This window comes from Dipodomys merriami, unplaced genomic scaffold, assembly GCF_024711535.1.
Source record: "Dipodomys merriami isolate MVZ:Mamm:240054 unplaced genomic scaffold, mDipMer1.0.p SCAF_7, whole genome shotgun sequence".
Taxonomy (NCBI): Eukaryota; Metazoa; Chordata; class Mammalia; order Rodentia; family Heteromyidae; genus Dipodomys; species Dipodomys merriami.
Window position 1 is genome coordinate 46,149,370 of NW_027206290.1, and position 144,179 is coordinate 46,293,548.

At 42.2% G+C, this 144,179-nt stretch overlaps 2 protein-coding genes across 2 annotated transcripts; both read right to left on the reverse strand.

Moving 5' to 3' along the window:
- Positions 1-3,580: 3,580 nt before the first annotated feature.
- Positions 3,581-27,472, reverse strand: Cmtm6 (CKLF like MARVEL transmembrane domain containing 6). The gene is made up of 4 exons (XM_070006491.1): positions 27,282-27,472; positions 15,253-15,429; positions 13,394-13,492; positions 3,581-6,655 (listed from the first exon to the last, which is right to left on the reverse strand). The coding sequence occupies exons 1-4, from the start codon at positions 27,414-27,416 to the stop codon at positions 6,524-6,526; spliced, it is 543 nt and encodes a 180-aa protein (XP_069862592.1). The 5' UTR covers positions 27,417-27,472; the 3' UTR covers positions 3,581-6,523.
- A 13,385-nt stretch (positions 27,473-40,857) lies between these two features.
- On the reverse strand, positions 40,858-91,239 carry Dync1li1 (dynein cytoplasmic 1 light intermediate chain 1). The gene is made up of 13 exons (XM_070006492.1): positions 91,010-91,239; positions 90,781-90,854; positions 70,572-70,688; positions 69,451-69,681; positions 65,316-65,485; positions 56,888-56,981; positions 53,951-54,086; positions 52,629-52,740; positions 50,723-50,782; positions 49,148-49,192; positions 48,249-48,369; positions 43,951-44,100; positions 40,858-41,773 (listed from the first exon to the last, which is right to left on the reverse strand). Exons 1-13 carry the CDS (start codon positions 91,153-91,155, stop codon positions 41,661-41,663), a joined length of 1,569 nt encoding a protein of 522 aa, XP_069862593.1. The 5' UTR covers positions 91,156-91,239; the 3' UTR covers positions 40,858-41,660.
- Between the last annotated feature and the right edge of the window lie 52,940 nt (positions 91,240-144,179).

Consider the following 144,179-nt stretch of genomic DNA (forward strand, 5'->3'; position numbering starts at 1 on the left):
TTCCTCAATTGTAGGAAGCTGAGGCAGGAGGATTAAGTGTTGGAGGCCAGCCTGGATTACACAGTGAGATCCTATCTCAAGGGAAAAAAACAAAGTCCACTTGGTGAAACGCAACAGCAAATGAAAAGTAAAATCTGAAAAGAACCAGAGATCACGGGTTTTGAACACAGGCTGGCAGACCAAACTGACTACGCATTAACATCTCTGAAGGAATGAGTGTTGGAAATACACAACTCCTGTCCAGTATCAAGAATAGATACACAAGAGATACAGATTTCATCAAGGCAATCTACTTTTATACAAAAGGGTGTCATACCACTATTCTATCCAGAGCCAGACATGCAAACCAGACAGGGCAGTCCGCTAGGTTTTTATCCCAATCCAAATTCTCTCCTCCTTATCAAGAAGTTAGGCTCACTGTCTAACAACTGATTACCAAGGTTAAAAAGGTAATTCTTATCAAGTATTTACATTTTTCCCCATCATAGCTGGCTGGGAGCAGGACTGGGAACAGAGTGGCTGACAGAGTGGGAGGAGGTTGATGGAGTTGGTAGAAAGCCTCCGCTCAGCCAGGCGCCAGTGGCTCACACCTGTAATCCTAGCTACTCAGGAAGCGGAGATCTGAGGATCACTGTTCAAAGCCAGCCTGAGCAGGAAAGTCCGTGAAACTTATCTCCAATAAACCACCAGGAAACTGGAAGTGGCGCTGTGGCTCAAGTGGTAGACCACTAGCCTTGAGCTGAAGAGCTGAGGGACAGCGCCCAGGCCCAGAGTTCAAGTCTATAACTGAAAGGGGAAAAAAAGCCCCCACTCAAAGGGGTCTTCTTATTCCTTTTAACTCCATTGATAAAGGTTTATTTTCCTAACATGATTAGCTGGTCCCAAGCAGCATACCTGTTAGCTGCAGTTTATTCTTACATCTTCTTTGGTAAAGATTTATCTTCCTAACATGGCTGACAGGTCATAAACAGTACAGATAATAGTTACAACTGAAGTCAAAAAGCAAATCATTCCAGGAAATATCAATATATAAGATGAAGGCGGGCTGGGAAGGTGGCTCAGTGGTAGAGCGCTTGCCTTGCATGCCTGAGGCCCTGGGTTCGATTCCTCAGCACCACATAAGCAAAAAGAAAAAAGCCAGAGGTGGCACTGTGGCTCAAGTGTAGAGCGCTAGCCTTGAGCTGAAGAGCTGAGGGACAGCGCCCAGGCCCAGAGTTCAGGCCCCACGACTGGACCCAAAAAAAAAAAAGATGAAGGCAACTTTGGTTTGATAGAAAAGATTTTTTTTCCCACATGAGGAAGGATACTTATCAACCTAGAATTCTATACTCAGGTACTTCTAAGAATCCAGACAATAAGTTTGGTGCTGCTTGTTCACACTTGTGATGTTAGCTACTTAGGAGGCTGAGATTGGAGGATTGTGGCTTGAAGCCAACCTGGGCAGAAAACACACACACACACACACACACTAACAAAGAATTGGAAGTGGAGATGTGGTTCAAGTGGTAGAGTGCCAGCCTTGAACAAAAGAGCCAAGTGAGATCATGAAGCCCTGAATTCAACTTAGTTCTCTCTCTCTCTCTCTCTCTCTCTCTCTCTCTCTCTTCTCACACACACACACACACACACACACACACACACACATTTTTGAGATTCAGTGAAAAAGAACATCCGAAGGGAAACACAGGAGACCAAACATTTCTTTCTCTCCTTTGGACCCTGGGCCAGCCAATGAAATCTGGACACATTGTCACCATTGTACAAAGGATAAAGCAGCAGCAGCAAAGAGCAGAAAATGGTGGGCAGAAACCATAGTAACAGCAGGTGCTGGTGGCTCATACCTGTAATCCTCACTACTCAGGAGGCTGAGATCTGAGGACTGCAGTTTGAAGCCTGCGTTGGCAGGAAAATTTGTGAGACTCTCCAATTAATCACCAACCAACACACACACACACACACACACACACACACACACACACACACACACACACACGAGAAAGAAAAGAAGTAGAGCTGTGGCTCAAAGTAGTAGAGCGCTAGCCTTGTGCACAAAAACTCAGAGAGACAGTGCCTATGCCCTTAGTTCAAACCCCACAATAAAAAACATCACAGTAACAACTTGGGTCTACAGTGACCCTTGTTGAGCTACTGAATTCACCAGGTTGACCTCGAACTGTTGGGCTCAAATGATCCTCTTGTCTTAGCCTCATAAGTAGCTGAACTATAAAGGCCATGCTACTGAGTCTGATGCCCTTCCTAGACTGCTTGTGAAAGAACTTTTCCTTCCTGGTTAAGACACGTTGAGTTAGGTTTTCTGTTCCTTGCAGCACACTGTGTATTGACACAATGCTCTCCCTCAACACCAAACAGCAAACTCGGAAGAATGTACCAAAGTCAGTGGGTTCCTGATGAGTATAAAGACCTTGTTATTCTCAACTCCACTGTAGGCAGGAATTCTGCAGGCTGCACAAATAGTTCCAGCCTCACCAGAGCCTCCCCGGCTTTGTTTCCCCCTTACACAGTCATTGAACAGTTGTGAACAGAATGTGCCTATTTTGTTCGTTACTTTGTTTAACCAGGTCTGGAAATGTGCCTGAGTCCAAATGCTTCTTTGAAATTTAAAGGCATTGAGATGGTAACATTCTTCCATAAAGCTTTGAGTGTGGCCCCCTAAAATACTCTGGGTTTTTGGTTTGCTTTTGTTTCCTGAAACAGTCATTATGTAGCCAACGCTAGGCCCCAAACTTCACAGGGCCCTCCTGCCTCAACCTTCTAAATGCTAAGTTTATAAGCCTATTACCACCACACCCAGTAAAAATGTTTTGTTTACATTGGTTGACAGATGGGGTGAAATTGATCAGCATATATTGTAAACATATGTGGAAATGTAACAGTGAAATCCCCCTCTAGGTAACAAATGGAAGCTAATAAAAATTGTTTGAAAATGTTAGGTGAGGGTTGGAAGTATGGTTCAAGTGTTAGAGCATCAGCCAACAAGTGTCAGATACAAAGTTTGAGTTCCAGTCTAGGATGGACAAACAAACAAAGGCAAAAAATACAAAAGAAAAAGAAAACTGGTAAACATGAATGTAACCTCCCAACAAGAGGAACTGCTCATCCATAAAAACGTACTTTTTCTTTTCTAGCCTCTCCCCTTAACCTCGGGAGGTAGGCCGACACTTTAGCATTCTACACAGGCACTCAACAAAGTTGTACAGCCAGGGGTTGGTGGCTCATACCTGTAATCCTGGCTAATTAGGAAATTGATTTCTAAGGATCACAGTTTGAAGGTAATCCAGGCAGAAAAGTCCATGAGATTCTTACCTCCAGTTAACCACCAAAAAGCCAGATGTGAAGTGGCTCAAGTGACAGAGCACCATCTCTGAGTCAAACACCTAAGGGAGAACTCCCAAACTCTTGAGTTCAAGCCCAGGAGGAGGGGGAGGGGTGAAAAGAGGAGGAGGTGGAGGAGAAGGAAGAGAAGAAGAAAGTTGTACAGCCAGCTCCTACAACTACAAACAGTGCTTTATTAAATGTCATGATTTTATTAATGACTAATAAATGTCTACAGAAAGAAAACATTTTAATTAAATGGATTTATTTAAAAGTACACTTCAAAATTTGACATTGAAATAAAAAAAGACCCACAGGATTTAAATTGACAAATACAAAAATGATTGGCCATAAACAATGTAAAAATACATCTCCCAGTCCCCAAATAAAGCATAATTTAAGTATAGTAATTATAAAACTTTACACTGTAAGTATATTCCCTTATAATTCTTAAAAAGCATTCTAAACAATTATTTCTATAAAATGTAACAAATTTACCACAGCTGTTAATAAAAAAAAATTACTTGATATCTGAGTTTACTAAGGTTTGCCCACTTCTGGTCCCAAGTCCTGGAGAGCATGCTTATTACTACAGTGGGCCTTGTAATCCATCTCCTTTCACAACAGAATAAATGGAAGGTTCTAAGAGTGGAAAAAAACAAACAAGTGAACAAAGTACTTTTCTAGAAGGATAAGACTGAGTGTGCAAACAAGAAGCCTCTTCTGCTCTAAGGAAACCTGAGAGAGCAGCTCCTGCAGCGAGGCCGGCTACTGGAATGCCTGCCAATCCCACCCAAGCCCACAGCACAGCTGCTGCCACAGCCCCCAAAGGCTCGGATGCCAGATGCTGGAGACTTTTCCTGGTGGGGGCTAGTGGGAGGTGTTAGGCCCTTGGAGGCAACTGTAGGGCCTTAGTCTCTGACTTTTTCTGTGTGCTTTTGGATGCCATGAGGTGAGCAACCTGCTCTATCACACACTCCCCACCTGAGGTACACCTCACCACACCACCAAAGGAACAGGGCAAGTGACCATGGACAGAAATCCCCAAAACTCTGAGCCAAGATAAATCTTCTTTTCTTCCTAAGTTGCTGTCTGGGTATATTGTTGCGGTAATAGAAAACTGACACAGATGGACACAGTGAGATAGCCCGTGTAAGTTGCTGTGAGATCTAAATGGCTGTAGGTGACATTTAAAATGACCAACAGCAGAGTTTGATGTGAAATTTTACAGGTGTCTACCTTTGAATCAGTCTTTACTCTGCTCCCAAGGCCCAGCTCTTCTTCCTCACTTAAATGACAAGCCCAGTAAAAAACATCTGTCACTGGTTTCATTATGTCCCAAGCAGGCAGCAGTGATGCCAAAACTAACACCAGGACTTCCACTCTGACACAAGTTGATTCAGTAACACAGAGCAGAGCCATGTCTGACCCATTTCTGAGCCATCCATAGAACTGAAACCCTTCTTAAGCGTGAAAATACACAGCTGAAAAACTAAAAAGATGACATTAGAGGTGACATTAAAATGTATCCCTGGAAACATGATTCCATTATTTCAGAGAAAACCTAGCCTATGAAACCCCTACCAAAGTACAGGGAGATTTAATGGGTACACCTGTAGTTCTGGAGTCTTAGGCAAGACTCTAGAAGGAGGATAAAAAAGTTCTAGCCTGCAAAGTTGGGCAAAAAAGGCATATATCCCAAGACCTGCAATAGACAATTTGGCCAGCTCTGGAGTCTTGTGAATGGTGTGTATATTCCTTTATACCATCAGTAGTCTTACAGTGAACAAGGTCTCCAGAGAATCACTGCAAGAAGAAACTCCAGCAGTGCTTACATGGGAAGTAAGACCCACAAGTGACTGCTACACACTGCTCCAAGTACAAGGGCCCAAGATTCTGGACCCTAAACACATTACCTACAACATGCAAGAATAAGAGTCAGAGCTCACCTCACATGGGGAAGCAGAACATGGACCATCCTGACCCAAAGTCAGAAAAAGGAGCACCTAGAGAGAAATCAAGGGCTGTGGGTAAAAAAAAAAAAAAAAAAAAGAAAGAAAGAAGACGATGACTGGGGCTGGGAAGGTGGCTCAGTGGTAGAGTGTTTACCTTGCATGCCTGACGCCCTGGGTTCAATTCCTCAGCACCACATAAGCAGAAAAAGCTGGAAGTGGCGCTGTGGCTCAAGTGGCAGAGCACTAGCCTTGAGCTGAAGAGCTGAGGGATAGCGCCCAGGCCCAGAGTTAAGGCCCCACAACCAACAACAAAAACAACAACAACAAAAAAGACTAGCTCAAAGAAAATCCTGAGAGCCTGTAGAGCTGCATTATTCCAGTAGAAACAAAACATGCCAACAAGATGACTGACTGGTTTCTACCTCAATATGAACTCACCTCTTCACATACGCACTAAGTGTTTGAAGTCTGTTTATATTTCCACTGTAGTGGGCAAAAGTCTAGCCTTTCTTTGGTCTTTAGGTATAGTATCTATTTTTACTATTTTTCTATGTGTTATACATCTCCAACCAAAGTGCAATATAATCATGAGGTTGCTGATGTTGCTTTTATACATATAAAATACCAACATCTTCCATACATTTTATAGTAAGCTATACAAAGTCTCAGAAAAAGTGAGTATTCTAAACGGTTACCGTAAGTTTAAAGCTGAGTGAGATACAGTAAGGCCAAGTATTATATATTAAGAAAAAACCCTAACACCAATATTTTAAATATGGATCTCTTAAATAAACATTACTTTTCTAATAACAGAACATAATCTAATCTTCAACAGTAATCATTAATAGCTAAGCAAATTAATTTTAAAACAAACTTCTAAATGGCTGAATACAACCATGCTGTTTACACAGTACTACATGGTAATTTAGAAGCTAAGCCACATAACAGAATGCCCTGTAGCAGAGCAACATAATCATTTATCATCAGTGGACCTATGTGATTTAAACAAGCAATCCCTCTCTCCTAAAAAAATCCTGCATTTGAGACCAATTTTAGTAGCCAATTTTTAAAAAATAATAAAAACCCCTCCAACCTAATTTGCAGTGACAGCCATAAAGTCCAATACTGACAGCACTGCCCTCCTGCCCCTGCCCTAGGCTTAAACAGTTAGACACATGAAAGCTTCATGCCAGGGCGGGTGTGGGTGAAGTCTTCTGCTTCATAGCTCCTCAGCTTTAAGCGTTCAGTGGTTCTGTGAGGGCTTCTGCTTTGGTAGTCTCAGGTTTTCTCAGCTGGGCCTCTTGTCGTTTTTCATACAGCATAGCAATGAAGTCAAACAGGAACATAAAACTTGCTATAAATCCAAACTTGAGAAGCAAAAGAAGAAAAATGTACGTGAGAAGAACAAGATACAATCTCACATTTCCTACTGAGCTCTGAGAGTACATCAAGCAAGCAAGACCATTTATCTTTTTTTTTTTTTTTTTTTGTCGGTCATGGGGCTTGAACTCTGGACCTGAGCGTTGTCCCTCAGCTCTTCAGCTCAAGGCGAGCGCTCTACCACCTGAGCTACAGAGCCACTTCCGGTTTTCTGGTGGTGTTTTATTGGAGAAAGAGTTTCACGGACTTTCCTGCCCAGGCTGGCTTTGAGCTTTGAACCTCAATCCTCAGATCTCAGCCTTCTGAGTAGCTAAGATTACAGGCGTGAGCCTCCAGTGCCTGGCTCATTTATCAATTTTATCCAATATCTACTACTTTTGAATGGTGAAAAAAAAGTTAGGCCATCAAAAAATGGAAAGAAGTGGCTGGGAGCAGTAGCTCACACCTGTAATCCTATGCAGGAGATTGAGATCTAAGGATTGCTTTTCAAACCCACCTGGGCAGGAAAGTCCATAAGACTTACCTCCAATCAACCGCTAAAAAGCCAGAAGTAGAGCACTAGCCTTGAGCAAAAAAGCTGAGTCCAGGCCCTGAGTTCAAGTCCCAGAACAGCACAAAAAAAAAAAAAAAGAAAAAGAAAAAAACAGAAAGAAGTGTCAGTCACAGAGGTTCGACTCTATAATCCTTGCTGCTTGGAAGGCAGAAATCAAGGGATTGCAGTTTGAGGCTGGACAAAGTTCACTAGATTCCATCTCAACCAATGGCATGCATACTTGTCATCCAACAACTATAGAAGCAGCACAATGGCTGGGCACAGTGGCACATGCCTGTCATCCCAAAGACTCAGGAAAGCATAGAAGGAATGCAGTTCAGGACAGCTTGGGCATAAAGAAAAACATATTTCAAAAAGTAACCAACATTGCCGGGCGCTGGTGGTTTACATCTGTAATCCTAGCTACTTAGGAGGCTGAGATCTGAGGATCACAGTCCAAAGCCAGCCCAGGCAGGAAAGTCCATGAGATTCTTTTTTTATTTTTATTTATTTTTTGGGGGGTCTGGTCGGGGGGCCTGAACTCTGGGCCTGGGCGCTGTCCCTCAGCTCTTCAGCTCAAGGCAAGCGCTCTACCACTGAGCCACCTTCCCAGCCCCAAGTCCATGAGATTCTTATCTCCAATAAACCACTAGGAAAGCTGGAAGTGGTGCTGTGGCTCAAGTGGTAAAGCAATCGCCTTGAGCTGAAGAGTACAGGGATAGTGCCCAGGCCCAGAGTTCAAGCCCCATGACCCACAAAAAAAAACACAAAAAGGGCTGGTAGAATGGTTCAAGTGTAGAGAACCTACTTTAGCAAATGTGAGGAACTGAGTTCAAAACCCCAGTAATGCCTCCTCTCCTCCAAAAAATGGAAAGAAGTCACAAAAAATGTCCAGAATAACAGCTATTAGTCAAAGTTTCACAAGTTATTAATGTCCTTTTGTTTTTGTGATACAGGGGATCAAACCCAGGGCCCAATGTATGCTAGGCAAGTATTCGACAACAGCCCAAATATCCTATCCTAGATATACAGCATATGACATGTCAATCTATAAAACCAAACTCAGTAGAGGAAAAAATAAAATCCTTAAAAATGACATGAAACACAGGATTTTTTAGTGATGGTTAGACTGACCATACATGTGATTAGAGTAAATAGGCAACTCAGGCCAGGTGAAAATGGAGTAAGTTACTGAAGTCAAACAGAAACTCCATTTTGGAAAAAAAAAAAATGAGGTTAAAAGTTTTCCAGGTAATTGTCACACTGTAATGACACAGCTACATGACGCCACTACCTACTTCCTCTTCCTTAAATCACTTCCTCATTGTACTCTTCTAACATGTGACTAAACATTCTGAGAATTCTATTGACAGACAGAAGACCAGGCTTCAAATTTAGCTTTTTCAACTAGCAAAACCCTTAAGGAAAATGGAAGCTAAAAGGGACATTACAGTAGGTGATGATTCCACTCCACAACTGTGTATGAGGGAACCATTTTTGGTTCCCCATTTTGGCCCAAGTGGCCTTGAGCTCATGATTTTCCAGCTTCAGCCTCCTGCGTGCAAGCACTGCAGATGTACACCATGCCTGGCTTGCACCTCTATGACATTCTATGGCAATCTGTTGCAGCCTCCTGGCTCTTACTTTCCCAACCTCTCTAAAGAAATCACATTCTATCATTCATTGTTGATGTTTTTTGTTTGTCTGTGTCAATACTATGAGGCCTGAACTCAGGGCTTTTGAGGTTCCTCAGTTTTTTTTTCACTCAAGGCTAGCATTTTATCACTTGAGCCACAGTTCTACTTCCTTTTTTTGGTGGTTAATTGGAGGTAAAAGTCTTACAGTCTATCCTGCTCAATCTAGCTTTGAACCACAATACTCACATCTCAGCCTCCTGAGTAGCTAAGATTACAGGCATGCCACAGGTGCCCAATTAACGAAACTGCTTTCTTGAATCTATTGAATAACCAGGGTGCCCCCCAGCAAAGCCAACTTATCAGCCCACTCCAACCAATCTTTCTCTAGTCTGGAGTGTGTTTTGTTTTGGTGGCATGTATGCATCCCTTTACTTCCCTGGTAAGCTTCCGAAATACTTCAAATACAGACCACATGTCATCTCTGCCACAATGTCCTCACCACAGAGCTTTAGTCCCACTAGACCCTCTACATCACACAATCCTGACAAGTTATCTTCTGGTCTTTTGCTCACATACTTTGCAGTTTTTATTTACTTGCCTTTTAAATTGATTCCTTTAAGTCCTTATTTTTTCATAATGTAAACATATATAAAAGAAATATGGTAATTTTTAAGCCAAGCACCAGTGGCTCACGCTTGTAATTCTAGCTACTCAGGAGGCTGAGATCTGAGGATCAAGGTTCAAAGCCAGCCTGGACAAGAAAATCTATGAGACGCTTATCTCCAATTAACCACCAGAAAACCGGAAGTGGCGCTGTGGCTCAAGTGGTAGAGTGCTAGCTAACCTTGAGTTGAAGAGCTGAGGGACAGGCCCCATGCCCAGAGTTTAAGACCCACGACCTACAAAAAAAAAAAAAAAAAAAAAAAGGCAGTTTCCAGCCTATTACTGGCATCAAACTACCAGTCACTATATTAAATATGTCCAAAGAAAACTGAACACTGAAACAATTGAAGACTTCATCTACATAAGTATGTACTTGTCTTTTAAAACTTGATTTTCCCGGGCTGGGATGTAGCTCAGTGGCAAAGCACTTGCCTAGCAAGTGCAACGTCCTGGGTTCGATCCCCAGTACCAAAAAAGAAAACAAAAAAAAAATTGATTTTCCCTCTTAGAACTCAATTTTCCTTTAACTTCATTTCATTTACCCTCCAGAATTTTATAGGAATATTTTGTGCTTGTATTTTATCTATCACCATATCACAATTGTGATAAAAATAAGTATATAAACTGAAATTAATATAAGACCCTATTCAAACTGTGATACTCTCTTCGACTGGTTTATGAATCCATGGATAGGTAATACTCATTGCAAGAACCAGTCAAGGAACACAATTGTAGCTGTGTTTTTAAGGGGGGGTAGCTTTTATTGTTTCTTGTTTTGTGCTGGGCCTGGGGCTTGAACTCAGTGTCTAGGTACTACCTAAAACTTGTATTCAAGGCTAGTACTCTACCACTTGAGCTAATGCTCCACTTCTGGCTTTTTGGTATTTAACTGGCACTCAGCTGTAATTTTATGTTTTTTACATGTGTAAAGTGCTAAGAAATTGAAGTCACACGACTAGGTAAATATATCGTTGCCATGTAACTCTCTGAACTCCTTTTATGTTGTTTTATCATAAAGGTAATTTTAATATTCTATTATATGCTAGCAACTCTATTAATTACAACCTTAACTGATTAAAAGCAAAATGCTAATGGAAACAAGCTAACGTGCAAGGATTTATCCCACTGTTTGTCATTCACAACAATGGTACCAGACTGGGTTCATGATCCTTGACTACGATTGTGTAACCCAGAAACCTACAAAAAGTCTACATTTTTATCATTCACTTGATTCAAAATTTACATGAACCCTATATCCTTTAGTCATCTCCATACTACAACTATTTGTGTATTTTGCCTCATTAACAGCATTCTCTATTACGGGGTGGTCCCAGGCCCTCTAAAACTATTGTGTAATTTATAATATATACAGTGTTATTTTTCTGAAATCCAGAAATTGAATTCTAAACATAAATCTTGACAGATAAAAACTGGATCCTTGGGCTGGGAAGGTAGCTTAGAAGTAGAGTGCCTGCCTAGCATGCATGAAACCCTGGGTTCTATTCCTCAGTACCACATGCACAGAAAAAGCTGGAAGTGGCACTGTGGCTCAAGTGGTAGAGGGCTAGCCTTAAGCAAAAGAAGCTCAGGGACAATGTCCATGCCCTGAGTTCAAGCCCAGGACTGGAAAAAAACAATAACAAAAAAAAAAAAAACACCAAAAGCTAGATCCTTATTTTTAATTGTTCCTTTGCTGTACTTGATGTACTAAAGTGTGTTTTGTTTTGTTCTGTTTTATAATTTAAGGCAATACACAACAGTTAAGATTTGGGACAGGCAAGTACATTTTTCTTTTTTAAGGAGTGACGGTGTCTGTAAAAGGGAAAGTGGAAAAGAACTGGCTGAATTCCTTTCCAGAGATGAGTCCTCACATATATTAAAGGAAAAGTTATATATGGAGGTTAAAAACATGGAAATCAACTTCCTTATAAACTATTCCTAGCCTTCCTTGTGTTTTTAAAACATGCCCATAATCCTAGCTATTCAGAAGATTGAGACCTGAGGCTTGCAGTTCAAAGCCAGCCCAAGCAGGAACATCTCTGAGACTCTCATCTCTAATTAGCCACCAAAAAGCCAGAAGTGGAGCTGTGGCTCAAGTGATAGAGCACTAGCCTTGAGCAAAAAAGTTTAGAGAAAGTGCCCAAGCTCTAAGTTCAAGCCCCAAGACTGGCAAAAAAAAAAATAAAAACAAAAAAATAACAAAACTATTCCTGCCTAGTGCTCCTTAGAAGACAGTCTTGATAAAATTGTTTTTTTGTTTTTTGTTTTTTTTGGGGGGGTCTGGTCGTGGGGCTTGAACTCTGGGCCTGGGCGCTGTCCCTCAGCTCTTCAGCTCAAGGCTAGCTCTCTACCACTTGAGCCACAGCGCCACTTCTGGCTTTTTTCTTTTTGCTTATGTGGTGCTGAGGAATCAAACCCAGGGCCTCATGCATGCAAGGCAAGCGCTCTACCACTGAGCTACCTTCCCAGCCCCAAATTGTTTTTTTTTTCTTTTTTCTTTTTATTGTGAAAATACCATACAGAGGGGTTACAATTACATGCGCAAGATAATGAGTACATTTCTTATCAAGCATTGTAGCCTCCTCCTTTGTTTCCCCAGTCTTGATAAAATTGTAAACATATGTATTATCTATTAAAGACTGTGGTCTAGTTGAGTGTAGTGGCATATGCCTGTCATTTCAGCTTCTCAGAAGACAAGGGTTTTTGACAAAGGTATTTGAGGCTGATGTGGGCAAAACAAAACCCTATCTGGAGAAAAACAAAAACTAAAATAAAAACTAAAAATAATAAAATGCAAAAGGGCTACACAGTGGAGCACAAGGCCCTGAGTTCAAGACCTAGTATTATTAAGTCTCACTATCTAGATGAATTTCTACCAGTTCACTTTTATATACTTTATTCCTCTACCTATCTCTTTATGGGACTGAATTGTTGAGTTATGTCTCCTGTATATTCCTAGAACAGTACCTGACATATAGCTGTAGAAAAATTTATAAATGATAAAAAATTTTTATCATTTCTATAGATCATATATGGAATAATGGGTTTTTGGTAACAAAACTAAACTTTTAAAACAGTTTCTTTAGATTTTTAAAAATTTTCTGAACATGTGATTTATATATTGGAAAAATCTGCATGTTTTTTTCCTTTGGGCTTTTTAAAAACTATTTTCGAAGGGCATTTCAATTCAACGTGTCAATGAATGTAATGCACCTTGATCAATGTCACCATTGTTTTGATTTGTGCTGGTACTGGGACTTGAACTTCAGAAACTCAGAGTCTGGGCACTGTCCCTTAGCATTTTTGCTAGAGAGGAGCTAATGTTCTACCACTTGAGTTTTTGGTGGTTAATTAGAGATAGTTTTGTTGGGTTTTTGTTTTGTTTTTGGTCAGTTATGAGGCTTGAACTCAGGGCCTGGATACTGTCCCTAGCCTATCTGTGCTCAAAGCTAGTGCTCTACCACTTGAGCCACACACCACTTCTGGTTGTTAAGTGGTTAATTGGAGATAAGAGTTTCACAGGGACTTTGCTGCCCAGGCTGGCTTCGAACCATGACCTTCAGATCTCAGCCTCCTGAGTAGCTAGGATTACAGGTGTGAGCCACCAGCACCCACCTAGAGATAGTCTTACAGATTTCTTTGCCAGGGATGGCTTCAAACTGAGATCCTCAGATTTCAGCCTCCTGGTTAGGTCTACAGGCGTGAGCTATCAGTGTTCAGATTCTGTGTTTTTAAGACTATCGTATTTATTTACTTCTAGGTTTTCTATTCAAATTAATATTAAACAATAAAAGACAAACTACCTTCGCATATTGTAAAACTCACCTAGTACTTCCCAAATTCTCTATCTCTAAGGAAATGAAAATAAGCAGTTACAGATACAAAATACCTACACTTGCAGCAACTTCAGCTATGGTTCTGCCATCAGTAGAAACAAAAATGATAGACGCCAACAAAAATACGCATCCTGTTCCCAGCGTGATATAAAAATCCTGTGTACACAGAAGGAATAAAGTATAGTTAGACTCATGGAAACATTTTTTTTTAATTTCAAAAGCTTCAATGACTTACTTTTATACCCCAACATGTAACTTTTCAATAAACTTGGCATTCAAATTCTATCCATGCTTTGGGCCCACAGACTTTCCTTTCTGGGCTCGCTTTGAACTGCAGTCCTCAGATCTCAGCCTCCTGAGTAGTGAGGATTACATTTTTGAGCCACCAAAGCCCAGTGGTGATTTCTGTGGCTGTTTTATGCCAGTACTGGGTCTTGAACTTAGGGCCTGAACACTGTCCCTTAGCTTTTTTACTCAATGCTGGTGCTCTACCAACTTTAGCCACAGTTCCACTTCTGGCTTTTTGCCAAAAGATTTAAGTCTCATGAGCTTTTCTGCCTGGGCTGGTTTTGAACTGTGATCCTCAGATCTCAGCCTTCTTGAGTACCTAGAGTTATAAGTGTGAGTCACTAGCAATTGGATTCTATGACAATTTTTATGCTTACCCTCAGAGATGTGAGTTCCTTTGTATCAACATTTATATCAACATACATAATTCTGCACAGATCACTATTGACAATTCAAATACTACTGAAGAAGTAAATTGCTCAATTCTTTCTTATTAAGTTCAAGACTTAAGTAAATTATTTCATCTGCCACCCCACAAACCCAAACCTTACAAATAGAAATAGGGTTAGCAGACTGTCTTATTGGGGCCCTGAGTTCACATTCCACTACTCCCCCCCAAAAAAGTATCTCTAATTTTGTGAAAATAATACTTCCCTAATATACAGTAAATACAAGATAAATTTCTTAACAAGAAATCAACAAATGCAATCTTTTTTTTCTTTCTTTTTTTTTTTTTTTTGTTGGTTGTGGGGCCTGAACTCTGGGCCTGGGCACTGTCCCTCAGCTCTTCAGCTCAAGGATAGCACTCTACCACTTGAGCCACAGCACCACTTCCGGCTTTATCTGCTTATGTGGTACTGAGGAATAGAACCCAGGGCCTCATGCATGCGAGGCAAGCACTCTACCACTGAGCCACCTTCCCAGCCCCTACAAATGCATTCTTTATGCACTACAGGTAACATTTTTCATAATAAAATGAAATCAAAGCATAGAATTGGACATTGTTTTATGGAAAAGCCTCAGAAATAGCTATTAGTTCATTACTATTATCTCTGACATGTAGCAGAATGCCTGACATATAATAGTCATACAACTCATAATAAGTGACACTGTAATGTGAGAAATAAGTTTTAAAAAGAAAAGTTTAAAATAGTAGACACATTTTAAGATAATTAAACTAAGCCCCAATAAGTAAACTATTGCAGTCTTGCCACTCTTTTTTTTTTCTTTTGTTCCAGTCGTGGGCCTGAACTCTGGACCTAGGCGCTGGCCCTCAGCTCTTCAGCTCAATGCTAGCACTCTACCACTTGAGCCACAGTACCACTTCTGGCTTTTTTCTTTTTGCTTATGTGGTGCTGAGGAATTGAACCCAGGGCCTCATGCATGCAAGGCAAGCGCTCTACCACTGAGCCACCTTCCCAGCCCAAGTCTTGCCACTCTTATCACCACCTTACTTTCCCTCTCCATCATCTTTTGCAAGATGATTACAAGCAGAGAACTGGAATAATGGGTAGTGTCTCTTCATAGTATTAAATTCTGAAAGCATATATTATACACAATAAAAGCTCACAAGATTTTAAGACAGTGTTTTATGCCCTTACTATAGGGACTAGACCTCCCCCACTTACAGATGACTTGACCTTTCCCGCATCAACACGGTCATGCAGTGGAGTGCAGTGCACAATCAGCAGGAGGAGGCTCAGGAGAAAGGCGCTACAGCTTACAAATTCAAAAAAGTATAGTCCTCCACACAAAGTACATTCTGATATAACCTCTTCACAGATGAAGGCCAGCAGAGACAGCAGCTACAAAAGAAGTGAAACATTTTACAAGTTTTTCAGAGAACCCATAATATTCAGTATGTGCCTGTAGCCCAAGCTACTGAGGGAACTGAGAAAGGAGCATCAAGAGTTTAAGGCCAGTCTTGCAATTTAACAAGACCCATCTTTTTTCAGCCTACCACCTCTTTACTCAATTTATAGAGACTATAACAAACAAAATCAGAATTCTACCTACACATAACTAAAGAGTGAAAGTGCTTTTAAGGACATATAGGCAGAATTTAGACAATACTGTGCTTGCATGGAAATCAGGATGTTAGAAAAGCACACCAGCTGGGCACTGGAGGCGGCTGGGCACTGGAGGAGACTGAGATCTAAGGACCACAATTCAAAGCCAGCCCAGGTAGGAAAGTGTGAGATTTATCTCAAATTAATCAGAAAACCAGAAGTGGCACTATGGCTCAAAGTTGTACAGCACTAGCCTTGAGCAAAAAACTCACAGACCGTATCCAGGCTCTGAGTTTAAGCCCCACAACCAACACCAAAAAAAAAAAAAAAAAAAGAAAGAAAGGAAAGGAAAGGAAGGCAGGTAGGAAAAGAAGGGGGGAGGGAAAGAAAAGAAGAAAAAAGAAAATCACACCAGAGGGACTTTCAGAGGAAAGTGGAGACATGAAGGACAGAAAATCAGTTCTGGAGTGAAAGACTGGTACAGAAGTTACTAGCAGACAAATAATATACACAAAGGCTAGAGATGAGAAATCAGGGCACAATTCCCCAATATTACCTGATTCACAAACTGTGGAAACCAATTAAGTCAACATAGCTGACATACAGAGTTTGAAGAAAGGAGAAGCAGTAAGCAATTATTACATGAGTCTACAGAGGTAAGCAGAGGCCAGATGTAAGTCCCCACATCAACTACTCTAAAAGCTCTGGATTTGGTAAGTTTTTTAGTTTTTTTATTGTTAGGTACGTACAGAGGGGTTACAGTTACATAAATCAGGTAATGAGTACATTTCTTTTTGAACAATGTCACCCCGTCCCTTGCTCTCTCCCAGTTTTAGATTTGACAAGATTTTTTTTTGAACAGTCCTGAAGCTTGAACTCTGGGCCTGGGTGCTATCCCTGAGCTTTTGTGCTTAAGGCTAGCATTCTACCACTTGAGCCACAGCTCCACTTCCAGCTTTTTTTTTTTTTTTTTGGTCCAGTCGTGGGGCCTGAATTCTGGGCCTGGGTGCTATCCCTCAGCTCTTTAGCTCAAGGCTAGCACTCTACCACTTGAGCCACAGCGCCAATTCTGCCTTTTTTTTTTTTTTCCTGCTTATGTGGTGCTGAGAAATCGAACCCAGGGTCTCATGCATGCAAGGCAAGCACTCTAGCATTGAGCCACCTTCCCAGGCCCACTTCCAGCTTTTTATGGTTAATTGGAAATAAGAGTAAGAGTCTCACAGACTTTTCTGCCCAGGCTGGCTTTAAACCGCCATCTTCAGATCTCAGCCTCCTGAGTAGCTAGGATTATAGGCATGAGCCACCAGCTCCCGGCAAGATTTACACTTCATAAACCATGCTAGCTCCAAAATTGAGGAAACTGGAACTAGTGTAAAACTTGGGGCAGACAACCAACTGGGAAGCTGAAGTAGCAAATCAGGGAAGATAGTGACTAGGGGAAGTAGTAATAAAGAAGAGTGGCTAATCACTAAGAGATGCAGTCAGGAAGAGGACAAAGTGGGACATAGAATAATACACATGTACTCTAAATTGGTGTGCGTGTGCATGTGCGTGTGTGTGTGTGTGTGGTCAGTTGTGGGGCTTGAACTCAGGGCCTGGGTGATGTTCCTGAGCTCTTTTGCTCAAGACTAGTGCTCTACCACTTTGAGCTGCAGCTCCACTTCTGGTTTTTGAGTGGTTAACTGGAGATAAGATTCTCATGGGGACTTTTCTGCCTGGGCTGGCTCCAAACCATGATCCTCACTCCTCAGTCTCCTGAGTAGCTGATTACAGCAACAAGCCACTAGCATGAGCCACCACCCTGTTTTATTTTGTTTTTTGGTCCTGGTCTAGGGGCTTGAACTCAGGGCCTGGGTGCTATTGAGTTGTTTTGCTCAAGGCTAGTACTCTTAACAATTTAGCCACAGCTCTACTTCGGGCTTTTTGGTCATTAACTGGAGGTAAGAGTCTCATGAACTTTCCTTCTCCAGAAGGCTTCAAACTGCAATCCTCAGTTCTTAGCCTCCTGAATATCTACGATTACAGGTGTGAGCCACTGATGTCCAGCTGAAGTACTTTATTTTCACTTGAAACAAAAAGGCACATTCATTTACAAATTTTTTAGGTGCATCTTCAAATTATATGTCATATTTGCAAATACCTTTTCATCATTTATGAACCAGCACTTCTAGACTGTTTTTACTTTCAGTGAAAGTGAAGCAAGGTCTTGGATACTTGCGAAACAGAACCTTTCCACAGTAAGACCAGTTTTGCTGGCCTTAAGAAATTTCTCAGCTGATGAATATTTAAGTAACTTGCCTTTCTGCTTTCCCAAAGCATTCAATATAGTTTTCATAGAAACAATTACTGTCTACAGTCAATATTAGTTTCAATGATGTTGGATTATTTTTTTTTTTTGTCAGTCCCATGGCCTGACAGCTCACCTTCAGCTCAAGGTGAGCGTTCTACCACTTGAGACACAATGCCACTTCCAGCTTTATCTGCTTATGTGGTGCTGAGGAATTGAATCCAAGGCCTCATGCATACAAGGCAAGAGCTCTACCCCTGAGCCACCTTCCCAGCCCCATGATGTTTGATTCTTGATGTTTGATCATAAGCCAAAAAAAAAAAAGGTAGAGTGATTCACTTGGTAGCTGGTGCACTTCTGTGGAAGCCAAGGGAGTTTCCTTCTGGGTGCCCAAACCATGAAAATGCCTGATGAATTATTCATTGTGGCTAAACGGAATGCCACCTCACTCCCAACAGGGCCAGGGGAAGCAATCATACACACCAATGGCAGCAAGGCTGGTACCAAAAGCGAACAGATATATTTCATAGTACATAATAAGAATTCAACATTGACATGGCTGCTCTAAAAAATAATTTTCCTTTAAAAAAAAAAAAAAGCATGTATCTTGGGCTGGGAAGGTGGCTCAGGGGTAGAGCGCTTGCCTTGCATGCATGAGGCCCTGGGTTCGATTCCTCAGCACCACATAAGCAGAAAGAAAAAAGCTAGAAGTGGCGCTGTGGCTCAAGTGGTAGCGCGCTAGCGTTGAGCTGAAATGCTGAGGGACAGCGCCCAGGCCCAGAGTTCAGGCCCCCCAACCAGACCCCCCAAAAAAAAAACAAAAATAAAACATGTATCTGTCCTGTGACCCTGCAACTGCATTCTTGGACTTTTATTACAAAGAAATGAAAACATGTTAGTGCAAAAAAAGTACAGAACATGTGCTGGTCAGCAGTGGCTCACACCTGTAATTCTAGCTACGCAGGAGGCAGATCTGAGGAATCCACTGAAAGCCAGACCAGGCCAAAAAGTCCATGAGACTCTTATCTCCAATTAATCAACAGAAAACCAGAAGTGGTGCTGTGGCTCAAGTGGTAGAGCGCTTGCCTTGAGCTGAAGAGCTCAGAGACAGTGCACAGGCCCAGAGTTCAAGACCCACGACCCAAAAAAAGAAGATTATTAGGATTACTTCCTGAAGACTCCCTGACAAAAATGTCTTATCTGTAGCACATGACATAAGTTTCTTGTCTGGTCTGGGTAAGAAAAGTACAAGATGCAGCCATTCAGAGGCAGTCAGTCTCAAGTAACCAACCAGTCCTGCTCTGTATCTATTAATTGAAGTCACACTTACAAACGCTTCAATTTCACAGCATTCTTACAATAAGGCTGATTCTGCCTGGCCATCCTAAGGGAATCAGAGTACAAAGTTAAATCTGGATGTTTACTAGTTTTCATCCCCAGTTTTAAAGGCACTACAAACTATCATCTGTATGAAATTCTCTGCTGCCACCCCATCACACATAACACTATTCAGTCTATAGTACACTTTTATATTGACTAGTTTGTAGCCAACTGTGTAATATGTATGTGTGGAGTACAAGTTCAGTGTACAAGAAACAATAAGAAAGCCATGTTTTATATCATGTAACTGAGCATTCGCCATATATTAAGAAAAATCTCAAGAGTAGCTGAACCATGACAAATTGGAAAAGCAAGACTCAAGCCAAAATGCGAGACACACAGATCTGTACAGGAAGAGAAAAATGGGGTGGAAGTAGGAAAAACAAATTATAAAGTCAATATTTTGCATGGTAAATCTAAGGGAATAAAGTAGTTGACCTAACTGGATTGGGACAGTGAGGAAAATGAAGGACTCAGGTGTGGTTGCATGAAGATTAGCAAGAGAAAATGGACTTTAGATGGAGGTGCAGAGAATGCTGCCTGGCTTGGTAAGTTAGAAGACAAAAGCAGAGGACTAAGCAGAGACCAGAGGAATTTCACAACTCCAGAATAGGAGGAAAGGAGCAACCATCTCTGCATCAGCAAGTCAGAAAGAATTTTATTTGAAAAAGAAAAAGGAAAAAAAAAAAGAAAAGAAAAGAAAAACCTCAGAACAACTTAAAAAGCAAGTACACAGCAGATCTTGGGCAAGACTATGGTTCTAAGAGAATACCACTAAGATGTGGCTTTAGGATGGCTTCCTTTTAATATTGTACATACATTGTATCTTTGTTTTATGGTAATAAGTAATAAAAATGTAGACTTCATATTTTGTAAAAAAATGTCCTATGTACAGAATAAAAAAAGTTCATAGAAACAGCAAAAATAGGTAAGTGGCACAATTATTTTTTTTCTTTAGGAAATACCTGTAACTTTATGCTTTCGTGAAATAGTACCTACATATTTTTTAACATTTGGTAATTCAGAACTTTTTGTTTTGACATTGTTTAGGAAGAGGAACTTCATACACCTGCCACTTAATATGCTCTTTTACCTAATTTTAAAGAACTCTTAAAACGGTGTATTATATGAACTAAATAAAGAACGTGTGAATTTTAATTAAAAAAAAAAAAAAAAGAGAATACCACTAAGAAAAACCTACTCACGCCTGGGATGAGTTGTTTCAGTGCTGTACCTCACATGCTTGATTCATTTTTACCCCATTAACACTGCCCAACTTCCACCAAAGACATGGCACCTTTCAACAAATCTCATATTTTTATCTAATCATTTAAATTAAGCACATTCTTTTTTTTTTTTTTTTACCAGGGCACCATTTGCCCTTGGGGAAGCAAATTTTCATATAATTAAGGGCAGAAAACAAAAGGACCACACAATGATTTAAACAAAACTGACAATAACTCAGGACTGACTGAGCACTCTTCTGCTTCAACTGAGCCACACAATGTGCACTTGGAAATTTAAAATTCTTGGTTTTGAAATTTCTTTTGATACATTATTTTACCATGCTTAGTCAAAACTGTGTATAATAACTGCAAATAAGGCAGCCTTACTGTAAACATACTCTAAACTGTTAATCAAACCACGATCTTAGCAGTAAAAGTGTAAGGATGGAATGTCATGTATTTAATTTTTGAGTGTGTTCTAGCCCTTAGACTTGAACTCAGGGCCCAGGCACTGTCACTGAGCTCTTCTGCTCAAGATTAGTGCTCTACCACTTGATACAGCTCCACTTCTGGCTTTCTGGTGGTTAATTGGAGATAAGGAGTCTCATGAACTTCCCTGCCTCACTGGCTCCAAACTGTAATCCTAACATCTCAGCTTCTGGAGTACCTAGGATTACAGGTGTAACTACAGGCTAGTACCACTTGAGCCACAGAGCCACCTCTGGCTTTTTCTGCTTATGTGGTGCTGAGGAATCGAACCCACGGCCTCATGCATGCAAGGCAAGCACTCTACCACTGAGCCACCTTCCCAGCCCCAGTTAATTGTCCTTTTAAAAAATTTTACAAGCAGATTTTTTTTGTGTTTAAAAATGGATAAAGGAAAAACTTCAAGAAATGAGTTATTCAAAATGGTCAGGGATAGGAAGAAAATGTCAGGTAAGAAATAAACAGCAAATATAACCCATGTGTAAAAAGGGTAAATAGTTTGCTCTCAATAACATGAAGTCATCATACTAAATATTGCTTATGGGATGTTAAGTACTTTCTTTTTTTGGGGTGGGGGGGTCCAGTCGTGGGGCCAGAATTCTGGGTCTGAGCGCTGTCCCTCAGCTCTTCAGCTCAAGGCTAGCGCTCTACCACTTAAGCCACAGCGCCACTTCCTGCTTTTTTTTTCTGCTTATGTGGTGCTGAGGAATCGAACCCAGGGCCTCATTCATGCAAGGTGAGCACTCTACCACTGAGCCACCTTCCCAGCCTGTTAAGTACCTTCTAATGACAAAATTTTACACAAATACAATTAAGGAAATTATCAATCAAGCTTCCAAGATGGAGGGGGGGCAGGGAAGGGGGAAAGGAAAGAAGAGGAGGGAGGGGGAGGAGTGAACTTTTGTGGGGTTTCACATCTTCAAGTTAACACATGTAATTAAGATTTGAGAACCAGGGGCTAGTGGCTCATGCCTGTAATCCTGGGTACTCGGGAGGCTAAGATCTGAGGATCATGGTTCAAAGCCAGCCCAGACAAGAAAGTCTGTGAGATCTTATTTTCAATAAACTACTCAGAAAAAGTGATGAGTGGTAGCCTTGAGCAAAAAAGCTCAGGTACAGTACCCAGGCCCTGTGTTCAAGCCCCATAACCAACTTAACATAAAGTGATGCTCAGGTACATGATATAAAACATGGTTTTCTTATTGTTTCTTGTACACTGAACTTGTACTCCACACATACATATTATACTGTTGACTATAAACTAGTCAATACAAAAGTATACTACAGATTGAATACATACATATTATACTGTTGACTATAAACTAGTCAATACAAAAGTATACTACAGATTGAATAGTGTTATGTGTGATGGGGAGGCAGCAGAGAATTTCATACAGATGATAGTTTGTAGTGCCATTAAAACTGGAAATGAAAACTAGTAAACATCCAGATTTAACTTTGTACTCTGATTCCCTTAGGATGGCCAGGCAGAACCTGCCTTATTGTAAGAATGCTGTGAGGTTGCCAAATGTCAGTTCTCTTTAGTACAGAAATAATTTAATCAGGGGCTGGGAAGGTGGCTCAGTGGTACAGCGCTTGCCTTGCATGCCTGAGGCCCTGGGTTTGATTCCTCAGCACCACATAAGCAAAAAGAAAAAAAAAAAAGCTGGAAGTGGCGCTGTGGATCAAGTGGTAGAGTGCTAGCCTTGAGCTGAAGAGCTGAGGGACAGCGCCCAGGCCCAGAGTTCAGGCCTCATGACCAGACCAAAAAAAAAAAAAAAAGAAAGAAAGAATTTCATCAAAGTAAATTTTTAAAACTCACAAAATAAAATATAATGATGGATTGCAATTGTGTCATGACAATAGATTATAAGATGCAATAAATGTGTCTATCTGGTTTAGTTGAAAATAAAAAATAAATAGAAAAGTATGTATACTGTCATGCACTGGTAGCACTGTAATCCTAGCTACTCTTTCAGGAGGGTGAGATGTTGGTTTAAGCCAACCCAAGCAGGAAAAGTTTGTGAGACTTTTCTCCAATTATCCACCAAAAAGCCAGAAGGAGCTCTGGCTCAAGTAGGAGAGCACTAGCTGTGAGCAAAACAGACTAGGGACAGACCAGTCCCTAAGAGAGGCACTAAATAAACAAGCATAAGGACAAAGCTGTATACAGAATACACTTTAAAAATGCATAAAACTTAGGAATCCAGTAACTTCCTACATTGTTTGGTCAACGGTTAAGCGTCTTCTTCAGCTGTGGAAGGATATGCTACAAGTTAGAGAATGCTTATATTTTGGGTAAGTCTTTGACAAAATTCAAGTAGAAAAGTTCTACTCTTATCTCCTGTGTATACATAAGCTCCACACTGTACCCCTCAGGTGTGAGCTTTGTATCAGTAAGCCCCACTATGCCCCAGAGATTTGGAAAAAGAAAGCTGGGTGCCAGTGGCTCACGCCTGTAATCCTAGCTACTCAGAAAGCTGAGATCTGAGGATCTCAGTGCAAAGCCAAGCAGGGCAGGAAGATCATGATTCTTATTTCCAATTAAGCACCAAAAGCCAGAGGAGGTGTGTTCAAATGGTAGAGTGTTAGCTTTAAGCAAAAAAGCTCAGACATTCCCAGACCCTGGCTTCAAGCCTCAGGACTGGCACATGCACACACACATGCACACAGAACCTCAGAGGTAATCTAATTCAATCTCCTAGGACTTTTAATATTAAGAATTTTCCAAACACACATTATCTGATTTTTAAACTGTAGTACAGACTTCACTTCTCATTTGGGATATTTGAGAATCAAACACATAAAAGTAGACTAGTTATTTATTCTTTTGGTGCTGGTCCTTAGCTTTTTTAGCACTCTACCACTTGCGCTACAGCTCCACTTCTGGCTCCATTGGTAGTTAACTGGAGATAAATGTTTCACAGACTTTCCTGCCCCAGCTGGCTTTGAACCATGATCTTCAGATCTCATCCTAAGTAGCTAGGGTTACAGACATGAGCCACCAGTGCCTGGTAAAGTATGACATTTTGAACACAATTTCATAGGTTGTAGGTTCCTTGCTAAAATACTGAGCTTCCTTTTCTGATTATGGTTTTCTCCATCCAGTTCCTTACTAGGTATGTGCAATTCTTTTTAGTTTTTAAAAATAAGTCATCTAAAGTAAAACAATCTAAATGCAGAGAATGGAGCTGGGGACGTGGCTTAATGGTAGAGTGCTTGTCTAACATGCAGGAAGCCTTGGGTTCAATTCCTCAGTACCACATAAACAGAAAAAGCCTGAAATGGTGGTATGGCTCAAGTGGTAGAGGCTAGCTTTGAGCAAAAGAAGCTCAGGGACTGAGCCCAAGCCCTGAGTTCAAGCCCCAGGACCAGCAAAAAAACAAAACAAGCCAGACACGCCTGTAATCCTAGCTACTCAGGAGGCTGAGATCTGGGGATGCAGTTCAAAGCCAGCACAGGCAAGAAAGTCCATGAGACTCTTATCTCCAATTAACCACCAAAACACCATTAGTAGTGCAGTAACTCAAAAGTGGTAGAGCACTAGCCTTGAGCTGAGGAGCTCAGAGACAGCAGTCAGGACCAGAGTTCAAGCCCTACGACTGGGAAAGAAAAAAAAAAAAAAGCAAAAAAAGCTAGGGCACTGGTGACTCACACCTATAATCCTAGCTACTCAGGAGGCTGAGCCAGCCAGGGCAGGAAAGTCCTCATATGAGACTCTTATCTCCAATAAAAACTACCAGAAAACTGGAGGTGGCGTTGTGGTTCAAGTGGTAGAGCGCTAGCCTTGAGCTGAAGAGCTCAGAGACAGTGCCCGGGCCCAGAATTCAAGCCCCACAACCGACAAAAAAAAAAAGAATGCAAAAAATAAGTGAGAACAAAGAAGAGCTTTCCTAGTGCCCTAGGCTGGATGACAATTTAGAAGGAGCTCATCTATCACTTCCTTGGACTTTCTGGGTAACTTTAATATATTGTTATTATGAAGAGATAACATGAAAGCAAATGAGGCAGGAACAAAAAGATAACCATCAAAATGAAAAAGCAAGGGCTGGGAAGGTGGCTCAGTGGTAGAGCGCTTGCCTTGCATGCATGAGGCCCTGGGTTCGATTCCTCAGCACCACATAAGCAAAAAGAAAAGAGCTGGAAGTGGTGCTGTGGCTCAAATGGTAGAGCACTAGCCTTGAGCTGAAGAGCTGATGGATAGCGCCCAGGCCCAGAGTTCAGGCCCCATGACCGGACCCCCCCCCCAAAAAATGAAAAAGCAAAATTGAAAAATCATTTTAAAACTCCATAGTAAAGAAAGCATCCTTTTAGCATTATGAGTTAACTACAAACAAATCAATTTCACCAAGACACATTAGCTTTTATTCTTTTCCCATGTCCTAGGGAATAGTGGAGACAAACAGAAACCCTCTTACAAATTTTTCAAGGCAAAATGACTGACCTCTTCATACAATAAAAAAAACTCTACAATGAAATTTCAAGTTGTGTTCTGCTCTGAAGATATGGAATTTACTAAGCCACACAGAGTAACAGAAATGTACTTTAGACTTACTACTTCTGATTAAAGAAGAAATACAAAAGCAATCTAAAAATAGACTTACGAACAGCAGACCAACACTGATTTCTTTTGATCAGCAAGAATGCTTCAGACCCACGGCACTTCTTTTCCCTATTCATGTAGAAACATTTATACTCTACTGCAGACACACACAGTTGATATTAAAAAGTCAGGTAAGAACTGGCCAAGGGGAAGAATGAAGAAAGCCCTTTTGGTCTAGGTACAGGTTATGCAAAGAGACAGTGGAAGGACAGAGTCTGAAGGCTGCTAAGAGCCTAAAGAAAACCAAGGTGGACCTAACTGAAGGGAGGCTGGAGAGGCACACAGGACAAAATAACTCTTGGGTTCCTCAGAGCACTTTATCCCTGGTCTCCGAGTGCTTTCCCGATTGTCCCCAGATACAATCATTTTGGTGGCTAAAAGCAGTGACAACTTTCTGACTGCTGTCTTTCTTAGCCAATAAAAGTAGGTCATCTGAATTCTAAGAATTTAATCTCTAGTCATCTCAGTTGTGAGAATTTTAAATTCTCCCTAAGGAAACCAGTAAGCAAATTATTAACTGGAATGGCTTATAGAGAGAGAAATAAAAAGAAAGAGGGAAAGAGAAAGAGAAAGCAAGGGGGGGGGGGGACGACTGGGAATGTGGCTTAGTTGTAGAGTGCCTGTCTAGCATGCACAAAACCCAGGGTTCGATTCCTCAGTACCACACAAATAGAAAAAGCTGGAACTGGTGTTGTGGTTCAAGTGGTAGAGTGCTAGCCTTGAGCAAAAGCAGCTCAGGGACAGTGCCCAGGACCTGAGTTCAAGCCACAGGACTGGCAAAAAAGGAAAAAAAGAAAGGGGGGTGGAGGGGTGGAAGGAAAAGAAAAAAAAAAGAAGACAGGAAGGAAGCAAAGGGAAAGAGGAAGGAAGGAAGGAAAGAAGCAAGGAAGGAAGAAAGGAGGGAGGAGGAAGGGACATCAAACCCATAAACATCCTAAGTATTCTGATTTTGTTCCTCTTGCAGAAAATACTCCTCAGGGATTGAAACAGTACACAGGGGCTGAAGACATTGTCGATTGAATGCTAAATTCAATCTCCAAGATACTCTCCTAAGTTTATGGTACTCTATCACTGCCGAAAATGAGCTTGAAGTCCCTCTCCTAGGTGTGGCGACCTGGACTGCCCGGGCACTTCGCACCTCGAGCCCACACGTAAAAGACTACCATCCATCAAGAAGCAGCGGCACTGCCCTCGCCGCGAGGCAGCTCCAGGAAACCCGCAAACGCCGGGAAGGATCAACAGGAAGCCCTCAGCAGCCCGCAGGCCGGCTCCGGGGTGATACAAGTGTCCGCGGCGGAGGAGGCCAGGTCGCGGCGGAGGCTCCGCGAAAGGCGTCCAGGGGCCTGCAGGGTCTCCCCGGCCCATTTCCGGCGCCCTCCCAAACACGCTCGGCGGCCCGAGGTCGCCCGCGGGGGACCCCAGGGACGAAACGCGAGGCGCGACGGGGCGCGGACAGGCGGCCGGCGGAGGGCACCGCCCCTCTGCCCAGGCGGAGGGGGAAGGAACTGGGGTGTGGAGACGGCTGCTTTCCGAGCACCCCGGCTGAGCGGCCGCGCGGCGCGGCTTCCCAAGCCCGCGGGGCCCCGGCCCCGGCCCCGGCCCCGGCCCCGGCCCCCGAGGGCTCGAGCTCGCCCGGGCTCCGGCCCGTCCCTCGGAGCGCACTCACCAGCTGCAAGCCCTTGAGAACGCGTCGATACCACGGGAGCCGGGTCAGCGAGAAGTAGGCAGCGAAGCCGCGGGCGCCCCTGGCGGAGCCCGGGTTCTCCTCGGTGGTAGGGCTGTACACCGCTCCGTTCTCCATGTTGCCGCCGCCGCCGCCGTCGGATCTGCGCCGCGGTCCTGGCTCTCCCCACAGAAGTCCCCTTCGCGGAGTGCGGGGGAGGGGCTGGGGGCGTCACTTCCTGAGCCTCCGCCCCCGCTTCCGACTATCTCCGCCCCAGCCCCGCCTTCCACACGCCTTGGACACGCCCCTTCTTGGCCACGCCCCCCTCGCCCGGCCGGACCCCCGTTGAAACTCAATTCTGAACTTTCTCTAGTCGGGGATTTCTGACTTTAGAATATTCATTGGTTCTTTTTGGGTGCATTTTCTTTCTTTTTTTCTTGTGCCGCTCCTGGGGGTGTGCTCAAGACTAGCGCTCTACTATTGAACAACAGCTCCACGTCTGGCTTTTTTGGTGGTTAACTGGAAATGAGTCTCACCGACTTCCCTGACCCAGCTGACTTTGAAGCTGAATTCTCAACTCTCAGCCTCCTAAGTAGCTAGGATTATAGGTGTGAGCCATCGGCGTCCGGATTTGGATTTTTATTATCTTTAATGGTACTCTGTAGTACCATTGAGCTCAAGGCTTCTCCTGCTAAGTACATGTTCTCCATTAAATTACAATCCCAGCTCCTACACATTTTTTTTTTCTCTCTCTTTTTTTTTTTTTTTCTTTGCGGGTCTTTGGGGCTTGAACTCTGGGCTTGAGTTCCTTCTGCTCAAGGCTAGTGCTCTACCACTTGAGCCACGGGACCACTTCTGGCTTTTTCTGTGATTAACTGGAGGTAAGAGCCTCACAGACTTTCCTGCACAGGCTGGCTTTGAACCATGAGCCTCAGATGTCAGCTTCCTGAGTAACTAGGATTAAAGGAGTGAGCCACTGGCACCCAGCTGTGACTTTTGATGTACTTCTTACTTCCCTCTACTTGCATCTTCCAGCAGTCATTCATTCATTCACCTATATATTTTGAATTCCTACAATATGCCAAGATGCAAAGAACCTAGTTCTAGATGATGGAGTTACAGCCATATACTAACCAGACACGAGAGCCTTGTTCTGTCCCTACTACCTTGGAGCAGGATTAACAAGAAATTCAAAATTTTACAAATGACAATACTGATGGTCTCAATTTATGATAGTTTGATTTAAGGCTCTTCTCTCATTTTTTCTTGCAGTTACTGGGGTTTGAATTTAGGTCCCCACACAAGTACAGTGACTCTTGAGCCACACCTCTAAACTCCACTTGCTTTGATTACTTTTGCTATAGAGTCTTGATTTATACTCAGGCCAGCCAAGACTATGATCTTCCTATTTATGATTTCTGATGTTGCAGGGATGACAGACACAAATACACACACACATACACATACACACACACACACACACACACACACACACACACACACACACACACGGCACGCACCACTACACCCAGCTTTTTTGGTAAGATAGTTTCTCCTGAACTTCTTGACTGAGCTGCCTGAAACCTCCTGATCTTAGCTTCCCCAGTAGGGATTACAAGTGTGAACCACAATTGCCCAGCTTCTTTTTTTTTTTTGGTCTGTAGTGGGGCTTGAACTGTGGGCCTGAGCACTGCCCCTGAGATCTTTCACTCAAGGTTAGGGCTCTACCATTTGAGCCAGAGCTCCACTTACAGTTTTCTGGTAGTTAATTGGAGATAAGAGTCTCATGGACTTTACTGCTTGGGCTGGCTTCAAACTGCAATCCTCATCAGCCTCCTGAGTAACTAAGATTACAAGTGTGAGCCACCAATGCTTGACTGCATGAAACTCTTATCTCCAGTTAATCACAGAAAAGCTGGAAGTAGAGCTCAAGTCTAGAGTGCCAACTTTGAAAGGAAAGATCAAAGGGATAGTGCCTGGTTGAAAACCCAGTACCTGCACAATATATCAATCAATCAACCAACCATCTGAGAGGGAATCTCATGTACAGAGATCAGCAAATACAGATGTCCTGAAAACCAAGAGAGCTTGGCTCAATCTGTAACCCCAGACCACTGTAGCTAGGGCTAAGAGAAGCTGGACATTTGTGCCAATGCCAGATAGTCTTGCTGATCAGAGAATTTAGAGTTTAAGTACAATAGGTTCCCTGGAAGAACTTTCAGGATTGATTTCTATGTTCTCTGCTTCCTCCCCTCCCCTGTGATATATTTTTTTTGAGACAGTGTCAGGCTGACCTCCAACTCTGGATCTTTCTCCCTCCCATATGCTTGGATCAAGCATACCAGCTTACTTGTCTCTGTCTTGTTCCCCAACTGCTACAGTCATGTGTGAATTTTATGTGAATGTAAGGGAAAGTGTAGAGGAGTGTAATTCTATTTTAACAACTGAACTTGACTGAGTTTACATGTTAAACATACTTATTTTCTTCATAATGGAAAACCTGAGGCCAAGAAACTTGAGTATCATCCACAAGGTCAAATAGCCAAGATCATCTGGAATGCAGCCTCCTCCATCTGATTCACAAGGTACTTGCTAACTTAAGTCTTTCACTCATCTTTCCATTACTCTTCAAAATCCATGGGCCAGCTTACACCTGTAATCCTAGCTACTTGGGAGACTGAGTTCTATAAAATTAGATTCGAAGCCAGCCCAGGCAGACAGATCCAATAGACTCTTATCTTGTTGCCAGCAGAAAAAGCCAAGCAAAAGTTCAAGGCCCCAAGTTCAAGCCCCAGTACAGGACAAAATACAATAAAAATAAACATGGACAAGATGAGGGTTATCACTGCCATCTGTTCCCACAATTATCTCCCCAGCCGTCTCTCTCTTGCCAGTTCTGGGGCTTGAACTAAAGGCCTAGATGCTGACCCTGACCTTTCTTGCTCAAGGCTAGCGCTCTACCACTTCAGCCATAGTTCCACTTCTAGCTTCTTTTTGGTGTTTAATTGGAGATCAGAGTCTCATAGACTTTCCCAGGTTGGCTTTGATTCACAGATCTCAGCCTCCTGAATAGCTAGGATTACTGACATGAGCTACCAGAGCTGGCTTTATCATCTCTTTACTATGGCCCCAAACCACCTCCCTTCTTCTGGAACTAAAACAAAAGCTCCCATTCAGATGAATACAGACAAGTAGATAAAACTCTGTGGAGGCTATGTGCACCCAGCAAAATAATCTCTCTTTGACTAAAGGCAAACCCAATGTCCTCCTAAAGCTAAGCAGCCTCCAACTTATTTTTGCTGTTTTATTTTATTTTATTATTTTTTTGTACCAGTCCTGGGGCTTAAACTCAGGGCCTGGGCACTGTCTCTCAGCTTTTTTGCTTAAGACTAGCACTCTGCATCTGAGCCACAGCTTTATTTCTGGCTTTTTGTTTTTGTTTTTGTTGTTTGATGTGTGTGTGTGTGTGTGTGTGTGTGTGTGTGTCCTTAGATAACAATCTCCAGATTTTCCTGTCCTGGCTGGCTTTGAACCAAGTTCTCAGATCTCAGCCTTCTGAGTAGCTGGGATTACAGGTATAAACCATTGGCATCTGGCACCCAGCACCCATGTTATTAAGTTGTTGGGGTGCTGGTGATGGAACTCAGGGGCCTGCAGCATGCTAAGTCCAAGTTCTAGACTGAACTACACCTTCAGTCCTCACCCACAGCCACTGGCTGATTGTATACAATTAAAGGGGGCCATTGTGTTTTCACCTGTGCTTCAGCAACCCACTGCTGTTAGTCTTTTATTTATTCCCTACTTTGACAGAACTAGGGTCTGAACTCAGAAACTCGAGCTTGCTCAGTTTGCTTACTCACAGCTAGAGCTCTTCCACTTGCACTATGCCTCCAGCAATGGCTTTTTGCTGATTATCTTGGAGATGGAGTCTACTGAATTTTCCTGCCTATGATGGCCTCAAACTGTGATCCTCCAGATGTCAGCTTCCTGAGTAACTATGATTATAGGCATGAGCCTGGTACTCTGATATTCTTTAAGTCTTCACCATCCTAAAATGAACACTAGGTCATCTGACAGTTCCTTTGATACCAACAAGAAAAGGTGGTTTCATAATTAGAGATATGTAAAAGGATAGACTCATAGTAACAGCTGTAGTTACATGATAATAGTAGAGGGCTGGGAAGGTGGCTCAGTGGTAGAGCGCTTGCCTTGCATGCCTGAGGCCCTGGGTTCAATTCCTCAGCACCACATAAGCAAAAAGAAAAAAGCTGGAAGTGGCGCTGTAGCTCAAGTGGTATAGTGCTAGCCTTGAGCTGAAGAGCTGAGGGACAGCGCCCAGGCCCAGAGTTTAAGCCCCACGACCGACAAAAAAAAAAAAAAGAAAGAAAGAAAGAAAGAAAAGCTGTGAGACTCTTATCTCCAATAAACCACAAGAAAACTGGAAGTGGTGCTGTAGATCAAGTAGTAGAATGCTAGCCTTGAGCTGAAGAGCTGAGGGACAGTGCTCAGACCCAGAGTTCAAGCCCCATGACCAACAACAACAACAAAAAAAAAAACCCATTAAGTGTTGCTATTGAGCCAGGTGCCAGTTTTTCATGCTTATTAATCCTAACTACTCAGGAGGCTAAGATCTAAGAATCGCAGTTCAAAGTCAACCTGGGCAGGAAAGTCTGTAAGATTCTTATCTCCAATAAACTATTCTGAAAAAGTGGAAAAATGCTAGATTAGAGCAAAAGAAGCTCAGGGATAGAACTCAGGCCCAGAGTTCAAGACCCAGGTCTGGCACACACACACACACACACACACACACACACACACACACACAAAAGCATTGCTATTGATATTTTAAGTGAGAGAAAGAAAACATTCACAAGAAGAGACAGCTTGGGTGGTATGTGAGACCTTCAAGAAACAATTTGATGTGATTTTCCATTGGAGAGGGTAGTTTTTCAGCAGATGCTACTCAGCAGTTTTCACTGATTAACTCCAGCAGCCCAGTTAGGCAATCCTGTGGATACAAAGTTAGATTGTAGACACTGACCTAAAGTGAAGCTACAAAAGTATCCATAAACACACAAGTCACCAGAGAAAATGTGGTATGTGCCATGAGATACCAATGAACTCTGTTGAGAATTTATTTTTAATTCTTTATTGTTATTATAAAGGTGATGTACAGAGGAATTACAGTTACAGAAATCAGATCATGAGTACATTTCTTTGTCTTTTTTTTCTTCTTCTTCTTCTTTTTGGCCAGGCCTGGGGCTTGAACTCAGGGCCTGGGGACTGTCCCTGGACATCTTTTGCTGGAGGCTAGTGCTCTACCAACTTAAGCCACAGTGCCACTTGTGGTTTTTCTGCATTTGTGGTACTGAGGAGTCGAACCCAGGGCTTCATGCATGCAAGGCAAGCACTCTACCACTAAGCCACATTCCCAGCCCCAATGAATATATTTCTTTTTGGACAATGTAACCTCTTTCCTTACTCTCAGTTTTTCCCTCTTATCTTCACTCATAAAGTTGTATAGTTCATTTTCAACATAATGTCTAGTAAGTAGCACTGCCTCATTTGTTCACCCTTTATCTCTTCATTTCTTACCCTCCCAAAGACAGATTAAACAAACAAGATAAAAAGGGAAACAAAATCAAAGATAAACATCTCTGTTTCCATTTCCTGAAGTTCATTTTTCTATGTATTATTTTACATGATCAGAGGCATATAGGCATTGGCTTTGTTGGGAATTTAGAACAAAGCTGAAAATGTCACTGCAGAGGCGCTCCAAGCTAGGGTCAATGATGCTTGGTTTGGGACATGGAGACATGGAGCCAATGAGGGTTCAGGCATACTGGCCACACAGGGAAGTGTGCACAGTACCATGATGGACAGGTAGAAATATGGGGGGGGGTTACCTCATGTCCAAGTTTGGAGCGTCATAGAGATCAGGCTAAGGAAGTGTGTTTGGCCACTGACATTGGGCCACAAGGAGCCACCAAAGGTGTTGGGGTTGGGGGTGATACAACTGGAATGTTTCTGTTTGTTTGTTTGTGCTAGTCTTGGGGCTTGACCTCAGGGCCAAGGGACTGTCTCTAAGCTTTTGTACTCAAGATTAGTGCTCTACCACTTGATCCATAGCTCCACTTCTGGCTTTTTGGTGTTCACTGGAGATGAGTCTCATGGACTTTTCTGCCAGGTCTGGCTTCAAACTATGATCCTCAGAACACAGCTTCCTGTTTAGCTAGGATTACAGTAGTAAACCACTAGCACTGGAACCATTCCTTTTCCTTTCTTTTATTTCTTTTTGTTTGTGCTGGTACTAGAGCTTATATTCAGGGCCTGGGCACTATCCCTTAGCTTTTTTTTGGGGGGGGGGTCCAGTTGTGGGGCCTGAACTCTGGGCCTGGGCGCTGTCCCTCAGCTCTTCAGCTCAAGGCTAGCACTCTACCACTTGAGCCATAGCGCCACTTCTGACTTTTTTCTTTTTGCTTATGTGGTGCTGAGGAATCGAACCCAGGGCCTCAGGCATGCAAGGCAAGCGCTCTACCACTGAGCCACCTTCCCAGCCCCTGTCCCTTAGCTTTATTCTCAAGGTTAGCACTCTACCAGTTAAATCACAGCTCCACTTCCAGATTTTTGCTGATCAATTGGACATGGAGATTCACAGACTTTCCTGTTCAGGATGGCTTTGAACCATGATGGTCTCTAAGGATCTTAGCCTCCTGAGTATATAGGATTACAGGTACAAACCACTGGTGCTATTGGAGCTATTCTTTTTTTTTTCTTTCTTTCTTTTTTTGTCAATTGTGAACTCAGGGCCTGGGAGCTATTCCTAAGCTTTTTCACTCAAGGCTAGTGCTCTACCACTTTGAGCCACAGCACCACTTCTGGTTCTCTGGTGGTTAATTGGAGATAAGAATATCACAGACTTTCCTGTATAGGCAGACTTCACACTGTGATTCTTAGATCTCAGCCTCCTGAGTAGCTAGGATTACAGGTGTGAGCCACCAATGCTCAGCTAGAGCTTTTCTTAATGGATATTTTCTATTTATTTTTTTTTTGGGGGGGTCCGGTCGTGGGGCTTGAACTCTGGGCCTGGGTGCTGTCCCTCAGCTCTTCAGCTCAAGGCTAGCGCTCTACCACTTGAGCCACAGTGCCACTTCTGGCTTTTTTCTTTTTGCTTATGTGGTGCTGAGGAATCAGGCATGCAAGGCAAGCGCTCTACCACTGAGCCAACTTCCCAGCCCCAAGGGATATTTTCTAAATAGCCCTGAGCAGATTGAATTGATTGTTACCAGTTTGGAGCTGATGCTCCAAAGACTCATACAAGTACATAGTGACCATGTATGGGTGTTTTATCTAACTTATGAGTAGTCAGAACAATGTAAAACTGTGTGTGTGTGTGTGTGTGTGTGTGTGTGTGTGTGTGTGCATGTGCATTTTGAAAGAAAAAGAATAATACTGAAGTAAGAGTGAGGTTGGGCTATAATACTGTTGTGACTGGATGCTGGATGCTCACATCTGTACTCCTATCTACTAAGGAGGCTGAGACGTGGAAAATCAAGGTTCAAAGCCAGCCTAAGCAGAAAATTCCAGTTAACTGACAAAATGCCAGACTGCAGGTGTGGCTGAAGTGGCACCGCCATCCCTGAGCAAGCAAGTTGAGCAAATTTGGTGCTCTGAATTCAAACCATGGTACAAAAATGAAAATTAGAAAAGAAAATGGAAACAGGATAACAAGATTGGTAGCCTTATAATTAAGTCTACCAAAAAGCAATCATTTTTATCTCTATTAGTCAAAATCATTTGCAAGTTATGTCTCCTGTAATTAATATCCTTATTGAGCCTGGGTCCAATCTGATAGTAAGCAATAACTCACCTAAAACTCCTATCCCTTGTACCATGAGACCTCAGAAAGGTGTGCCTTTAGAAAGGTGTGGTTCTCCCCTCTCCCCTCCTATCCTCTGATGGGAAACAGTTTTGCTCTTATAACTCCATGGTTCTTTTTTTGGGGGGGGGGTCGGTTGTAGGGCCTGAACTCTGGGCTTGGGTGCTGTCCCTCAGCTCTTCAGCTCAAGGCTAGTGCTCTATTGCTTGAGTCACAGTGCCACTTCCAGCTTTTTCTGCTTTTGTGGTGCTGAGGAATCGAATCCAGGGACTCATGCATGCAAGGCAAGCACTCTACCACTGAGCCACCTTCCCAGCCCCACCTCTCCATGATTCTTGTATGGTCCTCTCACCACCCTTCCCTGCAATCTTCTCCCAGGAATCTTATCAGAATTTCCATCATATGCTAAGCAAGATGTCACTCAGGCCTTATCTGAAGGTACAGGGCCTTTGGCCAGAACTGTAAAGACATCAAAAATCCAAAACAGGACCTTCTGCTATAGCTACATTACAAATACAAAACTCTCATACTGAACCGTATTTAAACCCTAAAACCCCCATGCCCCTTACCCCTTGTATCTCCCATTCTGTTTGGTTCTCCTTGGCATTCTTCTTCAGTAATGATTAAATCCTGATATGATCTGTTGAGCTGTCTACTTCTTTGCTGTCATCTGCTTGATCTTTCCTAACACCCTCCATCCCCTCACCCCCTGCTCTAGATCAGGGTAAAGGAGCTTTCTCTGTAAATATTAGGAGCATTGGACACTTTTGACTGAGGACACATTCCTTATCTAGGTTGCAATTCCTTATCTAGGTTGTATTGTTAAAGGACAGTAGCTATAGATGATATATGGGGGATGGCTGTGTTCCAACAAAAATGTAGAGGGCTGGATTTGTGATTAGTCCTAGCCCTGAGGAATCCCAAAGGGATTGGTGAAAAATGTGAAAGGGTGTGTGTGTGTGTGTGTGTGTGTGTGTGTGTGTGTGTGTGTGTGTGTGTGTGTGTGTGTGTGTGTGTGTGTGTGTGTGTGTGTGTGTTGATACTGAGGCTTGAACTCAGGGTCTTGAGCTCGCCCTTAGCTTTATTGCTCAAAGCTGGTGCACCACCACTTGCTCCACACTTTGACTTCTGGCTTTTTGCTGGTTAATTGGAGATAAGAGTCTCTTAGATTTGTATGATCAAGCTAGTTTAACCTTCAATTCTCAGAATTCAGCCTCCTAAATTGCTTACAGACTAGACAGGAAAAGGATGTATTCAGTACAGCTACACGGGAAGGGCCTTGGGACCCCAAGATTATATAAGGGAACAATTGGAGCAAAAAGCGCATGTTGAGCCATCTCGGTCGAATTGTGGTCTGGCTGATCATTATTCATATCTGGTTCTGGAAACCCCTGGTGGCTGGAAGAAGGTGGGGAAAAGTCATTATCTTCTCTGGGGCTGGCAATCCAGTTCTCATCAGGAAATGATTGCTCCCACTTAGGGAGCCATCCGATCTTCTTGTGGTGGTCTGTAAGACTCACTGTTACTAGAATCCTGAAAAGGTGTTACTTTTACACAGGTGTTTTTAATCTCATGGGGAACAAGAGCAAGTTTAGGGCTAATCGCCTTGTGTTAATAGTGGGTTTTGTGTGTGTACCAGTATTAAATCTTGAACTAGGGCTTGGGCATTGTCTCTCAGCTTTTTCTACTCAAAGCCAGCACTCTACCATTTAAGTCACAGCTTCACTTTTGGCTTTTTGGTGGTTACTTGGAGATAAGTCTTATTGACTTTCTTGCCCGTGTTGGCTTTGAACTTCAATCTTCCAAGCTCAGCTTTCTGAGTAGCTAGGATTACAGGTGTAAGCCATCGACACCTGGCTACTTTCTGTTTTTGTTTTTTTTTTCACCTGGCTACTTTCTATTCCTAGTTTTTTGTTTGGTTTTGTTTTGTCAGTCGTGGGGCTTGAACTCTAGGCCTGGGTGCTGTCCCTCAGCTCTTCAGCTCAAGGCTTGCACTCTACCACTTGAGCCACAGCATCACTTCTGGTTTTCTGGTCATTTATTGGAGATAAGAGTCTCACAGACTTTCCTGCTCAGGCTAGCTTTGAATGGTGATCCTCAGATCTCAGCCTCCTGAGTAGCTAGGATTACAGGTGTGAGCCACCAACACTTGGCAATATTCCTAGTTTTTATACAGACATACTTTAAGTGACTAACATGTCTATGTGCAGAGCTGTGCAGGAATCTGACCCAGAGTTAAAGGTAATAAAGGAGACACAGAATGGAGGCAAAAATGCTAAGCTTTTACATTTTTAGTTACTCATTAGACCTCTGCTGACCCAAGTGAAGACTCAGAGCTTTTAGCCAAAGTAACCTCTAAGCCCATTACAGATTGGCCCACAAACCATAGTTTGCTGGCCACCGATCTGGTTTAGTAGTTTGCAAACTTCAGTGATCAGCAGAATCACCCAGAAGCCTCAATCTCCTGGAAGACTTCAAAGTCCTACCCCAGTGTTTCATCATATCTTCACCTGAGAATCTGTTTCTAGCAAGTTCTCTGGGGATGACGCTGCTAGCCCATGACCATGGCTTCTAAATGACATCAGAAAGGTACCCAGCTACCTCTTGCCTTGTTTCCAGATGGTGGATTGTTTGTTTCAAGAAAAGGAAGATAGAGGCTGGGAAGGTGGCTCAGTGGTAGAGTGCTTGCCTTGCATGCATGAGGCCCTGGGTTCGATTCCTCAGCACCAAATAAGCAAAAAGAAAAAAGCCGGAAGTGGCGCTGTGGCTCAAGTGGTAGAGTGCTAGTCTTAAGCACAAAAGCTCAGGGATAGCACCCAGGCCCAGAGTTCAGGCCCCAAGACCGGACCAAAAAAAAACAAAAAACAAAAAAACAAAAACAAAAACAAAAACAAAAAACAAAGAAAAGGAAGATAAAGAACACAGACTAGAGCATACTGAGGTTTATGGAGCAGTGGCAGGACATGGAGTCTGTAGTTAATAGTTTCAGATATTCATTTTGAATGTTGGTAGAAAGCATTTGAGAAATATAGTATTAAGTAACTAGAGCCATAAATACATAAAAAGGGGTGAACGCACACACACACACACAACAGTGCTGTGAAAAGTTTTAAAAAGTCTTAGGGCCAGGCACAGTAGCTTATTCCTATAATCCCAGCTACTAGGAAAGCAGAGATCAAAACCACAGTTTAGTTGAGGCCAACCAGGTCAAAAAGTTAGTGAAATCCAATCTTACTTGACAAGCCAGATGTAATGATTCACTTATGATCCCAGCTATATGGAAATATAGCAATAGGATCTTGCTCTCAGGCCATATCTCTGGCCAGCCAGAGTAAAAACACAAGACCCTAGCTGAAAAATAAACACAACAAAGAGTTGGCTCATGTAAGGAGCTTACTTAGCAATCTTGAGGCCTGGGAGTTCAAACCCCAGTACAAATAATAAAAACAAAAAAAATTAGGCTTAATCATTATTTTCAACTCCATAGAAATGAACAGATAAAATGAGCAAGATAAGCGAAGTTGGGATCACAACTCTATGGATGGGAATCTACACTAAAGCCCATTTAAACCAGCAGAGGGCAACAAAGGGAAAGAAATGCTGAAGGCCTTTTGTTTGCAAGCTTATACTTCCACCAATGTGGGGATCTCCTTAAGTAGTATTAGGGTTTTGAAAATGGGCATTGATGAAGATACTAGAAAAATACAAAGATGGGGGCTGAGAAGGTAGCTCAGTGGTAGAGCGCTTGCCTTGCATGCATGAGTACCTGGGTTCGATTCCTCAGTACCACATAAGCAAAAAAGAAAAAAGCCGGAAGTGGCGCTGTGGCTCAAGTGGTACAGCGCTAGCCTTGAGCTGAAGAGCTGAGGGACAGCGCCCAGGCCCAGAGTTCAGGCCCCACGACTGGACCCCCCCCACCCCCCAAAAAAAAAGATGTATACTTGGGGAAATGTGGCTCACCCTCTATCCCTTTCATTCCATTCCTGCCCACCCACCCCAGAACTGAGTTATGGTGACTAGTTCTTATCTTCCCTGCCTTTCTTCAGTAGACATAGAAGTGTATACATATACACTATATATATATATATATATATATATATATATAATTTCGTGTTTTGTTTTCTTTTTTGTCTGTTGTGGGGCCTGAATTCTGGGCCTGGGCACTGTCCCTCAGCTCTTCAGCTCAAGGCTAGCACTCTACCACTTGAGCTACAGCACCACTTCCAGCTTTTTCTGCTTATGTGGTGCTGAGGAATCAAACCCAGGACCTCATGCATGCAAGGCAAGCACTCTACCACTGAGCCACCTTCCCAGCCCCATATGTATATGTATATATATATATATATATATATATATATATATATATATATATATATATATATATATATATATATACATATATATATATACACACACACACATATATATATATATACACACACACACATTCATATACAAATACCATATATATATGCCACATATACACATTTTTATCAGTATGTCCTTGAAGTTGTTCATGTCAAGCATCTTTTTTTTGGTGCTGGTACTAGGACTTGAAGTCAGGGTCTGGGGTGCTGTCCCTGAGCTTTTGTGTTAAAATCTAGTACTCTACCACTTGAGCAACAGCTCAACTTCTGGCTTTTTAACTATATTTTCTTTTTTGGTACTGGGGATTGAACCCAGGATGTTGCACTTGCCAATCAAGTGCTTTGCCACTGAGCTACATCCCAGCCCCACTTCTGGCTTTTTGGTGGTTAGTTGGAGGTATTTCACGAATCTATAAACCATGATCTTCCAATCTCAGCCTTCCAAGTTGCTAGGATTACAAGCAAGAGCCAGTCATCTGGTTCTTTCATATAACATTTATATTAAATTATAAAGTGCCCAGTATTTGTGGCACACATTTAAAGTTTTGTCTTTTGTTGTTGTTTTGGTTAGTCTCTCTACATAGCCCAGGCTAGCTTAAGATTTTTGTCTCAGCCTTCCAAGTGCTAGGATTACACATGTACATCACTATGTATGATATATAGATCAACACCACCAAATTCTAAAGTTTTAGAGAAAAAAATTGTGCTGCATAAAAACCATGATCCAATAAATTCCCCAAAGCCTCACCTCTGATTACTATTTTGTGGACTATACCTTCAACATATGAATTGAGGGAAGGGCACTTCATTCTAAACTGGTTAGAAAGGCTGATTTAAAAAGCAGTAGCCATTTTTCTTATAGGTCAAATGAGGATGTGTTTGGTTTTATTTTTTGGAGTTGGAACTCAGGACTTGCTAAGCAGAAGCTCTACTGCCTGAGCTATGGATGTGTTTGGCCAAACTTTAATGAATAGAGCAACTTATTCTTCTGAATGTTCTAAAAGGTGGAACTAGTAATGACTATTCTCACCTATTAGAAGAGCTGGCAGTGCATCCACCAAGCTTATGAAGCACCATTCTATGATAAAAGGCTAGAAATGCTGATATGAGATTCTGTAGTTGGGAGACATGCCTTTGGGGAACAGCACTGTTGATCAAGGCTAACCCCAAATTAAGAAACTTACAGAACCAAGTCTCACATTCTCATTTGTCTCAGAGACCAATTAGGACTGAGAAATTCCATTAAATCCAACATTTCAAATTATTAATAAATCTTATTTCTTAGGTGACAAATTGAAATGTAAGAAAATGCAACAAGTTATTTGAACCTGAATGCAGAGAATAAATACTTTATTAACTGATTACAGTTGAAAGTCACAAACAAAAAAGGTGTATATTAAGGCAGAGCCATATATATAGATATATAGATATATATATGTATAGACAAATCCAAAGACCATTACCTCTTTACATTTTTATAACCTCTGCATTTTTCTTTTACACATTTAGGCAGTGTGCTTTCTGTCCTTCGCAGTTAAAGAAATGTCTTGGCCAATAATCCTAAATCATATTTTGATGATTCCTCACTGATTGAGACAATGACTAGTTTGTTGAACACTATCTGATAGTTTTCTCAATAGTTTCCCTATGTATGGGTACACTGTTGGTGTGCAAAATCTGAGAATTGATCACTTTTTCTTTTTCAGCAAAACACACAATTATTTTTTAAAATGATTTTAATAGTCTTAACTAATACAAGTTTGGACTTCCAAGTCAGTCAAATGCCCAAACTATATATTTTCTGCCCTTCCCCAAACCCTTGTGTATGGTTTATATAACCTTTAGAATATGATCACATGGTTCTATTTCAGGTCTATAAATTCGGACATTTTCAAAATCCCAAATTACTTCCTTATGCAAAATGGCAATGCAAACAATAATTCCACATAATGTAGAATAAGGTTTCTTTGTATAGCTCCTTTTACAAAAATGGGTAGCCACAAAAAAAAAAAAAAGACAGACACAAACTTAATTGTCTGTAAAGCACTCCAGCTCCCTAATTCCACCTTTAAAGAAAAGGCAGAGGCAAGTTTACATTATCCCAGAAAACTGAGTACATGGCTTTATTTGGTATCTTCAAGAAGCTTCTCCTTCTGTTGGAGATGTAGGTGGTGTAGGAGAAACTGGAACTGGTTTCCGTGTAATTCTGTCTAGTTCTGCATGAACGTCTGATAACACAGGCTTCTGACCTACAATGAAGAAAAAGAAACAACATTTAGATATAGTCAGTGCCCTTTTCACCAACATCTGTCTCTCCATTTAAAAACTGCCAAGGCTTTTGTTAACCTTTTCTAGCACACTAAGCTATATAACATCCTTAATTTTAAAATAAATTTCCTCACTTTTAAGTCAGATACCAGTGGCTCACTGCTTATTCAAAAGGCTGAGATCTGAGATTATGCCAGCCTGGGCATAAAAGTCCGTGACAATCTTATATAACTCCAATGAACCAGCAAAATACTAGAAAAAGACAAGCAGGGCATGATGCTCTGAGTTCAGACCCCAGTATTGGCCCACACATGAAAAATTCCCTCGTTTTAAATTGAGAAACCTTGTTACACCATATAGAGGTAAAAGTATCAGTCAAGTGTGGTGGTGCATGGCTACAATCCTAGCTACTTGGGAGGTAGAAATGGGGTAGATCATGGTTCAAGGCCAGTCCAGGTACAAATATTGAGATTCTGGGTCTGGGAAGGTGGCTCAGTGGTAGAGCGCTTGCCTTGCATGCATGAGGCCCTGGGTTTGATTCCTCAGCACCACATAAGCAAAAAGAAAAAAGCTGGAAGTGGCGTTGTGGCTCAAGTGGTAGAGTGCTAGCCTTGAGCTGAAGAGCTGAGGGACAGCGCCCAGGCCCAGAGTTCAGGCCCCACGACCGGACCCAAAAAAAAAAAAAAAAAAAAAAAAAAAGAAAACAAAACAAAACCTAAATCATTCAATCCCTCCCTCCTTCTCTTTGCCAGTATTGGTACTTGAACTCAGCAATGCCAGCTTGTTTGGTCTTGCTCATAGCTGCTGCTTGGCTACTTGAGCCAGGCTTCCAGTTCAGCATTTTGTTGTTTATTTTGGTGATAGAATCTTGAGGACTTTTCTGCCTCGGCTGGCTTTGAACTGTGATCTTCCAGGTCTCAGTCTCCTGAATAGCTAGGATTAAAGGTGTCAATTTCCTGCACTCAACTCTCAGGTAATCATTTAAATTTATTATCCTCCTCTCCCACTTCCTGGTGCTGGGGCTTGAACTCTGGGCTTGGGCACAGGTCCCTGAGCCTCTTTGTGCTCAAGGCTACCACTCTACCACTTGAGCCACAGTGCCACTTCCTGGCCTTTTCTGAGTAGTTTATTGGAGATAATAAGTCTCTTGGGGACTTTTCTGCCCAGGCTGGCTTTGAACTGTGATTCACAGTTCTTAGTCTCCTGAGTAGCTACCAGCTACTCAGTAAGTAGCTGGGGTGAGTTACCAACGCCCAGCCAAAATGCAATATTTTGATAAAGTTTCTGACATTTCTTAAAAAAAACCTTAAACACAATTACAGTGACCCAGCAATTCTCTAAGTATTTAGTGGAAAGAAAAACTAAGTTAACCTGGGTGCTTGTGGCTACCTGTAATTCTAGCTACTCAGAAGGCTGAGATGTAAGGATTGTGGTTTGAAGCTAGCCTGAGTAAGAAAGTCTGTGAGATTCTTATCTCCAATTAATAATCAGAAAACTGGAAGTGAAGCTGTTTCAAGTGGTAAAGTGCTAGCCTTGAGCAAAAAAGCTCAGGGAAAGTGTCCAGACCCTTAGTTCAAGCCCCATGACCAACAAAGAAAAGGAAGAAAAACTAAAGTTCACACAAAATGAATGCTCATAGGAGCATTTTTTCCTAGTCACCAAAAAAATGGATATAACCCAATTCTCCATCAACCAATAAATAGACAAAATATGCCTTATCCATGTAATTGAGTATTGGTCCAACACGATCAACTGCAAAGGTCCAACACGATCAACCGCAAAGACGTGTTAAATGAGGTAAAACTACAGTTATACGAAATGTCTAGATAGGCAAATCCTTAGATTACCAATTGCCTAGGATTTGGTAAGCTAGAAAAGAGAAAAGTGGAGAAAAGGCAGATCTCCTAAAATTAGATTACGGAGATGGTTTCCACAACTATGTGAACGTTCTAAACATGGAACTGTACATTTGTAATAAGTACACTTCATGGTCTACAAAGTTTTCCTCAATAAAACTCTGTTTACAGCGAGGGAAGGGGTGACATTGTTCAAAAAGAAATGTACTCTTTACCTGACTTAAGTAACTGTAACCCCTCAGTGCATCACCTTCATAATAACAATAAAATAAGCAAAAGTCACCTGCTCCAGGTTAACATACCTGACTTCTTGGCAGATGGTGGTAGAGCACTGCTTCCGCCTCCAGCCCCAGGGCTGCCACCACCAACACCAGGGCCCCCAGGAGAGCCAGTCTTTTTACTCAACAGGCTATTGAAGAAGTTCGCCAGAACACCCTCACTGGTAGCTCCAGCTATCAATAAACGAAACAAAAAACCTTGTTATTCAAAATATCAGATTGTTTATATTAATTTTGCTATAATAACAATGATCACACATAGAAAAAGATAACAGACTTGAAATTTAACAGCTATCTTTCCCAAATTCGAGTGCATCTGATCTTTGAGGTTCAGTAAACTCTTCAACCTTGCTAATATACAGCAAGCCCACCTTATTCAGAATTTTTAGTTTTGAACAAGCATGCTCAAAATAGATAACAAGAATTGAATTTTCTTTTTTTTTTGGGGGGGGGGGTCCGGTCGTGGGGCCTGAACTCTAGGCCTGGGCGCTGTCCCTCAGCTCTTCAGCTCAAGGCTAGCACTCTACCACTTGAGCCACAGCGCCACTTCAGGCTTTTTTCTTTTTTGCTTATGTGGTGCTCAGGAATCAAACCCAGGGCCTCATGCATACAAGGTAAGCACTCTACCACTGAGCCACCTTCCCAGCCCCAAGAACTGAAATTTTTTCTTTTTTTGGGGGTCCGGTCGTAGGGTCTGAACTCTGGGCCTGGGTGCTGTCCCTCAGCTCTTCAGCTCAAGGCTAGCGCTCTACCACTTGAGCCACAGCACCACTTCCAGCTTTTTTGTTCTGCTTATGTGGTGCTGAGGAATCGAACCCAGGGCCTCATGCATGCGAGGCAAGCCCTCTACCACTGAGCCACCTTCCCAGCCCCAAGAATTGAAAATTTTAAAAACAAAAAAATTCTTATGCATGCATTAACACAGCTTGATTGATGTGGAGAATTTCTCAGTTGGTTCTGAACTCTGATTAAATCCATGTGCGATCTGCTGTTTCCCTGCCTGTCCTTTTGTGAAAATCTGCCTCCGGGGCTGGGAATGTGGCTTAGTGGTAGAGTGCTTGCCTAACATGCATGAAGCCTTAGGTTCCATTCCTTAGTACCACAAAACAGAAAAAGCCAGAAGTGGTGCTTTGGCTCAAGTGGTAGGGTGTTATCCTTGAGCAAAAGAAGCCCTGAGGTCAATCCCCAGGACAGGAAGGAAGGAAGGAAGGAAGGAAGGAAGGAAGGAAGGAAGGAAGGAAGGAAGGAAGGAAGGAAGAAAGGAAGGAAGGAAGGAAGGAAGGAAGGAAGGAAGGAAGGAAGGAAGGAAGAAAGGAAGGAAGGAAGGAAGGAAGGATCTGCCTCCCCCAAAGCAAAAATGAATGTGCATAATTTAAGTGATAAAGTGAGTTTTATAGATCTGTTGGAAGGAGGCATGTCTTTAGTGGAAGTTGGGTGATATATGGGAAAAACGAATCAAACATCCATGGTACAGTGCTGAACTCCATGCAACTTGGGCATGCACAGTTCTTCTTCAGTGGTGGCCTCTTACAAACCCTAAAGCCACACATAGTAAGGGTCTGCTGTACTCAGACAAAATAATGGGCAAAGTTTAGAAATAAAAATTATTTAAAAGTCAGAATCTTAATCCAGGCACCAGTGGCTCACAACTATAATACTAGTTACTCAAGAGACTAAGATCTGAAGATCATGGTTTGAAACCAACCCATACAGGAAAGTCCATAGAACTTTGATCTCCAATTTACAACCAAAAAAAGCCAGAAGTGGAGCTGGGGCTCAAGTGGTAGAGTACTACCTTGAGCAAAAAAGCTCATACCAGTACCCAGACACTGAGGTTAAGCCCCAGGACCAGCACCACATATATATACAAAATAAGAATCTTACTTATTTTAATGCCCCAAACATTTTAAACAATATCTTAGATGCTACTGTATCTCTTCCCTATAAAAGGGATTCTTTAAATGGGCACTGGTAACTCACAATCTATAATCCTAGCTACTCAGGCGCTTGAGATCTGAGGTCTGAGGATCACAGTTCAAAACTAGCCCAGACAGGAAAGTCAATGAGACTCTTGTTTCCAATAAGTCAGAAGTGACATATATGGTGTATATATATATATATATATATATATATATATATATATATATATATATATATATATGCACATCCCCCACGGTATAAGCCCTGCTTTTACTGTATTTGATGTTGGTATAATTTGTGGAGGGGAAGGGAAAAAACAAATCATTTAAATGGGGATACAGGTGGACCCATTGCAACAATGAGATGTACAAGTCGTTATGTCAAAAAACGAACTTTGGCTGGGAAGGTGGCTCAGTGGTAGAGCGCTTGCCTTGAATGTATAAGGCCCTGTGTTCGATTCCTCAGCACCACATAAGCAAAAAGAAAAAAGCCGGAAGTGGCGCTATGGCTCAAGCTGTAGAGTGCTAGCCTTGAGCTGAAGAGCTGAGGGACAGTGCCCAGGCCCAGAGTTCAGGCCCCACGACCGTACCCAAAAAAACCCCAAAACAAACAAACAAACAAAAAAACGAACTTTATAACTTTGGCGGGGGGGTGGGGGGGGAGATATGGGGGGGGATATGGGAAGGGATAGGAAGGGGAAACAAAAAACAAAGGAGGAAGCAACAATGCTTGATAAGAAATGTACTCATTATCTTGCCCATGTAATTGTAACTCCTCTGTACAGTATTTTTTTTTTTTTTGGGGTCCGGTAGTGGGGCCTGAACTCTGGGCTTGGGTGCTGTCCCTCAGCTCTTCAGCTCAAGGCTAGTGCTCTACCTCTTGAGCCACAGCGCCACTTCCAGCTTTTTTCTTTTTGCTTATGTGGTGCTGAGGAATCGAACCCAGGGCCTTGAGCATGCAAGGCAAGTGCTCTACCACTGAGCCACCTTCCCAGCCCTCTGTACAGTATTTTCATAATAAAAAAATATATGTGCACACTTGAGGGAAGCTAGGAGGACACATAATCAGAGGGAAACGGGAAAATATACAGCAGAGGGGCCCATCAGCTGCACTGGACATTGATGAAAACGAACTAAGCAACTCAAGGGCAGTGATGGGAGGGAGGGAATGAGAGGGAAAGAGGGAACAGCTTACACTTACAAGCAAAAGGAAAGAAATATACATATAACCAAATGTAGAAGAAATAGTTGTATTGTCAAAGCTCATAGAATTCACATAGATCATGATAATGACAATTTGTCTTGTGAAGGTTAAAATGTGTTTGTGACTTTAAGTATCACTATCTCACAATACTGTAAAATTTGTGAAATTTATGTAATCACTTAATCTCAAAAAATATATATATATGTAAGGTCAGAAGTAGAGCTATGGCTCAAGTGCTAGAGCACTAGCCTTGAGCAAAAAAAGCTTCGGGACAGCACTTAGTACACACACACACACACACACACACGCACACACGCACATGCACACGCACACGCACACGCACACACGGAGGAGAGGGGAAACTAAATCTTCAACTGTTGAAAACTGTCCCCTGAGTATTTAAAAATTTACCTAATCCTATATGAAAACCAGTTTCAAGAGATAAAATAAGACCAAATATGGCAATCAACAATTTATAGAAGGGAATAAGGAAAAGTCTCTAATATTAAAAGAATGCTAATCAGATTGTGATAAAACTGTAACAGCTAGGTACAGTGGCACACACTTGTAATCTCAGCGCTTAGGAGGCTGAGAGAAAAGATGGGAATTTTGAGACCAGCTAAGGGTACATAGTAAATGCACAAAAGGACAGCTCAAGCTACATAGCCAGATGCTGTCTCAAAGAAACAAAATAAACAATAGAAGGTAACAATGATTGACAAGAGATGTACTCATTACCTTACTTATATAAGTATGTACATCACCTTTACAATAAAATTAAATTTTAAAAAGAAAATAAACTACAATATTAAATGGTGATGATCTGTGAAAGTGAGTAATCCATTTGAATGTACAAATTCTTTTGCCTAATCATACAAAGCAATTACACATATAGTTTTATATTAATTGCAGACTGCTGGATACAATATAAAACTACTTTCTCCAATGGCTTATCACAGAAGAATGATTAAATAGAACAAAATTTCCAACATCGACATAATTGATGAATGAAGAAAACACTGTATGATGGATGGCCTACCATCTGATATTTATTATAAGACTGTATTGACAGAGACAAAGTTTACTTAGAAGGAACTGCACAAAAAGGACAATAATTCTACTTAGATGGGATTTTACATAGAATTTTTTTTCCATTACAAAATGTGCTGTGTTGTTTTCTCCACGAATGAGAGACATACCTTTCATGTTTGGATCAATTTTTTTTGAGCCAGCAGGGATAGGTGACACACTGGCAACATTGGATGACACAGATCTATTTGGGGTTCGCGGGGAGCCTCCAGGGACTCTTGGTGATGCATCCTAGGTGGAAAACAAGAAAAGTTCAAATATTAAAACCTCAAACTTTGTACTTTACGTATGAAAAGATTACTTTGCCACTATCCCCTACCTCTCCTACTGGCTATACAGACACCACTGACAGAGATGTCAACAATTATGTCCTCATTATTAAAGAACCATCATAGTGCCAGCCGCCAGCCCGGGCAAGGAGAGACTGTGAGACTCCTATCTCCAATAAACCACCAGAAAACCGGAAGTGGCGCTGTAGCTCAAGTGGTAGAGCTCTCGCCTTGAGCTGAAGAGCTGAGGGACAGCGCCCAGGCCCAGAGTTCAAGCCCCACGACCGACAAAAAAAAAAAAAAAAAAAAAAAGAACCATCATAGTAAAAATATCAAGTTTTTCTTTGGTGAAAAAGCAAGAGTATAAAGAAATAGCTCTGGCTGTAGGCAGAATCCTGGGAGTCAGATCTGAGCTTGAATTTGAACTTGTATCCTACAAGTGTAATCCCTGACAAGCCACAGAATGAAGCTACACTATTTCCCATCTAAAACTCTAGTAAAAGAACACACATACACAGCTCAGGATAATAACTGACACATAATAAACATTTATAAACTAGATCCTTACGTGATTCAAATCTTCTAGAAAGGAGTATACTTTGTTTGAAAAGTCTCATAATCCCAGAAGAATGTTGAATTCTAGTTTATACTGAAGCATATCCATGCAAGACATATGATTAAGAAAACTAAAACAGTATATACTTAATTTTAATAATTTTGTCAAAATCGGTAATACTGACCACAGGCCTTCCAGCAGTAGTTGGTGGCTGCTTTGCTAAAAGGGACTGAAAAGAAAAGAAAAACAAGAGAGCCCTAAGTTTAGATATTCATTGAATGAATTTGTGTTTTGTTTTGTTTTGTTTTTGGTTGGTCATGGGGCTTGAACTCTGGGCTTGGGCGCTGTTCTTGAGCTCTTCAAAGTAAGCGCACTACCGCTTAAGCCACAGCGCCACTTCCTTTTTTTTTGGGGGGGGGTGTCCAGTCGTGGGGCCTGAACTCTGGGCCTGGGCGCTGTCCCTCAGCTCTTCAGCTCAAGGCTAGCACTCTACCACTTGAGCCACAGCGCCACTTGCGGCTTTTTTCTTTTTGCTTATGTGGTGCTGAGGGATTGAACCAGCAAGGCAAGCACTCTACCACTGAGCCACCTTCCCAGCCCCTCATTGTCCCTCATTTTTTTTTTGACAGTCTTTTTTTTTTTTTTTTTTTTTGTTGTTGTTGGTAGTGGGGCTTGAACTCTGAACCCCGGCACTATCCTTTAGCTCTTCAGCTCAAGGTGAGTGCTCTACCACTTGAGCCAGAGCACCACTTCCAGTTTTCTGGTGGTTTATTGGACATAAAAAGTCTCATGGATTTTCCTGCCCGGGCTGGCTTTGAACTGTGACTCTCAGATCTCAGCTTCCTGAGTAGTTAGCATTACAGGTGTGAGCTTTGTATCGTTTTTTAAAAAAGTACCACAACTTTTGTACCTATATGTACATTAGTTAAAAAACAACTTTCAAAAGTATATAATGCAGCCAGGCACCAGTGGCTCACTCCTATAATCTTAGCTACTCAGGAGGCTGAGAGCTGAGTATCATGGTTCAAAGCCAGCTCGGCAGTAAAGTCCATAAGACTCTTATCTCCAATAAACCACTCAGAAAACTGGAAGTATACTGTGGCTCAAGTGGTAGAATGCTTGCCTTGAGCTGAAGAGCTCAGGGACAGCACCCAGGCCCAGAGTTCAAGACCCGTGACCGACAAAAAAAAGTATATAATGCAGTTTATCAAGAATTTCAAAAGTGGGGCTGGGAAGGTGGCTCAGTGGTAGAGCGCTTGCCTTGCATGCATGAGGCCCTGGGTTCGATTCCTCAGCACCACATAAGCAAAAAGAAAAAAGCCAGAAGTGGCACTGTGGCTCAAGTGGTAGAGCGCTAGCCTTGAGCTGAAGAGCTGAGGGACAGCGCCCAGGCCCAGAGTTCAGGCCCCATGACCAGACCCCCCCCCCCCAAAAAAAAAGAATTTCAAAAGCATAAAAATCTTATGAGGGGCTGGGAAAGTGGCTCAGTGGCAGAGCACTTGCCTTGCATGCATGAGGTCCTGGGTTCAATTCCCCAGCACCACATAAGCAAAAAGAAAAAAAGCCAGAAGTGGCACTGTGGCTCAGGTGGTAGAGCACTAGCCTTGAGCTGAAGAGCTGAGGGACAGCACCCAGGCCCAGAGTTCAGGCCCCACGACTGGACCCTCCCCCCCAAAAAAAATCTTATGAGGTATAAGACACATAATTTTTAAGTAATCAATTCAGCCATAGTAAGTCTACTTCTAACATAATTGCATACCTGTAACTTCATAAGAAACACTTGGTCATCTTCTGCCATAATTTCCTTCTCATGTACAAACTGAAATGAACAATGCATAAACAAGTACATTTAATATATTTTGCAAACACCATTAATAACTTCTCTCTTTGGATTAGACTTATTAAAAAACAGCTCAAAAGGAAGAACCTCACCCACACTTGTATTATAGATTACATGAATGTGCTATCTAATAACTACCTGAAATGACATAAATGGCCTACCTCCTTGTAGCTTACCAAACCAGTCAACAGACACCAGTGGATAATGAGCACTTGAAATGTGGCCAATATTACTGAGGTAAAGAGTTTTTAATTTTATTAAATTTTACACTTAGAAAGCATATGGGATTAGCCATTACTGTGCTTAGCAGCTCAACCCTAAAGCCACAGGCATAGTAATCACAACTGTATAATTTGCTAAACAACATTTGGCTGTTTTATTTTACTGGTATTAATGTTTTCTTTTTTGGTGGTACTAGGATTTGAACCCAGGGCCTCAGGCTTGCTAGGCAGGCACTCTACTGCTGAACCATGCCTCAATTAAGTATTTTATAAGGGCCTCACCCCAGTTGGGTATTTTATAATGGCCAGGAATATTTGAGTGAATACAACTTTCCTGAAATAAAAATATAATGGCTTTTTCATCAGCTTAGGAATTACAAAAAGCTCTGCAAAGTTTCCTGCTTCTAGTCTTCCTGTACAACACCCTCAATTGTCTTCCCAAGATCTGACTTCCCTGCTCCAACTCACTTTCCACTTCACTCTGAATGAAATACAAAATCCTTACTGTAGGCTAATGATACCCTTCAAGATCTTAAACAGTCTCCTACATGGCCACTCTCCTCACAGCTCTTTTCTGCTCTGTGTTCTCCACATATTCCTGCACCAGGACATGCGCACTCTCATATCCCTCTGCCTTTAACATTCTTCTTTTTTCCTTTTTGTGGTGCTGGGGTTTGAACTCATGGTGCACCACCAGCCTTAACATTTTTCTTATCCACTCCCTGATCCTAAACAGTGCCTGAGATGATTCTCAATAAATATTTGTGAAATGAGAAGACAGCTTAAAGAAAGCATAATTTTGTTGGTAATAGAATGGGAAACCTCTTGTTGTTTGTTTTTTTTAAAGTGTGCTTTTCTTTTAAAGTGTGCTTTTCTTTTAATAGGTATTCAAATCAAATAACATGCCAGCTGAATTTTTACTGGAGCTCACTAATAACCCACAATAGACAACAGATGCCCTACATGGTGTCTGAATTCTTAAGTTTTTAATATGTGTTGGTTTAAAATTACTTTTCCTGAAATATTTCTAAACAAAAAGTCAGTGGAATGTTACATATAAATATCTTTATACAACTTTTTAGAAACATCTATAGCTACAGAGTACTATACTAACATGAAATCAAGACATATATGCAAGAAGACTACCTTTTGGAACCTGACTTAATAGCCACAAAATAACATGTAGGTCAAGACTAAACATGAAAAAAGTGGGAGCTCTTGAATAGTTGTAGGATGATGTGGGTAACTAATAAATGGAAATGATCCACAATCTGCCTCAAAGGGGAGCTTGAACTAAGGAATTATCCTAGTAATGATTTCTTGGTTCTTGGCTGAACTATAAACTGGAAGTTCACAGCTTCTAACTTGTTACACTGTTTAAGATCCACATACTCATTTATGCCAACCTGGGAAAGTACTATATTAGAATATTGACTTAGCAATAATATTTCTAATGTAAATATGCCAAACACTAAGGTTTGCTGATCTGAAGTCTGCTGAAACAAATCCTTACTGTACATTAGAAACACCAAAATCAGAAACTCCTATAAAACTTAGTGTTTTGGACTATCCATCAGTTTGAGATTATTTACTAAAATTGTTACCTTTCGGACAGGTGGTTTAGTTATGATGTCTTCAAAATTATCTTCTACTTTCAGTGTTTGGAAATTCTCATGTAATATTCCTATTTTCTTATCATTATCCCACCCTGCTGGACTGAAAAGAAATACACAGGATAAAATCTCAAGCATTTATGTCATCATTTTATATTAATCCATGACCATGTAAAGGAAACAATTTAATGAAGTCAATCTGACCAATTGTGGAAAATGAATTAACTCTTTATTATGATATTCAATTTCTACTTAAAATGATTATTAATATTTCTCATCTTTAAATGTCATTAGAGGTTTGGGTTTTTTGTTTATTTTCCTGAGAGGAGGGCAGTAACCATTCATTACCTCTCCATTTTATTTAAGTAATTTTCTTTTAGCAATGCAAGGGGCATTAAACTCAGGACTTCATGCAGGCTAGACAGGAGTTCAGTAGTAAATAAGCTATGTCCCTAGCCCCTAAGAAGATATTTAGAACATGTCCAAAGTACATATTTGGTCATTATATGTCATAATTAAAGTATAAGTTAGATGTATTAGTACAGACACTCAATAGAAAATTCAGCCTAAATAGCAAAAAAATCTTTGGAAAAGACAAGCAATAAAACTAAAAGGGAATGATAAACACATTGAGGCAGGTTATAAACAATCTAAGAACATACTCATCACAGACAAATCTAATGTAATGGTTCTATCTCAAAACAGAACATGAGCAGGATGCTGGTGGCTCACACCTATAATCCTAGCTACTCAGGAAGGTGAGATCTAAGGATCATAGTTGAGAGCCAGCCCAGGCAAGAAGTCTATGAGACTTTTTTTTTTTTTTTTTTGGTCGGTCGTGAGGCTTGAACTCTGGGCCTGGGCGTTGTCCCTCAGCTCTTCAGCTCAAGGCGAGCGCTCTACCACTTGAGCTACAGCGCCACTTCCGGTTTTCTGGTGGTTTATTGGAGATAGGAGTCTCACAGTCTCTCCTGCCCGGGCTGGCTTTGAACCGCGATCCTCAGATCTCAGCCTCCTGAGTAGCTAGGATTACAGACGTGAGCCACCAGCGCCCGGCACTTTTTTTTTTTTTTTAATTGGTCGGTCGTGGGGCTTGAACTCTGGGCTTGGGTGCTGTCCCTGTGCTCTTCAGCTCAAGGCGAGCACTCTACCACTTGAGCCACATCGCCACTTCCAGTTTTCTAGTGGTTTTATTGGAGATAAGAGTCTCACAGACTTTCCTCACAGAAAAGAGTCTCACAGAAAAAATTCGAACATGATAATTCATGATCACAGCAATACTACATGACAAATATGCAGAAAAGCACACTTACATAAATACTGCATCCTTTTCCACAACAACAGCAGGGATCTTATAAGGAAATCCATAGAGTTTCTGAACAATGTATTTATACACTAAGTCTATATTTTTGTTTTCTTTTACTGAAGTGTAAATAAGTGCTGCACCATCTGAATAAAACTGTTAAAGAAAAGTTTGGACAAATTCACAAACAGACCTTATAGAACCGCATGCTTTCATTTTAATTTTTACATCTAGATGTTTACAAATAGTTTAGAAAACAAGTTTTCAAGGAAATATATTTATCAAGAATTTCAAAAGTTTTCTTTGTACAACTACTTAAAGATAATTTAAAAAATAAAATAAAAAGCAAAAAAAAAGAATTTCAAAAGTACAAAATGCTTGCAAAGGCACTAAAGTAAATAAAATAATTATATAAAATAATTATATTATTGCATGGAGGAAGAGGTTTTATTAATGTGAAAAACAAGAGTAAACTCTTACCATACACTGACATGAACTCAGTACATGTGGATGCTGAAGGGGTGACACACAAACCATGCATGAGTTTGATCAAATGTATAGAAATCTTTCTGTGCCTATAGAAACAGATTTAAAACATCTCTAAAAGATGTAAGGTACACTATTTTCTATTTAACTTTAAAAGAAGATAAAACCAGTCAGGAAATACGTTATACAGATAGTCTTTCTGGATTAGTATTTGTGTTGGCATCAGGGGTCCTGTAGGTGACTCATCTTGCCTCCCAGCCAAGGGCTTTTCCTAGAGGAATCCTAATTTCTAGGCCTTCCCCCTTTTGCTACTCTCATACCTGTTACAACCCTCTCCCCTCCACACTAGTTTTTAGTCTTGTGAAATTTGGAGTGCTGTCCCACCTGTGGTTGGATTAATGTAGATCTCATCACAAGCACTGCAGCCCTTAATCCTGGCAACCGAAATTAAACACTCTCTGAGACAGGTTTTCCAACCTTGTGATCATAAAAAACAACCTAGAAAGAATTTTAGTGTATGCATGTGAATAGAAATATAGATACTGGCCCCAGAAAGTAGAGGTCCTTATGATCCTCCAAGAAAATGTAAGCTCTAGAGAAATTCATCCCACCAGGTATGGTGATTCACCACTCACTATAATACCAGCACTGGGGAGGCTGAGGCAGAAGGATTCTGAGTACAAGGCCAGCCTTGGCTACATAGGAGATCCTGTCTTTAAAAAATTAAATTAATTTAAATTAAAACCTTGCTTACTACTGGTCTTACCTGCACTGTTAAAACCTGCCCCACAACCACTTTGGAAAGCAGTCTGGAGGTACCTCAAAAAGCTAAATATAGACCTCCCCTATGACCCACCCATACCACTCTTAGGCATCTACTCTGAACAACAGGAACCAAGATACAAGGACACATGCACCTCCATGTTCACTGCAACACTGTTCAAAACAGCCAAGATATGGAAACAACCAAAACCTGTGGCACCTATATACAATGGAATATTATGCAGCCATTAGAAAGGACAAAATAATGGCATTCACAGGGAACTAGATGGGACTACAACAAATCATTTTGAGCAAGGTAAGCCAAGAGCAGAAAGACAAATAGTACATGGCTTCCCTGATGTGTGGATATTAAATCCAAAATGGAAGGAAATATGACAAAGTAAACAGGACTCAAGAAACAAAGGACTTCCACTCAATTTGTTCTATCATTTCTAAATGACTTGATGTTCTTGACCACATATATGATGTGTGTGTGTGGGGGGGTGGTATCTGAGGGTAGCTAGGAAGAAGGCACAGAATCAGAGGGAAACAGGGGAAAATATACAACAAAAGGGGTCCAGCAGCTACACTGGACATTGATGAAAACGAACTAAGCAACTCAAGGGCAGCAATGGGAGTGAGGGAATAAGAGGGAAAGAGGGAATAGTTTACACTAAGCAAAAGGACAGAAATGTACATATTACCCAAAGTTGTATTGTCAAAGCTCACAGAATTCAGAAACTTTATAGACCATGATAATGACAATTTGCCTTGTGAAGGTTAAAATGTGTTTGTGACTTTAACTAAGTATCACTATCCCACAATACAGTGAAATTTGTGAAACTAATGTAATCACTAAATCTCAATTAAAAAATTATTAAAACAAAAAACAAAAAACCTGCCCACTGGGCATGCTGGCTCACACCTGTAATCCTAGCTACTCAGGAGGCTGAGATCTAAGGATCATGGTTTAAAGTCGGCCTGGGCAGGAAAGTCTGTGAGACTTTTTTTTTTTTGGTCGGTTGTGGGGCTTGAACTCTGGGCTTAGGCCCTGTCCCTTAGCTCTTCAGCTCAAGGCGAGCGCTCTACCACTTAAGCTACAGCGCCACTTCCGGTTTTCTGGTGGTTTACTGGAGATAGGAGTCTCATGGTCTTTCCTGCCAGGTCTGGCTTTGAATCATGATCCTCAGATCTCAGCCTCCTGAGTAGCTAGGATTACAGGTATGAGACACCAGCGCCCGGCTGGTCTGTGAGACTCTTATCTCTAGCCACCAGAAAACTGGAAGTAACTCTGTGGCTCAAGTAGTAGAACGCTCACCTTGAAGTGAAGAGCACAGGGACAGTGCCTAGGCCAGAGGTTCAAGCCCCATGACCAACAACAACAAAAAATAACCCATCCCATATGGGCCCATTAACTCATTCTTCCCCATTTTGTGTCCCATTAAAGTCCTTAACAACTTCAGCCTCTCCCACTCACAAAGATTTCAAACAGGAACATCTCCTCTAGTTCCCTTAAGTATTTGATAAAGCAGTGAGCAGTAAAATCTTACTTTCCAGATACAAATGAACTAGGAGCTAAAATGAATTTTCAACTAGGAATAGAAGCAATCCTGTGCACAAAATTTATACAGATCACTACAATTCCTTTACTTTAAAAACAAACCAGATTGGAACAAAAATAAATGCATTAAAAGGATACACTGTAAACAAAATTTCCGGATATGTGACTGGATAAAATCAAAATGTTCATCTCTGTAGTCATGTTCTTTCTCCAATATACTAATGGCATCACACTGTTGAGTTAAAAAAATTAAAAATACTGTTACAGTACCTTAAAATAACTAACATTACATACAATAATTTAAACAGTTCAATTTTAAATGGAAAATGTCACAAAGCTACTGCTATGTTATGATGATCGAGCAGAACCTGGAACGTCAACTGACACTTCTGGTTGAAAAACAAGTCTTTCAAGAATTTGAACTCAGGCAGCCATTCTAGCACTAAGCCACACCTCCAGCCCCAAAACTTAGGTCAAATAACTTAATTGCTACTCAACTAAGTACATCCTAAAAAGTGTTTTTAAGTCTAGACTCTAGTCCAGTTTTGTAAAACACACCAGCATATCCTGTGCCCCCTTACCATCCTCTCTGCTGCTATCTGGATCCTTACCACCTAGTTCTTTCCTGCAACTTCTCTCGCTCTCACTAGTCCCCCTGTATCAAAATATGACTGTATCTGAAATGCCACCTGTGCAGTTAATGAGATAGTTAAGGAAAATACAAGTCACATTCAAGCATCATGATATCCAAATAATTTCACCAAACTTTTTTTTTTTGCCAGTCCTGGAGCTTGACCTCAGGGCCTAGGCACTGTCCCTGAGCTTCTTTTGTTCAAGGCTAGCACTCTACCACTTGAGCCACAGCGCCACTTCTGGCATTTTCTGTTTATGTGGTACTGAGGAATTAAACCCAGGGCTTCCGTCATGCTAGGCAAGCCACTCTACCACTGAGCCACATTCCCAGCTCTGTCACCAAATTTTTTTAAATTGAAGGTGTGAAACATGAAATATCCTGAGGGATGCTCATTGTACCTAGGATTAGTTTGGAGTCACAGTCCTTGGGTAATTTTTTTTTTTTTTTAATCAGTGGTAGGGCTTGAACTCTGGACTCGGGTGCTGTCCCTGTGCTTTTCAGTTTAAGGCAAGCTCTCTACCACTTGATCCACAGCGCCTCTTCCAGTTTTCTGGTGGTTAATCGGAGATAAGAGTCTCACAAACTTTCTTGCCCAGACTGGCTTTGAACCATGTTCCTCAGATCTCAGCCTCCTGAGTAGCTAGGATTACAGGCGTGAGCCACAGGCACCTGGCATGGGTAACTTTTTTGTCTTTTTTTTTTTGGGGGGGGGGGGCCAGTCCTGGGGCTTGAACTCAGGGCCTGGGCACTGTTCCTGAGCCTCTTTTGCTCAAAGCGAGCACTCTACCACTTGAACCACAGCACCACTTCTGGTTTTTTCTGTGTACGTTGTGCTGAGGAATCGAACCCAGGGCCTCATGCATGCAAGGCAAGCGCTCTACCTCTAAGCCACCTTCCCAGCTCTTGTTATAGTCTTTTGTTATAGTCTTCCAGTGATCCTGTGGGCTGAACTCAGGGCCTCACAGCAAGCCCTCTACCAGTTATACCACACACCAATCCTAAAATAGGCTTCTCATTAAAATATATTCATATTACGGTCTTGTTCTCTATGAAATATGAAGAGTTTATTGGAGAGTTTTACAGAAGAATATCAGTAGCTGTTCAAGGAGGAGGCAGACAGACCCAAGCTCTGAGCTATTGTTACTTTAATAATATGCTTTTTTCTACCCAGAGTCAGAAATATCATGAAGAAAATGAAATCTAAGCTCCAGGGCTTCCAACTTGAACGAACCTCTCTCAAGACCCTGGTGTTCATGTAGTCATATGTTTTTGCAAATTTGCTTAAGTAAAATAATGCAACTTCAATCAGTTAAGACAACTATTTCAGCTGAGATTTCTCTGTCATACTTCCTCTAGTTTTGTATGTTTTAGAAAATTCTTATTCTGTCCATGTTTTCTTCATAGGCAAGCCTTTTAGCATACTTTGACTTCTATTCAAACTTTTTTTCTCCTCTTTATTGTTACTATTACAGGTCTTCAATCCCTTATCTGTAATTCCAAAATTCAAAACAAGCTATAAATGTTTCTTTTCAGTATTTTTTTTGCAACAAAACCCAATTTGATCAGCGCTCATTTAATGGGACAACCTGACCTGAATTGACGAGATTATTAAAGATTCTGTTTACACACACAAAATAGGCTTCTCAAGATGTCATGACAAACACTGCTTTGCACATTTTATAGAATACTGAGTGTTTTTAATTATTAATAATTAACTACTGTACTGTTGATACTTTGTAAAGCATGGCTGTTTAGTAATTATATTTTAACCTAATATGTGCAAGGCCCTGGGCTTGTCAGTTTCCTTCACCCTCTCAACACCTCCAACCTTTCAAAAGAAAAGTTGGCTGAAATCATAGGATCTGTACCTAAAGCAAGAAACTTAAGTCTGTATGAATTTCCATTTCCAGTCATAAACTGATGGGGAGTTATTCACCACATTTTATCTATTAGGAAACACATATTCTCTTGTCCCTAGACACAAGCTTATAAACTGATGTACATCTATTGGTCTTCTTTTTTTTTTGGGATCCGGTCGTGGGCCTGAACTCTGGGCCTGGGCACTGTCCCTCAGTCTTCAGCTCAAGGCTAGCGCTCTACCACTTGAGCCACAGCGCCACTTCCGGCTTTTTTTTTCTGCTTATGTGGTGCTGGGAAACGAACCCAGGGCCTCATGCATGCAAGGCAAGCACTCTACCACTGAGCCACCTTCCCAGCCTCTCCATTGGTCTTCTTAAGACTTTATGAAATACAGTGGATGAGATCTTCTGGCTTGAACATTTTATGAGTTTTATGACTGATTTCCTTTAAAATTTAAATTTTTCTTTTTGAAAATAGGACTGCTTTTTATAAAATAAACTGTGGCCTAAAACACAGAAATATCTGTCAATAAATAGCTCTTTGCCCAAAAAACAAACCACACACAAGGAGTCAGTGAGAGTTTAAAATATTGTTATAAAAAAAAGGTACCACAGGGGCTGGGAAGGTGGCTCAGTGGTAGAGTGCTTGCCTTTGCATACATGAGGCCCTGGGTTTGATTCCTCAGCACCACATAAGCCGAAAAAGCCAGAAGTGAGGCTGAGGCTCAAGTAGTAGAGTGCTAGCCTTCAGCTGAAGAGCTGAGAGACAGGACCCAGGCCCAGGCCCAGGCCCCACACCGACCAAAAAAAAAAAAAAAAAAAAAGAAAGAAAGAAAAGGTATCACAATGGACTGCGTCAGTCACCATTTGAAAAATAGGCAATGTTATGCCACCGCATTCTTTTGTTACTGATAATTTTTTTATAGAATTCAGAGTAAAATTTAAGTCTGGTTTTAAACATTTTATCATTTTAAGCACAAAGTGGAAAAAAAACCTGTATCCTTGTTTAATTATATGTAAACCTATATAATACAATAAATATTAATAACTTTATCTCAATAGAATGTATGGTAGGGAGCAAGTCTCAAGTGTTAAAGAACCTGCCTTGCAAGCCCAAGGCTCTGAATTAAAATTCTATACTGTCAAAAAAAAAAAAAAATTAGGGCTGGGAATGTAACTTAGTGGTAGAGTGCTTGCCTAGCATGACTGAAGCCCTGGGTTCAATTCCTCAGTACCGGGCTGGGAAGGTGGCTCAGTGGCAAGCACTCTTGCTTGCCTTGCATGCCTGCGGCCCTGGGTTCGATTCCTTAGCACTACATAAGCAAACAGAAAAAAAGCCGGAAGTGGTGCTGTGGCTCAAGTGGTAGAGCGCTAGCCTTGAGCTGAAGAGCTGAGGGACAGCGCCCAGGCCCAGAGTTCAGGCCCCATGACCGGACTCAAAAAAAAAAAAAAAAGAAAAGCTGACATTCTACATTACCTTTGGGGCTGGGAAGTTGGCTCAGTGGTAGAGCACTTGCCTTGCATGCCTGAGGCCCTGGGTTCGATTCCTCAGCACCACATAAGAAAAAACCCGGAAGTGGTGCTGTGGCCAAGTGGTAGAGCGCTAGCCTTGAGCTGAAGAGCTGAGGGACAGCGCCCAGGCCCAGAGTTCAGGCCCCACGACCAGACCCAAAAAAAAAAAAAACCAAAAACAAACAAACAAACAAAAAAACAATTCCTCAGTACCACATAGACAAAAAATGCCTCAAGTAGAAGAGTGCTAACCTTGAGCAAAGAAGCTCAGGGACAGTGCCCAGGCCCTGAGATTAAGCCCCAGGACTGGCAAAAGTAAAAATAAATAAAAAATAAAATCAGGGCTGGGAAGGTGGCTCAGTGGTAGAGCACTTGCCTTGCATGCATGAAGCCCTAGGTTCAATTCCTCAGCACCACATAAAGCAAAAAGAAAAAAGCCAGAAGTGGCACTGTGGCTCAAGTGGTAGAGTGCTAGCCTTGAGCTGAAGATCTGAGGGACAGCGCCCAGGCCCAAAGTTCAGGCCCCATGACTGGACCCAAAAAATAAAGTAAATAAATAAATAAAATAAAATAAAATCAGGGAGCTGGGTGCCAGTGGCTCACACCTGTAATCCTAGCTACTCAGGAGGCTGAGATCTGAGAATCACAATTCAGAGCCAGCCCGGGCAGGAAAGTCTATGAGACTTTATTTCCAAAAAAACACTAGAAAACTGGAAGTGGCATTGTGGCTCAAGCGGTAGAACACTTGCCTTGAGCTAAAGAGTGCAGAGACAGCACCCAAGCCCAGAGTTCAAGCCCCACAACTGACAATCAATCAATCAATCAATCAAATCAGGGGCCAGAGGCTCATACATATAAGCCTAGCTACTCTGGAGGCTGAGATCTGAGGATCACAGTTCAAAGACAGCCAAGGCAGGAAAGTCTGGGAGATTCTTATCTCCAATTAACCCCCAGAAAACAGGAAGTAGCACTGTCACTCAAAGGTAGAGCACTATCCTTGAACAAAAAGCTCAGGGACAGGGCCCAGGTCCTGAGTTCAAGATCCACTACCAACATAAATAAAATAAAATAATGGCTGGGGACATGGTCCTGACTTTTCCCAGTATAAAAAATAAAAAATTTAAAAAGGGTTTATATTCTGATATTTTCTTAAGTATCCCATGGTTTATTCATAGTAATTATAGGCAGGTGCAAGTGCCTATAACCCTAGCTATGTGGGTAGCTGAGATCTGAAGGAGCTGTTTGAGGACAGGCAGAAAAGTTTGGTAGACTTCATCTCCAAGTAACCAACAAAAGCAGGGCTGAGAATTTGAGAGGTATGGCTCATGTAATAAGAGTGCCAGCCTTGAGCAAAAAACAACAAGCAAGAACACAGGTCCTGAATTAAAGCCCCAGTATAGTATGGCTCAAGTAGTAAATACCAGCCTTAAGTGTGTGTGTGGGGGGGGGGGGAGGGGAAGAAGCAGGGTGCCAATTACAGCACCAGCTTCACATACACAAATAAACAGCAAAAACAAAAACAGTGCTTGAGACCAACTGGGAAGATGAACTTGTTATATGATTTTTTTAATGCAGTGCCTCACACTTCTTAGGCAGGCACTCTCCTGCTGAACTATTCCTCTAACTCCACTTCTTCCTTTCATTGCACTGCTTATTTTCCTACTTAGGCATGTACTTGAACTGCAATTCTATTTTTCTCTCTCACTAATCATATCTGCCTTTTTTAGTTGAGACAGTCTTCTAGATTTTTCTGCCGGGATTAGCAGGGAACTGCTATCCCACATAGCTAGGATGTCAGGTGCACTTTACCACCTCCAGCTATTAGTTCAGAAATGGTCTCTTGTGTACAAATGGGCTAGCCTTGAACCAGTTCTCCAAATCTCAACATCTCAAGTAGACAAGATTATAGATGTGAGCTATCAGTATCCAGCTCTGTGAATTTTTATTTTATTTCTTGTGGTGGTCCTAGGGCTTGAATTCAGGGCCTGGGTGCTGCCTGAGCTTTTGTGGTGAAGACTAGTGGTCTATCACCCAAGCAAGAGCTCCACTTCTGACTTTTTTGGGGGGTACTTAACTGAAGCTAACAGTCTGAAGGACATTCCTAGCCAGGTTGGCTTCAAATCAAGATCTTAAAGATCTCATCCTAAGTAGTTAGGATTACAGGCATGAGCCAATTGCACTCAGACTCTGAATTATTATTATTATTTTTTTTTTTTTGGTCCGGTCGTGGGGCCTGAACTCTGGGCCTGGGCGCTGTCCCTCAGCTCTTCAGCCCAAGGCTAGCGCTCTACCACTTAAGCCACAGCGCCACTTCTGGCTTTTTTCTTTTTGCTTATGTGGTGCTGAGGAATCGAACCCAGGGCCTCAGGCATGCAAGGCAAGCGCTCTACCACTGAGCCACCTTCCCAGCCCCCTCTGAATTATTTTTAAAGAAAACGTGATTTTACTACAAAATATACACAGAGTAACAACTAAGCCTTTTTTTTTTTTAAGACAGGATCTTGCTAGATAGCTCAGACTGGCTTCAAACTGGAGAACCTCTGGCCTCTGCCTCCTACATTCTGTAATTATAGAGAAATGTATCATCATACCCAGAATTTTGATAATAATGATCCAATCAGCATCTTTCAATAAACAAATCCTTAATAAATACTTATCACTTCATTTTGTAACCAGCAAAAAGCAGAACTGGAAACATGTTTAAAGTAGCAGAACATCAGCCAACTGAACAAGCAAGAAGGAGACCAAGCACAAGATCCTAAGTTCAGAACACAGTACCACAAAAAAATAGTCTATTTTAATTTGGAAATGTAACTCAGTAGTAGTACACTTACCTAGCATAGCATGCAAGAGTCCTGGGGTGGGTTCTGCACTACAGAAAAACAAAACAGTGCTCATACCTGTCATCCTAGTTACTTTGGAGATTGGCTGACAACAGTTTAAGACTAGTCTGGGCAGAAAAGATTGAGAAGATTCACTGCTGGGCACACTTGTCATCCTAAACTACACAGTATGCTAAGATTGGGAGGATCTTGGTTCCAAGCCAGTCTGGACAGAAAAAGATCCACAGACTTCATCGTAAGGGAGAGAAATTGGATGCTTGTCATTCAAGTAAAAAAAAGGAAGCCTAAAATAGACAAATGAAGGTTAAAGTATGCTCAATCAGAAAGTGAAGCTCTATCTCAAAAGTAACCAATGGAAAACAGGGTTGAAGATATGGCTCAGCTATGATACTCCCAGCTAACAAATCAAGGGTCCTAGATTTCATTTTAAGTACATAATTTTTTGATACTAGAAAAATGTTATTAATATATTAAAATGTAATGTTGAAAGGTATTGTATACAAATTTGTATACATATTTGTATACAAATGAAGTTTATTAGCTACATTACAAAAATGAAATTCAGTTACAAAGTATTCAAAATAACATTCTGTTTCAAAGAAATTAGGATTCATACCATAATAGCTTTGTCAAGTATAGTGGTGAATACCTGTAATCTAACCACTTAGGCTGAGGCAGAGGGGCCAGCCAGGGCTACAGAGTGAGACCCTGTCCAAAAATAATTTTTTCACAAAAAGCTGCCAGCCAAGCCAGGTGCCAATGGCTCACGCCTGTAATCCTAGCTACTCAGGAGGCGGAGATCTGAGGATCATGGTTCCAAGCCAGCCCTGGCAAGAAAGTCCATGAGAATCCTATCTCCAATAAACCACTAGAAAATCAGAAGTGGGGCTGTGGCTCAAGCAGTAAAGAGCTCACCTTGAGCTGAAGAGTGCAGGGACAGTGCCCAAGCCCAGAGTTCAAGCCCCACAACCAACCAAAAAAAAAAAAAAGCTGCCAGCCAAGACTGAGAAGCTTCATCCTCTTCAAAAAGAAATCTTCTAAACAAGTAGGAAGTCAGACAACAGAAACAATCCAGTAATCACCATAGATTAAAGATAGAGTAGGATAACAACAGGGCTGTACTTAAGACACTCAGATACATGCAGCCTGATGTAGAAATGATTGGACTCTGGCAAAATTCAAAAGGTCACTAATAGGCTGGAGGTACCAGCCGAAGCATATAATTCTGTGGTTTGGATAAGTGACACCAGGGCAGCTCAAGGACTCTGAACTCATGTTCTTTCTCTAAACACTGATATCTGCTGCATCCAGATTAGCTAGGGTATTACGGCGATCAGACCTGAAAGATATACCCAGCAAGAGCTCGCCTCTAAACTTACCGTGCATAGACAGAAGCAACTTAGGACAGTATTTCTATAGGTAAAATAAACAACTATGAAGGACAAGGTGGAAAAAATCACAAAGTAACACTAAGCATCATTCCATATTATCTATGATTTTTTAAAAATTAAAAACAATTATCATCCTAGCACTTGGGGAGGCTGAGGCAGGAGATGGTAAGTTCAAGCCTTGCATAAGCTATTCACCAAGATCCTGTCTAAAAAATGAGAAAAACAAACAAACACGTTATCTAAGAAAACTAATGTAACTCCAACAAAAACCCCATAAAAACAAAAATCTGTTTATCCTTGATGAGTATTTCCAAGAAGCAAACTAACCTTGGTGCAAACTACTAGTACTGGAATGCCCAGGTTATGTGTAAGGGTGTCCGCACCCAGAGGTAAAACAATACTGTCGTCTCTGTCCTCCTGTGCTGCAGTGTTTCTTCTCTGAGGAGAAGCTGGAAAGTCTTCTCCTGGCTCTACGTATTCTTGAAAATCTCTAATCACTGAAAATCAAAGTAAACAGATTTAGAAATTGTTTTATTTCAGCAAGTAGCCATAATCTAAATATATGTATCACCGGAATTTATGCTTAGGCTTAAGTAAGAGAAGAAACAATTTTTGAGAAATGTTTCAAGGGAGTTTATGAGCAGCAGACATACATTAGTAACAGGCTCAATACTGTACTGATAGCTTAAAAGAGTAGGTTTCTAGGTAGTGCCAGTTTAACCTGTGGGAATGACTTTGGGCAAGGTACACTGTGGCTCTGGTCCTCTACTGAAGGAAAGGCACTGCAAGGACAGAAGTAAAAAGATCCCACCATTTAAAACATATTGCTACTTTCTAATATTAGCTTCCTTTCTCTAAGTCTTTTATTACCTAGATTCAATCTTGGAGCCATATTTATTTTTTAACACTGGTAAAAGTTATAAAAGACATTACCAATGCAAAACTCTCTTTTTTTTTTTTTTGGTCGGTAGTGGGGCTTGAACTCTAGGCCTGGGCACTATCCCTCAGCTCTTCAGCTCAAAGCTAACACTCTACCACTTGAGCCACAGTGCCACTTCTGGTTTTCTGGTGTTTTATTGGAGATAAGAGTCTCATAGAGCTGGGGAGGTGGCTCAGTGGTAGAGCGCTTGCCTTGCATACATGAGGCTCTGGGTTCGATTCCTCAGCACCACATAAGCAAAAAGAAAAAAGCCAGAAGTGGCGCTGTGGCTCAAGTGGTAGAGTGCTAGCCTTGAGCTAAAGACCTGAGGGACAGTGCCCAGGCCCAGAGTTCAGGCCCCACGACCCGACCAAAAAAAAAAAAAAAAAGTCTCATAGACTATGCTGCCTAAACTGGCTTTGAATGGTGATCCTCAGATCTCAGCTTCCTGAGTAGCTAGGATTACAGACATGAGCCACCAGCATCTGGCACTAATGATAAACTTTTACAAGTCACTTGTGACTTGTCAAAACCATCATCTGAAAAAAAGTAGGTATAAGTATATCTCGAGCTTTAATAGTGTGTACTAGGAGTAATTACCTTTCCAAGAATTCTCAAGGACACAATCAGACAGAAATGTACAGACATGAGAATTTCTGAACAAGTTTTTCACATTTAAGAGCAAAATAACAACAAATCAGGAAACAACTTATCCATGGCATAGAACTAAAATAGAGTATGAGGAAATGTTATATAGATATAAATTCAAAATTTACAAAAAATACTTAATAGGAAAATATTAATATTGAGAGGGAGTGGGGGGGAGGGAGAGAAGGAGGGAGAGAGAAAATAGGAAAGATATACCAAAGAAGATTTTATGTATATTAATGTATATATGTTTTCTACTTACAAAATTGGGGAGAAAAGTACTTTAAAAAGTAATTATAGGCCAGATCCTTTTTGGCTTATAAATCCTGACTGGCTTGTAAAGAAAAATTTGTGAATTTATATTCGGTGGAAGAAGAAGGAGTTGTAGGTAGCTGAGTATGAATTTTCCAGAACACAGGCACATGTATGCACCATTACCAGCTCTAGTGGCTACCTTTAATGAAGGTCAGAGTGTGAAATCTAACAGTGGTAGGAGGGAATGGGTGACACTGTTTCCAAAAAGAAATGTACTCATTACCTACTTATGTAACTGTATTCCCTCTGAACATCACCTTTATAATAACAATTAAAAATTAAAGAAAAATCTAACAGTGACTCTCAGATTTTAGTATGTACCAGAAACATCCAACAAGTTTATTAAGTCTTATTACTAACTATACCTTCAGGAGCTGTTTTTTGGTGGTTTTGTTGTTGTTGTTATTCTCTTTTCTTTTCTGTTTGGTGACAATGGAAATTTAATGCAGGATGATGTTCTGTTCTCACTCAGCTTTTAAGCTCATGGCTGGCATTCTACCATTTGAGCCATGTCTCTACCTCTATATTTTTATTGTTAATTGAAGGTAAGAATTTCTTGGATTTGTCTGCCTGGGCTGGCTTTGAAACTCAATTCTCAGATCTCAGCCTTCTGAGTAGCTAAAATGTAGGCGTGAGCTACTCACTAGTGTCCAGCCCAACAGAGTCTCCAATCTTGCCAGGCATGACTGAGCTGTGTTTATTTTAGGGTTTCACTCATTGCTTGAGTAGAAAAGCTTGGGCTACAGTGTCTAGCTTTCCTCTGCTAAGATGGAGTTTCATGAACTTTTGTCCAGACTTGCCTGGAACTGCAATCCTCTTAATCTCAGGCTTTCACATAATTAGGACAACAAATGCCTGCTACTGCACTGAGCTATGAATTGAGAAAGGGGTCTGGCAAGCTTTTCTGCCTATGCTAGACTAGAACCACAATCTTCTATGAACTACCAGTGTCTGGCTTCCTCTATTTACTACCTCCAAACAGGAATTGCTATATAGTCCTGGAATTTACTATCCTCTTGCCTTAGATTCCAGAGGGCTGGGATTACAGATCTGTACCACCACCCTGATTGAGAGTTTTCAACTAAGTAGTTTGGAGTGTGTTTCTGACACATTCACATGCAGGTACAGAGGTCATAAACCACTGTTCTAGTATAACCCTGGGTTCAGAAGCACTGGGGAAACAAAACAATAACTCCAGCCGGGCACCAGTGGCTCATGCCTGTAATCCTAGCTACTCAAGAAGCTGAGATCTGAGGATCATGGTTCAAAGCCAGCCTGGGCAGGAAAGTCCATGGGACTCTTATCCCAATTAACCACCAGAAAACTGGAAGTGGTGCTGTGGCTCAAGTGGTGGAGCACTAGTCTTGAGCTGAAGAGCTCAGGGACAGTGCCCAGGCCCAGAGTTCAAGCCCCACGACTGCCCCCCCCTCAAAAAAAAAAAAAGCCAAAGCCATGGTCACCAAAGAAGGAAAACTACAGATTGAAAGTGTTTAGAAATAACTGGGCATAATCTCAGCATTCAGGATGCTGAGGTCAGCCTGAGCTGCAGAATAAAGTTGTGTCAAAAAAATTTTTTTTTTCCGCTGGGAAGGTGGCTCAGTGGTAGAGCACTTGCCTTGCATGTCTGAGGCCCTGGGTTCGATTCCCCAGTACCACATAAGCAAAAAGAAAAAAAGCTGGAAGTGGCACTGTGGCTCAAGTGCTAGAGTGCTAGCCTTGAGCTGAAGAGCTGAGGGACAGCGCCCAAGCCCAGAGTTCAGGGCCCACGACCGGACCAAAAAAAAAAATTAAAAAAATTTTTTTTTCCAATTTCCAACGGCTTAGAACATAAACTTGTAAGTTTTAACTGTTTCCTTATGTAAAAATCCTAGCTAACAGTGACAAAGCCTTTAAGTATTTTCTTATACAAAGTAAAACTCTGGAAGGTGAAGACGCTCTCAGTGAAGTTTAAAATGTCATTGATTTACAATCTGTTAGAAATGACCCCGTAATTATTTTCTTAAGTTCCATGAAAATGTCTAATTCACTTGAGCAAGTACAAAGTAACAGGTAGTGGTAGGTGCAGTGGCACATGCTTGTAATCCCAAGCACTTAAAGGGTAGAGCCAGAAAGAATGCCAAGTTCAAGGATAGCCTGGGGTACAAAGTAAGACTGTCTCAAAAGGAAACATATGTAAACACATACACACTGTACTTATAAATAGTAAACTCAGCATAACTTCTTTTTATCTATATAACATTTTTAGGCCTATTTCATTTGGACAAAGTTGACAGGATTACCAACCAAGAAACTGCTGAAAACAAGCAACTGAAAAAGATAAATAATTTTCTGACCCTTAAAATCTGTTTTTCAAAATGAATACATACAGCTTTTTGGCAAAAGACAGTGCCTGTATTAAAGAGTTTACAGGTTTCCAAATTAAATTTTTATTAATACCTAGAACATCACTCAAACTAAATTCCAAAATAGTAGTCACATTAGGTTACCTTCATTAAAACTTATTCATAATAAGGAGTTCTAAGTGATTCTTAGTCAGCTAAGGTATTTGTATCTGATATCTACATTAATATGTCTACTCACACTTTTGTTCCATTTCTTTCATCTCTTCAGGAGGAATTTTCAACTTGTCAACATGTTCCCTCACAACACTTGCCCATTTTTGTAAAGAATCCAAAGCAGTCCACGGCTTTGACATATCAACGACCAGCATAACCAGAGTGTCCTTTAGAGAAATGGCATCCAGTGAAAATTTAAGGAGCCCTTTGTGATATAGGTCTCCATCTAAGATCCATACATTACATCTCGTTTGATCTACAACAGACAAAAGAAATCCACCAAGGCAACAGTATTAAGTCATTTCATCATCCCACTAACAACTCCGTATATTTTATTAGAGCCTCTCTGTAGGAGGTGTCTGCTGGTTTTGATAGAGTTCAACTATTTAGGGTCACAACTACCAGTTTAGTAGAGGCCTAAAATGATTTCGTGTCCAAGCAAAGCACAAAGTAATCTCTAGTTCATTTTTTTTTTTTTTTTTTTTTTGGGTCCGGTCATGGTGCCTGAACTCTGGGCCTGGGTGCTATCCCTCAGCTCTTCAGCTCAAGGCTAGCACTCTACCACTTGAGCCACAGCGCCACTTCCGGCTTTTTTTCCCCCTGCTTATGTGGTGCTGAGGAATCGAACCCAGGGCCTCAGGCATACAAGGAAAGCGCTCTACCACTGAGCCACCTTCCCAGCCCTAGTTCATACTTCTTGATCCAAAGACAAGAAATTAAATAACATGATTTTCCTTCTTTCTTTTTTTCTTTTTTTGCCATCAGCAGACAGAACCATGCATACTCAAGAAGGCTAGTGTTCTACAGAAGAAAAACTGGCTGGAAACAGCTGGGGAACAGATTATATTACTACTAAAAAGGTAAAATGGTACTTAGGAAAACAATGACTACCTGAAGAAGAATGTCTTTAAAAACTGAAATTCTTTAAGGATGTTAAGTAGACTAATAAAAGCACACCAGAATTCCCTAAAGTGCTTTGAAATATCACTATATAAATGCCAATACAAGTATACCTAAACAATTATATATTTACCCTCAAGACATGGAAGAGCTCTTAATATTGACACACTAAGAAAGGCAGAGATGAGCAGCTGAGCCCTTCATAACAAACTTCATGAAACTTAATAATACAAATACGTGACTTACCATCCCTATCTTCATCGTGCACATTTAAGTATAAATATTCCAATCCTCTTCCTTTCTTATATTCCTCAATTCCCTGAATTTTTCTTATTAAGCTTGTTTTTCCAGCTCCATCTTCACCTAGATACATTAAAAAATAGATAATTATTTTTCTCATATGGATTTAACAGAGCTTTCTGGCACTGTATGAACAGTTCAGCTGGAACTAGCTTCAACAAAAAAGGTAATTTGAGTAGAGATAACAAGAGAGCTGCAAAACTGATGATATAGACGCCGTTGCCATTCAGATTCTCCCAGTGCCACAGCTCCTCTTGCTAGTCCTGCTCTGTACAAATCCCTCTCACTATGGGTAATTTTGGGGGGATGGGGAGATAAAAAACATCACAGCTGTAGTAAGTGCCATAGTATGTCATCTCAGACTGAGGAGTGGCACAAGTGATAGAGTACCAGCTGAACAAACAAGCTGAGCAAGTGCAGGGCCCTATGTTTAAGATGCACTTTTGGTTTTCAGTCTGGAGAATCTAAAATAAAGACCTGTTTTGTTTTTCTGAGACAGGACTATGTAGCTCTGTCTGTTCTTGAACTCATGATCCTGCATCAGCCTCCTTAGTGCTGGAATTACACAAGCATGCTACGATGCTCATCTTGGTTGAGATCTTTTGGGGGATGGGAGGGAAGGGGGCAGTCCTGGGTCTTGAGCTCAGGGCCTGGACATTGTCCCTGAGCTGCTTTTGCTCAAGGCTAGCCCTCTACCACCTGAGCCACAGCACTACTTCCAGCTTTTTCTGTTTATGTGGTACTGAGGAATGGAACCCAGGGCTTCATGAATGGTAGGCAAGCATTCTACCACTAAGCCACATTCCCAGCCCAGTTGACACCCTTAAATGGTACGTACATCAAGACTGATCAGATCGGGGAACTATGACACTCACCAAAACTGTCAAGCCAGGGGCTGGGAAGGTGGCTTGGTGGTAGAGCGCTTGCCTTGCATGCATGAGGCCCTGGGTTCAATTCCTCAGTACCACATAAGCAAAAAAAGAAAAAAGCCGAAAGTGGCGTTGTGGCTCAAGTGGTAGAGCGCTAGCATTGAGCTGAAGAGCTGAGGGACAGCGCCCAGGCCCAGAGTTCAGGCCCCATAACCGGAACCAAAAAAAACAAAAAACAAAAACAAAAACAACTGTCAAGCCACAAGAAATATATAGCAGAGAAGAGAAGGAAAGTCAGGGATAGGTGAATTGCACAAGAAAAGGGAAAAGAGGGAAAAACTGGGAGAGAGCAAAGGAAGGGGTGACATTGCCTCAAGTGAAATGTACTTATGTAACTGTAAACACTTTGTTTTTAGCATTTTCAAATAAAAATAATTTTAAAAAAGGAAAAGAAGAAATATAGAACCAACTACAAAAATGAGTTATGTAAAAATATATTCATGACACTCAGGATTTATCTTAATTTATCTTATTTCTTTAATTTCCACTTTTTTTTTTTCCTGAGATTAGGATCCTACTATGAAGGCCAAGATGGCCGCTAAGGGATCCTTCAGCTTCAGATTACAAGATGTTTCTCACTTTAATGTTAGAAAATAAAAAGGTACTATACCTTGACTACACCATCCCACAATTTATACACAGTTCAAAATATGTTGTACAAAATATATGTAATTTATTTTTGGATTTGAAAAAAAGTTAAAAAAAATCTTTGTAGAAGCTAAGAAATTCAATTGAGTTTATTTCTACTTGTTTAATATTTCAAATGGCTTAAATGTGAACATTTCTGAATAAATATATGTACTTGAAAAAAGTATATACTTATATTTATCTACTATATTTTATATAAAATATACATTTATATATTTAAATATATTTTAGCCGTAAGTTTCTCAAATTTAAGCAAAAGAACTAAAGATATAATATCACCTAGAAATAATCACTGAGAATTACTTCTGATGCTTTGTGTGATTTTATTTTATTTTTGGGGGGAGGTAGGTTATAGGGATTGAACTCTGGGCTTGGGCACTATACTATGGCTGTGTTTTTCAGCTCAAGGCTAGCAGTCTACTACTTGAGCCACAGCGCTACTTCCGGTTTTCTGGTGGTTAATTGGAGATAAGAGTCTCAAGGATGTTTCTGTCCAAGGCTGGCTTTGAACTGTGATCCTCAGATCTCAGCCTCCTGAGTAGCTAGGATTACAGGCATGAGCCACCAGTGGCCAGCTATTTGTGTGTTTTGTCTGCTAAGTGATCTGACAATTAGCTCTACCATAACAAAACATATTCCTAGCATTCTACAGAGCAGCCACCAACAGATCTTATCTCAATCAATAAAATGTGCTACCAACTCAGTTTCATTAAGTTTCAACTGAGTTTCATAAGTCCTTGAATGAAAAATACAAATGACTTTTTACCTACTTTGTGAGTACTAAAAAACAAAGTCCTAAGAAACTGAAATAGAAAACAATATGGAATTTCCAATGTTAACATCTTTTCAAATAACTCAAGTTGAAGACTATAATTCCCCATCCTTTGTCCATAGTCAATCTCCATCCATCTCCACAGAACAGCACCAAGGGCTGGGAAGATGGCTGAGTGGTAGAGTGCTTGCCTTGCATGCATGAGGCCCTGGGTTCTATTTCTCAGCACCACATAAATAGAAAAGCGGGAAGTGGCGCTGTGGCTCAAGTGGAAGAGCACTAGCTTTGAGCTGAAGAGCTGAGGGACAGCACCCAGGCCCAGAGTTCAAGTCCCACGACTGACCAAAAAAAAAAAAAAAAAAGAACAGCATCAACAGGGACACTTTCAGAGAGTAACTACCACCTACCACGTGCATCCTCCAGAAGCTCTAACACAGCCACAAGGGGAAGGGGATGATTATCTTATTTGGCAGTTAAATACCAAAGTATTAAATACCCAAAGTCACACAGGCATGAATGAGTGACAGAGCCAGGATCTGAATTCATATGAATTTAAGCACACTCTTCCTAATAAATAATAGCACTTCTGCCATTAGAAGCTGTTAACATGATACTGTTTTTTGTATTATGATTCAATGAAGAAAAATGGTATTTCTGCTTCTAATGGTCACTGAGATTTCGAGAATAGAAGAGAAAGAAAAATGATTAATTAACGCATTCTGCTCTTGAGGGCTTTTTTTTTTTTTTGGTCAGTTGTGGGGCCTGAATTCTGGGCCTAGATGCTGTTCCTCAGCTCTTCAGCTCAAGGCTAGTGCTCTACCATTTGAGCCACAGCCCCACTTCTGGCTTTTTCGGCTCATGTGGTGCTAAGGAATCGAACCCAGGGCCATAGGTGTGCAAGGCAAGCACTCTACCACTAAGCCAACTTCCTAGCCCCTATTGAGGGCTTCTTTTGAGTGATAAGTACATATGTAAATACTCTCCTGATTCTATTGGGAATAAAGTTTGTTTTTCTATATTGACACCTTCTTCTCCTCTGGAATTCTAAATGATGATAGCTATGCCTGTTTGTACTCACCACCTAGTAGACCCATTTTAAAGTAAACATTAATTACAAAGCAAAATCTGAAAAAGCAAAGAGCATATGAAGTATGGGCAGGGCTGTCAAGTGGTAGAGTGCCTGCAAAGGAAGTGCATGGCCTGAAGTTCAATACCTACTACTGATTTTTTAAAAAACTGAAAACAAGTGGGACACCAGTAGCTCATGCCTGTAATTGTAGCTATAGGAGGCTAAGATCTGAGTATCTCAGTTCAAATCCAGCCTAAGCAGGAATGTCTGTGAGTCTCTTATCTCCAATAAACCACCAGAAAACCAGAAGTGGTGCTGTGACTCAAGTGGCAGAGTGGTAGCCTTGAGCTGAAGAGCTCAGGAACAGTGCCCAGGCCCAGAGTTCAAGCCCCATGACCGTCCAAAAAAAACCCTGAAAACAGGAAGAAAAAAAATAAATAAAAAGCATATGGCCAGCCGGGCGCTGGTGGCTCAGGCCTGTAATCCTAGCTACTCAGGAGGCTGAGATCTGAGGATCGCGGTTCAAAGCCAGCCCGGGCAGGAGAGACCCGTGAGACTCCTATCTCCAATAAACCACCAGAAAACCGGAAGTGGCGCTGTAGCTCAAGTGGTAGAGCGCTCGCCTTGAGCTGAAGAGCTGAGGGACAGCCCCCAGGCCCAGAGTTCAGGCCCCACGACTGACAAAAAAAAAAAAAAAAAAAAAAAAAAAAAAGCATATGGCCAAATAAATGTAATATGTTAAACATGGAAACTTAAGAATTTTCCCAGGCTGGGAAGGTGGCTCAGTGGTAGTGTGCTTGTCTTGCATGCATGAGGCCCTGGGTTCAATTCCTCAGCACTACATAAGCAGAAAAAGCCCGAAGTGGTGCTGTGGCAAGCACTAGCCTTGAGCTGAAGAGCTGAGGGACAGTGTCCAGGCCCAGAGTTCAGGACCTACCACTGACAAAAAAAAAAAAAGAAGAAGAATTTTCCCTAACCAATGATTTTTAAATGTCTGATAACATAAAGATTTTATAACATGGAAGTGGCGCTGTGACTCAAGTGGTAGCCTTGAGCTGAAGAGCTCACACACAGTTCTCAAGCCCAGAGTTCAAGCCCCACGACCAAAAAAAAAAAAGATTTTATAACAGCATTGAGGGCTATAAGGGATTCCAATGAAATTTCTTCTTACAGATGAGAAAACTGAGGTCAAAACTGTAAGAACAAAGATTGGTACTATGGCAATAATCTAAGCCTCTCAGGAGAATCCTAGTCCATCTCCCTCTAAAGGAATTTAGAGCTCAGGGACAAATGAAATGAGGAAAAAACTGAAGAGTATTTTATCCCCAGGAATATTATAACCACCTAACACAGGGCTGGGTATAGAGCCCACAAGAAATTTGAAGGAGCACTTTGCTTTACTGAAACAAGATCTTTTTTTTTTTTAATTTTTATTTTGAAACAAGATCTTTCTAAGAGCAAAAATTTCTACCAAATACTGTTTTCCGCTCTATCATCTGCCAACTTCCATATCCAGAAGTTATGAAAATGGATGTCCATATTTCATAACTCTTAAGCCTCATTATGATTATTTTCTACAGCTTCCACCATACACCTAATGCAATCAGAACTGATTTGACAAATGTAAACGTATTTTTTTTGTTTTGAGACAAGAATTGCTATCCAGAGAATTCAAACTTTCCATCCTCCTACCTCAGCCTCCCAAGTGCTAGGATTAGAGGCATTTACTACCATGTCCAACCAGTATCATTTTTACCTAGATTGATAGGAATTTTACCTGAGTTATTTGCAAAGATGTCTTATTCTAGGATTATATGCATCTTCTGATCATATTAATATCGTTTTTCTTTTTAAACAAAAAGTTTGTTAAGCCATGGCTTTCCCTCAGTTCTCTTTCTCACATTCTATAAATAGACTACTAGAAAGTTAGTACTACTGCCAGGTGCTGGTAGCTCATACCTGTAATCCTAGCTATTCAGGAGGCTGAGATTGGAGGCTGGAGGTTCAAAGCTAGCCTGGGCAGGAAAAAGTTTGTGAGACTCTTATCTCCAATTAATCACAGAAAAAGCCAGAAGTGGTGCAATAGCTCAAGTGGTACAGTGCTAGCCTTGAGCAAAAGGAGCTTAGGGACAGCACCCAGGTCCAGAGTTCTAGCCCTAGGACCAGCACATACAGACACACAAAGTAATTACTGTGCAATCTACTCTCCATCCTGCAGCTGATCTTCCCAAAGCATCTCATCATGCCCCTCTCATTTAAGATCCTTCAGGAGTTCAGATTAATTATATGTATATAGAAGCACTTAGAGGGCAGTATACCAACACACCCTTCCTTGATAAAACAAATATAGAAAAATCTTAATGGCAGAAGCTAATACATGGGTATTAAATGCAAAACTCCTTCAACTTTCTGTATGTTTGGAATTTTCCTAAGATGTGAGAAAACCCTTCAGGGTCTTTTTACTGCTCTTGTAAGAAAAGGACAACAAAATATAAAGGTCAACATTTCTTACAAAGGCTCCCTTACCTTTTCTATCCCTCTCTCACCATGTCTCATCCCCCATATGATAGACTCCTGACTTGAACAATTTCTTCCAGTGCTGTGGGAAAGCTTCTTTTTATTTCAACTCCATTCATCTGGGTTATCATGTCCCTCTGGAATATTCTTCCCATCCCCTTACCTAGGATTCCAATCCTAGGTATCTTTCTGCTCTAGGAAGCTTTCTCTGCCTCTGCCAAGTTTAGTTAAGCACAATCCTTTGTTCTCCAGTAGCACACTATACACTTTGGACACTGCACTGAAGAAGGGCATGCTATTACTTGTTTCGTCCAGCAAACTGTTCCATGTCTGTCCCCTTCATCACTCTAGCTAGGCATGGTTGGTGTATGCCTATAATCCCAGCACTGGAAAGGCAGAGGCAGGCTGGGCTATGACAAGGCCTTGTCTCAAAAACAAGTTCTTTGGGCAGGTTCTCTTGACCATAAACAGGATATAATGACCTTTATTCCTTTTCTTTTCTTTTCTTTTTTTTTGCCACTTCTGGAGCTTAAACTCAGAGCCTAGGCACTGTCCCTGAGCTTCTTTTGCTCAAGGACAGAACTCTACTTGTGCCACAGTGCCACTTCCAGCTATTTCTGCTTATGGTGTACTAAGGAATCAAACCCAGGGCTTCATGCATGCAAGGCAAGCACCCTACCACTAAACCACATTTCCAGCCCATGACCTTACTTTTTAAGGAAATTGTACTATTCTTCTTTAACAGACCTAGTCCCTCCTTGCTCACCAAAACCAGAAATGATGTCTTACATATAGACTTGGTTACCGATGTTCATTTTACAGTTACCATCTATACTTTCACAACATGCTCTCTCTTTCAATGCTTGTTCTGGACCTTTATCACATCTAATAAAATCATTCCTTACTCAGAACCTATATAAAGCTCAAGAGGCTACCTCTTATCAGTAACAGGTTAATTAATAGTGTAAACTCCTTATACATTTCTCCTTCACTAAGGCTTTGTTTCAGTCCTTGAACTGAGTTGTCAGATGGAAGCAGCGGTGCCTCAGCCCAGCTTGGAAATTTAAAATTCAACCATGGCCAGGCACAATTGCCTCACTCCTGTAATCTTAGCTACTTAGAAATTGAAGTTTGGAAGATCACAGTTTGAAGCCAACCCAGGTACAAAGGTCTATGAGACTTTCCAACATGACCAGCAAAAACCAGGACTGAAGGCATAGTTCAAGTAGTACAGGGCATACCAGCCCAACAAGCAGGTCCACCTAGGAAGTTCAAGGCCCTTAGTTCAAACCCCAGTAGTAGTATGCCTTCAAAAGAAACCTTATAGTGGAGCTGGAAGCAGGTGGCTTATACCTATAATTCTAGCTACTCAGAAGGCTGAGATCTGAGGAATGCAGATCAAAGCCAGCCTGGGCAGGAATGTCTGTGAGACTCTTATCTCCAATTAAACACCATAAAAAGCAGAAGTGGCACGGTTGCTCAATTGGCAGAGCCCTAACCTTGAGCACAAAAGCTCAGGGACAATACCCAAGCCCTGAGTTCAAGCCCCAGGACAGAAAGAATGAAAGAACGAGAGAGAGACAGAGAGAAAGGGAGAGAGGGAGAGAGAGAGAGAGAGAGAGAGAGAGAGAGAGAGAGAGAGAGGGAGAGGGAGAGGGAGAGAGAAAGAAAGAGAGGGAGAGAGAAAGAAAGAGAGGGAGAAAGAAAGAAAGAAAGGAAAACAGTCCACCTGCCCATCATGGAGAGCAATTAAGAGTAGCTCAGTAGTTGAACATTTATCTAGCATTCACAAAGCAAAGCCAGGCACTGGTGGCTCACACCTGTAATCCTAGCTACTCAGGAGGCTGAGATCTGAGGATCAAGGTTCAAAGCCAGCCTAGGCAAGTAAAGTCTGAGGCTCTTTTTTTGTTGTTGGTTGTTGTTGTTGGTTGGTTGTGGGGCCTGAACTCTGGGCCTGGGCGTTGTCCCTCAGCTCTTCAGTTTAAGGCTAGAGCTCTACCACTTGAGCCACAGCACCACTTCCAGCTTTTTCTACTTATATGATGCTGAGGAATTGAACCCAGGGCCTCACGCATGTGAGGCAAGCACTCTACCACTAAGCTACCTTCCCAGCCCAGTCTGAGACTCTTATCTCCAATTAACCACCAGAAAACTGGAAGTGATGCTGTGGCTCAAGTGGTAGAGCACTTGCGTTGAGCTGAAGAACTCAGGGACAGAACCCAGGCTCAGAGCTCAAGCCCTGTAACTGACAAAAACAAAAAACAAAAACCTGGGTGCCAGCGGTTCATGCCTATAATCCTAGCTACTCAGAAGACTAAGATCTGAGAATCCTGGTTCAAAGTCAGCATAGGCAGAAAAGTTCCCATGTGTCTCCTATCACCAATTAACCACTCAAAACCATAAGTGGCACTGTGGCTCAAAGTGGTAGAGCAGTATCCTTGAGCAAAAGAGCTCAGGGACAGTGCCTAGATGAGTTCAGGCCCCACAACCAACAACAACAGCAAACAAACAAACAAAAAAACAAAACAAAACTAAGGGCTGGGAGTGAAAAGAACTTGCCTCACATGGGCTCATGTCTAAAATCCCAGCCAAGCCGGGTGCAGGTAGCTCATTCCTGTAATCCTAGCTACTCAGGAGGCTGAGATCTGAGGATCACGGTTCAAAGCCAGCAGGGGCAAGAAAGTCCGTGAAACTCTTATCTCCAATAAACCACCAGAAAACAGGAAGGGGCGCTATAGCTCAAGTGGTAAAGCACTAGCCTTGAGCTAAAGAGCTGAGGGACAGCACTCAGGCCCAGAGTTCAAGCCCCACGACCGACAAAAAAAAAAAAAAATCCCAGCCAGCCACACCACAGGCAAAGATTAGGAAGACTGAGGTCTAAGATTAGTCCAGGTAGCTCAAGACCTAACTAAAAAGTGACTAAAGCAAAGAAGGGGTGTGTGGTTCAGATGGTAGTGTGCCTATTTAACACGTGCAAGACCCTGAATCCAAATTCTAGTATCATCAAAAACAACAACAACAACAAAAACTTCATATATGGCTGGGCATGGTGACTGGCACTAGCAGTCAGGAAGCTAGAAAAGAGAATCACCAGTTCAAGGCCAGCCTACTGTTACAACAGTAACACCTTGTTTCGGAAACAAAAAAAGGAAAACTCAGGATCCCTGTCCTTTGTCATCTTTATTCACGCATTATTGTATAGGCCTATGATTCTAACACTCTGGTGTTGAAGGCAGGAGGATGAAGAATTCAAGGCCAACCAGAGCAATGTATCATCATTAGCAGTATAAACCTTGCCAAGTTAAGTAACTCCATTTGCCCTGCAACTTCTGAACAGATGGCAGTAAGATTAGACTACTTCTATGGTGAAGGATTAAACTTTAAGGACTAGTATCACTTATTACTTCTTGATTAGATAACATTCTGGAAATAAAACTCTATAATAAGACAGCAGCAGTGATTTAAAGTGGTAGCATGAAAACATGTGCAAATTAGTGGTACAGTAAAAGCAAACTCCTTACATACACATGTTAATGATAAATGCTATTCCCAATGTTTTCCAAGTATGCTACTGTTTGAAGTGTATTACAAACATTATTGCCCATCATTCTCACAAGAATCCTAAAGGGTAAGTAGTACTATCTAAAAGATAAAACAGCTTACTAAAAAGTCAGGACTTGGACCCAGCTAGTACTCCTCAACTACAACACAGTGCCACCTCCCTGTTTCTGAAGCAGCTTCCTGTAATCCTCCTCTGGCTCAAGATAAAGAGACTCAACAGGTAAAAATCAAGCTGTGCCCTGCTTCTTCATTCTCTCCATTTTTAAGTTTCCTGTTGTTTCCTGTAGAGCATTGACTCAATTTCCATGCATATGTTGGATACATTATGGCACACAGCATCATGATAATCAGGACAAGAGTTCCAGCCTGTCACAGGTCTCACAATACACAAACGTGACAGTTTTTTTTTGGCTTTGAATGATGTAAAATAAATCATATATCTTATGCCACCTGAAAGCTAACAAGTGCCATGTGATAAGAGCCACATCTGGGAACTCTAACTTAACTCTAACTTAAATCACTGCAAGGCTTTTGATTGGTTATGTGGAGGTGCCAGCAAGGTAAAGTGATTTGGTCTGCTCCTCATCTCACCGAGGGCATCTTCTCTCCCACTTTAATGGGTCGAAGAAGAGAGAAGCTGTTTATCAGCTGCAGGGTCTGCTGGTTCTAAGAAAATGTTTATGCACACCTGTTCAAGACTACAGAAACGTCAAGCAGTACCTGAATAGCAGAAAGACAAATCCAACTTTGAATCCTAGCTGTTAAATCTGGGCTCAAAACACTTTTTTGTGAAATAGTAAACATACTACATAATAAATCTCCTAGCAGAATCCTTAACACAAGTAACAGGCACAATACACAATGGTTCCCATCCCTGTGGTTCTGCAAAACCTTACCTTTAGATTTAATTATTCAGCAATCCACATCACATTGAAAAACTAAAATTATCTTTAATCATTCTCCTTACTCTCACAGACTGACTAGATATGAATTAAAAAACAATTTAGATTAATTCAATAAACACTTGCTGTGGTCAATAAAAATTCCAATGGTCACCAACAGTTTCTATGTTCCAGGAGGTCAAAGCCCTACTAGACCAAGGTTATTAATAAATATAGAATATGTCTTAGAGTGCTCGCCTTGAGCTGAAGAGCTGAGGGACAGTGCTCAGGCCCAGAGTTCAAGCCCCATGACCGACAAAAAAAAAAAAAAAGAATATGTCCTATAATTAAATTGTTAAATGAAGATTTAACTCTTTAAATGAAGAGCTCTCTAAATTCACTTTTTAAATTAAGATTTACTGGGGCTGGGAAGGTGGCTCAGTGGTAGAGCGCTTGCCTTGCATACCTGAGGCCCTGGGTTCAATTCCTCAGCACCACATAAGCAAAAAGAAAAAACCCGGAAGTGGCGCTGTGGCTCAAGTGGTAGAGCACTAGCCTTGAGCTGAAGAGCTGAGGGACAGCGCCCAGGCCCAGAGTTCAGGCCCCACGACCAGACCCAAAAAAAAAAAAAAATTAAGATTTACTAAATAAGCAAAAAAAATAGTGTTGGGAATTGTACCAGACAAACAAGTACTTCCATGTATTGATGGCAGAAATGTAAAATGGTACAACTGCCCTAGAAAACTAACCATCTATAGAAAGACTTAAAAGGTATACTTTTTTTTTCAATTTTTAATCTATTTTATTTATATTTTTGGCACTACTGAGGTTTGAACATTTGACCCATGCCCTAAGACAAACAACAAAAAAATAGCATCAACTAATTAAACTAAAGTATAATTCAGTTAATAAAAAAGTTTCTCACAAGTCATCAAATTTCGATGATAATCAAACTCAGCTACAATGGGGCTAATAGTTTCAAACTGAACACTATTTATCATTTTAAAAAAAATTAACCACCAGCCCAGCACTGGTGGCTCACTCCTGTAATTCCAGATACTCAGGAGGCTGAGGCTGAGATCTGAGGATTGTGGTTCAAAGCCAGCCAGGGCAGGAAAGTACATGAGACTCTTATCTACAATTAACCACCAAAAAGTCAGAAGTGGAGCTGTGGGTCAAGTGATAGAGTGCTAACCTTGAGCATGAAAGCTCAGGAACAGTGTCCAGATCCTGAGTTCACTGACCCTACCAATATGATGGCCACGCTGCTTGGAAGGCTATGTGAGGAATATTGCATTTCAAAGCCAGAACAGGCAAAACTTAGAGCAACTCTACCTCAAAGACACATCAGGTATACTGACATGTCCTTATAGTCCCAATTATTCAGCAAAAGAAGGTAGGAGAATCAAGGTCTAAGACCACGCCAGGCAAGAGTGCAAGTCTCTGTGTCTAACAGAAACAAAAAGCACAACGATGGGAAAAGGGCAATACTTGACTTGAATAGTGCATTATTTGCCTAACAAATAAGTGCAAGGCTGAGTTCAATCCCTAGTACTGCCAAACATACATACCTACTAACATAAAAAGCGTCAAACAGAAACAGAAAACTATGCCCTCCATTGATAGCTATGTTACTTCTCTGAAATGACCTTTAGTTTCATTGTGTGTGTTTATGTGTATGTGTGTGTATGTATATATATATATATATATATATATATATATATATATATATATATATATATATATATATATATATATATGTATCTTGAGGTTTACTACTTCCAATTAACTTGATAGAAGCTAGTTTTGATTTTTGGTTTTTTTTGGTTTTGTTTTTTAGAAGCTAGTTTTGTTTTTGGGCTTAAAAAGCAATTTCCAACATATATTACACCAATACTCGATATTCAACATTGTGTTGAAGGAGGGGAGGCGGCTGCACAGTACCCTGAGTTAATAATACCTTCAGGGGGGCGGGGGGGGCTGGGAAAGTGGCTCAGTGGTAGAGCACTTGCCTTGCATGCATGAGGCCCTGGGTTCAATTCCTCAGTACCACATAAGCAAAAAGAAAAAAGCCGGAAGTGGTGCTGTGGCTCAAGTGGTAGAGCCCTAGCCTTGAGCTGAAGAGCTGAGGGATAGAGCCCAGGCACAATGAAGAGACTGTAGATTTCTTTTTTTTTTTTTTTTTTTTTTTGTTTTTTTTGGGGGGGGGGTCCGGTCGTGGGGCCTGAACTCTGGGCCTGGGTGCTGTCCCTCAGCTCTTCAGCTCAAGGCTAGCACTCTACCACTTGAGCCACAGCCCACTTCCGGCTTTTTTCTTTTTGCTTATGTGGCACTGAGGAATCGAACCCAGGACCTCAGGCATGCAAGGCAAGCACTCTACCACTGAGCCACCTTCCCAGCCCAAGACTGTAGATTTCTTTCCTGGATGTAATTAAACAGCGCAGTAACCAAGAGAATGTCTTATTAATTTAAGCCTAATTTCAATATACCTTACAATACTTTAAAAAAAAATTTAACACAAGATTTAAAATTTAAAAATACAGAATGTCAGATTTAATGAAAGATTTGGGGAACACTAAATCCTAATATTTTAATTTGCAAGTGAGAAAGATGAGGCTTAGATGACTCTAAAGGGGAAGTTAGTTTTAGTAACTGACACTGCCTGCCAAACAGAAACTTATATTGCTGTCTTATATGTAATGCTAACATTGGAGGCAGTGACTACATATATATCTTACTTGACATGAGTCCAACTAATCTATATTGCTGAGTTGTTTTGTGCTAACTCAAGAATATTAGATACAATTCTTTAGTAACTGCTAACCCCTATCTTATTTTTCGTGGGGGTGGGGGAAGCAGCAACATAAAGAGTAAGAGTACTCTTTCTGGATGAGGCTGCACTATTTTGAATCCTGATTTTGTCTCTGACTGTATAACTTACAGCACTTTACTTAACACTTGTCTATTTGCTGATCTTTATGGTGATAAGAATATACAAGCAATTCTTACATGACTAATATATGTAAGTGTATTACCTTAGAGGGTATCACTATTTTCCTTAGGAGTTTTGTTATCAATCATGAGAAATTAATCAAGATATGGAGAAACCACTTAAATGTAGATATTAAAGCTGGGCACAGGTGGCTCACGCCTATAATCCTAGCTACTCAGGAGGCTAAGATCTGAGTATTGTGGTTCAAAGCCAGCCTGGGCAGGAAACTCCATGAAACTCTACCTCTACCAAACTACTCAAGGGGGAAAAAAAAGCCAGAAGTGGCATTGTGGCTCAAGTGGTAGAGTGCTCACCTTGAGCAAAAGAAGCTCAGGGGTAGTGCTCACACCCAGAGTTCAAGCCACAGGACCAGAAAAAAAAAAAAAGTAGCTATTAAAATATATAGGGGGGCTGGGAAGGTGACTCAGTGGTAGAGTGCTTGCCTTGCATGCATGAGGCCCTGGGTTCGATTCCTTAGCACCACATAAGCAGAAAAAAAAAAGCTGGAAGTGGTGCTGTGGCTCAATTGGCAAAGTGCTAGTCTTGAGCTGAAGAACTGAGGGACAGCACCCAGGCCCAGAGTTCAGGCCCCACAACTGAAACCCCCCCCCAAAAAAAATTCAACCTTTAGGGCTGGGAAGGTGCCTCAGTGGTAGAGCACTTGCCTTGCATGCATTAGGCCCTGGGTTCAATTCCTCAGCACCACATAAGCAAAAAGAAAAAAGCCAGAAGTGGGCTGGGAAGGTGGCTCAGTGGTAGAGCGCTTGCCTTGCATGCATGAGGCCCTGGGTTCGATTCCTCAGCACCACATAAGCAAAAAGAAAAAAGCCAGAAGTGGCGCTGTGGCTCAAGTGGTAGAGTGCTAGCCTTGAGCTGAAGAGCTGAGAGATAGCACCCAGGCCCAGAGTTCAGGCCCCACGACCAGACCCCCCCAAAAAAAAAAAGCCAGAAGTGGTGCCATGGCTCAAGTGGTAGAGCGCTAGCCTTGAGCTAAAGAGCTGAGGGACAGTGCCCAGGCCCAGAGTTCAGACCCCATTACCGGACCCAAAAAATAAAAATAAATAAAATATATAAGGGGAAGAAAAAAAGGAGAGAAAACTGTGGGATGAAGAGGATCAAAGCATATTACATACATACATATGTATATATATATAAATACATATTCTAATGAAACCTATCAAATGCTATTTGAAAAAATGGAAGGGAGATGAGGAAGGGAAATAAGGTGAAGAGTTGAACTGTTTAAGCACACTGTGTGCATGTATGGAAAATCACAATGAAGTTCCCTCATATCACAAGCCCAAAAATAAAATTCAAAACTGTATTATAATCAATTGAAGAAAAAACAAAGGCGTATTAATATTAATTCTTAGACACAGTTTTGGGCCACCACACCATGACATTTTTTGTCAACATGCAGTTGTACATATTTTGGAGTGCAGTGTGAGTTTGATACATGTATATAGTGTGACCTGAATAAATCAGGGTCACAAACATTTCTATTCTCTCAAGTTGCTCCTGTAGTCCCAGCTACTGAGACAGCAAAGATAGCAGGATCTCTTGAGCCCAAAAGCTCGAGACCAGCCTGGGCAACATAGTAAAACCCTGTCTCTTTAAAAACTAAAATTACCTGGGCTTGGAAGGTGGTTCAGTAGTAGAGTGCTTGCCTTGCATGTATGAGGCCCTGGGTTCAATTCCTCAGCACCACATAAACAGAAAAAGCCAGAAGTGGCCCTGTGGCTTAAGTTGTAGAGCTCTAGCCTTGAGCTGAAGAGCTGAGGGACAGTGCCCAGGCCCAGAGTTCAAGCCCCACGACCAACAACAACAAAAAAAAAACCAAAAAACTAAAATTACTGTCACCCCACTGTATTGTAGAAAATTAACTATAGCACACTTCTAACTTCTTTTATTTCCGGATACAAGGGCTTACATTCAGGGCCAGGGCACTCTCCCTTAGTTTTTCTCTCAAGGTCGGCACAATACCACTTGAGCCACAGTTCCACTTCTAGTTTTCATTTTGCTGGTTAAATAAAGTGTTTCATTGACTTTGCTGCCCTGACTGGCTCCTCAGATCTGTCTCAAGTAGCTAGGATTAGAGGAATGAGCCACTAATGCTCAGCCTTTCTTTCTCTCTCTCTCTCTCTCTCTCTCTCTCTCTCTCATTCTCTCTCTCTCTCTCTCTCCCTTCGTTCTTTCCTTCCTTTCTTTCGTTGTTTTGAGACAGTCTTCCTGTATAGCCCAGGCAGTTAAATAACAGTCCTTACAGGGATGATTTATGAATTAGATCCTACTTAAAATACATGCATAAGAAGCTTACTTTTAGCTTGCCTTGCATGCATGAGGCCCTGGGTTCGATTCCTCAGCACCACATTAGCAGAAAAAGCTGGAAATGGTGCTGTGGCTCAAGTGGTAGAGCACTAGCCTGGATCTGAAGAGCTGAGGGACAGTGCCCAGGCCCAGAGTTCAGGCACCATGATTGGCAAAAAAAAAAAAAAAAAAGAAGCTTACTTTTAGTATTTAAAACAAACTTTACTGAAACCTATACAAAAGGGCTTTCTTTCAAGGAAGATTACCTAAAACTCACAAAGGCCTTGGGTTCCTTCCCCAGTGGAGGAATAAAAGGAAGGAGGGAGGAACTTTGTTTAAACACTAATATTTATTTATTTATTTATTTTGGGTCCATTCGTGGGGCCTGAACTCTGGGCCTGGGTGCTGTCCCTCAGCTCTTCAGCTCAAGGCTAGCACTCTACCACTTGAGCCACAGCGCCACTTCCGGCTTTTTTCTTTTTGCTTATGTGGTACTGAGGAATCGAACCCAGGGCCTCATGCATGCAAGGCAAGCGCTCTACCACTGAACCATCTTCCCAGCCCCTAAACACTAATATTTAAAGTCTTTCTGTATATCACTAGTAGTCAGGTCTAGATAAATTAAATAACTGATTAAGCATGTCAAGATCAAAGTTGCCCTATGGAGCTCAGCCTGGCCTCTAATTTACAATCCTCCTGTCTCAGCCTCCCAAGTACTAGTCTACACTTCTTTCTTCCATTGGAACTAAGGCCATGCAGCAAGCTAAGTTAAATTGCAGTATATGTGCAGTTGAAACACAATCCTGTATCATTCCAGTGTACTAGATTGTTTCTGGAAATACAAACCTTCTTTTATTCTCAGATTTGGTTTTCTGAATATGGGATTCCAAAGACCACTATTATTCATGGAAGACATATTAAGGTCAACCATCTCCCCACACCTGGAACCCTCAAACTCCTAACAGGAAAACCACAATCCCTACTGTTTATTTCTGCCAGCACAAATGCTGACATAATATGTAATGGTAAATATCTCAAGGAATATTTATAGAGAAATTTTAGAAAATTAACCTTATTTACATATCATCAGTATAAAAAATATGCTTCTCTGACACTCTGAAAATATTACAGAATGGAATTGGAGAAACCCTAGGTCTCCTTGGCACAGGCCCAAATTTTCTTAATAGAGACCCGGAAATACAACAAATCAAAGAAAGGTTGGACAAATGGGATTGCATGAAGTTGCAGAGCTTCTGCATGGCAAGGACATAGTTAGCAAGATCAATAGAAAGCCTACGGATTGGGAGAAGATCTTCACTAGCCATACAACTGACAAAGGGTCTCATATCTAAAATATACTTGGAACTCAAAAAATTAAATCCCCCAATAACAAATCCTCAAAGAAACAACTGCCCAATAAATAAGTGGGCTAAAGACTTAAAGAGAAACTTCTCTGAAGAGGAAAGAAGGATGGCCAATAGACACATGAAGAAATGCTCAACCTCTAGAGCCATAAAAGAAATGCAAATCAAAACAACATTGAGATACCACCTCACCCCAGTTAGAATGGCTAAAATCAAGAACTCTAATAACAACAGATGCTGGAGGGGATGTAGACAGAAGGAAACCTTACGGCATTGTTGGTGGGAATGTAAACTTGTTCAACCACTTTGGAAAGCAGTATGGAGGTTCCTCAAAAGACTCCACATAGAGCTCCCCTATGACCCAGCAATCCCACTTTTGGGCATTTACCCAAATGCTTACAAACAAGACCACACTAAAGCTACCAGCACGACTATGTTTATTGCAGCACTATTTACTATAGCTAAGATATGGAACCAACCCAGATGCCCCTCAGTAGATGAATGGATCAAGAAATGTGGTACATATACACAATGGAATTCTATGCTTCCATCAGAAAGAATGACTTTGCCCCATTTGTTAGGAAATGGAAAAACTTGGAAAAAATTATATTAAGTGAAGGAAGCCAGGCCCAAAGAAACATAGGTCCCATGGTTTCCCTTATTTGCAATAACTAGTATATGTCTGAGTCAAGCAGAAAAGGCCAGATAAGGTGATGTTAGGGAAATGAACCCTAAGATATGTATTCAAATGTTTTTTTTCTTTTATGCGATTGTTTCTAACACATTTATAAGATTATTTCTTCATTGCTTTGTATGTCCCTCCCCCACAGTATAACCCCTGCTTTCACTGTATTTGATGTCGGTATAATTTGTGGAGGAGAAGGGGAAAAACAAATCGTTTAAATAGGGATACAGGTGGACCCATTGCTACAATGAGATGTACAAGTCCTTATGTCGAAAACGAACTTTACAACTTTGGGGGGGTGCGGGGGGGGGGGGGGAGAGTGGGGAAGATTGGGTGGGGGGGCAGGGGGAGGATGGGAAGGGGAAACAAAGGAGAAGGCTACAATGCTTGATAAGAAATGTACTCATTATCCTGCCCATGTAATTGTAACCCCTCTGTACAGTATTTTCACAATTAAAAAAATATATATATGCTTCTCCAAAGCTGGAAGAAAAGCTTCCTCCAAAGCTGAAACTTCATGAAAAGTACTGAAAGTATTAAATTTCTGCCTTATATAACTCGACACCAGCTAGAGCTTTCTGAACGATTAAGTTCATAAAAAGAAATTAAAAAGGGAAAATTTAATCTATTCTAAGTATGGAGGAGCAAAGGAGTCTGAGCTTCTAAGTACACTTAGTCTTTATGTTTGACCCAGTGTCAAAGAGTACTTTAAAAAAATAAACACGGGCAACCTCAGTACACATTATGTACCAAGAAATAAACAAAAAGTGTCACCGTTGCTTTCACCACAAGCGATCCCTAACCATCCATATAATACCCTATGCACAACAATAATGGTAGGAAATTTATAAAATGAAAAAAAACCTAATCAATGAATTTTAAAAAAAGGTAAACCCAAGGTGTGCTGGCACAAAGGAAAAAAAATCATCATTCTTATCTTCACTATGACAGTGTCTGCTGTCTTATTTAACTTGGATTAATTAAACTACAATCAGTGACATCACAGCGTCTTAAGTCCATTTTATTTAGCAATCTATAATTAACATTTTCTGGAACTTCTTTTCTATTTTGGGGTTTTGGTTGTTGTTGCTGTTTTTTTTGCTTTTGGATCCTAATTTCTGTCTTATCAATATCAGTTATGTAAGCACTAATTCAAAATTTTTTAAAGAGTTCTGATAAATTTAGTTAAGATAAATCCATCACAAAATCATAGCATCATCTTCATTTTACAACTATTAAATCATTTAATCTTTCCCAAAATCCTGAGGCAAACATTATTATTTTTACATTTCCATAAAAGATGAAGGAAAAAAAATTGAAGTTTACAGATAGCACAAGACTTGCTTAAGATCATAGAGCTTGTGACAGGGCCTTAACTCAAATCCAGGCTAATCCAAAGCACTAGGTGCTTTTGATCACATTACAAAGGAAGGTACAAAGCTAATTTTTCAACTAGCTCTCCATCATTTTACAGATATGTATTCTATACGTCAGTAGCAGTTCACAATAAAGAAGTAATATCTTTCTAATCACTCCTATTAATGTGGACTCTGTCAAGTAGCATGTCTTTGTTTTTGTTTTTTGCTTTCAGATGTATAGAAAAAAGTCTTCAGATATCAATAGTCTTGCTTTAAAATATGTATTTCATAAGCAAAACTCCAGCATCTTGCATGCAAAAAAATAAAGAAATTTTGCCTGTATAAATGATTCAGGAGCTGAACCTGAAAAGCTGTGAACCTTAAGTAATTCTCCCTAGATAAACCCTCTCCACACCCACACCCACCCCGTCAATAAAGACAACAACACAACGGAGAACTGAGGAGGTACAAAATAAGGAAAACTGAGACATTCGGCCATTTCTCATTATGCTATCCATCCGGCTGATGAACGAAACTAGAACGGTGTACCACACAGACCCTTCCAAAATTCATGATCACTGACAGTCAAAAAGGCCATTGCAACAGGGGTACACAGAACCCTCTCCCCCCCAAAACGCTGCATCTAATAAGAACCACGTATCCCGACCACCAGTCAATCTACACAGTCAGCAATTAAATATTAACGGCATGCCGTTGGCCCGGGAGCACTCATCGAGAGCCTCCCCGGCCGACTTCTGTTAAGAAAGAAAAAGACTGTCCTCGTTTTCTAGGGGGCCACTGAGCATGCCCCTCGGGTGGGCTGCCCATTCCGTCTCTCCCAGGGAAGGCGGACGGGCCGCCCTCCGCACCCCTGGGAGCCGAGGCCTGAGGGTGGCCGGGTGCCCTTTTCCCCCTCCCAGCTGTCAGCGACAGGTCGGGAGGCGGGGCGCGGCCGGGCTGGGCCGCGCCGGGCCGTCCGCACAAAAGAAGGGGAGCGAGCGAGCCGGTAGGAGGACCGGCCCCCGAGCCGGGGTGGTTCGGGGTGGGGCCGGGAGAGGTCGGGGGCGCTTACCCAGCAGCAGCACGTTCTTTCCCGCCGGGAGCTTGGAGCGCGAGCGCGTGGAGACCTCGCTGAGGATGCAGGACCTAACGGGGAGCAAGGCGCAGGCTGAGGCCGGGGACCGGCGGGTCCGGCGGCCGAGCACGCAGCGGCCGGCCCGGCGCGCGCGCGCGCGGGGCTCCCGGACACGTCCGCCGAGCGGGGAGAACCCACGGGGACCCGGGAGGGGTGGGGTGGTTACCAAAGATTCTGCCCGTCCTCGTCGTCGCCCGCTGCGGCGCCGCCACTGCCCGACGCCAGCTCGTGGGCCAGGGGGCCGCCAGAGTAAGCTGCGCCAAGTCCCGGCGGAGAGGAACCGAACGAGCCTACCCGCCCCACAGCCGCCATCTTGATCGGGAATCACACCACTCCCAGCCGGGCTGAATGAGCAAGGCGGCGGCGGCGGCAGCGGCGGCGGCGGCAGGGGGAACCCGGATACGGTCGCTCGCCGAACGGAGAGGGTGGAGCCTGTAGGGGCGGGGCTGGCGGGTCGCTCGGCGCATGCGCCGCTCTGCCGCAGGGTTGCGCTTGCGCGGGGGGGGGGGGTATTCCCGTTCGGTAGGTGCTTCGATGTAGAAGCGCGTCCCTCCGGGCTCCGGCAGCCGCCGGTGCGGGCGCGTTGTGTCAGGTGAGCGGCGTTGGGTCCCACCCTTCAGTCCAGTCGAGAATTCCTGCAGTCTGTCACCGTGGCCCTCCACTATTAGCGCGGGTGGTCTGCCTCACTCAAGGTAGACCCGACCGGTAACGGCCTACCGGTGCTCCTGGGTTTCTGGGCTCCCCCGCTCCCCGCCTCTGGGTTCACTGGTGGCGACACGCCGCCCAGAGCGCGCTTCGGGTGGTCGTGTTTAGTCTGAGATGCTCCGCGGGAGATTGGAAACGGCCCGTTCGCCCCCTCTCCCCCCCCCCCCCCGGTTTATTGCAAGCCTGCAGGACCCGAGAACCGAAGCTAGCTTCCGGGAACTCTTCCGCTTAGACCGTAGCTGGCACGGGCACCGAGCACCTGCGCCCCCAGCACCTCTGTCCGGCCTGTGCGCGTTTTCGCCATCGTAGGTCCTGAAGATCCCTGGCTAAAGTGCTCCCTGCGGGACGCGGCGGCGCGGTGGGAAAGCACACGGCACAATACGGTCGGCTGTACTTTAACACTGCAGTTAGAAGTCTGGAAGCATCGTCTGAGTTCAGGACCAGCTTGGCCAGTACACTGGTCAGGTAGCCTTAGGCGCCTCTCTTGAGTCTCCAGGAGGTTTTTAATCTGGAAGATCAGGGGGGGAAAAGAAAGAATAACATTTGTGTAAAAGGCTTGGAGCTAGGATTAGAAAAATCTCAGGTGTGCCAAACAGTTCATCACTAATGACCATTTTTCCTTGACCTTTCAAAGTTTTAACATCCGGGTCTGGGAAGGTGGCTCAGTGGTGGCTCAGCATGCCTGAGGCCCTGGGTTCGATTCCTCAGCACCACATAAGCAGACAAAAAAGCCGGAAATGGTGCTGTGGCTCAAGTGGTAGAGCGCTAGCCTTGAGCTGAAGAGCTGAGGGACAGCGCCCAGGCCCAGAGTTCAGGCCCCACAACCAAAAAAACAAAACAGAACAAAAAAACTTACCCTCTGGCCAAACTCCTGCAGCTAAAATTCTTCATTTTGTTACGATTAAGGAAGGAACCAAACCCTCCTCTCCCCGCTTCACCCGCACCCCTCTTGCAGTCAGTCCTGGGCTTTTCTGTGTTGCCAGGTAATCTGGGAATCCCCCAAGTCACTGATTTCCCTCCGTGATTTCTTTTTTCCTCAGAGCATTTCCCCCTCAATATTGTTTATATGCAGAGTTGCCATTCCATTTGGTATTGGCTTGTTCTGAGGAGTTTTCACGTTTATCATAGTTACCTTTGACTTTAAGATACCCAAGTACACACTTTAAGCTGAGGTCAAAGTTGGATTTCTGTGGTTTTATAATATCCCTATCCCGCATTCTTCTATGGCTGATAAAAAAATTGTAATTTATGAATGTCTAGGATATGCCAGTGGTGACATGCTGTTTTCATCCTTTGAAAGTGCAGCAAAATTAGGTAACCTACCCCAGAACACATAGAGCAGAGGCTTATTCAGAAGATTTTGGCTTCTCTGTCAAATGCTATAGGTCAAATCATGTTAAAATAAATGCCCTGAAAGCTAGGTGCCATTATGGAAAACGGCTTCTGTGAAAATCTCTACAAGAATAGAGAGAGAACTTATGTAAGAAAGCTATAAAAGGAAAGACTAAAAAAAAAAAAAGAAGAAAAAGAAAGATTCAGCACTCCCTTGGAAATTTTGTTTCATAAATACTATTCAGTATTAAGGTACTGTAGTTCTCATATTGTGATTACTTTTTCTTGCCCAATTTTTAATTTTATTGTGAAAATACTGTACAGAGGGATTACAGTTACATGAGTAAGGTAATGAGTACATTTCTTATCAAGCATGGTTGCCTCCTTTGTTTTTCCCCTACCATCCCTTCCCTCCCACCTTCACAACTACACTCCCTCCCCCTCCAGCCCAATTTTTATATCTAAAGTCAACAGCTATTTTATTTTTAACAACTGCCTTATTCTTCAGTTACATAGATATCTCTGCCATTAATTCTCACTAGCTCTCAAATTCTTGTGACAGTTATGTAAAACTCCTAATTGAGTATTCAGTCTAATAACTTTATCTCCTTTCTGGTCAGCCCTAATCTGAATTGGTTGCTCTGTAATCCAAGATCCTATCTCTTACTTATTTATGTATGTATGTATATATGTCAGTCATGGGGCTTGATCTCTGGGCCTGGGCACTGTCCCTGAACTTTGACACTCAAGGCTAGCACTCTACTACTTTGAGCCACAACACCACTTCGGGTTTTCTGGGAGTCAATCAGAGATGAGTCTCATGGACTTTCCTGCCCTAGCTGGCTTTGAACTTTGGTGAGATCTCAGATCTCACCCTCCTGAGTACCTAGGATTACAGGTGTTAGCCACCAGCACCCAGCTTAGTTCCTTATTTTAGTGGAGAACTTCCAACAATTTTATGAGACAAGTTACATGTAAATTTTTTTTTTTTTTGGGTCCGGTCGTGGGGCCTGAACTCTTGGCCTGGGCGCTGTCCCTCAGCTCTTCAGCTCAAGGCTAGCACTCTACCACTTGAGCCACAGCACCACTTCCGGCTTTTTTTTTCTGCTTATGTGGTGCTGAGGAATCGAACCCAGGGCGTTAAGCATGAAAGGCGAGCGCTCTACCACTGAGCCAACTTCCCAGCCCACATGTAAATTTTTAGGGACCTGCTCAGTCAGAGTCCAGTCAAGAAAAAGATAACATCCTTAAGTGTTTTCTGTTAAGAGAAGAGACTAGCAATAGTAGGAACTATGGACCTGAAGAAAAAAGAGGAAGGTGTGTTCTCTAGAAACCAGAGAGCAGGAACCATAGGAAAGAGATGTCCAGCAACATCTGCAACCATCAGCAAAATAACACAGCACCAACCTCTCTTTATACCCACTGGCCTCCTGTCAGTGTTGCATTTAGACCAGACCCAACAGAAGAAGGGCATGAAAAACCAAGTGAAGTAATTCAGACAGGTCTAGCTTCAAGACAAAGTAGAACAGAGGAAGAACTGGAGGGGCAAACAAAAGGTCCAGCACACCTTGTACATTTGAAAGTAAATTTAATCTACCCTTACTAAATGTAAAAGTCAGGTTGCAGATGATCTTTACTTGAGTTTTTAAAAGCTTTCATCTCTCATGTATTGGCTTTTAATGTTGCCGTTGAGAAATCCAATCTGATTCTTAATCTTGAACTATGTATTCTCTTTTTTTTCTTTATAATTTATACCTTTGCAATTTATACCAATTCCCACTCACATATCTACTCAGCTTCCATTTTCTGCATTTTCATACTCTTCCTTCCTGCCAAGTATCAAGAATAATCCATAGTCTTATAGTAGAGCAATCTGTGCACTAGTCCTCTCTCCTGGTGTCAAGGATATGTTCCAACAATTGTCCTGTTTTCTTTTATTTTGGGGGGGGGGGTCCAGTCGTGGGGCCTGAACTCTGGCCCTGGGCGCTGTCCCTCAGCTCTTCAGCTCAAGGCTAGCGCTCTACCACAGCGCCACTTCCAGCTTTTTTTCTTTTTGCTTATGTGGTGCTAGGGAATTGAACCCAGGGCCTCAGGCATGCAAGGCAAGTGCTCTACCACTGAGCCACCTTCCCAGCCCCTGTCCTGTTGTTTTCTAAATAACTTTATCTCAATTGGATTATTCCCATTAGCACATATAATAATCCATCTTGAAGCAGGGCTAGGGGTAAAGCCCTCAATGGTAGAATATTTGTCTAGCTTTGGACTCTAAGTTCAAACCATAGCATTACCTCCCCCCCCAAAAAAAAAAAAATTCTTTTAACTCCATTCCTTCACTAATTACTACTACATGTTTTTTTCTCCTTAACACTAAAACTCTTTATAAAGAGTTGTCTTTGATATCTTAAATACCACTTGCCCTTTGCTCATATGACCCATTTCAAGTTTTCATTGCACAACTTTATAGATACTGCTTTTATCCTTGCCAGTGATTATCTTTTTTTTGGGGGGGGAGGGGGTCCAGTCATGGGGCCTGAACTCTGGGCCTAGGCGCTGTCCCTCAGCTCTTCAGCTCAAGGCTAGTGCTCTACCACTTGAGCCACAGCACCACTTGTGGCTTTTTACTTTTTGCTTATGTGGTGCTGAGGAATCGAACCCAGGGCCTCATGCATGCAAGGCAAGCGCTCTACCACTGAGCCACCTTCCCAGCCCAGTGATTATCTTTTGTTCCATCCAGTAGAAACTTTTGCAACTTTGTCTTTGATTCAATTGATCATTCCTTCTGAATAACGTTCAGTGGCTTACAGATACCAGATCCCCCTTCCCCTAATAGCTGTTCCTTGGTTGCTTTGCTAATACTCAAAGACCCTGAAGCTTATTCTTTGGCTTTGGTCCTTTTCTCTGTCTATATTCATTCCCTTAATAATGATGCTAGTCTCTTTATTCAGATTCCATGTAAAATCAGCCCACCACAGCTACAGGGTCTGTACCTGAAAGCTTACATCTTCAGCCAATGAGCCAAGGATGAAAAGTATCTTAAAAAATTGTCTTTAGACCTCAGGGAAGGTAGGGAGGGAAGGGATAGTAGGGGGAAAACAATGGAGGGGGTAAAAAAAAATTGTCTTTGTGGGCTGGGATGGTGGCTCAGTTATAGAGTGCTTACCTTGCATGCATAAGCAGAAAAAGCCTGAAGTGGTGCTGTGGCTCAAGTGGTAGAGCGCTAAGCTTGAGCTGAAGAGCTGAGGGACAGGGCCCAGGCCCCATGACAGACACACAAAAAAAATGTCTTTGTACTGAACACATATAGAGCCTTTTTTTGCGGGGGGAGGGCATATTTAGTAAACAATATAGCAACTATATATGGCATTTACATTTTACTAGGAATTAGTAATAATCTAGAGATGATTTAAAGTGTATGGGAATAGCATGATGGTATATATCTGTAATCCCAGCATTTAGGAAGCTAAAGCAGGAAGATGGTAAGTTCAAGGCCAGCTTGGACTCTATAGCACCCTATTTTGAAATTTTTTCAAATAAAAATAAAGACTATTGAGGGATATGCAAAAGTTATAATCAGGGCTGGGAATGTGGCTTAGTGGTAGAGTGCTTGCCTCATATGCATGAAACTTTGGGTTCAATTCCTCGGTACCACATACACAGAAAAAGCCGCAAGTGGTGCTGTGGCCCAAGTGGTAGAGTGCTAGCCTTGAGCAAAAGAAGTTCAGGGACAGTGCCCAGGCCCAGATTTCAAGCCCCAGGACTGCTCCCCCATCAAAAAAAAAAAAGGGGGCTGGGAAGGTGGCTCAGTGGTAGAGTGCTTGCCTTGCATGCATGAGGCCCTGGGTTCGATTCCTCAGTACCACATACACAGAAAAAGCTGGAAGTGGGTGCTATGGCTCAAGTGGTAAAAGTGCTAGCCTTGAGCTGAAGAGCTCAGAACAGTGCCCAGGCCCAGAGTTCAAGCTCCATGACCAGCAAAAAAAAAAAAAAAAAAAAGTTATATATCAATACTACACCATTTTATATGGAGCACTTGGTATCAAAAGGGGTCCTCGAACCTGTCCTCCTCCCTGCTCACTTCAATGGGTACCGAAGGATGTCTGTATATGATGACTTCTAAACTCTCCCCAGCCCAGAGCTCCATCTGGAACTCCAAATTAATGGGCTCAGCTACTTGTTTTACATCTTCATTTGGATTTTTTAAATAAGCATTTCAAACTCAATATACCCCAAACTAAACTGTCTAAACTTCCCCCACAAAAACTCCACTCAGTTTCCTCAGCAACTCCTTGCTGCTCAGGGGAAAACCTGAGCCATCTGCTATTCTCTATTTTCTCTCAAACCACACATTGAATCCATGAGCAATCCTGTTGTCTATCATCAATGTATATCTCATCCCTAGTATGAGCTATTATCCCTTGTCTGAATTACCTTTAAAAGCTCTTCAAAATGACATCAAATGTGATCATTTATCACATTTATCACAGTGCAGAGCAAGTCACTCTTCTCAAAATTTTACAGTGGCTCTTCATTTCAATGAGAGTAAAAGCTGAAGTCCTAGCAGTTATTTTTAGAGCTATAGAGGATCTGGCTCCATTGCACTGTCCCCTTCTTTGTATCTTTTGCTTTGAAGCCTTTATTCTAGATGTTTTATCTACCTTATAGAAAGCTATCTAGACAGTGTCTTCCCTCTCTTTCAGCTGTATGCTTGCTCAAATCTCATTGAACCATGCAACATTATAGCCAGAACTTTTACCCATTCCAAAGTCTCCTTACCTTGCTTGCCTCTCACTCCTCAGGGCCTCATGCTTGCTAAGCAGGTGCTCTACATCTTGAACCACTCCCCTGGTCCCTTTTGGCATTGGTTATTTCCAGAATATGATCTCACTATATACTCCAGCTGGCCTGGACTTTGATCCTCCTATTTGTGCTTCCCTTTGTTCCTGGAATGAAAGGTGCACCCCACAGCTCCCAACCATTGCTTGACATAGAATCTCTAGGACTTTTATGCCTGTACTGGATTGAACCCATGATCCCCTAATTCTCACTTCCCAAGTAGATTACAGTTTAAACCACTGTGCCAGGCACTTTTTTCTTTTTGTTTTATTTTTTGTCAGTTGTGGGGCTTGAACTCTGGGGCCTGGTGCTGTCCCTGAGCTCTTCAGCTCAAGGCGAACACTCTACCACTTGAGCCATAGTGCCACTTCTGATTTTCTGGTGGTTAATTGGAGATAAGTCTCACAGACTTTCCTACCTGAGCTGGCTTTGAACCACAATCCTCAGATCTCAGCCTCCCTAGTAGCTAGGATTACAGGTGTTAGCCACTGGTGCCTGGCCTTTTTCTTTTTATATCACTTGTTACACCTTTTTTTTTTGCGGGGGGGGGGGGGGTCCCGTTGTAAGGCTTGTTTCCGGCCCTGGTATTGTTTCTGAGCACTTTTGCTCAAAGCTAATGCTTTACCTCTTGAACTACAGCACCAATACAGGTTTTCTGATAGTTAATGGGAAATAAGAGTCTCACAGACTTTCCTACCCAGGATGGCTTGGAACCATGATCCTCAGATCTCCTAAATAGCTAAGGTTATAGGCATGAGCCACTGGTGCCCGGCTCATGATTTACTTAATATGGCATAAGATTTATTTGTTGATATTATAGCTCTGAAGATTTTTGTGCTCTTTAGGAATATCCTCCAAGCACTTAGTGCCTGTAACATAGCAGATAATCAGTAAAGTTTTTGGAAGGTACAAAAAAGAAAAAGAAAAAATCTACCTCTGTCACCAGGATTCTAAAATTTCAAGATGGCATGTGTATGTGTGGATTTTTTTGTGTATGTGCCAGTGCTGGGGCTTGAACTTAGGACCTGGGCATTGTCCCTGAGTTTTGTGCTCAAGGCTAGCACTCTACCACTTGAGCCTCAGCTTTACTTCCAGCTTTTTGATAGTTAATTGGAGATAAGTCTCCAAACTGTCTTCGAACCTTGATCCTCAAATCTGTCTCCTGAATAGCTAAGTCTACAGGCATGGACCACTGGTACCTATCAGGAGTTTTCTTTTATAATACTAAAACCATTTTAAAACAATCCTGTGAGAATATATTACTCTGCTCCTTTGTTATTTCATTATAAGACTACAGATTTACTTTTTTTTTTTTGACCTGTCCTGGGGATTGAACTCAGGGCCTAGGTGCTGTCCCTGAGCTTCCTTTGCTAAAGGCTAGCACTCTACCACTTTAGCCACAGCACTACTTCTGGCTTTTTCTGTTTATGTAGTACTAAGGAATCAAACCCAGGGTTTCATGCATGCTGGGCAAGCGCTCTACCACTAAGCCATATTCCCAGCCCCAGATTTACTTTTCTTGAAGGTTTTGAGCTTCCTTAGTAGTAGTACTGTTTTGCACTAGGGATATGCTCAGGTCCTACTGGGATATTGTGATGTGCCCCAGATAGTTTTGCTTTTTCAGCTTCTAATTTTCGGTTTCTAATTCAGCTGAACCTAAGAGCCTTCGAAGTGGGAAATTGAACAGTAGCCAAACAGGCAGCTCCTCTCCCCGCATCTATGTATCTCTTCTCTGCTTCTCTCTTTTTTTCTCTTCTCTTCCATCAGCTTCTCCTCTAATTCCATCAGCTTCTTGGAGGCCACAGTGGATTTGCTCTGTACATCACCTTTATAATAACAATTAAAAAAAAAAAAAGAGTTCCCTGCACTCAGCCATTAAGCTGCATAAGATTTAATGCAATTTTTAATGCAAAATACCAAAACCTTAAATAAAGGCAAGATCAGAAAAAAAGCAGGGGGGTTGTCAGACATAAGAGCTCTGCAAAAAATTAGTTTGGCTAGAAGGGGAACCTTCTGTAGGTCTATGGTAGGAGATACAGAACCACTTCCTCTCTCCATTGGGGATGCCTCCCTCTGTGTTTGGGAATGGAAACAAAACAGCTCAAGCTGCTTCCTCTGGTACCAGCTCTCACTGGCTGCCACCTGCAGGTTTTCAAAAAAGACTGTGCCACCCACTGTGCCAAATGTTGGCAGTCAGGTGAAAGAATCCAAATCCAAAGAAAAAGGACCACTCAGGTTTGACTTTATGAGCATGTCAATTTAAATAGTCCTCAATTTAAATAGTCCTCTCCTACACAATATGTATGTCTTCTTTTGTGTTCTTGGTAAAAGTACCCTGATATTTGAGACAAATAAGTAATGCTAGAACTGATGGCATCCTTGTTTGCATTGTTTTCCAAAAGACTCAACTAGGGAAGGCAGCACTTCAAAGTGCTCATTCCCATTTTCTTCTGAGTCATGCTTATCTTACTCTAAGTACCTCCTTAAATGAATGAAATGATGGCCATCTGAATCATTTTTCATCCCTTGTCTCTGAATTTTCTGTTTGTCTTCCTTTATTTCTCTCTTTCCTTTCTTCTTTTTTCTTTCTCTCTTTCTCATTGTTCCTTTCTTGTTTCCATAACAGAGCTTAAACTCAGGGCTTTGTACTTTCACTCAGCTTTCTTGATCACAGCTGGTGCTCTACCACTTGAGTCATACCTCCAGCATCTTGTTAGGCTATTGGAGACGAAGTCTCTTGCACTTTTCTTCTGGCTGGCTTTTAGCCTCAGTAATCTAGGTTTCAGCCTACTGAGTAGCAAGAATTACAGATTGAGCCACCAAAGTCCAGCTTTTCCTCACCCCTATCCTACCTCCATATTAGGGAATCAATCTCAGGGCCCTGGGCATGCATATTTTTATTTTAATTAAAGTTAAGGTAATAATTGGAATTGCCTTTCTTTTCAAGTTGAGTTTCTCAGTACAATATTCAACATCTACATCCTGGAAAGTTAGGAGAGATTGAAGGGTAACAACTGTAAAATTAATTCCCACCCTAGGATAGCTTGCCAAGACAGTGAAATGCACAAGAAAATAGATTTAGCTTTTAACCTAAGAGAGTATGCTTCCTGTAAATATTTTAATTATGTCTTCAGACATTTTTCAATAAACAGTAGCATTTTTAATTATTGTTGCTTTAGTATGTTTATCACTGCAAAGAAGAAAGTGATTCATTGCTTGATGAATATTGGTAACTTTTATCTTTTTTGTCTGTGTGTGCTGCTTCTGGGGCTTGAACTCAGGGCCTAGGCACTGTCCCTGAGCTTTTGTGTTAAAGGCTAGCACTCTACTACTTGAACCACAGCTCTACTTCTGGCTTTTTAAGGGGGCGGGGAGGGATGTTAATTGGAGGTAAGAGTCTCAGAGACCATGCTGCCTGGGCTAGCTTTGAACCATTCAGCTCTCAACCTCCTAAGAAGCTAGGATTACAGGCATGAGTCACTGGAGCCTAATAGCTGTGTGACCTAGGAGTTATTTAAAGTTTTGACACCTGTTTCCTCAACTCTGATAGCATTATTGTGAGAAATAAACAAGTCTAGTATATTGGGAAGACCCAGTAAGTGTTAGCAAAAATATTTACATTTATAAGGCTGGGGGGGTAACTAAGGTTAAAGCTGGGGGGGTTGGTACTAAGGTTAAAGCTTTGGGGGGGTTGGTACTAAGGTTAAAGCTGGGGGGGGGTTGGTACTAAGGTTAAAGCTGGGGGGATTGGTACTAAGGTTTGAACTCAGGACCTCACACTTGCTAAGAAGGCACTTGACTACTCTGGCTCAGGAGGACTGGAGTAGGGCCTTCAATTGATTTTCATCTCTAATAAATTTCCTGATGTATCTCCATACACTGTACCCAAATGAAGATTATGGAATAGAAAGTAGGCTTGCTGAGCGCTTCAAACCGTGATCCTCAGATCTTAGCCTCCTGAGTAAATAGGATTACAGGCATGAGTCACCAGCATCCAGCCAAATACAGTATTTTGAAAAAGTTTCGGGCATTTCTTAAAAGTTTTAAACATAGTAACAGTGACCCAGCAGTTCTCTAAGTATTTACTGGAAAGAAAAACTAAAGTTCAGCTGCATGCCCGTGGCTCATGACTATAGTCCAAGCTACTCAGGAAGCTGAGATCTGAGGATTGCAGTTCAAAGCCATTCCCCAGGCAGAAAAGTCCCTATGAGACTCTTATCTCCAAGTAACCACTCAAACAAAAGCCAGAAGTGGTAGAGCCTTGAGAACACAAAGAGGCTTAGGGACAGTGTCTAGGCCCAGAGTTCAAGGCCCATGACAGACCAAAGAAAGAAGCAGGCTTTATCTTTTTGTTTTGTTGTCATGTTTTTGTTGGTCTTGGGGCTTGAACTCTGGGCCTGGGGGCTGTCCCTCAGTTCTTCAGCTCAAGGCCAGCACTCTACCACTTAAGCCACAGCACTACTTCTGGTTGTCTGGTGATTAATTGGAGATAAGAGTCTCACAGACTTTCCTGCCCAGGCTGGCTTTGGACCATGATCCTCAGATCTCAGCCTCCTTAGTAGTTAGGATTACAGGTGTGAGCTACCAGGGCTTTTTCTAAACATGGTTGCTATATGACTTTGGCAAGGTCAAATTTCCTCATCTCTAAAATAATATCTATGTCTGATTAAATCAGTTTTCATTAAATTAAAAATTGTATACTCACGATGCTTAGCATGTTACAGGTACTTAACAAATCTAAGTTCAGTTTTTCTATCAAAAATGCTTTATTGGGAATTGGAGGTATAGTTCAAGTAGGGTGCAAGCCTGAGAGCTCAAGGCCCTTAGTTCAAACCCCACACCTGGGGGTAGGTGGGGAGACATGCTTTATTGATCTGTCCAGTATGGGGGACAGTGATAGCTTCTATCTAAGAATTATGATTTCCTTTAAAGCTTTATTAGGGGCTGGGAAGTTGGCTCAGTGGTAGAGTGCTTGCCTTGCATGCATGAAGCCCTGGATTCGATTCCTCAGTACCACATAAGCAAAAAAAGCCAGAAGTGGGGCTGAGGCTCAAGTGGTAGAGTGCTAGTCTACAGCTGAAGAGCTGAGGGACAGTGCCCAGGCCCAGAGTTCAGGCTCCATGACCGACAAAAAAAAAAAAAGCTTTATTAGAATTCTGTCAAGATTTAAAAAAAAAAAAAAACACACATTAGCTAGGTGCCAGTGTCTCACATCTGTAATCCTAACTACTCAGAAGGCTGAAATCAGAGGTTCACACTTCAAAACCAACCCAGATATGAAAGTCTGAGACAGTGTTATTATCTCCAGTTAAACACCAAAAAAAAAATTACCGGAAGTGGAGCTTTGGCTCAAGTGATCAAGCACTAGCCTTGAGCAAAAAAACAAAACAAAACAAAAAACAAAAAACTCAAGGACAGGGCTGGGAAGGTGGCTCGGTGGTAGAGCGCTTGCCTTGCATGCCTGAGGCCCTGGGTTCGATTCCTCAGCACCACATAAGCGAAAAGAAAAAAGCCGGAAGTGGCACTGTGTCTTAAGTGGTAGAGTGCTAGCTTGAGCTGAAGAGCTGAGGGACAGCACCCAGGCCCAGAGTTCAGGTCCCACAACCGGACCCAAAAAAAACCCAAAAAACAAAAACTCAAGGACAGCACTCTGGCCCTGAGTTCAAAGCCCAGGACACACAGTCAAGTTTAGCATTTTTTCTTAGTTTTTCTATTGTTTTTAACCCAAGGATAAGTTTATTAAGCCAAAGAAGTGAGCATAATCAACAATAGTTTAAAAGTCAGACATTGCATGACAAAGCAAATCAATAGCAGATATGGTACCAACAAATTGGTAAGATGCCTCAGGCAGCAGTGGTGTCTTGGGTCAATGGGTTCAATTTCTGCAAACTTGGATAAATCAGAAAAGTTAGTTCATATACAGACACTTTCCTTTTCCTCTGTGTGTGTGTGTTCAAGCCTCAGGAATGGCAAAAAAATAATAAAAATATATGTGTGTGTGTGTGTGTGTGTGTGTGTGTGTGTGTGTGTGTGTGTGTGTGTGTGTGTGTGTATATATATATATATATAGTTTTCACTATAGACAATGAAATATTCATGTTAAAATCAAAACAGCCTAATACTTAAGAAGTACTCTTGTTCTGTAGACATTGTTGCTATCAAAGAGAGTAGAAGTCTTATCAGCCTCTTACCTCAGCCTCTCTAGACTCTGCTGGCTTCTTGTTGGTCTGCCAACTTGAGGTGTTAATTTCATCCTCCACATTGTCCTCTGTATTTAGAGCTTTCTCTGCTGAGTTATCTCTAACTGGACAGAAATAAACTGCTTTTGATTTTTGCCAGGAGTAATTCACTCCTGGCTAACTGATCTGGGTTCTAAGCTCTCACAAAGAGCTAAGTCATCTGGGATCTCATAAAGCATTAGAGCTAGAAGGGGCTCTTCCATAGCTCAGCACTCTATGTAGGAACTGGAGAACAGGTTTTCATGCCCTGTCTCATGATTACCTAAAAGCCTCTCAAAGTAAAAGCAAATTATTATGGTCTAAGTTAACTTTAATGTGTTGTAAAAACTCTTTTGGAAGTCCAGTTAGTTACCTTTAAACTAAGAGGAAAGGAGCATATTCCCATATAATACACACTTGATTTATTTTGTTTGCTTGCTTGTTTTTTGGTTTTATGTGGGTTCCGGGGCTTGAGCTCAGGACCTTTGAGCTTTTTTGCTCTAAAACAACCAGCCACTCCAGGGGCTGGGAAGGTGGCTCAGTGGTAGAGTGCTTGCCTTGCATGCCTGAGGCCCTGGGTTCGATTCCTCAGCACCATATAAGAAAAAAGCCAGAAGTGGCGCTGTGGCTCAAGTGGTAGAGAACTAGCCTTGAGCTGAAGAGCTGAGGGACAGCGCCCACGCCCAGAGTTCAGGCCCCATGACCGGAACAAAAACAAAACAAAATAAAACAGCCACTCTACCACTTAACCCACAGCTTCACCTCCTGCTTTTTGGTGGTTGGTTGGAGATAAGAATTTCATAGACAGCCGGGCGCTGGTGGCTCACGCCTGTAATCCTAGCTACTCAGGAGGCTGAGATCTGAGGATCGCGGTTCAAAGCCAGCCCGGGCAAGAAAGACCGTGAGACTCCTATCTCCAATAAACCACCAGAAAACCGGAAGTGGCGCTGTAGCTCAAGTGGTAGAGCGCTCGCCTTGAGCTGAAGGGCTGAGGGACAATGCCCAGGCCCAGAGTTCAAGCCCCACAACCGACAAAAAAAAAAAAAAAAAAAAAAAAAAAAAAAGAATTTCATAGACTTTCCTGCTTGGACTGCTTGGACTGGCTTCAAACCTTAATCCTCAGATCCCAGCTTCCTTAGCAGCTAGGATTACAGAAGTGACCCCCTGGCACCTACCACTACATAGTTTCTTTAAAAATCACTGAGCAAGAAAACAATTTTTCATAACCAGACTGATGATTTTTTTGTGTCAATCTGGGGTTTAAACTCAGGGCCTAGGCACTGCCCCTGAGCTTTTTGCTCAATGCTAGTGCTCTATCACTTGAGCCACAGCTCTACTTACGGCTTTTTTAGTGGTTAATTGGAGATAAGGGTCTCAGTGTCTTTCCTGCCTGGACTAGCTTCTATGATCCTCAGATCTCAGCCTTCCAAGTAGCTAGGATTACAAGCATGAGCCACTGACAACCAGTATTTACGATTTTTTGTTGGTGGTCATGGGGCTTGAACTCAAGGCCTGGATGCTGTCCCTGAACTTTTGCACTCAAGGCTAGTCCTCTACCACTTTGAGCCACAACACCACTTCCGATTTTCTGGTTATTAATTGGAGATAAGAGTCTCATGGACTTTGCTAAGCCCAAATTCCAAGAATTCCATGTCAAGTCCAGGGACATACACCAAATAAAGAGACATGGTGGCTGGAGGCATGACTCAAGTGGAATAGTCCCACCAGAGTTCAAGACCAGGACTGGCAAAAGAGAGAGAGAGAGAGAGAGAGAGAGACATGGTCAAGGGCAGAGAAGAAATTTATTATATGGCATGCATGCCATAGAAAGCACTTTGGCCCATCTTCAGGATATAGGTATGAACTATACGTTTAAATTGACAAAGAATTAGGGACCAGAAGCAAAAGGTATGCATAGGTGAAGTAGTCCTAGTCACAGGCATGTTCAAAGCCAGAGGTGGTTTAATAGTCCATTGACTCAGGGTTGATCAGACAAGCATAACAGTCATTTATGTCTGGCTGGTTCTATCTCCTCAGCCCTTTCCTAGCTTCCAAGGTGATTGCAGAAAAGGATATCTCAGGACAAAGGACATAGACACAAAATGAAAGGTGGGATGCCTAGCTTGTATCCTGCTTTTAGGTAGTTTGTGGGCTCAATAAAGAGCTGATGTTTTTCAGCAAAAGTAATTTTTTTTTCTTTTTTGCCAGTCCTGGGGCCTGAACTCAGGGCCTGGGCACTGTCCCTGAGCTTCTTTTGCTTTGCTACTTGAGCCACAGCACCACTTCAGCCTTTTCTGTTTATGTGGTACTGAGGAACCAAACCCAGGGCTTAACGCATGCTAAGCAAGCACTTTACCACTAAGCCACATTTCCAGCCCAGCAAAAGCAGTTCTTAAGCACCTGTTACAGTTGTACCCAGATGACAAGTGTAATCAGGTCAATCATTTTCCTAGGGCCCCACAATGCCGCCAGTTCCCTCCAAGACTGACTGATTGGTTAGTTGACTGATCTCTTTCTCCCTTATTTATTGGAATTCATTTTTTTTTCCTAAAGGACACATTTTATTGTACATATTTGAGTATGTTAGGGGATGCATGTCAATAGTAAACTTGTTACTGTAGTAAAACATGTTAACATAATTTTTTTTAGAAATAGCTTGGGATGTTGGGGTGTCGCATAGGAATAAAGATACCAACTTGAAAGGAACTCAGCCAGGCAAAATTTACTTTTGCAGATCTGTGCACCATCAGCCAAACCTGGCAAGTAAGCACACAGAGCAAGCAGGCTGTTCCCTTTTTTATTCCTAACCCAATAGGCCCCGCCCCTCTGCTCCCATTGGCTGAGCTCCCATTCACAATCTGCAAAAGGACACAGCTTAATTAACAGATGTCTTAATTAAAGTGATGGGGGGGGGGAGCCAGGGAAGGGAGGATGTATGTAAACTAAAGTATAACTATCAACGGCCAAGCCACCTTGCCAAAGCAGGAACCCTTCAGAAAAACAATTATCTTGCCCATGTAATTGTAACCCCTCTGTACAGTATTTTCACACACACAAAAAAAAACAATTATCTTCAAATTAACAGAAAGCAAACAATTTTAATAGAAAAGATGCTTTTCACAGTTGTCATCTTCTTTAATTATTGTGACAGGAACAGCTAAATTATATTTACTAAATCTCACCAGTTGTTCCTTCTACATCCTTCTAGACATTCTAATCTTTCATTAATTGTATTCTTTTTTTTTTTTCATTTACTTTGCAATACTTGGGTGTGAACCCTGGGTGTGATGCTTGTGAGGCAGACTGTACCACTTGAACTACATCCCAGCCTTTTTATTTTATTTTTTTTTGGACAAGATCTGGCACTTAGGTCTAGGCCAAACCCACACCTCTATTTTCCTGCTTATACTTACCAAGTAGCTGGGATTACAGGTGCATGTCACCACACCCAGCTATTGGTTGAAATGTTTTCTCCTGGGTTGGTCTCATCTCTTACTCCTGAATAGCTACAATTATAGGTATAAGTCACTGTATCTTGAATTTGTTGTTTTGCTTAATTGTTTGCTTTCTTCCTTGCTTGTTTGCTTGAGAGTGGTTTTGCTGTGTATCTCAGGCTGGCTTTGAATTCATGATTCTCTAGCCTTAGCCTCCCAAGTGTTAACCCTCTCTAATTTTTCCCACTCTTTTTCTTCCCTCTTTGCATATATCCTCAAAAAGTCTTATTACATTACTTTGAAAGCCCATCACAGCAGAACAATGATTTGTTTTACCAAGGCAGAAGATAGCATGTCATTGCATAATTCCCTCTCACATTTAGAGTTCCTGGAGGTAGATGAAAATAGCCTACCATTTCAGCTGTTATAACTCATTCAGGAGTAAAGATGTTATTTTTAGGGCACAGTAATGTAAAAGCTTTTGTAGAAGCCTGAGGGAAATGTCTTCAACCCTTTAGGGAAATGAAATGATTTGCCTTTTATTTCCAGCCAGAGTCCAGACTGTGTTCTTTGAGAAACAGGAAATGATTCACAGCTCACTCCCAGCAAAGGTTTTCACTGTTGTTAAACATTTTCAATTTAGAGTTTCAAAATACTGGGATATAAGACATCTTCCTGATTGGGGACCTTTGTTTACTAAGATTAAAATAATATCCCTAATTCTGCCTTGGGAGATAAGAGTAATTCTCTTTGTTCCAAATGACCCAAAGTATCATCAAATACAAAAAGAATAGGGCTCTCTCAGTTTCTTTCCCTCCCCTGAGAAAAGGATCCTTGGGTGCTAGCAGTTTACTCAGCTACAGAAGGAGAGTGGACAGGGAGGAAAGCTGTTTGCTAATGAGCAGATTTCTGCTGGGGAAAACTGGGACTTAATCCTCTAAAGACTTGAGAATTGGCTAGAACATGCTGAAAAATTGTCCTCTCAGGGGGAAGAAGGCTGGGTATTTATTCACTAAATCTCTGGATAAATGGAACAACTCTTACCCAAAGATCAGAGAATTTCCTTCCATAGATTCACAAGAAATCTGCAAGTAGGGGAGAAGACAATGCCAGCATCTGCTACAAGGATCAAATTCATGCTCATACGTGAGCCAGACCATCTACAATATGGTCTTCAAAAAGACCATTTTTGTTTTAGAATCTGGGTGGCTTTAAGTAATATAGGGGAAAATAGCTATTGCTATGGAATATAAATACAATTTGGAATTGACTCACCATCCAGAATTCCCATCCCCCACCTGCAGCTATACTGAGAATAAATGAGGTCATCCTCTCTCTGTAGAATCAGCACACAAGTCTGGGCAGATGACACCATTGACACTTAGTTGAAAACTGAGACAATAGCATTTGTTAGTCTCAGCAGGAAGAGCAAGGGCTCAGACTCCATCATCATATGCAGACAATGAGGTAGCAACTTTAATTACCTGTGACACCATGACAATAAATTCCAGTGAGTTAAGATTTTCAGGGAGCTGGGCACTTTGCTCACACCTGAATTTATTGCTACTCAGAAGCCTGAGATCTGAGGATGGCAGTTCAAAACCAGCTGGGACAGAAAAGTCTGTAAGACTCTTATTTCCAGTTAGCCACCAGAAAACTAGAAGTGATGCTGTGGCTCAAAGCGGTAGAACACTAGCTTTTTTTTTTTTTTTTTTTTTTTTTTTGCCAGTCCTGGGGCTTGAACTCAGGACCTGGGCACTGTTCCTGAGCCTCTTTGTGCTCAAGGCTAGCACTTCTTTGAGTAGTTTATTAGAGACAAGAGTCTCACAGGAACTTTTCTGCCCAGGCTGGCTTCAAACCATGATCCTCAGGTCTCAGCCTCCTGAGTAGGATTACAGGAGTGAGCCACTGGTGCTGGACTAGAGCACTAGCTTTAAGCAAAAACAGCTCGGAACAGCATCCAGGCTGAGTTCAAGCCCCACACTGACAAAAAAAAAAAAAAGATCCTCAGGGAGCCTGGTGCCCACATTAGAGTTCTTGCAAACAAGAACAGTCAACTGTGTACTGTTCTAATTCTTCTGCAAATTATAAACCACTTTTGATTTTTTTTGGTTATAAAAAATAACACGTATTTCAGGTAATAGTAGAAAACATAGAAAATACAGAATGAGTTTTAAAAGGAAGAAAATTATTTTTGTTGACCAGGCTAGCCATATCACCTTTATGCCCACTTCCCACCCCCCAACCACCCACCAGTGCCACCACTCTGGAGAGGGTCTTGGATCCTGCCATAGCTCAAGCAAGCCCTCCGGCAAGCCACCATCCTGTGGCCACCACCCAGGGGAGGGTCTTGTCTCTTTCAAACCAATCACAGTCCAACAGAGAAGGATGGAAATGGGGGCGGGGCAGCAAAAGCAGGGGTCTTGGGACATTCCTACCCTCTTCTTGGACAAAGGACCACTCCTCAGACAAATCTGTCCAGCTACTCACTCTCCTGAGCAGCCTTACTTTCTCGTCATTAAATAAATTGTGTTGCTTTATTGTAACTGCACTGGCTGTTCCTGGCTTTATTTCTTTTTATTGTTTGTTTGTTTCAGTTTTTTTCTTTTATTTGGTCAGTTGTGGGGCTTGAACTCTGGGCCTGGGTGCTGTCCCTGAGCTCTTCAGCTCAAGGCCAGTGCTTCACCACTTGAGCCACGACACCACTTCCAGTTTTCTGGTGGTTAATTGGAGGTAGAAGTCTTTGCGGACTTTCCTGCCTGACTTTGAACAGTGATCCTCAGATCTCAGCCTCCTGAGTAGCTAGGATTACAGGCGTGAGCCACAAGCTCCCAGCTCCTGGCTTTATAGTGTCAGAGAAAAGGAACCTACCACACTCATACACCATTGTGATCTTTTTAAGCGTAGAGGTAAAATATAAAATTATAAATAAATTTTAGATACATATAATGCAATCATATATCAGAACCAGTTGGGATCCTTCAACATACATTATTTTTACATCTTGTTTTCCATATAGCATACATATACTGTATGGTTCTGTATGTCAAAGTTTCTTTGAAATATTTTTTGCATGTCAATTATACTCTATCACCTAAATATGCCATAAACCGTTTGTTGGCTATACGACAAATTTCCATTTGCAATGACCATATCTAATGTGTTTATGCCAATCATTTGACATCTGAGTGTTCCCTTGAGATATATGGAAGCATAGAGTCAAAAGATAAGTCCAGGAGCTGGGAAGGTGGCTCAGTGGTAGAGTGCTTGTCTTGCGTGTATGAAGCCCTGGGTTCAATTCCTCAGCACTGCATAAGCAGAAAAAGCCGGAAATGGCACTGTGGCTCAAGTAGTAGAGCACTAGCCTTGAGCTGAAGAGCTGAGGGACAGCACCCAGGCCCAGAGTTCAGGCCCCACAACTGACCAAAAAAAAAAAAAAAGTCCAAAAATATGAGGACTCCATTATAAGAGATTCCTCCTTCAGTGGAAATCTATGACATGGAAATGCCTTTCATTGACTGTACAGTGGCTTGCCAGGCTTGCCAATGTAAAGTCAGAATCCTCCAGCTTGCAAAATCCCTGAAAGTGGTCTCCTCCTACATTCTCCTTGTTTTCAAAAAAGGAAACTGAATTTCAAAGAGGTTAAGTCACTTGTTGTTTTTAGCAATTATCTATCACGTCCCCTGGAAACCTAGGAAAGCCCTTGACAAGCCTCCCTGAGAGTTGTACTAATAGACCTGATTTTACAGGCTATCAGAGTCTAGACTTGGATTGTTTATAGAAATTAAAATACAGGGGCTGGGAAGGTGGCTCAGTGGTAGAGCGCTTGCCTTGCATGCCTGAGGCCCTGGGTTCGATTCCTCAGTACCACATAAGCAAAAAGGAAAAAGCCGGAAGTGGCACTGTGGCTCAAGTGGTAGAGCGCTAGCCTTGAGCTGAAGAGCTGAGGGACAGAGCCGGCCCAGAGTTCAGGCCCCATGACTGGACCAAAAAAAAAAAAAAAAGAAATTAAAATACATCATGACACAGAAGATATACTGGCCAGACAGCTGTGCCGCCAGAAGGAAGGCTGTGTTCTTCTGATTCCTGGAAACCTCAAAGTATAACCTTCTTCCCCTTAGCTGACCACACATAGAATAGACCATATCTTCCTAGAATTGGAAGAGCCATGAGGTTTAGTGGAGTGCCTATGAGCCAAAATAAACCTTCAGAGGGAACCCAGTCCACTGGATCAGACTGAGTCAATAAACCCCACAATGAAGATCTGGACTCCCAGGTACAAGGTGTACTGTGCAGACATTGTCGGTCTGTCCTTATGTCCTCTCAGCATTCTCCATTCCCACTGTAAGCACCTAAGTAGTTGCCCTAAGTCTGGATCTGGCTGTAGAAACCTTGCTTAGGCCCATTTGGGTAGACAGACTAGAAATATAGGCAGCCTGCCCCCACATTAGTTACCCTCAATCAATGACCAAAGCAAATTGGGGTTAGAATATCCCTGTTTCCTTCCTCAATCAGGGCATCTTCAATTTCTTATTTTGTATCAGCTCAGAGATACTCAATAGATGGGTACCAGGTACATACAACCTGTGCATTAGTATGGCCTGCATTAGTCCCCTCCACCCTCAATCCCACTTTTTTACTCCTTTACCATTTTTTCTGACATCACCTCCAACTAAGACCCCTACCTCAGAATCTGCATCTGGGGAGCCCAACCTTAAGATAATATAATCCTTTGAAGAGTAAGCACAGAAAACTGACGTGGAAAGGCAGAACAGATACAGATTTAGCAGACAAACACATTTAGAGTTAGTAGACAAAAATATTAAAACTACGATTGTGTGCCAGGTACCAGTGGCTCATACCTGTAGTCCTAGTTACTCAAGAGGCTGACATCTGAGGATCCTGGTTCAAAGTCAGCCCAGGCAGGAAATTCCATGAGACTCTTATCTCCAATTAACCACGAGAAAACTGGAAGTAGTGCTATGGCTCAAAGTGGTAAAGCACTAGCCTGAGTGGAATAAAACCTCAGGGACAGTGCCCAGGCCCTGAGTTCAAGCCCCATGACTGACCAAAATGAAAAGTAATCTGGAGATAGGTAGACCCACAGGGTAGTTCCACCGAATCATGAGAGGTATCTGTTTTCTCTTTCAGCCCTGTTCCACTGAGTACGTAGATTTCGTTCTTACTCATCTCAGGATCAAAGGTTGTCATTACAGTCACATTCTAGTCAGGAGGAAGAAAGAGCAGATGAACAAAAAAAAGAGTTCAGTTTGTAAGTCTACTCCACTTAAGCAGTCCTGAAAATTTCACAGAAGCCTTCCATTTAGAGCCCATTTTCATAAACTTTTTCATTTGGATGCCTTTTGATACAAAAAAAGACTTAGAAACAGACTGTTTTTGTTGGGTACATTGCTAAAATCAGAGGTGTGTTAGTAAGTGGGGAAGAACAGGATTGAGACAGGTCTACAGTAGTCAGCCTTACCAGGAGATTCAAGCAAGGCATGTCTGGTGCATAGGGCTGGAGTGGTGACAGGAAACAGTTTATTTTCAGTTCTGTTTTTCAGAATTGTTGCATCAGCTAGATCTCTTTCCCACCTTACATGTGAAGAACACAGGCATCCCAGATAACAGCGAAACATAAAAAGCTTAGTCTCCTTTACCTATGATTGCAAAACATGCCACTGCAGACTTTTGCAGCCTAAAATAGCAGTGCTTTATTGTTTCTCTTGGTTTTATGGATTAGCTGCACTCTTCCCACATGGAGCTACTTATGCAAGAGCATAAGATCAATGCAAAAGAATCATTTTTGGGGGCTGGGAAGGTGGCTCAGTGTTAGAGCACTTGCCTTGCATGCCTGAGGCCCTGGGTTTGATTCCTCAGCACCACATAAGCAAAAAGAAAAAAGCCGAAAGTGGCGCTGTGGCTGAAGTGGTAGAGCGCTAGCCTTGAGCTGAGGAGCTGAGGGACAGTGCCCAGGCCCAGAGTTCAGGCCCCACAAGCGGACCCAAAAAAAAAACACACAAGAAAAAAAAAAAAGAATCATTTTTGGAGAGCCTAAGATGGTGATTAGCACTTTGGGGGGAGGGGGCAGTAATTGGGATTTGAATTTAGAACCACGAGTTTCTTAATGCTTTACCTCTTGAGCCATACCTCCAGCCCTGTTTTCTGTATTTTGGAGATGGAGTCTCACAAGCTTTTCTCTAGCCTGGCTTTGAGCCCCAGTCTTCAGCCTTTTGAGTAGGTAGGATTACAGATGTGAGCCAGTCTTCCCTGATTTGCAACATTCTAAACAGCAGTATCTCTGCTGCATTCAGTTAACCAACACAAGTCACCAGGCTGGACCAGATTCAAGAGTTCTAGAGGTGAGAACTAGACTTCACTTTTGGATTAAAGAGCTGCAAGGTCACACTATAAAAGGAGCATGTGCACAGGGAAGTGAGATTCATTGAACCATATAGCTAACAATCTCCCATAGACCCTTTCTGAATAAACTGTCAGGTTTAAACTGTCAGGAGAAAGCTCCCCAAAGAGTCTTCCCTGTTCTAGAATCTTGGCAACTTTGTGGCCTCGAGATCTACTCTCTTGTTGACTCAGAATAGGCCTTGACTCTAAATCAAAATCTGGTAATAAACTGTTTGAACAGAACTCCTAGTGAAGAGAGAGGTCAAACAGAAAGAGAGCATGCATCCACCAAAAAGAGGAAACCATTGTCAATTACCTTGACGTAGTCTTATTCTTAGGTACATGTGATTACTAAAGACTACCAAAAATATGAAGGCTATGTGAAGCATGAAAAAGAAGTCAAAGGAACAAGAGGCAAGGAAATGCAAACAACTCAGCAAACAGAAACAATTTTTAAATATAATTTTATTGTTCTTAAGGTGTTGTACAGAGAGTTTACTAAATTTTTTTATCAGTCTTGGGGCTTGAACTCAGAGCCTGATTGCTGAACTTGAGCTCTTTTGCTCAAGGCTAGCACCCTACCACTTCAAGCCACAGCACTACTTCCAGTTTTCTGGTGGTTAAATGGAGATTAAGAGTCTTGCAGATTTTCCTGCTAAGACTAGCTTTGAACCAAACTATGATCCTCAGACCTCAGCCTTCTGAGTAGCTAAGATTACAGGCATGAGTCACCAACCAGTACCTGGCATAGTACAATTCTTTTTGGAAAATATCAACGCTTCCTTCCTTTGCCTCTGATCCCCTCCTTCCATCCTTGCCTACAAGTTTAATAGTTCATTTTCCACCTAGTGTTTACCTATGACATGTCTACCACGTACTTCTACTAGTTCACATAGTGTCTACTAGTGTCTAGTGTTCACCCTTCCTCCTTCCATTTCTGTGCTTCCTCTCTGCCCCCTCACCAACAAGAAGACAAAGCAAACCAAACAAAAACAGGCATCACAACTACCACCATCACCAACAATAACAACAAAGGCATGTTTCCATTCCCAGGAATTCATTTGGATAAATAGTATTTACATGTTCAGAGGAGTTACATCTTTTAAAAACAAAAACTTTAACCTTAAAGAAATTTGAGAAGCTATTATGCTTGAGAGACAAGAACCAAATACTGCTGGGCACTGGTTCACACTTGTAATCCTAGTACTCAGGAGGCTGAGGATCTGAGGATAGTCGTTCAAAGCCAGCTAGGACAGGAAAGCTCCTGAGATTCTTTTTTTTTTCTTTAATTTTATTGTTAAGATGTTGTACAGAGGTGTTACAGTTACACGAGTAAGGCAATGGGTACATTACTTGTCCGGTCATTGTTATCCCTTCCCTTCCTTCTTGTTGTTCCACTATCCCTTCCCTCCCCCACCTCCCACACTCCTATCCTCCTTTCCCCACCCCTCACCACACAAAGTTGTGAAGTTCATTTCCAATATACTGTCCTGTGTAGGTATCTTTGTTGCAATGGATTATCCTGTGTCCTTGTTTCAGCATTTTGTTATTCTTCTTCCCCTCCCCAGATTAGACATATGTATATACAAGATGCAGGGTATCAGAATCGAGTACAGTTGGGCTGGGAAGGTGGCTCAGTGGTAGAGCATTTGCTTTGCATGCCTGAGGCCCTGGGTTCGATTCCTTAGCACCACATAAGCAAAAAGAAAAAAGCCAGAAGTGGCACTGTGGCTCTAATGGTAGAGCGCTAGCCATGAGCTGGAGAGCTGAGGGACAGCACCCAGGCCCAGAGTTCAGGCCCCACGACTGGACCCCCCCCCCAAAAAAATCGAGTACAGTGATAACAGGATATGCCATAGGGGAAAGAACATACAAAGAAAACAACAACAAAAAATAATAAAATCACATGGTATATTTAAAATAGTAACAATAAAGACAGACATCTCGGGTCCATATCTTGAGGTTCATTTCACTTAGCATCATCTTATATGGTCATTTATACATGGTTTTTGAGCTTTTGAGCTCACCTGATACGATTATCCTATATGTATACTAATTATTGCAAATAAGGGAAACCATAGGACCTAAATTTCTTTCGGACTAGGTAATGATTTTTTCTGTCTTTCCATTTCCTAACAAATGGGGTGGTGTCGTTCTTTCTGATGGAAGCATAGAATTCCATTGTATATATGTACCACTTTTTCTTTTTCTTTTCTTTTCTTTTTTTTTTTTTTTGCCAGTCGTGGACCTGAACTCTGGGTCTGGGCACTGTCCCTCAGCTCTTCAGCTCAAGGCAAGCACTCTACCGCTTGAGCCACGGCACCACTTCCAGCTTTTTCTGTTTATGTGGTGCTGAGGAATGGAACCCAGGGCCTCATGCATGCAAGGCAAGCACTCTACCACTAAGCCACCTTCCCAGCCCTCCGACTCTTTCTTGATCCACTCATCTACTGAGGGGCATCTGGGTTGGTTCCATATCTTAGCTATGGTGAATAATGCTGTGATAAACATAGTTGTGCTGGTAACTTTAGTATCTACAAATTCAATGCAATACCCATCAATAGCCCAACCTCATTCTTCAATAAAATAGAAGAAGCAATTCAAAACTTTATATGGAACAATAAAAGACCCCGAATAGCAAAAATAATCCTTAGCAGAAAGAATAGTGCTGGAGGAATAACAATACCAGACTTCAAACTCTACTACAAAGCCATAGTAAATCAAAACAGAAAACAGAAGAATAGACCTGAAGACCCAAAAATGAATCTACAGACCTATAGCCACCTAATCTTCCATAAGTCGGCCAAAAAAATATAATGGAAGAAAGTGAGATTCTTTTTTTTTTTTTTTTTTTTGGTCCGGTTGTGGGGCCTGAACTCTGGGCCTGGGCACTGTCCCTCAGCTCTTCAGCTCAAGGCTAGCGCTCTACCACTTGAGCCACAGTGCCACTTCCGGCTTTTTTCTTTTTGCTTATGTGGTGCTGAGGAATCGAACCCAGGGCCTCAGGCCTGCAGGGCAAGCGCTCTACCACTGAGCCACCTTCCCAGCCTGAAAGTGAGATTCTTATCTGTAGCTAACTACCAAAAATCCAGAAGAGCACTAGCCTTGAACAAAAAAATACAGGGATAGCACCCAGGCCCTGAGTCCAAGCCCCAAACAAACAAACAAACAAACAAAAATCAATGCTTTTCGGCAATAGTAGTTTAGGAACAAAGTTACTAAGATATAATTCCTGTCAGGCAGGATCTTTCTGGGCACTGAACTGGCACCATTGTTGCACAGGTTTTGTAGAAGGGACTCAATCACCAGAATCATACACAAACTGTAAACTGGACAGAATTAAGCTCCTGGCAACCTGAAGAAGTCTTCTGGAGAGATCTAGATTTGCAAGGAAATCAGAAGTCAGAGTCAATGGTATTTAAATAGGTAAGGGAAGGGCAGGTTTGCAATCTTGGTGAAAAAAAAGTCTTTTTTTCTTTTATGCCCTGATTCCATCTTGTCTTTTTACTTCTCTCCACCTACCTCTGAGCCTGATATTAAGTTTCTCTTCTTCTTTCCTCTCTTTGTAACTTTTTTTTTGGCCAGTCCTAGGGCTTTAACTCAGGTCCTAGGCTTCTTTTGCTCAAAGCTAGCACTCTACCACTTGAGCCACGGCACCACTTCTGGCTTTTTCTGTTTATATGGCACTGAGGAATGGAACCCAGAACTTCAATGCTAGACAAGGACTCTACCACTAAGCTACTTTCTCAGCCTTAGTAACTTAAAAAAAATTATTGTAAAGGCGATGTACAGAGGAGTTACAGTCACATAGATAAGGTTATGAGTACATCTCTTTTTTTTTTTTTTTTTTGGTCAGTTATGGGCCTGAATTCTGGGTTTGGGCGCTGTCTCTCAGCTTTTCAGCTCAAGGCTAGCACTTTACCACTTGAGCCACAGTACTACTTCCAGCTTTTTTCTGCTTATGTGGTGCTGAAGAATCCAACCCAGGGCCTCATGCATGCAAGGCAAACACGCTACCGCTGAGCCACCTTCCCAGCCCCAAGAACATTTCTTTTTGAACAGTGTTATCCCCTCCCTCGTTTTCACCTGTTTCCCTCCCCACTTCCCCCCAAAAGAACTTTTTTTAAAATGACTAAAAGTTTGTTTTGTTTTGTTTTGTTTGCTTTCTAGTACTGGAGCTTGAACTGGGCCTTGTGCTCTCATTTTCCCTTTTTGCTCAGTGCTAATGCTCTGCCACCTGAACTACACTTCTAATTCCTGATTTTTTTCCTGGTTAATTGGAGATAAGAATCTCTCAGACTTGTCTGCCTGAGCCGGCTTTAAACAACAATCCTCAGATCTCAGTCTCCTGAGTAGCTAGGATTATAGGTGTAAGCCACCAGCACCCAATTTAAAACACACAGACACACACACACACACACATTCTGCTTTGAAACAAGGAGTTTCCTGAAGCCCCTCCCATGCCCATTCACCTTTTCCATGACAAATACAGGTCCATTCCTGTTTCAGCCCACTACAGAGGAACTAAGAGGCCACAGAGAGAAGGGGAATCACTGAGACCATTGATGCCTGCTCTAGGAATAACCTCTCAGCTAAATACTTCCAGCGCTGGGGCTAGAACCTAGAGCCTTACACATGCTAGGCAAATAAATGCTCTTTCACTGAGTTGAATCTCCAGGTAGCCTGCTCTATCTTTTAGACTAATCTCACTTCAGAACCAATGGCAGAGTTGCCAACTAAGAACTGAAGATGAATTTTACAGTGTCTCTGCTTCTATTCACCAATCAAAGCTGGTCATGTGCAAGGAGTACAAGTGAACTTTCTTTCATAGCAACTTATGCAGATTTCTCTGTGCTCCCCTCCCCAAACATTTCCTTTGTTCTCACAATATACCAGAGACCATCCTCACCTAGGTGAGTCTTGGACTGCAATCCTGTTATTTATTCCTAGATAAAAGTTCCTTTTTTGGAGATTTATAGCTACATTTTTTGTTGTTGACTCTGATACTCTTCAGAAATCTCCTAAAGCGGGGCTGGGAAGGTGGCTCAGTGGTAGAGTGCTTGCCTTGCAAGCATGAGGCCCTGGGTTCGATTCCTCAGCACCACGTAAGCAGGGGGGAAAAAAGCCAGAAGTGGCGCTGTGGCTCAAGTGGTAGAGCGCTAGCCTTGAGCTGAAGAGCTGAGGGACAGCGCCCAGGCCTAGAGTTCAGGCCCACAACTGGACCCCCCCCCCCAAAAAAAAAAAAAAAAAAAAGAAATCTCCTAAAGCCTCATCTCATTCCTATAACTGGGAAGAGAAAACAGAACTCATCCCACAGGAAACCCCTAAAACTATGGGCTTCCTCCAGCCTTGTCATTCTCACTGTGAGGCTGTCCCTATGGACTGATTTACAAGCAAGTGACCTTTAACCCAATGAGAATCCTCTCCCCACAATCTGTGCTAATCTTCTTAGGTGTGTAAATATTTAGCACTACCTTCTACTACAGCAGAGTAAGGACAGCTGCCTTAACTCCTATCAACAACATCTTTTAAAATGCTTCTTGGTGCAGCCAGCACCTAAGCCTCATGCTTGTAATTCTAGCTACTAAGAAACCTGAGACCTGGAGGATAGATGATCAAAGCAAGTTTGTGAGATTCCATTTCCATGTAACTAGCAAAAAGTTGGTCGGAGGCATGGTTCAAATTGTAGAGCACCAACTGTGAGCAAGTAAACGTAGCAAGTACTGCCCTTTGTTCAAACCCTGGTACAGGCAAATAGATAAAAAATTTTAAATGTCTCCTTGCATTTTCCTACTGCTTTGTTTGCTTTTGTTGGTGGTGATTTGTTTGTTTTCTTGCTTACTTGTTTTGAACCATTCTTATCTTACTGTGTTGCCCAGACTGGCCTCCAGCTCCTCGGCTGAAGAGATCCTACTGCCTCATCCTCCCAGTAGCTGAGATTCCAGGTGCACACTACTACATCTGCCCTCCTCTCTATTTTTAAATTTATTTTTAGTTTAAATAATTTTTATGTTTGTTTGTGCCGGTCCTGGGGCTTGAACTCAGAGCCTGGTCACTGTCCCTGGGCTTTTTTGCTGAAGATTAGCACTCTATCACTTGAGCCACAGCTTTCCCACTTCCTGCTTTTTGGTGGTTAATTGGAGATAGAGTCTTACAGACTTTCTTTCCTGCCTGGGCTGACTTTGAACAATGATCCTCAGATTTTAGCCTCCTGGATAGCTAGGATTACAGGTGTGAGCCATTATGCCCAGTATTTTCTATTCAATTTAATTTCACTTAGCCAATTTCTTTGTTTATCTATTCTTATGGTACTGGGAATTGAACTCAGGGCCTCATACTTGCTAGGCATGAGCTCTAGTATTTCAGCTACTTCTCCAATCCTTTACCTCAGCTTCCTAAGTAGGCATTCATCATCACATTCTACTTCTCCCTGCTTTTTCAATGGGGATTTTTGGTTTGGCAAAGAGTGGGTGTAAATGATGGTTCCTTTGAAAATCAAGCACTTGATGAAAGTACAAAAACTGGTTCTCAGAATTGCTATCTGACACAGGACAATTAGTACTTTATTAAAGGCCTGTAACAAATGTACCAATGAGGAAAGTGATCAGGGTTTCCCAAGCTTGAAAGATCAGATTCTGATTCAGTGAGTCTGAGCAGGGCCTCTGGTTTTTACCAGTCTAAGGAGTTCCCAGGAGATGGTGCTACTGTTGCTGCTGCTGCTGCTGATTTAGAACCACAGATGGCCAATTTGTCAAGGTTTTCCAGAGAAATAGATTCAATAGAATACATACATACATGCATCTATCTGCACAGGATATTTATTATGGAAATTGGCCCACAAATTAAGGTGACCAAGGAATCTCACAATCTACTGCTGCTGTCAGGAAAGCTGCAATGTGATTCAGTCTGAAGGCTGGAGCCAGGCCTTCTGATGTCTGATTACAGGAGATAAATGCCCCAGCTCAAGAAGAAAGAGAATTTCTTTCCTCTGCCTTTTGTTTCTATTCAGGCACTCAAGGGATCGGATAATCCTCACCCTACCCCCTCCACTGAGCAAGGTGGATTTTCTTTATTCAGTGCTGATTCAAGGACTAATCTGTTCAGGAAACAGCCTCACAGAAGTAATGTTTTATCCCTTAGCCCAGCAAATTGAAAGTAGCCATCACAGCAAGGAAAGGTTGCTCAGTAGTAAGCTCAGTAGTATGAAATGTAAGTGATAGGCAATGGATAGCTTCCTGCAGCTCTGAGAACCAGCAAACAACTCTGTTTTTCTAGGCATTTCCAGGTAACAAAGAGCCTGAATCTGAGATCAGAAAGACTGTGTGTCTAATCTGCTTTGCATTCACTATTTGGAAATGGACAAGTCAAGTAACTAACCTCTCTGTGACTTGTTTTCCTCATGTCAAAGGGATGAAGTTACAAAGCTAATAAGCCAAGCTAAGGAGAGGTTAGAATGGCAAAGAAACACATGAGGAAATGCTCATCATCCCTGACCATAAAGGATATGCAAATCACAACAACTCAGATTCATGAAGCTGAACAACAACAAATGCTGGTGGGGATGTGGGGGAAAAGGAACCCTATTGTGCTGGACAGACACTGGACGACAGTCTGAAGTTTCCTCAAAAAACTAAACAGAGCTTTTCCCTACAACCCAGCCATACCACTCCTGGGCATCTACCCAGAACATCATGAGCCAGGGACCTATAAAGACACTAGAACATCCACATTCACTGCTGCAGTATTCACAATAGCCACAATAGCCAAGTTGTGGAAACATCCCAGATGCCCTACAATGAATGAGTGGATCAAAAAAAAAAAAAATGTGGGCCGTGCACAGGTGGCTCAAGCCTGTAATCCTAGCTACTCAGGAGGCTGAGATCTGAGGATCACAGTTCAAAGCCAACACAAGCAGGAAAGTCCAATAAACCACTAGAAAATCGGAAGTGGCACTGTGGCTCATGCAGTAGAGCGCTCGCCTTGAGCTGAAAAGTGCAGGGACAGTGCCCAGGCCCAGAGTTCAAGCCCCACAACCGACAAAACAAAACAAAAAAATGTGGTACCTGTACACAGTGGAATTTTACACAGCCATTAGAAAGAATAATATATCATTTACAGGGAAATAGATGGACCTAGAACAAATAATGTTAAGTGAGATAAGTCAAGCTCAGAGAGACAAATGGTACAAGTTGTCTCTCATATGCAGAAGCTAGATCTAAAATATACTGGGACATGATAAATTATACAGGATTCTAGGCATTCACATTGATACAGTGGAGGATGTAAAGATGGAATATTCTATTTGACTTGGAATGTGTAAAATGGATCATGAACGGTTTTAAGATATAAATGTCAGTGTGCTGTGGATCAGACTTCCCTGGTAACTTGTTACTTTAGCTAGTAACTGTAATTGTAACTCTGTAACTCCGTAACCCTGTAACTCTGTAACTCGCTTCTGCTGTTTTCTGAGCAATGAGAGCACTAACCCAGAGGGCCATCACCACCCGTTGTTCTGTTCCCCTGCTTCCTACCAACAAAACCTTGGCGGGAAATTTAAACTTAATGTGTGCATTTCTTGTAACAATCATTGGCTAAAACCAACACCCAGCCTCTCCCTTTCCCTTCCCTAACCCAAAATGCTTAAAAGCCGATGTGGGCTGTTTCCTGGGATCCCAACTCCAGGTGAGGTCCTAGTGCAGCACTTTTGCTCAATAAAATCTTTTTTTTTTTTTTTTGGGTCCGGTCGGGGGGCCTGAACTCTGGGCCTGGGCGCTGTCCCTCAGCTCTTCAGCTCAAGGCTAGCGCTCTACCACTTGAGCCACAGCACCACTTCCGGCTTTTTTCTTATGTGGTGCTGAGGAATCGAACCCAGGGCCTCGAGCATGCAAGGCAAGTGCTCTACCACTGAGCCACCTTCCCAGCCCCTCAATAAAATCTTTTACATTTTCACTGCAGACTGAGTGGTCTCACTGCCCCTCCCCACTACAACACACAGTGAAATCAACAAAAGATATTCTTAGGAGCCGGGCACTGGTGGCTCACGCCTGTAATTCTAGCTACTCAGGAGGCTGAGATCTGAGGATCGCTGTTCAAAGCCAGCCGGGGCAGGAGAGACCGTGAGACTCCTATCTCCAATAAACCACCAGAAAACCGGAAGTGGTGCTGTAGCTCAAGTGGTAGAGCGCTTGCCTTGAGCTGAAGAGCTGAGGGACAGCGCCCAGGCCCAGAGTTCAAGCCCCACGGCCGACAAAAAAAAAAAAAAAAAAAAAAAAAAAAAAGATATCCTTAGGAGAGGGACACAAAGGCATAAGGCCTATGTGTATCTGATCATACAAAATTGTATTTATTGAAATGAACTCCAGGAAATTGGAAACAAGAAATTCTTCCCTTTGTTGCTGTTTTTGTTTTATTTTCTTTTTGTGTTGTTTGTTCATTTATCTGTCTTTGGAAGGGTAAGGGATAAAGAGTGAACAAATGCAGCAGTGGTACAGGACACTATGTTGAAAATGAACTATGCAACTTGTGGGTGGGATGGGAAGTAACTGGGAATGAGGAAAGAGGTGCCATTATCCAAAATGAAATGTACTCATTACCTGACTATGTAACCCCTCTGTACATCACCTTTATAAAAACAATTTAAAAAGTTATATGTGTGTGTATGTGTTTGTTTTTTTTAATGGGACTGGGGTCAACAACTCCCTCACTGACTTGTCCATGATTCTGGGCCATATGTCTGGTGACATAGCAGGATGTCTGGCATGTTGCAGGCTTCCAAAAGGTGCTGCCTTTTCTGGTTGTTGCAAAGACTGGAATCCGGAGACCTAGGCTGCCCCCACTGCCTCCAGCTTTTCCACATCCAGAGTGAGGACATGGCTGTGTCTCCACAGGTCCAAAACTCATGCCCAGGAGGGGCTGTGACTCTGTGCTTCCCAATGGGGCACATGGACCCCTCCCTCTCTGGTAAGATGAGGTAGTGCTTTGGAAGTGTGACAAAGCTGCCACACCTCTAAGGTTTAGGTATCTTTCACAAACTTTGTTTTTGGCGACACCCTTGCCATTGAGTCTTCTCAAATAGCCAGACATGAAAAAATTTCACAGTTCTTTGGCTTCCTGCACCCATAAGCCTTGTATTGGGTTCATAAGCTCCATTCCTAAGCATAGTACTTCTTCAGATTTCATAATTAAGCTATAATATCTGCAAATCTTTTAAATAATTTCGCTTGCTTGCTTGCTTTGTTCCTTTCTTTTTCCCCCCTCCCCCAGCTTGAACCCCAGGATTGGGCATTGTCCCTGGGCCTCCTGGTACTAGCCACAGCCACAATTCTGGCTTAGAGTCTCATGGACTTTTCTGCTTGGGCTGGCTTCAATCCATGATCACAGCCTCCTGAGTAGCTCAGATTATAAGTGTGAGCCACTGGCACCCCACTCCTTTTAAAGAATGTCTTCTAGCTGGATATGAAACATTCACCTGTAATCCCAGCACTTAGGAGGCAGAGCCAGGACAATCCAACATTCTAGGCCTAGCCTGATTACACAGCAAGACCCTGTCACGGGTCTCCATCATTTCCACCAAAAAAAGAAAAAATTACAAATAGCTCTTCAGACAAACAGAAAATTGGAGTAGGCAACTTTTTCTCTGTGTTTCTGCCTGTTTAGCTCTTTTTCACACCCACATGTTGTTTAAATCTTGTCTATGATTCAGAAGGAGCCACTGTCAGCCAAACCAGTTGTTCCGTGCCTTTCTGCTGGCCTAATTTTCTGATGATTCCAAGAAGTGAAACTCAGATTCCTCAAGATACTTGGGAAGAGTTATAATGACAGCATGTATATATTAGTTTTACTCTAATTAATTCACTAATTTACATTCTCAAATTTACTTCTCCTTGCTTTCAAGACTGATTGGTTTTAGCTGTGTAACCAAGATGTAACCAAGATTGTATCTTGAGCAAAGTCATGTTTTCTTTTCATTTAGTAAAATTAACGAAAAGTCCTAAACTGCAATGGGTTCAACTGCAACTGGAAGTAGAGGAATGAGGATCCCCTGTCTAGGCCAACCTGACTACATAGCAAGGCTCTTGTCTTAAATCTTCCTGACCCTCCTCCAAAACCTGAAGTACAAAACTGAGAAAGAGAGGTTGGGGGGGGGGGGCGGAAGAAAGGTAGGTAGGAAGGAAGGAAAAGAGGAAGGAAAAGGAAGAAAGAGGTCATGGTAACTCATGACTGTAATATTAGCTACTTGAGAGGCTGAAATCGGGAGGCTGTCATTTAAAGGCTAGCCCAGCCTTCCCCTCTAAAAAGAAAAAAAGAAGTGAGACTTGATCTCAAAAGAAAAAGTTGGGTGAAATGGTAAAAGCCTGTTATCCCAGCTATAGAAAAAAGCATAAATAGGAAGGCTATTGTCCAGGTTAGCTTGGGCAAAAAGTAAGACTGTATCTCAAAACATAATAACCATGGTACTAAGAGCTGTAGGCATGGCTCAAATGGTAAGGTGCCTGCTTAGCAAGTGCAAGGCCCTGAGTTCAAATTATAGTATACCCCTCTCAAAAAAAAAAAAAGAAAAGAGGATGTAGCTTAGTGTTAGAACACTTGTGTTCAATTCTTTCTTTTTGTTGTTGTTGTTGTTGGTTGTGAAGCTTGAACTCTGGGCCTGGGTGCTGTCCCTGCGTTCTTCAGTTCAAGGCTAGCGCTCAACTACTCGAGCCACAGCACCACTTCTGATTTTCTACTGGTTTATTGGAGATAAGAGTTTCATGGGATGGGGGCGGGGGGAGGGGAAGATGGGAAGGGATAGGAAGGGGAAACAAAGGAGGAGGCAATAATGCTTGATAAGAAATGTACTCATTATCTTGCCCTTGTAATTATTGTTTGTTTGTTTGTTTGTTTGGGGGGGGGTCCGTCGTGGGGCCTGAACTCTGGGCCTGGGCACTGTCCCTCAGCTCTTCAGCTCAAGGCTAGTGCTCTACCACTTGAGCCACAGCACCACTTCCGGCCTTTTTCTTTTTGCTTATGTGGTGCTGAGGAATCAAACCCAGGGCCTCATGAATGCAAGGCAAGCTCTCTACCACTGAGCCACCTTCCCAGCCCCTTGCCCATGTAATTGTAACTCCTCTGTACGGTATTTTCAAAATTAAAAAAAAAAAAAAAAAAAAAAAAAGTCTCATGGGCTTGCCTGCCCAGCTGGCTTTGAACCACAATCTTCAAATCTCACCCTCCTTAGTAGCTAGGATTACAGGCATGAGCCACCAGCACGCAGCTTCAATTCTTATTTTTAAGGAGATATATGGAGTGATAGTTACAATGACTAAGGAACTAAAAAAGGGAGAGATTGTTTCTTTCCCTCCAGCTAGGAATGTGTACTTACTAACCTGATGTGTATTTTAGAGACCTCTTAAATTCGTGTTAAATTTTTAGAGGTTTGTTTTGTTTTGTTTTTACCTTAAAGCTATTTAACACTAATGACTATATTGAAAATTTTACAGTTAGGAAACAAAGATAGGCCATAAGATAGGCTAGTTACCTGAGAGAAAACTTTGATGAAGAAAAACCATAAAAGCAAGAGGAGTGCATGTTTGTTCTCCTTGTGAACTCAAGCAATGCTGACAAATAGGGAAAGAGAGGGAAGATCATTTCCCTACATTTTTTATTCTCTTAGCTCCCAGGAGGTTGCCCAGTTTCTAATTTTTAAGTAATCTCTCATATTAAGTTGTTAAAGAGCTTTTGTGTTCATTGTTAGTACCTAATTAGTTTGCTTTCTTTTAATGCTAAGTATTTTACACAGGCACCAGATAGATAAGTATCTAACTGGGAAACTGGGATGTTATGGAAGAAGTTTTTAATCTGGGAGTTTTAATCTGGGAGTTTGAACTCGAATAAAGACTAAGTTTTCCCCCAATTTCAAGATTCAACAAAAGCCTTGTTTTTGTTTGTTTGTTTGTTTTTGTCGGTAATGGGGTTTGAACTCTGGGCTTGGGTGCTGTCCCTTAGCTCTTCAGCTCGGCTAGCGCTCTACTGCTTGAGCCACAGCACCACTTCTAGTTTTCTAGTAGTTTATTGGAGACAAGAGTCTCACGGACTTTCCTGCTCGAGCTGGCTTTGAACCTGGATCCTCAGATCTCAGCCTCCTGAGTAGCTAGGATTACAGGCATGAGCCACTGGCACCAGGCCATTCTGAGCTAACTTTGAGTGCAGGTTCTACACCCTTCTCCCTGTTCCCTGGAATTGTGATTAAGGCAACTGGAAGCACCCAAACACAGAAAAACCCCGCTCAGACCTGCAAGATCAGTAAGTCAATTAGGCAATTCCATTATTTTCTTTTCAGGCCACCTCCTTGAACTTGCATCTAGGTGGATTGCTTCCGAAGGGTTTAATGGGGGGAACAATAAGAAAAGTTTATTAAAAACTCTACTTCAACTTTTACTATTTTAGTGCATTTATTATAGAGTATTTAAAAAGTATAGAAAGGAGAAAAATAATGTTAGCCTTTGATGTACAGAGTTATTATAGGATTGTAAATATCATGGGTAGGCTGGGAGCAGGAACTGTCAACATTTTTCTCTAACTGGGAATTCTTCCTCTTTGAAATTTTTACCTCTTAAAAAGTTTCTATGTCATTAAGAATCATTTCCATGAGCTGGATATAATGATGCCTTTCTGTAATCCCAGCCTTCAGTAGGCAGGAGGATTATCAGTTCAGCCTGGTGCGTGAGGAGACCCTATCTCAAGAACAAAGAATGATCTCCTTAGCTGGGCATCTGTGGCTCACACCTGTAATCCTAGCTACTCAGGAGGCTGAGATCTGAGGATTGCAGTTCGAAGCAAGTCCGAGCAGGAAAGTCTATGAGACTCTTATCTCCAATAAACCACTCAGAAAACTGGAAGTGGCACAGTGGCTCAAGTGGTAGAACTCGAGCCTTGAGCTGAAGAGCTGAGGGACAGTGTTCAGCCCCAGAGTTCAAGCTTCATGACCCCCAAAAAAAGATCTCCTTGAGAATGATCTTTTGTATGTTCCATGAGGAAATTCCACTACATACACAAGGAATTAACAGATATTTTAACCTCAACTTCCAAAGATCTAAAAAGTTCCTAATTCTTGCTCTGAAACCAAATATTTTAGCAAAAAAAAAAAAAAAAAAACGTAAAATCTTATTACACATTTTTAAGATTAAAACAAAAATGCAGGCACATGGTAACCAAAGAAAAAATGATAGACGAGTCCAGAAAGACACAAAATGAGCCAGGCACTGGTAGCTCACACCTATAATTTTATTATGCAAGTTGCTCTATTTCCTACAAAGAGCTGTTTATTCCTAAGGAAATGTTTACTGGGTGTATAATCCATTCCAGACACTGTGCTAGGTGCTGGAGGCTATGAACCAACTAGACAAGTTTGTCCCATATGTTAAGATGGGATATTTGCCAAGAGTTTCTGGTTACAAGAAACAAGAAGCTATTCTAGCCAGGCACCAGTGGCTCACACCTATAATCCTAAGTACTCAGGAGGCTGAGATCTGAGGATCGCAGTTCAATGCCAGCTGGGGCAAGCAAGACCATGAGGCTCTTATCGCCAATAAACTACTCAGAAAAAGCTGGAAGTGGTGCTACGGTTCAAGTGGTAGAATGGTAGATGAGCAAAAGAGGCTCAGGGAAAGAGTTCAGGCCTAGAGTTCAAGCTCCAGTCCTGGCAAAAAAGAAAGAAAAAAGAAAAAGAAAAAGAAGCTGTTCTAGCAAACATAAGTGAAAGTAGAATGCCTACCACTGGTGGCTCACAGCTGTAATCCTAGCTACTCAGGAGGCTGAGATCTGAGGATCCCAATTTGAAGCCAACACCAGGCAAACAAATCTGAGAGATTCTCTAATTAAGAAGCAAAAAAGCTGGAAGTGGGGATATGCCTCAAATGGTCAAGTGCCAGCCTTGAGTAAAAATGCTATAGTAGACTGGAAATCCCTGAGTTCAAGACCCAGTAGTAGTGTGAGCATATGTACATGGTCACACAACACACACACACACACACACACACACACACACACACACACACACACACACACGAGAATGGTAATTAAACCAGGTGCTAGTGGCTCATGACTATACTTAGATAATAAGTCCATGAGACTCTTATCTCCAATTAACTACCAAAAACCCAGAAGTAGTGCTGTGTGACTTAAAGTGGTAGAAGAGAAGTAGCCTTTAGAAAGAGCTTAGGGATGGCATCCAGGCCCTGAGTTCAACAACAACAACAAAAATTGGAAAGCCACTTCTGCACAAGTGGATAGGGAGCACTAGGTGTTCACTGATTTTTCCCTCAGGGTGATGATGCTATTATGGTGACTCAGCCCAACAAGCCTCAACTTCTGTGTCCTGCAATTCATGGCTACAGTTACTAAAGGAAAACCTGACTAGCCCAACCTCCAGGAGGTGTCTGTCCTTGCCTGGTCCAATAATCACCAGGATGGCAGCTTCAGACAAAAGAAGACTTGCCCCCATATAAATCTGACTCTTCCCAGAAACCAGGATACTAGAAGCAAAACAGACACTTCAGCTAATTTCCATATTATATAGTTCTAAGAGTCACATAGGGTCAGGGCTGATATTAAAAATGTTTAAAGGGGCCTGGCACTATTGAGTCACACCTGTAATCCTAGCTATTCAGGAGGCTGAGATCTGAGGATCGTGGTTCAAAGCCAGCCCAGAAAGGAGTGCCCAGGCCCTGAGTTTATCATGACCAATAACAACAAAAATTAAAGAGGAACTAGGTGCAGATGGCCATGGGTAATTGGTAGTCTGAGATCAGGAGATTTTTTTTTTGTGGTTGTTGGTCATAGGGCTTGAACTCTGGGCCTGAGTGCTGTCCCTCAGCTCTTCAGCTCAAGGCTAGCGCTCTTTACCACTTGAGCTACAACACCACTTCCAGTTTTCTGGTGGTTTATTGGAGATAAGAGTTTCACAGACTTTCCTGCCCGGGCTGACTTTGAACTATGATCCTCAGATCTCAGCCTCCTGAGTAGCTAGGATGACAGGCATGAGCCACAGGCCCCGGCTTCAGGAGATTTTTTTTTTCCCCATTCCTGAGGCTTAAACTCAGGGTCTGGGCTGTCACTGAGCTTCTTTTGTTCAAGGCTAGTACTCTACCACTTGAGCCACAGTGTCATTTCTGGCCTTTTCTGATTATATGGTGCTGAGGAATCAAACCTAGAGCTTCATGCATGCGAGACAAGCACTCCACCCCTAAGCCACATTCACAGCCTGAGATCAGGATATTTCAATTCAAGGCCAGCCCAGGAATGAAGTCAAGACTCAGTCTCAACCTGTAGCTGGGTGTTGAGGAACATGCCCATCATCCAGTTGTGTGGGAGACTGAGATTAAGAGTATGTCCATTTCAGGCCAGGCAGAACAATCTGTAAGTCTTTATCTCAAAAGAAAAAATATTGGGCATAATAGAATGTACCTGTCATGCAGCTATGACAGGACACCTAAAATAGGTGGACTGTGGTCCAGGTACACACCTTCACAGAAAGCAAGACCTATCTCAAAAGTAACTAGTACTAAGCCCGTCACTGGTGGCTCATACTTACAATCTTAGCTACTCAGGAGGTTGAAATCTGAGGATTGTTCAAAGCCAGCCCAGGCAGGAGAGTCTGTGAAACTCTTTTTTTATTTTTTTTATTTGGAGTAAACTGGACCCTTTTTTTTTTTGGTCAGTCGTGGGGCTTGAACTCTGGGCTTGGGTGCTGTCCCTCAGCTCATTAGCTCATGGCGAGTGCTCTACTGCTTGAGCCACAGTTGCCACTTCCAGTGAAACTCTTTTTTTTGTGGGGGGGGATCCTGTCATGTGGCCTGAACTCTTGGCCTGGGCGCTGTCCCTCAGCTCTTCAGCCCAAGGCTAGCGCTCTACCACTTGAGCCACAGTGCCACTTCTGGCTTTTTCCTTTTTGCTTATGTGGTGCTGAGGAATCGAACCCAGGGCCTCAGGCATGCAAGGCAAGCGCTCTACCTCCAGTGAAACTCTTATCTCCAATTAAACTACCAGAAAATTGGAAGTGGTGCTGTGGCTCAAATGCTAGAGCACTCACCTTGAACTGAAGAGCTCATGGTCAGTGCCTAGGTCCAGTTCAAACCCCATGACTGACAAAAAAAACCAGCTAGAGGCTTGTCTTTGCTATAGATTGCCTGCCTAGCAAGTATAAGGCCCTGAGTTCAATATATATAATATATGCTATAATGTGAGATATTATGTTAGTATCATATTATATATTGTTTATATTAATATAAACAAATTGCCTTATAAATATGTATAAATAGCATGTGTTAAATTAACTATTTTTAATTATACTTAATGTTTACATAGGTATAGAAAGTTAGAGAGCTAGGAATGGTGGAATATTACCCCTCTAGTTAGGAGGAAGACATAGGAGGAATTCAGTTCACAGCTGGCCCAGGCAAAAACATGATTTTATCTGAAGAAAAAAAAAACTTAAAGCAAAAAGACTTGGAGCTGGCTCAATTAGTAGTGTTTGCCAGGTTCTGATGGCTCACCTCTGTAGCTGCTTAGGAGGCTGAGATCTGAGACCTGCAGTTCAAAGCCAGCTTAGGCAGGAAAATCTATACAACTCTTTTGTCCAGTTAGCCACCAAAAAACTGGAAATGGTAGAGCATTAGCCTTGAGCAAAAAGGCTCAGGGACAGTGTTCAGGCCCTTAGTTCAAGCCATGCAACAGACCAAAAAACAAAAAAACAAAAAACGTAGTAGTGTTTGCCAAGCATGTGTAAGGTCCTGGGTTTTATCATAAGCACTGCCAAAGGGGGAAAATTTTAAGAACAAGCACTTATTATTAAGAATCAATGGCTGGGCTGGGAAGGTGGCTCAGTGGTAGAGCGCTAGCCTTGGGCTGAAGAGCTGAGGGACAGTGCCCAGGCCCAGAGTTCAGGCCTCACGACCGAACCAAAAAAAAAAAAGAAATACAGAAAAAAATATTTGATGTAAGGAATTGGTATCTGGTTTCTGCAAGCTGGAGACCTAGGAGAGCTCAAGTTCAAGTTTAAAACCCTGAGTAATACGAGTCCTGACGTGTAAGTCCTGGTACAAAGGCAGAAGACTGATGAGGAGTTCAAATAGTCAGGCCAGAAGTAAAAGGGATAAATTCCTCCTTCCTCCAAAGTTTTATTTCATTTAGTGATTTGGTGAGGCCCACCCACATTGGAGAGGGCCATCTTCTTTATTCAGCTTACCAATTCAAATGATGATTTCTTCCAACTACATTCTCAAAACAATATTTTACCAATTAACTGGGCATCCCCTACCCCAGTCAAGTTGGCCTAAAATTAACCATCATAGATGCCATCAAAGACAATGTCTCACAAAGATTATCTTTAGCTAATTCTACAGGGGACCTCTGGAGACTAAGGGATAGTTATCCCAGTCACATTCTGAACAGTTAGGCCATTCTATGTCATCTGGTAATCACTGTTGAAGAGCCATGTTGAAAATGGATAGAAATCCCTAAATGCTTCCAGATGTCCAAGGACAGTCCTCATAAGAGGAGTTGCCAAAGATGTACAAATGCTGGCTGTTGGCAGTGAAACAACTCAGATGGAGAACGGATCCAGACCAAGTGGGGCTAGGACCAAACGAATGTGTGGTGTGAACATGAAGCTGAATAAGAGGTCATGACGGAGGCCAGCAGAAAGATTCACAGTCATCTAAGGTGTGAAAATGATTTCACCCCTAACAATGAAAACTGTTCCACTGAACTGTGCACCTGTGGCTCACACCTGCAATCCTAACTGCTCAGGAGTCTGAGATGTGAGGATGGTCGTTCAAAGCCAGCCTGGGCAGAAAAGTCTATGAGATTCATCTATAATTAACCACTAAAAATCTGGAACTACAGCTGTGATTCGAGTGGTAGAGTGCCAGCCTTGAGCAAAAAATGTACAGAGACAGCACCCATGCCCTGAGTTCATGCCACAGTACAGACACACAAAAAAATAAATAAATAAAGAGGGGTTGGAATTAGAGGATTTCACCTTTACTCCAGAGGCTGAGATCTGAGGATCGCAGTTCAAAGCCAGCTGGTGCAGCAGTGTCCAAGAGACTCTTATCTGCAATTAACTTGTAAAAAGCCAGAAGTGGGGCTATGGTTCAAGTGGTAAAGGCCCAGTCTTGAGTGAAAAAGCTAAAGAATGGTGCTCTGGCCCAGAGTGCAAGCCCAAGGTAGTGCTTGGACTTGAATAATAAAAAGTAATATGAAAAAAAAAAGAAAGAAAAAACGAAGGAAGGAAGGAAGGAAGGAAGGAAGGAAGGAAGGAAGGAAGGAAGGGGAAAGAAAGGAATTCTTCATTGTATTAAACTCATGCCTAGGGGCTGGGAATGTGGCTTAGTGGTGGAATACTTGCCTAGCATACATCAAGCCCTGGGTTCAATTCCTCAGTACCACATACACAGAAAAAGCTGGAAATGGTGCTATGGCTCTAGCTTTGAGCAAAAGAAGCTCAGAGACAGTGTCCAGATCTAAGTTCAGTCCCCAGAAGGGACTAGCAAAAAAAGAAAAAATAATTAAAATCATGCCTAGACTTTGATATTCAAAGGAGAAATAATACATGTTGGGCAATGGGTTTTTTTTACCCAGTGCTGTTGTTTCTAGAGTCTAACCTTACCTTCCTATTCCCTGATCTTAAAGAATAGAGATTCCCTACATGTATGGGCTTGCTGGAAAGTACTGGTAGCTTCCCACAGGGCCAAAAAGATCCTGAATTGGCTGAAGCTTAGGCAGAGTTTCTGAACACTGAGCCAACTGGGTTGTATGTGCTGGAGTTTGGAATTGGGAGTGAGTGACATCTGGTGGTGGAGATGGTTTGGAGGCTGCTCCTCATAGGCAGTCCTGGATTGCTGACTATGTTGTTCAGGGGTGGGGCCTCTACTAGGACTCTCCATGTGTCACCTTGTCCCCCAACCTCTTAGCTTGCATCTTTTCCATGCTTGGCCATATAGACCTGGTTCCCCAACATTCTTCCGAAGCCTTTCCTTAGTCATCTCTCAACATGTACAGTCAAGAATTTACCCTATTATATAAAGGGTAAATGTACAAAACACTATGTTGAAAATGAACTATACAGTTTGTAGGTGGGGATATGAGGAAAAACTATGATAGAGCAAGGGAAGGATGACATTGTCCAAAAACAAATGTACTTCTTTTGCCAAGTCCTGGGGCTTGATCCCAGGGCCTGGGCACTATCCCTCAGCCTTTTTGTGCTCAAGGCTAGCTCTCTACTACTTGACCCACAGCAACATTTCTAGATTTTTCTAAGTAGTTTTGAAGATAAAAGTCTCATGGATGTTTCTGCCTAGGCTGGCTTTGAACTGCGATCTTCAGATTTCATCCTCCTGAGTAACTATGATTCTATATCTGAGCCACAGCAAGGTAGCAATAAGTGAGCCAATATAGTGGAGAGAGAACTATATAATGCTGCTACTTTGTGGATTTTCACCTATTGTGGGGGGGGGGGGTCAATGGAATATAATTCCCACAATAAGTGAGGGATCATTGGATTTGTGAGTTTTTTTTTGTTTTTTTGGTTTTTTTTTTTTTGCTTTCCATTGCTATCTTTGCTTTTTTTTTTTTTTTGTCGGTCGTGGGGCTTGAACTCCGGGCCTGGGCGCTGTCTCTCAGCTCTTCAGCTCAAGGCGAGCGCTCTACAACTTGAGCTACAGCGCCACTTCCGGTTTTTTTTCTGGTGGTTTATTGGAGATAGGAGTCTCATGGTCTTTCTTGCCCGGGCTGGCTTTGAACCGCGATCCTCAGATCTCAGCCTCCTGAGTAGCTAGGATTACAGGCGTTAGCCACCAGCGCCCGGCGCTTTTTTTTTTTTGGTCAATCTCTGGGCCTAGGTGCTGTCTCTCAGCTGTTCAATTCAAGGCTAGCGCTCTACCACTTGAGCCATAGGGCCACTTCCAGCTCTTTTCTTTCTTTTTTTTTTTTTTGGTACTGGGGATTGAACCCAGGACATTGCACTTGCTAGGTAAGCGCTTTGCCACTGAGCTACATCCCAGCCCACTTCCAGCTCTTTCTGCTTATGTGGTGCTGAGGAATCAAACCCAGGGCCTCATGCATGCAAGGCAAGCAGTCTACCACTGAACCACTTTGCCAGCCCTGTTTTGAGATAGGATTTCATTATGTGTGGTGGACCTCCTCATCTCATGGCAGAAAGGAAGGAGAGACAGAGACAGAGACAGAGAGACAGAGACAGAGACAGAGAGATACAGACCAAGGATTATATCCATCTAAGTCACACACCCCCCTCAGCAACCTATTTTATCCACCTAAGGCCCACTTTTTTTTTTTTGGTCGGTTGTGGGGCTTGAACTGGGGCCTGGGTGCTGTCCCTGAACTAGTTTTGCTGAAGGCTAGCACTCTACCACTTTGAGCCACAGTGCTACTTCTGGTTTTGTGGTAGTTAACTGGAAATAAGAGTCTCATAGACTTTCTGGCTTTGAATTGCAATCCTCAGACTTCAGTCTCTTGAGTAGCTAGGATTACTTGCGCCTGGCATTAGACCCCACTTCTAAATAGCTATGAATCCATGAACTCCTCAGTAGATAAATGTGTTGGTGAGGTTAGCATCCTCAATCCAATCACTTCTCAGTGATTCCCACTTCTGAACAGCTACTGGGGACCAAGCATTCACTATATGAGCCTCTGAGGGACATTCCAGTTTGAAACCATAATCAACTCTATTCTGAGATTGTATACACAAGTACCTATACAGATAACTATGTTACCATGAGAATTTTTTCCCCAGCTATTGAGCAAAACATTCTTGGGTATGGCTTTTCTTTGCCCAGCTCTTTATCTGCTAGTATTTTCTTCATTATATGTAGTGACCTTGTTTCTCAGAAGAAGGCTGAGTTTCCCATAGCTGCTATTTTAGATGATGCTTATGTGGAGTTTTTTTCTTTTGGTCCTAAAGCATCTGAATAACCACAAGATCAGAATCTGAAGCCGCTTAGAAATGGATAAAGTAGATGATCTTCTAGCCATTCCCACTCTCAGCAGAATTGAACAAAAACATACCAAAGAAATGAAAACCTGTCTACTTTGAAGACTTGCAACAAAAAGTGTGAAAGAAAAGAAAGAATGAAGAAAGAAAGAAAAGGAGATGGGCTGGGAAGATAGCTCAGTGGTAGAGTGCTTGCCTTGCATACATGAGGCCCTGGGTTCGATTCCTCAGCACCACATAAGCAGAAAAAAGCCGGAAGTGGTGCTGTGGCTCAAATGGTAGAGCGTTAGCCTTGGGCTGAAGAGCTGAGGGATAGTGCTCAGGCCCAGAGTTCAGGTCCCACGACCGACAAAAAAAAAAGAAAAAAAGAAAAGAAGAGAGATGGGGGGGGGGAGAGAGAGAGAGAGAGAGAGAGAGAGAGAGAGAGAGAGAGAGAGAGAGAAAGGCTTCTAGCAAGAGAGGTTTTGGTTTATACTGTCATAATCATAAAAGATAAATTCAGCCGGGCGCCAGTGGCTCATGCCTGTAATCCAAGGTACTCAGGAGGCTGAGGTCTGAGGATCATGGTTCAAAGCTAGCCCAGGCAGGAAAGTCCGTGAGACTCTGATCTCAAATAAACCACCAGAAAACCAGAAGTGGCGCTGTGGCTCAAGTGGTAGAGTGCTAGCCTTGAGCTGAAGAGCTGAGGGACAGGGCTCAGGCCCAGAGTTGAAGCCCCATGACCAAAAAAAAAAAAAAAAAGATAAATTCATTATTATCCTAGGACATCTTGAGACAGAAATTCAGGCACTTGATTATTCTGTAAAATCAAAATGACAGCATCCTTGGAGAGACAGTTGCTTGGTAACTCAGACTGAAGGTTGTCTTTAGATCCTCTGAAATCTTTGTGTGCCTATTTTGGTTTTTATGTTGAGATCATTTCCTTTCCTACAATCCAAAAATGGAACTTTGTTTTTGTTGTTGTTGTTGTTGTTGTTGTTGTCAGTTGTGAGACTTGAACTCAAGCCTGGGCACTGTCCCTAAGCTCTTATGCTCAAGGCTAGTGCTCTACCACTCTGTGCCACAGTACCACTTCTGGTTTTCTGGTGGTTAATTGGATATAAGAGTCTCACAGATTTTCCTATCCAGGCTGGCTTCAAAGCTCAATCCTCAGACCTCAGCCTCCTGATTGGCTAAAATTACAGGTATAAGCCACCAGCACCCATCTCAAAAACTGAACAATTTTTGGAGAAAAACATTACTCAGAAGAAAGGTGTTTGGTTTTTTTTTTCCCTCCATAAGGTATTTTTATTAGGAAATACAGCTGTCTTTATTCAGTTGAATCACACTATTGTTAGGACTAGTGCAACACCATATAAAAGAAAATGGGAACAGGGCACTGGTGGCTAACTCCTGTAATCCTAACTACTCAGGAGGCTGAGATCTGAGGATTGCAGTTCAAAGCCATCCCTGGCAGCAAAGTTTGTGAGACTCTTATTTCCAATAAAGCACTCAGAAAACCAGAAGTGGTGCTGTGGCCCAACTGGTAGAGCACTTGGCTTGAGCTAAAGAACAAAGAACTGAGGGACAGCGCCCAGGCCCAGAGTTCAAACCTCACGACCAACAAAAAAAGAAAATTGGGGAAAGTCAATTCAGAGGAGATTTCAAATGGAGATGGAAAAAACTTTTTTTTGAGATGACTATTTTGAGGCTTGAAAGCCAGACAATGGTTTTCCAAGAAAAGAAAACTGCCTCACATTTCACATGAGTTCAAAGTATAGTTTTCACAGGCTAGAAAAGCTTTGTAAATGTCTCACTGAATCAAGGAAAGTTGTCCAGGCAAGCTCTTCCTGTCAAGATTAGAAGACTGAGTTTGCCCTTTTTGAATTAGTGAACTAGTTCTTTTTTTTTTTTTTTTTTTCACAAGGCTAGGGCAAAACCTCCACTCTACTTTCAGCTTTTTTTGGTGCTTAATTGGAGATAAGAGTCTCATGGAGGCTGGGGATGCTTGTCTAGCATGCATGAAGCCCTGAATTCAATTCCTCAGTACAATATAAACAGAAAACACCAGAAGTGGCACTGTGGCTCAAGTGATAGAGTGCTAGCCTGAAGCAGGGACAGAGCCTAGGCCTTGAGTTCAAGCCTCAGGACTGGCAAAAAGAGAGGGGAGTGGGGTGGGGAGAGAGGGAGAGGCTCACAGACTTTCCTGCTTAGGCTAGCTTGAAATCTTGATCCTCAAATCTCAGCCTCCTGAAAAGCTAAGATTACAGGCATGAGCCACCAGCACTCTGCACAGTTCCACATTTGTTTCACACTCTGTGCTTAGTTACCTGCATACTTTATCATTTTTTTTTCATTGTAAACAAGAGCACTTGAAGAACTTTATTCAAAAGGAAATTTATTGGAGGATTTGGGGGCACCAAACAACTTGGAAGCAGACCACAACCAAGGCTTTAGAATTTAAGAGTTCAGAGCCAGGCCTGTGGTACACACCTGCAATTCTAGCTACTCCGGAGACAGAAACAGGAGGAATTTAATCAGAGAAATCGTGGGAGAGTCTAACTGAAGAACAAAAATAAAAGGAACTGGGGGGAATGGTTCAAGTTGTAGAGCTCTTGCTTAGCTCTGAGTTAAATTTCCAATGTGGAGGAGGAAGAAGAGGAGGAGGAGGGAGGGAGGGAGAAAGGGAGGGAGGGAGGGAGGGAGGAAGGGAGGGACAAAAAGACTCAGACAAGCCACCTTGTCACTGTCTTATTCTCAAAACCCCAGAATAGTGCTAGATTGGCAGAAATGAGTTCATACAACTGGGCCTTCCTTCTTGGAGCTCCAAAAGAAGAGTGGAGCTGAGTGCCAGTATCTTACACCTATAATCCTAGCTAGTCAGAAGGCTGAGATCTGAGAATCTCAGTTTGAAGACAGCCCAGGGGGAAAAAAAATTCCTCCCTGGAACTCTTCCAGACAACAGAAAATAAAAGCCAGAAGTGGAACTGTGGCTCAAGAGCACCAGCCTTCAGAGGAAAAAGCTGCTCCAAGAAGTCTCCAGGGACCCCATCAGTGTGCATGGTAGAAGGATGGACACCCAGCAGGGCAAACATTAAATCCTATAGATTCCTGTCTAGTATTCCAGACACATAGTATCATGCTGTGGGCTCTGGGGCCTGTGCAGCCCCGCTCCTACAGCATTGCTGGTTGTAGCCCATGGCACTTGGGCTGGCTTTGCTTGCTGCCTGCAGTATGCCTTGGGACATTCCACACTCCTGGCATCTCTTCCTAAGGTCTCCATTATATCTTTAGTATCACTCCCATGGCTTCATGCACCACCCTCTCAGGGGTTGCCCGCAGAGGTATTTGAACCTGCTATGCATTGCATGGCCTTCCTGGTCCACCTTTGAATGCTGCATGGCAGCTGCCTTGACCCCCATTGTATATTCCTCTAGGAGGCCCTGTGCAAGCAGGGCTCTTGCAAGACAAAATCTTTCAAATAAATATATTTGCTTTTTCATGCCTCTGAGGTTGTGATCCAGCCAAGTCCTGATATACACTCAAGGCATCTTTGCTATTGCTATTGGCTGTGTGTGTGTATGTGTGTGGGGGTGGGGGGTGGGGGGGTGTATTGGTTCTTGAACTCAGGGTCTATGCACTCTCCTTTAGTTTTTTTGGGGGGAGGGGCTTGAACTCAGGGCCTAGGCACTATCCCAGAACTTTGTCGCTCAAAGCTAGTGCTCTACCACTTTGAGCCATAGCTCCACTTCTGGTTTCTTTTTATGTGGTTAATTGGAGATAAGAGTCTCACAAAGTTTCCTGCTCAGGCTTTGAACATTGATCTTCAAATTTCAGCCTCATGAGTAGCCAGGATTACATTCAAGGCTGGTGCTTTGCCACTTTGAGCCATAGCTCCACTTCCAGCTTTTTAGTGATTAATTGAAAACAAGAATCTCACAGACTTTCCTGCCCAGGCTAGCTTCAACCCTTGATCCTCTGAGCTCAGCCTCCTGAGTAGCTAAAATTACTAGTGCCCAATTTTGACTTTTTTTTAAATGTTACCAATCTCTTCAGACACCAGATCTTCCTTAGCCCCAAGACATCTTACTGTCTTCTCTAACCAACTTAGAATCTTCTAACCAGCTTAGAGTTTTCTGACCTGCTTTTTTCCCTCCCAATTCTTACTCTAAACCTGGCAAAAAGCAGTTAACAATTACCATAACAAGGAATAGCAAAAGGTCTTGAGTTCAAGCCCCAGTACTAGCACAAAACAAAACATACACATTCACATTCACACACACACACACACACACACACACACACACACACACATACACACAAACACACACATACACACAAACACACACATACACACACACACACACACACACACACACACACACACACACACACAATATAGATATAGATATATAGATCTCAAAATGAACTCCAGGAAATAGAAACGAGATTCTTTCCTTTAAAAAAAAAAAGCAGTTGACACAAAAGAACATTTGACTTGTGTCAATTCATGCCATGGCCTAATGCTTGTTTTGTGGTAGAAGAGTCATCTAAAATTTTCTCCTAATTGTCATCTAGCAGTGGTAATTGCTTACTAAAGAGACTCTTTGCATAAATTTCAATTTTACAGCATTTGATTAAGCCTGATATTTGGTGTTTTTCCATAGAAACTGTGGATGGAGAACTACCCCTTCCAAAAAGCATAAAAACATGTTCACCTTTTAGTTGTTGCCTGGCAAAAACACTTTTTGTTTTTAGTCGGAAATTTCAAGATATTTATTGCTCAGTGTAACTTTCACAGAGAAAGAAAAGAAAATCTAGTTCTTTAAACATTCAAAAATTAATTGGGGGAAGTGGCGCTGTAGCTCAAGTGGTAGAGCGCTCGCCTTGAGCTGAAGAGCTAAGGGACAGCGCCCAGGCCCAGAGTTCAAGCCCCACGACCAACAACAACAAAAAAAAATTAATTGGGCCTGGGAAGGTGGCTCAGTGGTAGAGCGCTTGCCTTGCATGCCTGAGGCCCTGGGTTCGATTCCTCAGAACCACATAACCAAAAAGAAAAAAGCCAGAGGTGGCACTGTGGCTCAAGTGGTAGAGCGCTAGCCTTGAGCTGAAGAGCTGAGGGACAGCACCCAGACCCAGAGTTCAGGCTCCACGACCGGACCCAAAAAAAAAAAAAAAATTAATTGGGCCAGGAGCCAGTGGCTCAAGCCTATCATCCTAGCTACTCTGGAGGCTGATATTTAAAAATTCCAGTTTGAAGCCAGCCCAGACAGGAAAGTCCATGAGACTCTTATCTCCAATAAACCACCAGAAAACTGGAAGTGGCTCTGTGGCTCAAGTAGTAGAGCACTCGTCTTGAGCTGAAGAGCTGAGGGACAGCATCCAGCCCAGAGTTCAAGCCCCACGACTGACAAAAAAAGAAGGAGGGAAGGAAGGAAGAAAAGGCGAGAAGTAGTGCTGTGACTCAGATGATAAAGTGCTAGCCTTGAGCACAAAGTGACTCAGGGACAGTGCCCAGACCCTGAATTCGAGGCCAGGACTGGAAAAATTTAAATAAAATAAAATTGATTGGGCAGTTGGTGGGGGTGGTAATCAGGGATTGTTCCAGTAGGGCAGTTTAATGTTTTCATTTGTAAAGTCTCAGGTTGTGGTGGGGTCTTCTCCACTCTAAACAATATAAAATGTACTATGGTCATATAAACTAATATTTATCAAAATGAACTCTCCAGTAAATGGAAACAAGAGTTTTTTTCTTGTTTTTTTTTTTTTTTTCTTTTTGGCTTGTTTATCTGTCTTTGGGAGGATAAAGAGGGCAGAGAAATAGAGGGACCAAGGGTGAAGAAATGCAGCAGTGGTACTCACTGGACACTATGTGGAAAATGAACTATAGTTCATTTCACCTTGTGGGTAGGGATGGAAGGGAAAAACTGGGAGAGAGCGAGGGAAGGGGTGACATTGTTCAAAAAGAAATGTAAGGACTGGGAAGGTAGCTCAGTGGTAGAGCGCTTGCCTTGCATGCATGAGGCCCTGGGTTTGATTCCTCAGCACCACATAAGCAGAAAAACTGGAAGTGGAGCTGTGGCTCAAGTGATAGAGCGCTAGCCTTGAACTGAAGAGCCGAGGGACAGCTCCCAAGCCCAGAGTTCAGGCCCCATGACCAACAAAAAGAAGGAAGGAAGGAAGGAAGGAAGGAAGGAAGGAAGGAAGGAAGGAAAGAAAGAAAGGTACTCCTTATCTGACTTATATAACTGTAATCCCTCTGTTCATAACAATAACAATAAAAGTTTTTGAAAAGTATAAAATATATAAAATGCTAGAGTGAGAGAGACCAGACGTTCATTAAGGGACACACAGGCTGAAGCTGCTGGATTCTGAGAGGCTTCATCTTGCATTCCTAAGGCAGCCTCCGTCCCGGCTTCAGGTGGTCCTTCTCCCCAGCCCTGCGGTAGATTGTGTTCTTCCTTCCATCACCTCCTGGCCCAGCGCATACTGGCTACAGCGGCTCTCCTCAGTCACTGTGGGCTGGGTCTGAGGAATGTAAGTGTGGCATAGGCTATGTCTAACCAAAGGCTTCACATGAATTTGTGAAGGTGGACATGACATACAAATGTTTCTGGCATTTACCAAGAGGAGAGAATGGCCTGGACAACCATTGCCCCTTCAGCAGAGCTTCTAAAATGAGAAACACACAAGACAGACCGAAATCTAAGCCAGGGCCAGCATAGCTAAGCCACATGCAATGCACAGACCAGTGAGGAAAAGTCAGTATTTATTGTTAGGAACTGCTGATATTTGGAGGTTGGCTGCAATCACTGGGAAATAAAATTTTTCCCAGCAATGCCTCTCACAAATAATCTTACATCTTTCCTTCCTTCTTTCCTTCCTTCCTTCCTTCTTTCCTTCCTTCCTTCCCTTTCTTTTTCTTCCTTCCTTTCCTTTCCTTTTCTTCCTTCCTTCCTTCCTTCCTTCCCTCCCTCCCTCCCTCCCTCCTTCCTTCCTTCCTTCATTCCCTTCCCTCCCTCCCTCCTTCCTTCCTTCCTTCATTCCCTTTCCTTTTCTTCCTTCCTTTCCTTTCCTTCCTTCCTTCTTTCCTTCCTTCATTCCCTTTCCTTTTCTTCTTTCCTTTCCTTTCCTTCCTTCCTTCCTTCCTTCCTTCCTTCCTTCCTTCCTTCCTTTCTCTCTTTCTCTCTGGGGTACTGGGATTTAGAAGTCTCATTTCAGGCCCAGGCAAGCACCTAGGCTACTAACTACTTATTTCAGGCTTCTATAGTAGCTAGGCTAACAGGTGTTGGCCACTGCATCCATATCTAGCTCCCCCATTGAAAAGGGATCTGGTGGACTCTTCTGCTTAGGCTAGCCTCAAACCACAATCCTCCTAATTCCAACCTCCTAAGTAGCTAGGATGACAGGTGTGAGCCACCAGCACCCAGCAGTAGAATAAAACTGAGCACAATGGGCTACAAGGAGCTGGTACCATCTTTCCAATCATTAGTCAGATTGAGCAGTCTGATTAAGAGACCAGTTGTCTTATTTATTTTGTGCTGGTACTGGGGCTTGAACTCAAGATCTATCTCTTAGCTTTTTCACTCCAGACTAGCATTCTATCACTTAAGACAGAACTCCACTTCTGGCTTTCTTTCTGGTTAATTGGAGATAAAAAGTCTCCAGGAGCCAAGTGCTGATGGCTCATGCCTGTAACCCTAGCCACTCAGGAGGCTGAGATCTAAGGGTCAGGGTTCAAAACCAACCCAGGCAGCAAAGTCTGTGAGACTCTTATCGCCAATAAACTACTCAGAGGAGCTGGGAAGGTGGCTCAGTGGTAGAGCGTTTGCCTTGCATGCATGAGGCCCTGGGTTCGATTCCTCAGCACCACATAAGCAAAAAGCCAGAAGTGGCGCTGTGACTCAAGTGGTAGAGCGCTAGCCTTGAGCTGAAGAGCTGAGGGACAGCGCCCAGGTCCAGAGTTCAGGCCCCAAGACCAAACCTCCCCCCCAAAAAAAGAATAAACTACTCAGAAAAAGCCAGAAGTTATGTTGTGGCTCAAGTGGTAGAGCACTAGCTTTGAGCAAAAGAAGCGCAAAGATCAAGTTCAAGCCCTGAGCTCAAGCCCCGGGACTGGGGGGAAAAAGCTCCAGGATTTGTCTTGAAAGGTTAAAGTTTGAGGCAGTGACCACGTGTTGCTTGTTTCTGTCTAGCAAAGCAACACGTGGTGGTAATCAAAACACCTGGTTGATTGTGTGCCTATATAAGACCTACAAATCCTGAGCTCGGGGCTCTCCTCCTAGGCTCCGCTGCATCCGAGTGTAGGATGAGGCCCGAGCTGCAGCCCGTTTAAATAAAACAGCTGTAGAGTCTGACTCTCAGTGGTCTTCTTGTGGGGGGGTCTTGCGACCTTGGCATTACAGTCTGCCTGGGCTGGCTTTGAAAAAAGATCTTCAGAGCTCA

Coding starts and splice junctions, on each gene's coding strand:
- Dync1li1 (XM_070006492.1), bottom strand. CDS start 91,155: ATGGCGGCTGTGGGGCGGGTAGGCTCGTTCGGTTCCTCTCCGCCGGGA. Junction 50,783..52,628: donor CTAAACCACCTGTCCGAAAG/GTAACAATTTTA, acceptor TGTTCATTTCAG/TTTGTACATGAGAAGGAAAT. Junction 49,193..50,722: donor TGTTTCTTATGAAGTTACAG/GTATGCAATTAT, acceptor TTTTCTTTTCAG/TCCCTTTTAGCAAAGCAGCC.
- Cmtm6 (XM_070006491.1), bottom strand. CDS start 27,416: ATGGAGAACGGAGCGGTGTACAGCCCTACCACCGAGGAGAACCCGGGC. Junction 13,493..15,252: donor CGGGAAAGGTCAAGTCATCT/GTAAGTGGGGGA, acceptor CTGTGTACACAG/GATTTTTATATCACGCTGGG. Junction 6,656..13,393: donor TAGCTGAAGTTGCTGCAAGT/GTAGGTATTTTG, acceptor TTGCTTCTCAAG/TTTGGATTTATAGCAAGTTT.